The following is a 117222-nucleotide window of genomic DNA, read 5'->3' as shown; positions in this document are numbered from 1 at the left end:
ACGTTTAAAACAAATCACACCAATCAATATCAATAGTCGTATAAATTGGATAAGTTCGATTTGAAGTTTATTCTCACGATTACAATACTCGTCTTTAGTTTTTTTTTTATTTATTGGCCAGTTGTCTTTAGTTTGTCAAGAAAAATGTGTGTTTTTTTCATATAGATAATGATGTCGAATATTCAACGTAAGTTAACAAATTCCACTAGTAAAACAAAATCAAAAGCGCGGATAACTTTTTTGTTAGTCTTGGATTAGAAGGGTTCCCCATATAAATCTTCTTCTGGATATTTGTATTATTACAAAGAAAAGAAATGACAACTTAAGAATTACTGTATTCAATATATTAGGATAAACTTCATTAAGAATATTGTGTTCTGTGCTATTCAAAACTTGGTTCTTTAAAACAATAGGAACCAGTGCAGTAAACTTGGTTCTCATCAATCCCTATATATGGTCCCTCTTCTCACATACACATTTCACACTCTAACGTGTAGTAGTGAAATGACTCTAAGAGTTGTTGGTAAAGACAACATATAAGAAGAATTCGAGAGCCGTTCATTGCCGAGATGAGATCCGATTCGGGATCCTCCAATCCCTTTACCTTCTCTATTCTTTCATTAAAATTTGTGACTCTTTTGGAAGAACCCTACACCACCACATAAGATATTCCGGAAATCACTGAATAATCATTCATTGTTAATACAGTACAGTATTTTTTTTAAAAACTCAAAATGGCTCTCATTTAGAGAGAAACACGAGACAACCCACGAGCTGTGCCTTGGATTACAGAAAAAGATTCATATCGGGACGACAATGCGTTTTAGTCGGTGGCGGCGACAATAGCGCGCGGAGGAACATGACCGTTGACCCAAACCTGGCGTGAGCGATTGGAACTGCAATAATATCTCAGGCTAATATCTTGGCTCCACAAGATTCTTTCATAAACATGTGGCCTAAAAGACGACGTTTCATCGTGTGAACAAAAAAAAGGTTGGATTGTAGTATTTGAAAGGAAAATGATTTTGCCATTTCTTTTTTTGTTAATGTCACTTTTCTGTAAGCGTATTTTTACATCAAAAATACACTTGCAGGGGAATGACGTTAACAAAAAAATGAGTGGCAAAATCAGCAGCCATTTGAAAAACTAGCATTTTTTCTATGTCGTTCGCACAAATTAACAAATTTTAGCGTTTTAATTTATTGTTCACACGAATTAATAATTTGTCACCAAAAACTTCTTTTGCTATAGTAATTCTATTCACAAATTCATTTGTAACTTCACTACCGGAAATAACTTGACATTTTCTCAATAACTTATTTACTACCGGAAACTCCTAACAATTGATTGCTACAAATTTTTGTCTGTGACTTCCTCACTACCGAAAACACTTCGTCATTTTAAGATATTAATATGTAGAATACTTCTTAAAAATGCGTTTGAGCTAGGATGATTTGTAAACTTGGTTTCTGGCCTTTTTTTTTTTTTTGAAAACCATTTCTATCGAAAAATGAAGAAATAATCAACAAATTAATGAGTGGCTTTACGTATGCATTAGATTTTGTAGGGTCTGTTTGTTTGGTGAGACTAACAATGAAAGGGAATATATAATTTCATAGAATATGTAAACGATATTAGTAATCTATATTATAAAACAGGACGGGTATCCTTAGGAATATTCCTTCTCAACGGTTCAAATTTCTCTCTGACATATATAACTTGAACAAGATTTGCCATCTACGTAACAATTGATTTTGGGAAATTGCCGACTTCCATTTCAAAATTTAAAATTAAAGGAAACACTGTCCATATATATTATTGTTTGGACAAAGATAGATATGGTAATCTTCGTTCAAAAGTAACTCTCGGCTAAGTAGGAAAAAAAATAAAACACTTCCCATATATAATTTGAACAAGATTTGCCATCTACGTAACAATTGATTTTGGGAAATTGCCGACTTCCATTTCAAAATTTAAAATTGAAGGAAACATTGTCCATATATATTATTTTTTCCTACGTTTACCTCTTGGAAGACATTCTTTTTTTTTTGGCCGCCTAGCTATTGCGTTCTCTACAATGATGGTTTCTCCTATTTTTCCCCCTGAAAATGTATAGGTAGGTTTGATACACTGATTCTCCTATGCGTTCTCTCAAATATTCCTATTTTTGTTTCTTTTCTTCGACTTTTTTGTATTATGCAGGAGTGGTTCAACTTTCTGATGAGTAATATTGAGACTAAATCTCTGAAAAACTACATATTAATGTGAGTAGTTTGATCCTTGGTTTCATCTCTATGTTGTATTTTAACATTTGTTTTGTAGATAGATTCGATTGGTTGGATTTTCTTTTATACTTTCCTCTGATATTTTCTTTTTGCAAGAGAAATTGTCATATCGATGAAGAGCAACCAGAGGGAAAATGTGAAAAACCATATCATACGTTATTTTCTTTTTGTTCTCTCTACCAATAATCTATAGATTGTGCACATGATATCTCAACTTTTAGTCAATGATTTGATTTGATTATCTATCTAACTGTTGAGTACTTTGATGTCACTTGAAATGCGAGTTTACATTCATTTCGTAAAATCCTATAACATTGTTTCCATAACTCTTTACTTATTTTCAATTTCTGCTATAGTTCTTAATTATTTTTTATAAACTGTTTTTTACTTTCTATTGAGTAGGAAGGAGGTGATGATTGTGATTTTTGAGGAAGCCCTCAGAGTTGAACGAGAAATATTCTCGGTAGTGTTTTGTTATTTCTGAACAGATTCTTTCTAAACAAAAGTCAAATGATTCTATTTAATCCTATTACACCAACGTTTAAATTCAATATGCATGTATCCAAAGATGGAAGGTGGTGGTGGAGGTCATATTATTGGTTATCCTCTTTCAAATGACTCACATTCTATCTTTTTCAATTCTTTTTATACTAATGGCTAACATTCTATCTTTTTTGTTGGTAGTTATTAAGTGCTACATCAACTATGGTGGGTTTGAATTTTGGTGGGTAGACTCTCCCACTTTGTACTGAATTCAATAGTCTTTAGTCATATTTATAACTCTTTTGATTAACTTAGTAAATGTTTGTGATTTGAATAGCAGCTTCGAAACAGTTTGATTCCTTAAGTAATATTTTTGATTAAGAGTATGTAATTTCATTGTTGATAGTGCAAGAAACTTTTATTAGATTACTGCTTTTTAATAAGTGCTTTCAGGTATGGGCTCATTTGTTGTGAACGTATTGCGTTGTGCCTTCAAGCACAGACAACTATGGATTGAAAAATTGTTTGTTCAAATTAAACAAATCAAGGAATATGCTTGAGTTATTGTTTTCCGCATAATTGGATTCATTGGGCAGGGGTTAATATATTGCGCATGAGTCTAGAATTTATTTGTGTGTGTTGATCGTTCGAGTCGTGCCTTCAGGCACGGGCATGCACTAGTACCCCACATTCTATGATATATATTAGATATCTCATAATTTTTCTAAATTTATATACTCAATGGATATTTATATTTGATTCAAGCCATAAAAATCATACACACTATACGGTGATGCATTTCTTAGCCTTTGAGTCAAGCTTAACGATCAGAATCTTTTATCTTGTAGAACTTACTAAAAACACATGAATTATGCCAAAACTCATATTTCTCGAATTTCACTGAGCAACTTATTAGAATAATTTTATCTCTTTATTTTTAAAAAGTTGATTTTTATCTGGTGTGCTAAGTTCATTTTCCCAAAATTTTATTGTAAATCCAATCAGTTATTCATCATTTTTTGGACAATAAATGGAAGAAACGGGGATGTGCCGCTATATAAGTACAATTTCTGGCTTGATTGATGATCTTGACGAATTTTACAAGATAAAGATTCCAAACGCAGAATTTGACCCCATTGGCCAACAGTTTTCTCTGAAACTACGTACCCAGAAAAATTCTGTAGCATGTAATCCACTTAATATTTGGGGAAATGATTTTCAAACTTTCTTTTTTGATAAAGACACTTCATTTTTTTTTTAAATCTTTTTTTTGAAACTTTTGAATGTATTTTTTTACTAAATAAAAAGAAAATAAGTTTGATAAAAAAAAGAAAAAAGAAAAGAAGTGCAATTATCAAATGGGAGAGTGTTTTTTTGGTGTGAAAATCGTTACCCAATTTCTATCCCAGACAGAGTCAAGCAAACCGACACATAATGGGGGTTCAGACCTTGAGGTTTGGGGTCTCCTAAATTGATTACACGTGTCCTAAGCTTCCCTTTCTGACAGTTGTATGATTTGCTAGTAACACATTAACAATTTTCTTTTCTGTTGGCGGGCTCCATCAAGCTTGTTTCCAAGTTTTCATTATGACCAAACTACACAAAAAGTCCACACGAAAAAAAATATTATTCCTTCGTTCGGATTTAATTGTTCCTAATTCTATTCTAACAGGTTAAAAAATAGATTATATCTTTGAATTCGTAAGGAATTTCATATCGAATATTGATCTTATTTGATAGATCTCGATTAGTTCTATGATACAATATTTTCGAAATCATGTAAAACATTATAAATTGAAAGATATAATCGATTGAAAAATGACATAAACTCCAAAAAAGGACTATTTAATTCGGACAAAGGGAGTATAAAACGTCTGTCTTTTTTGTTTAACGTGTTATCGAAGTATGAACTTTTTTTTAACATTGATTCATATTTTTATACTTTTTTGATTTGCCTCGTTTAGGCGAACGATTTAAAAAATTATGATGAAAATTTAAATAAAAAGTAGCGAAAATTAACAAAAAATACCGAAATAAATTTACAAGAACTCAGTTCATTTTCCATGGAGGCCCAAACAATAGCCTCTATAGTAGGCCCAGCAGCATTTTGGGGCACAATAATATTGGAACCAAAATGAAATCCAGCTTAAAGATTAGCTACTATAATTCCATGGAGGCCCAAACGATAGCTTCCCAGCAGCAATTCGGACACAATTTTAGAACCCAAGCAAAGCGTGATCCAAATCGTATCAGGTCTTCACAAGCCCAAAACAAAAAATAAACCAGGACCCGCCTCTAATTTTCTAAAAACTCAACGAAAACAAGATTGGTGTCCATACACGATCACGAAGATACAACCTTCGTATCATGCAGAGCCGGCTGATAGCATAGGTGGGAGAAGCATGGGCTTCGGGCCCCAAAAAAATACTAAAAATGAGGGCCCTAAAATTCTAGGATTCCTATATATATGTATGTATATATGGCCCAAATTTTTTTTTGCACTAAACCTCCTTTACACAAAATAAGCCCAATTAAAATTGAGGAACCACAAAATAAACCTCACGACTCAGAAGGGAAGGGAAGAGAACCGACGACCGTGGATGGAAAATACTTGAATATAGCATACCTTGAGGCCCCTCCTTTGTAATGGTTTATTTTTATTTTTTTTTATGAAAATTTGTGCAGACCAACTTTCATATGGAAGGATATAGGGAAGCCTCATTCAAGATATTCGTTTTTGACCTCCAAAACTCATGAGCCGTCCCTGGTATACCATGCATGGACATTGATTTTAGACAACAATCGCGATCGACCATGGACGTTTTTAATTATGATCAGGATGATCGTCGAAGAGACCCATATTCCATACGTTGTTTAATTTGTAAGTACGTAGATAATCTTTTTTTTCCCCTTCTTTTCAATACGGAGTCTTGTTGGAGTAGTAGATAACAAAAACTGCTTTGGTTTTTTCAAATACACTAGATATTTTACTTTGATGGAAAGTGCTACAATACTTACTCTTATTTTTTGGATATATAAGATAAGGGCCGGTTCTACCCATACATATTTTAACACAATTTGTGACACTCTATCTCAACCATTGATACCAAGGGCTGAGATTAGAACTCTCCCTCCTCCCTTCTCTTCCCCTCACCTAATCTCTCCCTCTCTCCGCCCCCACCACACAACTTGACCTTTCCCAGAACCAACACCGGCTGGCAGCTGACTCCTCATTCTCCGGCACCTCCATCTCCGGCGAGCCTTTTTCAGTTACTAAAACAATAAATTAACCACATAAAACATCACCTCCATCTAAATATAGGTCATGTTTTTATGTATTAGAGTTTCGGAATAGACCGGTAAAACTCAATATGCCATGACTATGTGAGGTACTCAAAATAAGTCATGTTAATATCTCCATTCATTTTTCAAAAATATGTCATGAATATCAACACGATTTCATGAAATCATGAATTGATTATTTAAATATGTCATGTTGGTATGGAATAGTTGTTAGTTTTAATGTTTGGAATTATGCCATGTTCTAAATAGGTCATGTACTTATGTATTAGAGTTTAGGGATATAGATGAACCAGGTCAAAATTCAATTGCCATGACTGTTGTGTTCAAAAACTGTCTAGTGATGTTTTTGGAACCTGTTTGGCTCTCTGAAAATCTGGTGAACTAAACACATACTTTTTTCTATCATGTTCCAATTATGTAAAGGCAATTCGATCAATACTGTGAAGAGGAACCAAGAAAGGAGCTCAAGCATGCCAACTAATTCTAGGGATATTTGAAGAATAACTGGGAGGGGCTGATTCTGTTAAGGAATTTGGGGGAATGAGTCTGTATCTAAGTGCAATCATGGTATCAAGGATAGAGATGCAACAAAGGCCAGTGATGTTCAATTTGGCTTTCTTCAGCTGGATTTGGGGAATGCAAGCTTGCCTTAAATATGCTGCATTTTGAAGGCTTTTTGATCTTATTTGATTATGACGGTTTTGTGCTTTTGAACTTGTTGGCTGTATATCTGTTATTCTACCTAGGGCCTGTCCTAGGGAGCTTTGATTCTACTGTAATTGGGTTAGAATCTCTCCGGTTTTTTTCGCTCTGGGTTTGGAGAGGCATATGATTGTCGAGTGGTTGGGTGTCAACGTTGTTGGAATGCTTCCTCCTCGATGTGATGCCGTCATTCTCCTAATCCATTTACTCTTTGTAACGTTTCCCATGTTCAAAGGTTAATAAATTTTTTTTTTTGCTGTTCAAAAACAATGATGAAGATGGATGAAAGAAACTCAAATGCCAAAGTTCAACTGTTTGTGACAGGACTAAACTCCAAGGGAACAAGACTTCGTCCGTATCGTAGATGGCAACAAAAATTGTTTTCTTGTTTTTAATGTGGTTTGTCGGGGGCAGACACGTGTTGGTCTCCCAAAGGCAGAATAGTAATGTCTGTGGGACTTCTGATTCTTCATAAGGGAGATTATCCAGTAAACTTTTGCTAAGTGTTAACTGTACGTAGGGCTAGACCACCTCTCCTCCAACCATATGACCGACAACTGTCTCTAAAACAACCGAGTACTAGAATGCATGATCAATTGTACTTTGCATACTTGTTCATATACACTGGGACGTATCCGCAGGTGGTATGTATCCGCATCTGAGTAGGTATGTTATGTATGATGTATGATGTATAGGGAGTAATTATTCAATGGACATATATAGAGTACCGCCACGTGGTACTCTGGACCACTTTATAACCACATGCTTCTATGGGGTTTATACATTTAGTAATAAACTCTACAAGAATATGTGGTTGTTAAGAGGTTAAAGGGTTAACCACATGCTTCTATGGGGTTCATACATTTAGTGATAAACTCTACAAGAATATGTGGTTGTTAAGGGGTTAAGGGGTCCGGAGTACCACGTGGCGGTACTCTCCGTCCATTGTATAATTTCATGTGTATAGGGGTGCGAATGAGCCAGCCAAGTAAAACCGAGCTTTGTAGTGCTCGATTGAGCTCGACAGCTTGTTAATTAAATGAGCCTAAAATTCAAGCTTGAGGTCAGCTTATTTACAGACGATGAGCTCGATTCATTCACTAAATGAGCCCATATATTCAAGCCCCAAGCCTATACAAACGAGCTGACCCGAGCTTTACAAGGTTGAGCTCGGCTCGTATACTACATAAGCCTAAAACTCAAACTTGGCTTTGTTACTAAAGGAGCCGAACCGAGTCGAGCCTCGAATTGCTCAGCTGATCATTAATTTCGTTTGAAGAGTGATGTTCAATCACTATATTTGAAGAGAGGAAAAAGGCTCACTAGTTTTGACAACTCTTTTTTGATATGGGGTTGGGGTAGCCTTTTTCAACATTGCTCTTTGAAAAACTTGAAAAATATCTTGCATGCATTGTTCTGAGCTGCTTTCATGCGCTAGGGTTGCTGGTGGAGCTCCTTAACTCTTGTTGTGCCTTGCAAAGCATTGAAATCACACTTGGACTAGCCCTATAGGGTACTTCCCGATTATTAGAGAAAGGAGCGTGCTAGCACAACGCTTTACTAATAGAAAGGTTAAGAGGCTGAGAAGGCTTGCTGTTTATTTTGCCAACCTCACTGCCCCGTTCGGTAACTTCCCTTCTTTCGTCCGTCCACTCCACGAGGCTGTAAAAAGAGAGGAAGGGGCGGCTACTTCCAGATCCATAGAATCAACTTACCCTTAAAAACCATTTATTCAAACCAAAGAGAGAACAAATTATCTCAAACCACATTCCCCTTTCTTTCTTTTTTGACTATATGAATGGGGATTTCTTTCCAAAAGGGAGACGGCGGATAGGTCAATCAATGTACGAGAAGGTCCTTTCCAAACGTTTTCATTAGCCCCTTTTTGATTGATTCTTATTGAAGAGCTTTTGCTCGCATCTTGAATCTTGAATCTATTATCAACCTACGAATAGTATATTTACTAATATTTGAGATGAGAGGTTTTGTCATAGATGCTCCTAGGTTATTTTACGGATAACTCCTGACCCAAGTAACCCTCCAAAAAATTATTGTTTTGAACGTGCAATTATATAATTAGGGAAAGTCAATTATATTCCCCCGATTATCAATATTGACTATGTATATAAAATAATATTAAACCCACTCGTGCATCTCATCTTAGACTTCCAAGATGATTACGGAGGTACGTACATAGCTGTTTTAATGTTCATATCCTATGACTGGGTCAAGTGCTGGTGTATGGACCGATTTATCGGCCCACACCTCTAACAATTCTGGAGAATCAAGTTCACCGCCCACTTACGGGAATTAAAATAGAGGAGAGCTCTGTATGGATTGACTTTGAATAGCATGGTACATTAATATTGCAGAACCCCAAGATCCATAATCGACCTCTTGGATAAGATCATGTAATCCTTTAGTGGTGCTTTTTGCTCCTGCTTTAAATTTTTGTTTCACGCTGCTGCTCTCAATCTCTTACTCACGTGTAGGAGCAAATGCTAGGAATTCCGCATAACGTGTGTTATCATGAGCTAACGAAGTTTTTTTTTTTTTCAATTACAAAAAATTCATCAGTTGAGGAAGAAGCCATTTGGATTTAATTAATATATATTGTATATTTGAACAGTTTATGTTCTTAGTTTTTTAATTGGGCAAATTATAGTTACCCCCTTCGAACTAACCCTCGCGTACACTTACCCCCCTCTAACTTTTTTTTTTGGCACTTAACCCCCTCAAACTAACTGAAATTCAAACGGTCATAACTTCAAACAGTCATAACTTCTTCGTCCAAAATCGAAAATATGCAAATTATATATCGATTTCGAGGTCTTGAAGTCAGCTTTCTAATGACACCAAAATCACATCAAGATTCAAAGCACACAGAAAGTTATGATCAAAACGGTCTTTCTGTCTACCAGCCCTTACTCTTTTAATCATAACTTTCTGTGTGCTTTGAATCGTAATGTGATTTTGGTGTCATTAGAAAGCTGACTTCAAGACCTCGAAATCGATATATAATTTGCATATTTTCGATTTTGGACAAAGAAGTTATGACCGTTTGAAGTTATGACAGTTTCAATTTTAGTTAGTTTGAGGGGGTTAAGTGCCAAAAAAAAAGTTAGAGGGGGGTAAGTGTACGCGAGGGTTAGTTCGAGGGGGGTAACTATAATTTGCCCTTTTTAATTTAAATTTCTTTGGGATAATGGATGAGCGCCGTTGAAGAGATAATTAAAAGTTATTTTCTGTATGGTTCAGTGTTTGACTTTTCTACCACAGGCGTGTGGATAATATTTTTCCAGAGAAATTGTTGCAAACCCTAGGTGGGAAAAATTACAAACACCATTCTCAAAAAATCCTACGAATATATAGGGGTGCTCTGGGAATTTCAGCTCCCTGTGTTGATGGGCATTTCCCCACTTGGCTCTATATGTACAACCATTTAAGGACAATATGGAAAGTCTACGCCCAAAAGTGTTTTGAAAGATTCAGACCATTAGTTATCGAGATGGACGGTGAGATGTTGAAGGGTGAATGTTAAGCGGTGGGCATAGTCTTGCTGATAATGACAATAAGTAGGTTGACTTAATATGAAAATATCATAAATTAGCATATAACACACATATCTATGACTTAATTAAATAGGTCAAGAGAAATAATGCGATATATTGTTCACTTTAATTAAAGGTGTGAAATATGATCACTTGATGTTGTCGATGCCGTGTATGGTAGCGCGTTAAGTAGGATGGAATATTGTTAATGCGAGATCTGAATAGTTGTGATGACCGTAGCATTGCTATATACAAGCTTTCAGGTGCATATATGCATTAATACTTGCTTTTGTTTCAAAAAGGCATCTTTTCTTGTCAGTTTTGTACATTTGATATTGCGTCCAAATTTTATGCAGTATAAATAGAGTCATTTGGACCTAAAACCCAAACAGAAGAAAACAAGGAGAGAAGGAGAAGAACAAGAGGGGCTAATGGGAAGTGAAGAAGAGAGAGAGTTGTACTTTGTTTTCATGAACTACGATCCCGAATACGACCGCCTTCGATCTAAAAGGTCAGTTTCTTTCGTTACTTCGATCTTCATTATCGATCATTCTCGATTTCTTCTTTGTTTTTTTTGACAATGGTGTCTGTAATTAATACTAGAACAAAGAGAGGGGGCCATGGGAATGAGCTTGATTTGTACTTGAGTAGGAAGCACGACGAGTTGCTGGCCACCACCCTCGAGCCCGGTAGCTACAAGAAGACATTGTCTCTGGTTATTGTTGATGGCTTTGCAGTTCAAATCACTGATGATCAGGTTCTCTATCTTATCGTACGTGTTATTCGTATGATCAATGCATGTGTTATACTCCCACTGTCCCAAAATGTTTGTCCGGTCCGCAAAACGGAGTGTTAAAAATAATACAATTTTTCCAAGAAAAAATCAAAAGTTTTTTAACAACTTACTAGATATCAATGAGTATTTTTAATTTGTGAAAAAAGTTTGAATTTTTTCTTGAAAAAATTGCATTATTTTTATCACTCCGTTTTGCGGACCGGACAATCATTTTGGGACGGAGGGAGTAGTAGGTAGGGGAGGAGAAATCAGTTCGGGTTCGGTCGATTTGGAGGCATGGAAGACCGGAACCGATCGGTTCGGTTCAGGGTGGAATAACATGTAGTATAAGATTTGAAATATGAATTCTCAAAGGTAGACAAATGAATTAGGACGGAAGGAGTAAACATTTTATTTTTGTAGTTGGTATTGTAGTTTTCATTGCGAATGAAAAAAAAAATCACACTTTTAATTAACACGCCACAATTAATGCAGCTAGCTAGATTATGGGATGATGTTTCTATCATTGAATCTTTGGGAATGACGAAGCTTGTACCCGGTGTATGGTACAAGTCTTTTATGCACTTCAAATCAATTGATTGACAGAAAGAATTTTAATGATCCATTTTCTCAAGAAAAATATAAAATTTTAAAGATTACTGCTAATGTCCGATCAACTTGACTTTTTGTATAAATAGTGGGTATGTATATTGAGATATACACAATGAATGGTTCGGATCGTCAAAACATGTTATAGAATTCACTCTATTAGCTAGTGTGTAAGTAGAGTTCTACCCTCTTTATATTTTGTTCTGTAATCATGCAGGCCAATGTGCTCAGATCTGCAAAGGGAGTGAGAGTTGTGGAGAAGAATCAAGAGATAGCATAGCTACTAGCTAGCTATTATATTTGTGGGACATAAGAGTGTAAGAGCCTTAGTTGTTGATGTTTCAATGTTTCTGGCTAAAGGCTAGTAATTATTTGGGCTAGCTAGCTGTATATATATATTTTCAGATCGGATTCGGATGGGAACGTGAACCAAATAGCCGTAATGCTGTTGTGGCTTGACTCGCGTGTGGTTCGGTTAAGCTTCATTGGCATTCACTTCTCTATTATAGCTATCAGGGGAAAATGCTGCTAAGGACAAGTAAAATCCCTACTATTAATTTGATGGCATTGTATCTCTCAATTAACGCCATTGCAATATCGCAAAATATCTAGTTTTGAAGCTCAACTCTCTCTCTCTCTCTCTCTCTCTCTCTCTCTAAGTTCATTTTTGGTTCATTCAACGTGCTTGATGATATACGTACATAAAGACTTTATTGGTCAACTCTCTCCAAGTTAAAAATGGCTCAATGCATGGAGAGCAGCCTAGCTAATTTGCATGAGAGAGAAGCCCCTTATTTTTATTTTCTGAGAAATCACTCCCAATAATTCCAGATCGATAAATTGCTTCAATTCGGGTAACTCAAGAGCCAAACTCGCCGACTTGTAAGAGCAACTCTAACGGGAGAGTCAAATCATAAAAGGCAGCCAAAGTCCCACCAACTTTGCCTTCAAAATCAAATGCAATGATAGATTTGGCAATCCCTCTTCGTGTCAATTTTGTCAAATCTATTTGTTCAAAACTTTAACAATTATAGGTTTTTTTTTTTAAAAAAAAAGGTACTATAACATTATGCAATATTTTGACCTCATGGTTGGAGAGGGAGAGTTTGATGTCAAATTTAGGGCATGCCAAATTGTCAATAAGCCTTCAAACTAGTTTGATATCTGATCCAAAATATGAAGTCAAAGGTTTAAGAAGTCAATCTGCAAGATCATATTTCATGATGCAATCATAATGGTTAATAAGCTTTGCCATAGCCTATAGCTAGATGCACGTGATTAGACAACATAAAATTAATGCACACCTAATACTTCAAAATTAAAAGTTTGATTATTTAGCATTCCTAAAGCACCGTTACATGTTGCTTCAGGGACATCAACCACCGCACATTCGCATGACATCCATACATTTTGTCTTGAGTCTCGAGTGAATGTGTAGTGATGAAGACCCTTACAGTATCATGTGGCAGTACTCGAAGATCAATCGATAATTTCCCCCAGGGCACAAGTGGGACCGGGGAGGTCAATTCACCTCTTTGACCTTCCTGGGCCATCTAAAATTTCTAAATCTTCATTCTTTCTATGAGGGGTGCATTTAATTTGTTTATGTAAACCCACTAAGTTTGCAGTATTGCCCAAAGCATCCCATTATGATTCGTAAAATTATGTAAAAAAACTTATTTCCGGACTAGCTGCAAATAGCCTATTTACGGAGCCGTACAATCTCAGCTGTTCGTTTCGACAATTAATGGTCCAGATTTTAAAAAACTATGCGTGAATAGTGTTTTTAAAATCTGGACTGTCCAAAAATATTTTGGACAACCGAGATTGAGCTCGTAAATATTTGCTTACAGCTTCTCTGTAAACAAGATTTTTCTCCAGGATTATATTATTCATATAACTTTCGCCCTCTTGTGCCCGATATTAGAGTCTAGCTACAACAATATTCTCTTTATACTTTCTCTCTAGCTTTTCAACATTATTTGTGTACTAAGGTCTAAGTACTAGAGTTTCTTTGTCTGTGAAGTTAGCTACCTTGTTTTTTTTGGGTAAAAATAATTAGCTACCTTGTTGTTAGCCAAAGTGATGTGCACACAGTGTCAGCTACCTTGCTGCTTAATTGGAAAGAAAAATTATTTGTTGGTCTTGCGGCACTGTCGCGTGGAACCCTAACACCCTCGCCCACTAGATGAGGCTATGGCAATACCGATTTCCACATAAATATGTAGTTCATGGGAGTGTTGGGACATTACGTACGTGGCGGTGTCCAGGATGAGGGTGGATATTGGGGCACCACTTGACGGTACTTAATTCCACAGAAATATACGAAATATAATGGATGAGAGTTGGGACATCAAGTGACGGTGCTGATCAAGAGAACTGAATAATCAATCCCTTATTTGTGCTTCTTGAGAATGGCCAGCTCATTTACAAAGTACTCTTGGCCCAGGCCCCCCCACACCAACTCAAGCAACAAGTGAAGTGAGGACACTTGCTAGTTGCTATAAGATTCCTCTTCTGTAATTTAGTGCTGAATGCAATGGAACAGACAAAATGCCAGAGGTTGATGTGATGCATTTTTCACACACACTCTCACTTTATCTTTGTTAAGGTTACAAAATAAGGAGAATGGTCAGAGAGCCAACTTGCTCTCTACTTCCCATTTTTCAAAAAAGTTTAGGAGAGGAAAAGGCTGTGACTAGTTGGGTGGGGTCTATGTACCCACCACCACCCCTGTCTATCACATGCATGCAGCATCTTTTTTTAGAATTCAATGGTCCTAGTGATGCATACTATAGTAACTGTCCCCTGTTTTCACCACACTTGCCAGCCATTTTCCATGGTAGAAAACCCTCAGCACTCTTTCAATCATTTCATTTCAATGTCTTGCTCTTTTACCACTATCTATGGTCCTAACCTAATCTCCCGGCCACTAGTCATTTCCATGGTCGGTAGGAGAGATTAATCAATGCTCTTGGAGCAATGCTCTCTATATAGATTACGCAAGGCGTGTGAGTGGTCGAGAGAACACCTGGACATTGCTCTAGAAGTACTGAATAGATTTTTGCCGAGGGATTGGTAATGCCTCTAGGATTTATTCGAGAACCGTTAGATTACGGGAGGGGAGTACAGTCTCAATCTATTTTTTTGGTATTCGGTATCGGAAACGGGATTAAAGATAGACATCTATGGGTAGAATAGGCCAAAGAAAAGTTTCTCTCCTTATCCCGATTTCTGTTTACACCAGTTTTTTCATAGAGAACACTTATTTAAGAATAGAGAGAGTTACATTTTTGGTTCCAAATTTATCTAGACTCTTGTTGATGCTCTAAATGAAAGTTGGGCTGGGCTAGACTCGTTAGAGTTTGGCAGACTGGCTCAACATTCTAGTATCCCCGTAAAAAATGATTCCACCCCTATATATATTAAGGGAAATGCTACGGTCACTCATCTCGGCCACTCTCTAGACACTCTCTTTTCATATGTAGTGGGCTCTACACATATGTAGACTCCAATGCATGTAAGTGGAGAGTGTCTAAGGAGTGACTTAGAGGAGTGACCATAGCATTATTGGTATTTTAAATGTACATGTAGTTATAGAATATTCTTTTTGTTATTAATAATGTACAAATCCTATATCCACGACTAAATGCTTTTGGACTCACAGACATTGAACGGTTAAGGACATTTGTGTTCCGAGTTGTGTTCCCATACTTTTTTCATGTTTTCAATTAATAAACGAATTTTGAGTTGAGCTGTAATATTGAAAACCACATGGTCCGATCTTCACTAATCCAAAAACCCCTGTATCATTGTGTCGAGGAATTTTTTGACCGTTAATTTGCACAATTTTTTTATATTTTAAATCCAACATCCAGAAAACTCATCAACACATAAACACAGGGTTTTCGGCACAAAGAATTCTGGCTTGAAAACCAGCCCGTTATTGAAGTATCTCCAAGCGAGTCCAGCTCCATCGGATCCAAACGAGTTAACTCGGCCCATTTCGCGCGCTTGGAGCCCAACACCATGCTCTCCTCTCGCGCGCGATTGTGTTCGGTTCAGTTTCCTCCCCAAACTAGGCGCGAAAAGTTCTTCGCAGCGGTCAAATTAGGGTTTGGCACTGCTCCAACGGGATTTCTCTCTCTTCGGAATCTACGAGTTTCTGACTCAATAATCATGGCCACTTCTTCTTCTCCATCACGTCCTTCGAAGCGCAGACGCGAGAACCAGGACGAAATCGAACTCGAAGAACCGAAAGACAGTACGGCAACAGCGACGACGGTTGAAAGCTCACCGAATGGTACGGAAACGGAGGAGAAGAAGATGTCGCCGGTGGTGGTGTTCGCTCATGGCGCTGGCGCCCCTTCCTCTTCTGATTGGATGATTAGGTCGTCCTCTCTTTTCTCTTAACATACAAGTGTTTGCGTGCAAATGCGTATAGATTGTGTATCTATGGAATTTTGTATACAGATAGATAGATAAAATCTGCTTGGAAATGCGTGAAAATCTGCGGTTTTAGACTCAAGAGTGGGCGATTAGACAGCTATTATGCGATTGGACTAGTTCTTCAGTTTCAACATGTCGTTAAACAGAGGGATTATTTTTGGTTCTTTCTTCTCTGCAACTGGACTCGAGAGAAGCCTCTGCAGTCTCATCTTGTCCGTTTATCTTATCAATCAAAATGGTTCAGATTTTAAAATGAGAGTTTTTCAACATCTAACCATGAAAAACACTTTTGGACGACTAATATTACACCGACTGCTCTCTGCAGTCCAAACACGTATACTGCAGAGAAGCCATTTTTATAAAGTTGTGATTTTTATTTATTCTCCAAGAAAAATAAGTTGAAGTTGTGTGTAGGGCTTTTTGGTTGGTTCCTTTTCCTTTTATTTTCATTTTCCCCCAATGTAGTAAAAGAAAGAGGGAAGATATTTTGTTTTTAAAGTTTTGATTTTTATCCATATTCTCCCGTAAAAATAAGTAGAAATCATCTCTATCTGAGTTGTGATTAGGACTTTTTGGATGTTTCCTTTTGCTTTTATTTGTATTTACCCCCCAACGTAGTAAAAGTTGTAAACTTCGTATTTCTGTATGTATTTATAAGCTGTAAAAGAACAAAATGTAGCCTCAATCAGTAAGCATGTATGGCTCGCATCAGAAAGGATTTTTTGCATTCCCAAAAGTGTCAAGTTACCAATTGTCCCAAAAGCTTAAGCTATTAGAGAATGGGCCCAACATTGTATATAAAGCTATATAACTGAAACGAATCGTCAAACTAGATAAATTGATCATTCCACTAGATGCATTTACGTATGTACCCTGTACCTCTTTGTAATGTGAATGTGGATATTAGTTGTCCTCAATTCTTGAAATGCTTTGGTTATGAAATTGATGACTTCTGGAATAGTTAATCATGTCTATTGATATGTTCTTTATGTTAGATTTAAGTGTCATTGATTTCAAACATGCGGAAAGGAAGAAGAGAAGGAAATAACTAGTGCTTTCCTTTGGAGTCATCTATGTAAAATGATAGCAGCATAAAGAGCATGCTTCAAGATTGACTGTGGCCTATTGTTGATAGTTAACTCTCCTATGTGTGCAGGTGGAAGGAACTGTTGGCCAAAGCATTGCAGGCAGTTGAAGTCGTCACATTTGACTACCCATGTAAGATTTTTAACCAGTCAATCATAGTTTGCTAATCTGTAAGACCCACATGTAATTGTTACATCAGTGATACCTCAAAAGAAAGGGATTTCTATTAGCAGTTGACTCATTTGTGGAATCATCTCTATGACAAGTTTAAATGGTTGTCACGAGGGGCTCTTGAAATGTGACTATGTGTATTAACTCTCGACAGATATATCTGGAGGAAAACGAGGTGCTCCTCCTAAGGCAGAAAAGTTGGTTGACTTTCATGCGGAGGTTGCCAAAAAGACTCTGGCGAAGTACCCGGGACATCCACTTATTTTGGTTGGAAAGTCCATGGGTTCAAGGTAAATGGTTACCGTACACTGTCTGTCTCAATTATACATGTGTTGAGGTGCTTGTACGTTGCTTGAGAGTCTTTATGGTAATGTCATTTCTTGAGACTGCAAGTAATTGGATTTAAGCTAAAGTAGTGTTAGCGGTATCTTGAAAAGTCAATGGTGGTAAACTTGATTCAGAACAAGTTGAGATTTGTAACCTTAGTCTTCTTTTTCTCTAAGCAACCTTTTTTTGGACTGATTTCTTCGGTGAACATTGTGTTGCACGTTGTGGTTATGAAGGAATAAATAAGAAGTGATGCTTATATGTGACGCAATATTGATAATGATTGATAATGTGCATTGACAGATTAACTATAGGAAAGATTTACTCATGAAATGTGGTAGGGGACATACCTTGCTTGATCATCAATGCAAGGTGTACCTGAATCTTTTTTTCTTTTTTGGGTTCTGTTCTGAATATGTAGGGTCAGCTGCATGGTGGTTGGTGAGGAAGGGGTTGATGTTTCAGCTGTAGTTTGCCTGGGGTACCCACTGAAGGTATGCTTCCCTGATTTTGCTGTAATTTTGCCTTGTCTTAGCCTTTGGTAGTTATAAAAGGTGGAAAGTGTTGGGTGCCACATGCAACAAAACCCGAATACGCATGTATCTTTAAGAACACCCTAATCAGCATTTTGTCTCCATATCTGCACATGCTGGTTCAATTGGGTTCTTTGCCTTTTGCCTAGATTTGAGATTTCATGGTTGAACATTGGCTTGTCCAGATGGAAGTGTCTACTTATAACTAAGAGTAGTGCAGCTTTTAATGGGCTCAGGTTGATTACTTTGGAATGACAATTGTCCTATTGTTTTGTAATGCAAGTTTCGGAAAGGAAAGCTGATCCAGAACTAGAGGGATTAGGGAAACCAAGCAAAGCTTCAGACGGTGGTATGAGAAAAGATTTAAGGTTAGAGGTTAATTCTGTATCCACGAACGGTAAAACAAGGTCTGATTGAGTTTCATTTTAAGGCTACGGTAGGTTTGGCGGAAGATGTAATAAGCTTGATCTTTTAGGATCTCAACTCAAGTGTGGAAAGGAAGAATTGAATCTGGCGTTGATGATGAAAAAGGTTGGGATTGAAAAGTAGATGAAGATTTGAAAACGTAAATCTTTCAATCACTGATCCTAGAACCTCTTAGGCATCATGGAGTAGCAATTGGACCCAACATCCTTGAACGAATATAGCATGTAATTGTTGTAGATCCCATATAGGTTTTGCATCATCTAAAACATACTGTATCCCAGTTAAGCATCTTTAGAATGCCTTTGTGCGTAAAACTTCAAGGGCTGCTGCCATGCTCCATCAAATGCCCTCTTGATTTGATTGGCTTTTTAGTTGTTTGCTTTACATTAATACTTAGGTTGTTCAAAAATAGTCTGTTGCGCTTGCAATATTTGGATCCATGTTGCATCGTGATATTGGTAAACTAATTCTTACTACTTGCTGATGAGCTTTTTGGGTAGGCTCGAGTCAGGAGAGGGTGTCCTTGGTAATTCTTCCCTATTGCTAAGTTAGCTATTTTACTCACTGCAAATGCACAATATTTCAGGGCATGAATGGAGCAGTGCGTGATGAGACACTGCTACAGCTTACTGTCCCTACTATGTTTGTACAGGTAACACCATGTGCCTTCAGTGTCTGATGTTATTACCTACAGACCGTAGTTATCCAAATCTATTGGATATTATCAATTTTCACCCTAACCCAAGCAGTTTTGAGTTTGAATATGCAGATTGTAATCTTGTAGTTCTAGGTGCTACTTATGTTTGATTAATCTTACTTTTCTTGATATTTGGAGTGCTTTTTTGTAATTTCTAATTTTGTACTTTGCTTTATACGGTACCCATATCATATACTCATCATTGTTCAAGTTATAATTTCTCGTGATTTTGTTGCTAATTGTCTTGTGATTATGTTCCAATGAAGGGTAGCAAGGATGGGTTTTGCCCGTTGGAAAAGCTGGAACCTGTTAGGAAAAAGATGAAATTTGTTAACGAGTTGCATGTGATTGAAGGCGGCGACCACTCTTTCAAGATTGCAAAGAAGCATCTACTATCAAAGGGGTCCACCCAAGAAGAAGCTGAAGATCAAGCTGTTCGTGCCATAGCAAAGTTTGTTTCCAAGTGTGTATGAGGAAGGTGACACCTCTTTTATTTTGTCTTACCTAGGAGCTTTTGGGTCAGTGCCATGCCGCCTTTTGTCACATCTGTAGATCAAGCTGTTCGTGCCATGCCACCTTTTGTCACATCTGTAGTCTGTAGACTTAACCCGATAACTCTTTTCTATGGCTGTCTTTTATGTTCATAATCCTTGGGATTTTATGAACAAGCTAATTCGAGTAATGTAAACGAAAACCATTGGAAGTGCTGTTGTAAAGTATTAGGTAAGATCACGGTGTTTGTGCCTCCAATTGTAGTTTGGGTACAGCGTTTGTTCTTACTGTCGCTCAATCTATTGAATAGCAGAACCTATATTATCTTTTGGCAAAAACTGTTGTCCGGGTTTTTTGGGGAGGCTTCATCCGTGTATTTCTGAGGATTCTTGGGATTTCTCAATATCACAGGCGAGGGCGATGAATCTTGTTTATCGTTTCAGGCAAGTATAGGGATTTCTCGATATCACAGGCGAGGGCAATGAATCTTGTTTATCGTTTCAGGCAAGTATAGGAACCTCATTGATGAAAAGGAAATAATTCAAAGACTTTCTGATTACAACTCGGAGAAATAACGAAGAGAGAAGCCACGGAATCATGGAATTATGGGGGATAGTGAGATTCCTTTTGTTAAATCATCCTTTTAACCTACCTTCTTTTCGTCTTTTCTTTTGACATTGTGCCGAAATATACTGTAGTACTTATTCTGTTCTTTGTAAAGGGAATATTGTTTCTCCTTTTGACAAACCCGAAAGGCAAACTTATTCCCTATCCTGTATTCAGTTCATTGCCGACTCCTCGAGAAAAAGGTAAAAACAACGATACTGCACGACACGGAGTATTACAACCGGATAATCAGATGCCCACAATTTGAATTCAAATACGAAAATGCTACTTACTAGATTGTAGCGGCTAATGGATGGTGATACCGTTTGCCAATTATGGCTTATAGTACCACATGACAGTGAACAAGAGTTTGGCTCCTCTCCAATCCATGAGGGATTGGAGGATCCTCCAATTTTAATCTAACGGCTAAGAATATAACATTGAACACAACTTATCTAAAGGATATGAGGATGAGCACACATAATTATTTACCCCCCACCCACACACACACTTTCTCTCTCCCCCCTCCGTCCCTCCCCCATTCACCGCCATCGACAATTTTGTTTTATGCATCAGCTATTTCAACTATTGCTTCATCACTACTCCATCCGTTCTAAAATGTTTGTCCGGTCCGCAAAATTACAACTTAAAAATTATACATTTTTTTTCAAAAAAAATTTCTAACTTTTTAAACCAATCAAAAGATTTCATTGTACATAGTAAATTGTTTAAAAAAACTGAAATTTTTCATGAAAAAAGTATATTATTTTTAAGATCTCCTTTTACGGATCAGAAAAACATTTTGGAACGAGAGGAGTAGTTCACAATTTTGCCTCAGGAAAACATGGCCGCTAACTGGTTTTTGTTGATCGGCCGTGATGATTAAAGATTTGAGAGTTAGGGCTGGGGTACCGCGGGGAAGGGGTAGTGGGCATTAGCGATGGATTCGTCGGAGAAGAGAAAAGGGGACGGAAGAGGCAAAAAACAGTGGTTATGGCTAGTGGAGGGTTGGAAGGAAATGGAGGAAAGGGGCGGTGATGGTGTCTGGAATAATGAAGGGGAAGTGATGAAATTATTCGGTGTTTCGCTAGATGACAAGGATTATATATAAGACCATTAATAATCTTGGCCGTTAGATTTTATAATTGCCATGTGTCGCCTTATTAATAGGACTTGAGGATCTTCCAATTTCCCTACAATTGGAGAGGAGCTAGCCAAACTCGAATTCATCAAATAAGCAAGTCAAAGGAGAATTATCATTTACTATTTCCCAGTGTACAACGCATCGTAGCACACTTATACGCAGGAGATATAACACGTCAACACGTTCGCCATAGGCTTTTTATTCAACACGAATAGCACAAAAACAAGTTTAAATACGCGCAGACATACACAAGTGCATACACAACTTTGAATAGATATCTAGCTTTTCTTATTATTTAGTGTAATCCTATGATATTTGGCGACGGTCGACTTTTCCTCTTCTCACACACTTAGTCGTCGCTATCGCTGCTGCTATGGCCCCTTCTGCCATCCTTGTTATTTTTCTTAGTCTTCATGCCATGCTTCTCTTTCTTCTTCTTGTTGTTATGATCACCGCCTGCACCCATCCTAGGGAAGCAGTTCCCGTCCTTTTTCTCGCCGTTGTTTCCCTGGTTTTTGTGTTCTGTGAACACCTTCGTCACAGAACTGGCCATTTCCTTCACTTTGGTGCTGAATCTGTTTTCGCCGGTATTATTTCCGCTGTGGCAGGTTCCACTGTGGCAGGTTCCGGTGTTTGGTTTGTTATGATGGGCCGGGGCTGTGTGCTGAGGATTAGCTGGTTTGTGGCTCTGCATTGAAGCCATTGCACTTAGGAAATGGTTTGAGTTGAGACTATAAGGTAATGCTTCTTATGCTATTGGAGTTTGCTTGAGACTATAAGTAACTTAATGAGCACTTATATACTATATATAGAGCAAAATGAGTTAATGGGTTTCCTTCAATTTCCATTATCTCATATGCTTGGAATCTACTTTTTTAAATGGGCCATGCGGAACTTATTCTTTGTGATTATGGAAATCCTCATCACAATTTTAACCAGCCATGGGAGAATTAAATATCTACTTTCAGAACACAAGTTTTTCCAAGGTTACGACATCTCCACGTGGCGGCGGCATCTTTATTTTCGTCCCGGTAAACGACACACGACACATGGCAGCATCTTTATTTCCATTTAAAGAAACTTATAGTACATCCACAAGGAGAAACAAGATACGTACGTAGGTGCTCTCCCTATAGCAGGAAATACATTGCTAGTTTGCAAAAAAATGTTTTTTTTTTCCATAAGATGATCATTTGCACCTCTAGTATCAAGCGAGACGACAATCACGCGGTAGGCTGAACTACAATCACGCGGTAGGCTGAACTTAGCAGATAACTTATCGCCGTAAGTGTAAATTCATTCATTGGTGTCAAAATGACATTGTCGTGGCAGGGTTGTTCCACTAGTGTAATGACATTCTAGCATAACCACCTTTCTTGTACCCTTGCAATCACATTTTCCGCTCTCCACAAGTGATGTGGCAAGTTTGACAAGTACTGTCAAATTTGATTCTAAATTGGGCGCCGAGAATGGCATTGCCACAATTTAACACTGAATTTGGCACAAGGGTGGAGAAGGATTTTTCGTTATTGATATCGAATTTCCACTTTGGCGTAATATTTGACACAGGTATGGACTTGCTCTACTTACAAACTAAAATAGCTGTGCTTGGGTGTAGTTATAAGAACCCTTGCCTAAATCCCTTGCTCTTTAGTTGGGAGAGAGCTTTTAGTCTGCTTTGACAAGCCACACAGTCATCCAATATCTTCTTCATATCATATTTATACTCAAATCCCATTTCCACCAGCTTTGTACTTTCACATTTGCTTCCTCTGTCCAGACCTCCCATGAGCCTGAAAACGAATTCAAATTGTTAGTTTCCCAATACTAAGAACTGTGATTTGAAGCCATGTCCACTTATGAGAGAGAGAGAGAGAGAGAGAGAGAGAGAGAGAGAGAGAGAGAGAGAGAGAGCCTTACTCTTCTGATATCTCGAGTCGGGGATAATTTTCTTGGTAGTAATTTGCTATCTCTTTTACAGTAGGATCGGCTGTGCACAAGAATCTGCCTCGCAGCGACTCTTTCTCTATGCAAAAAATGTGGGCTTCGCGGACATCATCAATGTGGGCCATGGGAAAGGAACCCAAGAGCTCCTGGAGACATCTTAAGCTGTTGTAGGCAGAAACATCTCCAGTAATCTGCGATACCATAACAACTACAGAAGCAGTCAAGTAGGGAAGAAGGGTATTGTCTCCTCCCACTAGGCCACAAGCCAGGCTCACCACTTCTAAGTTGCTCACCACTTCTAAGTTTCCATTCCCATTTTCATTGTAGCTCAACACCTCCATCTCTGCTAATGTCTTCGACTTCGTAAGTGCCTGTAAAGAAAAAATCTTGAATTAAAATGAAACAAAATTCACCCAGAAGGCAATGCATGTAGATATGCTGATTGTATTTCACTTTGTTTGCATAGAGTGGTTGTCTCGGGTTACGAATCCACGCCACATGGGTTAGAAAGTAAACTCAACAAGATTTTCAATGGTTCAAACCACGTGCGAATTAGAATTCTGGAGTATTCGTGCCCACAGAGTTTGGCTTCTTAAGCCAAGTTGCATTATAGAGCACTTGGATATGCCCGGGGCGCATTTCTAGGCGCCTAAGGCGCAAGGAGGTGCGCCTGAGTCGCATTACAGAGCATTTGGACGCGCCTGGGCGCAAGGAGATGCGCCTGAGTCACATTACACAGCACTATGATGCGCCCGGGGCGCATTTCTTGGCGCCTGAGGCGCATTACAAAGCATTTGCATGTGCTTGGGTGCAAGGAGATGCGCCTGAGTCACATAACAGAGCACTTGGATGCGCCCGGAGCGCGTTTCTAGGCGCCTTAGGCGCAAGTAGGTGCGCCCGAGTCTCATTACAGAGCATTTGGATGCGCTTGGGCGCAAGGAGATGTGCCTGAGTCGCAAGGAGGTGCGCCTGAATAGCATTACAGAGCATTTGTATGCGCCTGGGTGCAAGGTGTTGCGTCTGAATCGCATTACAGAGCACTTGAATGCGCCCGGGGGCATTTCTAGGCGTCTGAGGGACATAACACAACACTTTGATGCGCTATTTCATCTTTCCTCCATCGCAACCATGCCTCGTTTCCTTTTCCTGCCTCCTCGTCTTTTAGCACCACCACCACCGAGCTTCACAACCCAGACCAAGGTAAAATCCCGCAATTGTACTTTTCTTTTTTAGTTGTTTCACTGCCACTACCAATACATAACTACCCCATCTTTTCAACACCACCTTTCTGCCACAATTCACCACCACCACCACCACTTTACCAACCCTTTGCGATCACCAATTCTGCAACCAAACCATATCTGCCTCACAACCAGCATCCAACAATCGCTACTATCGGAGAACCAAGTCAACCAACTATTCTTCGTTGCCACTATCGCCACCACAACCATCTACACACATTGTCACCATTTCACCACCACCTCTGTTATTTCACCGTTGCTACCACCACTTACACACCATCACTTAACCACGACAACTCCACCTTATCATTATGTTAAAGCATCCAACTCCAAACCAATTGGCAAGGAGTGGAGAGACTGCCCATGCTCATATACTAATTTTGGAGGAGATAATTAACTAATGTGGAACAAACTCCAACACATTATGCATGCTTTATTTCGCAATAGATTTCATCCGTACACACCTCTACCTCCACTATCCCTCCACCACTGCCACTTCACAACCACTCTCTTACTTTCGCTACCACCATCACACAACCTTCTCCGCCACACAGCCTCCATCCCCTCACCAACACAACAACCGTAACTTCACCCCTCCACCACCCTCACTTCACCACTTACACGACCACCTCACACATTCACCACCATCACTTCACCACAACTACCACCACCACCACCACCACCGTCATTTAACCACAACCGGCACTTTAACCACCACAACTACTACTACAACTATTACACCTTCACAACACCCCCATCATTTTACGACAATATAATCCCCACCCCACCACCAGTGTCACTATATACCACCATAGCTACTATTACGTTACCACACTACCCATATTATTTCACCATCACCACCAACACAACAAAACTTTGAGAATATTATGATGTTTCAATCTACGCCCCCCATCACAACTACGACTTCTAGCTATTTTCGTTTGACAAAAAAAAAAAAAAACACTATGACATCTAGTGCCACTACAACGCATCGAGAACATTAATAACTTTAAAAGATAACAGTGAAGCATGTGATTAATTTGTTTCCACAGTTCTCCCAGCACCATATGTTTTTATGAGAAAAGAAGTAACTTTGTAATATTGTTATATAACCTTAACAGAAAACAGTGAGGCAGTTAAACTCATACCAGGCTTATCAAAAAAAAAAAAAAACACTCATACCAGAAGAGAATCATTGCTGAAAGTGAAGGAGAGATTGAGAGCAGTCCAATAGGATTCGTCAAGGGATGATTTATAGCCAGTTCCGTCTTCTTTCAGCGGCGACGCTGCCATAACACTAGCCGTGTTGGACCTTCATGGTTCTACTTTGTCAATCAGTGACAGTTTTCTTCTCCAACGAGCGGCTTTAGATTTTGAGGGCGACCAGAGCTGGGATAGCGTTTAACTACAACTAACAATACTAGACTTTCGTCAAGCCAAAAAGAAGAAGCGAGAACTGCATGAAGGTATTTAAGCAGTTTCGTAGATGTGCCTAGGCGCAACGAGATGTGCCTGAGTCGCATTACAAGGCACTTGGATGCACCCGGGGCGCATTTATAGGCGCCTGAGGCGCAATGAGATGTGCCTGAGTTGCATTAAAGAGAACTTGGATGCGCCTAGGCGCCTGAGGCACATAACACAAAACTTTGATACGCTATTTCATCTTTCCTCCATCGCAACCACGCCTTGTTTTCCTTTCCTGCCGTCTCCTCTTTTAGCACCACTACTTCACGACCTAGACCAAGCTAAGACATAGTTCTTATTTTTCCAAGAAAAAGTTGATAAAAAATAGACAGAAAGTAAGAACTATGTCTTCAACCACGACTAATACCCGAAAGATTAATCCCTTCTCCAATAGAAGGGGAAGTTTCGAACTTGAGACGTAGGAGGGAGCAAACTCCTAAATCAAGCGCATGGATCGTCTGGCCAACCTTTGGGATTTCAATATTTACCATTTCTTATCGAAGAAAAACAACGAGAAACTAGACTGAATAGGTCGATTTCTGTCGTTAATTAAATTGATATGCAGCCACACCAGCCAAAGAATATTTTGCAATAAACAGTACCCATTGCCATACACATGCATATGAGTATAATACCACAAATACATAGTTCGAATGGATATATTAATACCCATTTATTTCTCTCATAAACCTTCAAACTCACAGCAAACTATGAATCGCTATCGATGATGAGGCTATTATGCAGCAATTCAAGAAGCTCATGTAGTTTAAATTATTTTGAAAACTGAAAAGAAGAATTTATTAAAAAATTTCCTTTTGTAGTTATTAGTAAAAAATTTTAGTTCAGTTTTTTTCGTATGTGGTTTGTTGTAAACAGATTATTAATTCTTCATCAAAATAAATGTTATCGAGCAAACCCATGCTCACATGTTTCTGGAGTCGAATGTTTTTACTTGGGCATTAAGGCCTTTCAGGTGCTGTGTTTTGTCCCTTGAGATGTCTTCTTGATTGGCATCTTGTCAATCAAGAATTTGGGTCTTAAATGGACAATTGTTGCCTTTTTCCTTACTCCTGTCAGTCTTTGTAATCACTCTCAAAGATTTAACAAAAAAAAAAAAAAATTCTGGATTTGAAACCACCGGCAACCCAATACTCAAAACCCACAATCAAAATAGACCAAGGCTGCACAGCACAACAGCTAAAACCAGCACCCCCTACTCAAACAGCAGACCCAGACATCAAAGCCTGACACACCAGAAAGAACCCAAACCAGTACGAAGCCCAACCCAAAAAAAGTGAAAAGATCCCACAGGCCACAGCCCAAACCCACACCCCAACTCAAACCAGACTCCACCCCATGCATCCATGCTTGCAAAGACTCCAAAATACTCGACCAAGACTAAAAATGAAATCATTCAATGAGTAATAGCTACAATTGATTGAAATATGCTGCTGTAAAGATAGCGGGGTTGATCGATTGGTAACCAGTTTTGAATCTTTTGTTCAGTTGGATGAGAAAGCCTGCAGTCTTCTTCCAAAATCCACACAACCATTCAATATATCCTTCACACCATATTTATAGTCGAAACCCATGTCCATCAGCTTTGTATTATCACAGCTGCTTCTCTTTTCTGGCCCTTCCTTAAACCTAAAGCAAATTCATGTTGTTGTAATCAGCTTTCTAAAAAACCACCAAGACGAAGGGTGCCAAATTGGGAAAACGTTTAGGTAATTGATTTTTATAAGCGGGGGGGGGGGGGGGGGGGGTGGTTGTGTGGTGCTGCTGTCCCCAGCATGCTGCTGCGTCCCATTTCTGGGCCCACTCCGGTCTCGCTCTGATAATCGAAATTGTTCACTTTGTAGAGCCCGTCGAGTAGAACATCTATGCAAAAAATCAGCTTAATTGGATATCATTAAGTGCATGATTGGAGCCCATATAACTCTCGATCCATGGGTTACAGTGGATTTGATCCAGTGTTTCGGTTCCATTCTTTTCAAGATAAAAAGGTTCTGATCAGGCACTTAATGATATCCAATTAAGCTGATTTTTTGCATAATGGTTTTACTCGACGAGCTATACAAAGTGAACGATTCCAATCATCGGAGCGAGACCGGAATGAGCCCAGAAATCGGGCGCAGCAACACGCTACTGTCCCAAGGGGACAACAGCCCTCGCTTCCTTGATTTTTACACTCCATTTCTATCTAAATGCGGTTATTTTTTTTATTGACATAAAAGAATGTATGAACTATGAAGTATGCTTTGGTAATTTGTATGAATAAGGACAAAAAATGCAATTGGATAAAATTTTGACATCCCAAAAAGGGTTTTGCTGCCTGTGAGGCGTTTTTGGCAATAAAAAGGAAAAGAACAGGTGTTGCTAATGCCAAAACTATTTTGTTTATGCCAAAATTGTAGTGAATTAAAAGCCTTGTGCCATGTGCAATGTATCAGACTTTTATGCACTACAGTTATGTCATTATCCCTTAAAATGCCTAAGTCTTTACATTATTTTCAAAAAAAAAAATTAATGTAAGTTGGGCTGGCTCCCACATCGGGAGTTTGGTTTGTGTGTGTGTATTTATAAGGTTCACTCTATCTCTTCCTAATCAGCAATTGCCTAGGTGAGTTGATAGGTAAAGTTACTTTCTGGACCTCCATCAAAAAAAAAATTTCAAGTACAATATTGAGAGAGAGAGAGAGAGAGAGAGAGAGAGAGAGAGAGAGAGAGAGTTACTCTTGTGATATTTCGAATTGGGGATAATTTTCTTGGTAGTAGCTTGCAATCTCTTGTACCGTAGCTTCAGCGGCAGCACACATGAATCTACCTCCAAGTGACTCTTTCTCTAAGCAAAAAATATGGGCTTCACAAACATCATCAATGTGGACCAGGGGAATTGAACCCAACAGTTCCTGAAGGAATCTCAAGGTGTTGAAGAAAGGGAGATTTCCAGTAATCTGAGACAAGAATACGGCTACACTACCAGGCAACTGAGAATTAAGATGAGTATTGTCTCCTCCCACTAGGCCACAAGCCAGGCTCACCACTTCCAATTTCCCATCCTCAATCTCATTGTAGCTCAACACTTCTTTCTCTGCTAATGTCTTGGAATTGGTATATGCCTATTCAGTAAAATAAAATTGGAGAATCGTACTCAGAATCAAAACAAAAGGCAGCCCAATGTAATGAGACACCGTTTTTGGGCTACATTAAGAGCTCTGTCTGAACGTTTGATAATTTTACGTCAAACTGTTCTAGATTATGTATGCATGCATCTTCCCTAATAAGTTCCCTCAACTTGCCCAGCGGAGTAAACGGGTGCAGTCCGGCAATTTTCTGGTCCACTTTGATGAACCGACTCGTTTCTACCTTATTTTGTAAAAATCACTAATTCAAACAACGCCATAAAAAGTTAAGTTTATCACATACCCACTTTCTTCTGGTCCTGGTGATTCTGGAATTGAAAAAAAACAAAAAACCTTGGGATGTATGGTGTACCATCATTTGTCCGGTCCTAGATGTAGCCTGCTGGGCAAGATGCCAAAGCCTTATATTCAGATGGTCAGAGCACATTTGTCTTTAACATAATAAGTTCTTCAAGCTAAGACCCAGTTCGTCCAATTCAAAATTTTCAAAATAAATATGGTCCGATGACATGCTAATTGGTATTTGGTGAACATAAATTTCTATATTGTTCTGCTCGACGAGTTCTCTACAACACAAACAAGTCCTATCATCAAAGTTGACCCGAAAATGGTTGGACTACATCAATCCGTGCAGTCAACTGGGCAACTTGAAATTTGTATTATTCACCAAAGAAAAAAGAGAGACAGAGAGAGAGTCAACAATTTTTACCAGGGTAAAATCGTCGCCGAAAGTAAAAGAGAAGTTGAGAGGAGTCCAACAAGATTCATCGAAAGAGGGCTTATAGCCATTTCCATCTTCTCTCAACGGTGACGATGACATCACACTGGCCGTGTAGATGAGCCGTTTAACGGTCTGTGATCTAACGCAACAATCAGCTATGCTCTTCACTCCGGCAATCGCAGCTTCGGCGGTATCCTTGTACTATTCAATTTTAGGTATCTCCATTAAGACTATAACTAGTTTGTCAAAAAAAATTAAAAAATGAAGTTCAGAAAGAATTGAACCGTCCAGTTAAAGCTTTTACAATTCCCCTCCCCCTCCCCCCCCCCCTTTTCCGGACTCATTAATTCCAATAATAGGAAAAGTTCATTTTTAAAGCTCGCTGAGAATATTAATCACAGGGTTTGCCCCCGTGCCCTTCAACATGAAATTTAATTAGTGGCAATTGTGCAATTAATTATATTGTTTGAGAGAGAGAGAGAGAGAGAGGAAGTGCCGTAGGATTTATGAAGCAAATTAATGATTATGATTTATAGAGAGATAAGATTGAAAAACTGTTCACCCTTAATACGTAGATGTCAAAAAAAAAATTGCTGATTACATATCAATATGCACAATTATGACTCACATTTATCTTGCAACAGTCTGCATACTGGCATAGAATTCCATTAATTAATTATCTCAAAGATATATAACTGTACGATCATGTGTAGAGTTTACTATCAGATAGATGTAAATTGTTGACATGATGTAAAAATGAACAGTTGTAATCCTCAAAGTTCCCAAAAAGGCGTAGAAACGCCTTTAATTGGATGGTCCAATTCTTAAAGTGACAGGAGATAATCTTCTTTAAAAAAAGAAAAGAAAAAGATAGAGGAGTTTATGAATTAAAAGTAGTACTTATTTGCAATTTCAAGCATAAAATAATAGGTTTATTAAAATCAAAATAATATGCAATATGAATTTTATTTGATAGATTTTGATGAGGTTTATCAAACCCTGCAAAAAAAATTAAAAAATATATTTTTGTAAGTCCATTATTTTTAAATTTAAAAATAAGTCTTTATTTTTAAATATTTATTTGAGAAAACGGAACGGGGCATTATGATTCACATATATATTGCAAAAAAAAGATAATATTGGCATACCGGCTCCAAACTCATTTATCGCAAGATAACTGTGCTAAGATTTTAGCTTTTAATATCTGATGGATGTGATTGTTGACATGGTTGAGGCTCCTAAAGAGTGTTAAAAAATGAACCATTACGATCATCAAAGTTCACAAAAAAGCTTAGGAACACCTTTAATTGGATGGTGCGATTCTTAAAGAAATCCGAGATGACCTGCTCCCAAAAAAAAAAAGAAAAAAAAGAAAAAAGAAAGAAAGAAGAAAGGTGGAGGAGTTTGTGCATATATTAAAAAAGTGCTATACCCACCTTGGAACTCTGGGTGTTGTGCTGCAATGGAGTGGCCACATGGAAAACATAGTGGCAACCTTCAATTGCAGGTCCAAATTCAGTGGGATTGTATATATCAGCTTGGAATAACACTAATCTTGTGTCTGCGTAAGGCAGGGACTCAAGAAGGCCTACTTTGATTTTGTCATCTGCGATGTAAAATAAAGACCAAATTGTAAAAGCCCATAACAGAGAGAGAGAGAGAGAGAGAGAGAGAGACCTAAGTTCCTGAGTGTTGCGTGGACGGTGTAGCCTTTCTCCAGTAGCTTCTTGACAAGCCAAGAAGCTATATACCCTGACCCTCCTGTAACACAAACCTTGATGCTATTTGTGGTCTCCTCCATTCGTCAACAACTTCCTTTCTGCTGTTTTTCTTTTGAATTGGAAGTGATAATTCTTCTCTGGGAAAGAGAGGTTAGAGGAATATATATATATATATATATATATATATATATATATATATATATATATATATATATATATATAAAATAAACTACTATGGTGTTTGGGAATATTCTTAAGGAATATTCCATCTCAACGGTTCAGGTTTTTTCCCAACACAAATTTTGTCTACCCATACAAATAAATCCAAGGGTCCATATTTCTTCTCCTTTCACATACAAACCAATGGCAGTTTAGTAAATAAATGGGAGACTTGAGGGCTGGGATTGAAACAAATCCAAGGTCAGCATTGATTTGGGTTCAAAATTTGAAATAGAGAATTAATTTTAAGCTCCCATCCCCACGTCCACATATTGTAAAAAAAAACTATCACATTAATAAATTAGATGGGTTTGAAATGAAGGAGTTGGATTATGAGGATTTTAATTTAATTAAAATTATTCTGGGTGGCGGGGGAGGGATCATTGCACCACCGTTTTTCTTTGATGTTTTACACCAAAGAATGCATTGAAGACTGAAGAGGCAGTTTTCCTACGTGGATTACCCTCTTTAATTTGGTAGTATATTTTCTTTTTTTTCTTTCTGTTTTCTTTTCTATTTTTACTGTTTTCAGAATTTAATAGCAATACAGATAAATTAAAAAAATATGAGAACTGGCTGGTGACTGGTGTGCTTATATCTACTCTTATGTTGTTAAATGTAAAGCATTGGTTGGTGTGCTTATATCTGCTCTTATGTTGTTAAATGCAGAACACTGACTGATGTGCTTAGATTTTTTCTAATTTTGTTGATGCAGAGCACTAACTAATGTGCTACTTGGTTTTAACTTTTTACTTGGTATTCATAAACAAATTGATAGTTCTTTGTAGCTAGCTTAAATGTATAGTTGGGGAAGTGCCGTAAATACGAGTAATTCTCTTTCGTGCCATTGAGAAGAGGATCACATACTACACACTAATGGATCGATTTAGTATTTGAGCCACTATCTAGCAAGTGTCGTAGCCCAATTCCAATGGGGGTGCATAGTACCATAAGCACGAACAAACACTAGTATGGAAAAAAATGACAACTCCAGCACCCTTATCCTTACTACTGATGATAGTCAAGTCTCTGGATTGAAGTTGAATCATATAGCACGTGGTTGGCAGGAGTCTGGCTCCTCTTCATTTATTGGAGAGAGAAAACACTCTCTTCCATCTCGGCCCGTTAAAATTTTTATCACTAAATGAGATCGAATTCTTCCGGTTTATTACTTAAAAAGAATTGTCATCCACAATTGCACATGGTATAAGCCTTTTATGCACTAAAATTTTAACATCAACAAAAATAATTTCGGCATTATCATTTCGGCATAATTGTGGAATCAAGTGGGAGAACGTGACAGTAAGTAATGGATATACGCTATTGGACTTTAGTTTGTTCTTGGGACCTATGAGTTATTTGAAAAAGATAAAAATATATAAAAATAAATTATCTTCATTTGTCTGATAATTTGTTTTGGGACACTTTATTTTTTTCTTGGTCGTAATTTTGTACCTTTTAAACTTCTCTCATCGAGATGAATAGTTAATCCAAGAAATATAACGCAAATTTAACATAAATTCGAAAAAGACAAGCAAAACACATAAAACAAAAAAGATTAAAAAAAAAAAAAAAAGGCCCAAAACTTGAACCCAATATTGGCCTAAAAGGGAAAATGACGGCCAATGACGTGTTTTGATAATTAATGCCTACCAATGACATTTTCAGCATTAACAAATGTTCTTAATTTGTCTTTGACAGATATTAATTATCAAAACACGTTCTGGGCCGTCATTTTCCAGGCCTAAAAACCACAACCCGTGACGAAGAAGTGTGGGCTGCCATACCTTGCGGCATGAAGGCTGTGCCCAGTTTCCAAACAGCTGTGGCAGCAGATCAGAGATGGGCCAATGTACTGCATTCAAGGTGTTCCCATCCGCTACTGGTGCGCAATTGAAGGCTAGCTAGGAGGTTCCTAAATGCCTATAAAAAAGAGGGAAAATAATTTTGTCACTTCTTTTTTTGTTAATGTCACTCTTTTATAAGTGTATTTTTGAATTTTGGTGAGGAAAAATGATTTTACCATTCCTTTTTTGTTAACGCCACTCCAACAAGTGTATTTTTGGTGCAAAATACACTCGCAAAGGAATAACGTTAACAAAAAAAGGAAGTAACAAAATCAGCAGCCAAAAAGAGAAAAAAAAACTAGCCTAAAATCCCCTTGTTTTCTTAGCCTTTTGCTTTGCAAAGCCTTTTTCAAATCAGCCTACGAAAATAAAAAAAACACTACTCCTAACTCTTGCCTAACCCAATATCAGTTTCTTTCCTGTTTTATAAGCCTACCAAAATCCAAAAATACTAGTCCTAAGCCTACTTTCCTAATTACCCAAAACCTTGTTTAACCCAAATTGTCGAAGCATTTTGTCAAGTAAAGTTTCATTGAGCGGTGAAATTGTGCTCAATCGCCAAAGTTCGTACTTTTGATGAGAATATCCGGGCTTGTTAAAAGAGTTCAGTCTTCGCCTATTTTCCGATTTTTGGTAATATTCCTATACTCTATTTCTAATTCGGCCTTGCTATTGTCAGCTTACTGGGCTGACGATAAGCATACTAGAAAACAAGAAAAATACGTATTTCTGTGTACTTTTTATACCATTTAATACACATTCACACACTCATTATTGTCAGCCCACTGGGCTGATTTTAGAATTTTCCTTTCTAATTTTCTAACATCATTGCATTGTTAATTTAGTTATTTATAACCGTGTTCCTTATTCCCGTACTTGCTTAAATCATTTTGAAAACTCTTTTAAAATCCACCAAATAAAAGTAGAGGCTAACCATTTTGGTTAGGCAGGGTGGGTGCCTAACACCTTCCCACCCTGTAACTTAGCTCCCGAACTAAGATAATCTCTGATAATGTCGGACCAGTAGTCTTGATTTTTGTACGTTAAATTTGGTTGCTTGGTTAACCTTAAAATCAAGTGGCGGCTCTAAAAAAAAGATGTTCTAGTATTTCAAGGTTTCTCGCGGAGTATAAAAATATATGCGGGTAACCAAAGGTCCAGAGTAAAAAAAAAATATTTATAAATTTTAAAATAATTATTTATAAAGTTATAGGGCCCTGTAAAAAAATTAGCTCCAACAGAGATCGATATGTATGCTTTCTGAGTTTGTAGAAGTAAAACTACTCAATTTTATAGTTTCATTCCTACAAATTCAGAAAACACACCTACCAATATCCGTTGAAGCTGATTTTTTATAGAGCCACATAAATAATTATTTTAAAATTTATGGGCATTTCCTATATTTTTGTGGGGCCCGAGGTGGGCCCCACGCGGCATGCGGTGGTCCTAGCATTTACGGAGTCCTAAAAGTAATATCTGTTGATCCCTGGTCAACATCATTTATGGTTGAGACTAGGACAGCATTTGATCTTCTCTGAGCCCCCAACTTTTGTTCTTCGTGGCATGGCAATGGAGCAACTGCGTTGTCCTACCCATTTAAAGTTTGAGAATAGGTCAAGGTCATTGCACCATCAATGCCTCTAATTATTGGCTTTACTCAATAGAACTCGCCGCTTATCCGAAAGATATTCTACCACGAGGCTTTCAAGCCAGATCGATGACCGAGCAAACATCATGCCATGCCTTGCTTAGCCCAATGGCAAGCACATGTTGTGCCATGCCTTGACTAGCCCTAGTTAAAATTCTTGAACTAGAGCGTGGCAGCTAAACACAATGTTATGGAGTTCAGAGACGTTAGCAGAGGCCTCGAGCAGAGTTATCTTTGTCACTTTGTTGTGAGCCTCATCGTGCATTTTTTGTTGTAATGTGAACCGTTTTCATCTTGTAGGGCCCATAGGTAGTATGTCCACTCAAAAAATTAGTTTGATTAAATTAAACATCGTAGGTATATTAAAAATTAAATTTTGATTTACAAAATAAACGATCATGAATAGTTTAACTTCAAAATCTATAACCCATTATGTAAACTAAATTCAATTTTTAATATACCTATTGTGTTTGAAGGAGATTACTACAAATATTTGACGCAATATTGCTGAGACAACATCTTTACTATATTCTTTAAATTTTTTAATACTGATTAAAAATTAAGACTTTATTACTTCCTATAATAGTAATTTGATGGATGACCTTTTGTAGTACTGCAAGCTACTAGATCCTTCAAATGCACGTAACTCTTCTAATAGTATTATTTTCGAAAAAATCAGAGTCACCACAAATATTTAACAAAATATTGCTGAGATAACATCTTTAGCATATTCTTCAAATTTCAATATTACTAAAATTGTGAACTTTGTTACTTCCTATAATAATTAGATTTTTTTTTATCACACGCTAATAGGAGTACATCCTTTAAACATAACTCTTAAAATATTATTTTTAAAACAAATAATTTAGGCACAAATTTTTGGAAACAAATCCACACTTGGATGCGGAGCTGTGTGCGGGTCTCACGTGTATTTTGTGGGTTTCATGTGCATCTTTCAAACACGTTTGTGCCTATGGTGTTATTCTTATATTTTTAAATACAAAATGAGAATTGTTACAAATGGCAAAATGTTTATTCAAAAAAAAGACAAGAAAGCCAAACCATAACAAAATAGACTAGTAATCTGACCATTCAAAAATGAGACTTTATAAGTTAAATGGGATGGGTTAGCTAATATTTGAGGTATATGTTGGACATCGATGTTTGATGTCTCCTCTTAAACATGATCATCTATTGGGTTACTACATAACAATATCCAACTACTTGTGACCTTATATACTTGCAATAAGTTCTTCCATTAAAGTTGACATTTCATTAGCGATTACCTTCTATCTTTTCAAAACTCGTTAAGTTATCCATTCTCTAACCGAATTATATGATTTGATAAATCAACAAATATGGAACAGATTGCTTAACACCACAACCTCGCCTTCAAATAAGGTTGAGAAAACCCTAAGCGTAGGGCTAGATCGTTGGAAGCATAATATCCGGAAGTCCGGGATCGTTCCCGCAGAGAATCAAATACAGCTTAATTCGGATTGAAGGTTTTATACGATGGATTTTGGCGTTTAAGACGGCCAACTTGGTTTTGCTTTAAACGACGAAAGTAAAAATGGAAAAGACTAGATACGAGTTTTATAAACTAAAAGAGGTAAGTCTAGGGATCGTCTAACCCTTGACTACAACTTTAATGAACGAGAAAACAATAAATGACAAAGACTTACTAGTGTTCTTGAAGAAATTAACTTGAAAAGCTTAAAACCATTAATGGAGTTCTTAAAGCTAAAAGACTTAAAGTGATATATTGTCCTCTCTACAAGAAAGAGAGAGACATGCCTATTTATATAAAGGGCTTTCTCTCTCTTCAAAATATTTGAAAATATCCAAAAAGGCACCTATTCCACAAATGGAAAGTCCAAAAAATAACAAAATATCTGGCCGAAGGCTCGTGGTATCGATACGGATTAAGCAAAGTATCGATACCACGCTGCTAAGTTGAAAATGGCCGGGCCGAAGGCTCGTGGTATCGATACGGATTAAGCAAAGTATCGATATCACGCTGCTAAGTTGAAAATGGCCATTTTCCCGTAGTGCTCCCGTATCGATACGGATTAAGACCGTATTGATACAATATTCTCTGCCGTCCCTCTAAACAAACGCGTATCGATACAGCTGTATCGGTACAGGGAGCTTAATCCTAGATCTTCAGGCCAACCTCCCAGAACTTGGCACCCGATGTCCCCCGACTCCCCCGATGCCTCCCGCCTTCACTCTTGGGCCATCTTGGCAGAAATTCCACCGGGCGAGGATACTTGAACTCACTTGGGGGATTGGCTTGCTATCAAAATACCCCCTTTAAGGGCGTTTTACCTAAAACACTCAACAAACTACCTTACGAGCAAAATCACCTAAAAACAACAAAAATAACTAAAAACGCCACGAGCTAGGGAACTTTTAGCACCACGCTCTTACAATCTTAGGTGCTAATCACAGATCAGATTACCATAACTTAAGCAGTGAGCTTGTAATGAGAAAGATTGCTAGTGGCTAAAGCTGTGAAGCACTGACACTTCTAGAGGTTGAGGTTTCACCGTGTCTAGATACAGGGACACATATGGACACATGTCCGACACGTCACGTAGCGTGTCCAATAATTTAATTTAATTTTTGGAGGAGGACATGATGGGTGGAACACGGCTGGAGACACAAATGATGACGTTTAACTTAATACACTCGATGAGATGGGCTATTTTCAAAATTTGAAATATATATATATATATATATATATATATATATATATATATATATATATATATATATTATAGCAGTTTGGATCAGTCTGGGATCCCGAATTTGGGCTTAAATCTAGATCTTGCTCTTAGCCGTAGGATTGTGTTTTCAGCAGATCCGGATCATTGAAAACACAGTCCCACGGCTAAGATGATGGTCTGGATTTAAGCTCAAATCTGGGGTCCCTGACTGGATCCGGACTGTGTTTTCAATGATCCGGATCTGCTGATGGTCTCTGCTAATGGTTGACCATCAGCAGATCCGGATCATTGAAAACACAATCCCACCGCTGAGATTATGGCCTGGATTTAAGCTCAAATCTGGGGTCCCTGACTGGATCCGGATTGTATTATATAAATAATTAAATATACACCTGACGTGTTCTACGAGGGGTCCGTATCCCCTTTTTTAGAATTTTCGTGTCTGTATCCATCTCCATCTCCGTATCTGTGTCCGTATCCGTCCATCATAATTCATAAGGCTAAGGATGGTAAAAGTAAAACAATATCCTTTGCCCAGAACTGCAAGGGAAAATGACGGCCAAGAACGTGTTTTGATAATTAATATCCGTTAAGGATATGCTGAGAATATTTGTTAATACTAAAAATGTCCTTAACGGATATTAATTATCAAAACACGTCCTGGGGCCGTCATTTTCCCGAACTGCAAAGACGAACACAACTACTATAATGGGCCTCCAGTATAAAGGCCCCCAATCTACTACAATGGTAATACTAATAAAAATCTTGTCTCTAGGCCGGTTTTGGAAAAGGCCCCAACTCTGAGCACCTGATAGGCTGATACAGTGTAAATGTTAAAAAATCTTGTTTGGAGGCCCATTTTAGTGTCATTCCAAATGTTTGGATTTTCCGAACCCAACCTCAAGTTTGTTGCTCACTTATTATTGTTAAGTTAAAAAATACAAAACATACGAGTAAAAACAAATCAAGGTTAGTTGTGTTTTAGTTTGAATTTCATAAAAAATTAAAATCAAAACGCATTCCTGGATATAGTGCTTTATGATTATCATGATCCAATTCAAAATCTCCTTGTATTTTTTAAGGAAAATTCTTCAATTAAGTTATTGTATTTCAACTTATCCAAGTACTCATTTCAGTTGTCTAGTTCAATCTTGAGTTTTATCAGTGGTGAGAAACACACTCAGAATTTTCTATTGCAGATTCCTTATGAATTGAAGATTCCTCGGCGTTCAAAATTGAAACTAACGCATCAAATCTAACAGTGCCACCTCCTGTTCTAATTGCGCGCCATCTTGAGTTGATCATACTCGTTAGGTAATATCCAGTAAGCGGATGCTGTGAAGGCTCGTGAAATGGGGTTCTTAACGGTCATGCAATGTATGAAAAATCAGATCATCACCATCAACAACACAGCCTACTGCACCTAATCTTTGAGCACATGCATCTCTAAAGTCCCAGTTTAAGATGACTATGCAATTGCCTTTTTTTTATCATGAATGTGTGAGCGAGATAATGAATTGAATGTGGCTAGCTCAGTTAGTCAGGATTCTTGTATCTCATTAGGAGGTTAGGATTTCGAGTCTCTCCACCTACGGGTGAGTGTTCTTCCCTTTGATGCATGGCTTTTTCTTTCTTTCTTTGTTTCTATCATATAATGAGCTTATTTCTTGTATTGGTTGAGTTGTTGGGCTTGGTTATCTCATGGACTTTCACAATTGAAGCAGTATCCCGAGTTTGTACTTTGTACTTCATATCTGATGTATAAATGATATCCTCTATCGTTTGACCAAAAAGGAAAAGCAGAATCAAAGTCCTAGAAATGTGAGGCAGTGTAGATGCAGAAAGAGTTGCGAGAATCAAAGAGAAGAAGTACGTACCTGTTAGTTTTACTCACTGAAAATACGTATACTAGGCCACTAGCTAGTTCACAAAGTTAATTATCGATGCATTGGGCCAAAATTATTTCAATAGATAGTTATAATGCTAGACATTGTTACAAGAATAAGCCAGCTCGCGATAGGATTCGGTATCGAAATGGTCTTCCTAGAACACGGAAAAGTTATTGATATAATTTGTATAATGTTTTGAACGAAAAACAATCGTGTCTTCACCAAGCGGCCCCTCTCGGATTGAGATCCTTGCTACGCCTCTGGTACCGGTAAAAACATTAGTAAACCTTTCTGACCTACCCACCAACGACTTAAGATCCGGAGAAGCGTCTGGTGTGCGAAGCCAACCGGGCCCAAACTTTAAGTTCCGCGAGCCACCATAGTCGTCCCTGCCGCTTTCCACGATGTTCGGCTTCATGTAAAGCGCAGCAGGCCCATAAAAAACCTTATTATAAGATCCGCCTTTTGAACCGCCTTGCACCTTGACCGACGAATTCTTGCTTTGTTTCAGTCTAAAAATAGACCAAACAATCTTCTGAAATGACATGATCCAAACAAGCTTCCGAAATGACTTGGAAAATTTTGGCCGCCTGATTCGTTTTGATCGCCATTTTGATGACCTCTTTGCCACGTGTTGCGTTGGTTGTGGTTGCCGTGGCGGTGATGGTTGGGCTCGAGGATCCATGGGGTGGGGCATGGAGGGTTCTTTATAAGATGTATGAGTGAAGTTGGCGTTCGAGCGATTGGAGTTCGAACGAGTCGTAGAGTGAACTGTTTATGATCAGTTTGATTTCCTTTCTTTCGTTTTGTCTTTACTATTGTTTGGTGAGAGAGAGAGGAGATGGGAACGCGTTGGTTTAATTTATGATACGGCATGATCCGAGAAATTAGTCTAGTGGTCGATGTCTAGAGATTGGTCTAGCGTTCCATGTCTGAAATCAAAGAGTATATTCTCTGCACACAAAAAAATAAAAAACGATGTCTAGAGATTGGTCTAGCGTTCGATGTTTGAAATCAAAGAGTATATTCTCTACACACAAAATAAATAGAAAACGACGTCTGAAGGACGTGGCCTTGGAGTGTCAAACATAGAAAAAACCAGCAAATTGGACTTCACTTGTGCACATAAAATAAAATACATGCAAGCGGAGTTCTAAAAGTAATATTCGCTGATCCCTGGACTTCACATCGTTTATGCTAGGTTGAGACTAAAACAATATTTAATCGTCTTTGAGCCCCCAACTTTCTGTCCTACCTATTTAAAACCTTTTGTCCTACCTATTTAAAGTTTGAGAATAGGTCAAGGGTGTTGCACCCTCGATGCCTCTAATCATTAACTTTACCTGATAGAACTTGCCATTTATCCGAAAGATATTCTACATACGTGGCTTTCAAGCCAGATCGACGACCGAGCAAAAGTCATGTCATGCCTTGCCTAGCCCGGTGGCAAGCGCATGTTGTGCCATGCTTTGCCTAGCCCTGGTTAAAATTCTTGAACTGGGCGTGGCGGCTGATGGCAACGTTAGGGAGTCCAAAGATGTTAGGAGAGGTCTCGAGAAGAGTTATCTTTGTCACCTTGTTGTGAGCCTCATCGCAAAAAATCAGCTTCATCAGACATCAATAGGTATATCAAAAATTAATTTTTGATTTATAAAATTGACGATCATGAACAGTTTAATTTCAAAATCTATAACCTATTATGTAAACTAAAACTCAATTTTTAATACACCGATTGAGTTTGAAGGAGATTCACTACAAATATTTGACGCAATATTGCTGAGACAACATCTTTAGCATATTCTTTAAATTTTTTTATACAGATTAAAAATTAAGACTTTATTACTTCTTATAATAATTAATAACCTATAAAAGTTTGGTGCAAAACAAAAAAATGCGAAAAAAATTCAAATAAAGATAATTTTCAGATTTAAGTTAAGTTTAAGTTAAATTCATAAGAATGCAGCCTAAAATAGAAACGTAAAAGAAGAGTAAAATACCTTAATCCAGCAACGATGAGTTAAATTATAGATGATCGAGAAATATGAGCTTCACTTTTGAAGGAAAAGAAAGAGAAACAATTTATGCTTGAAGTGAAAAAGATATAGAGCAAATGAAGAAGAGAAGAATAAAATAGTAGTTGAAATACATGTGTATATAAATTTTGGAATTAGTTAACTTATGTAGTGTGGGATTCACAAATTTTGATTATTGAAAAAGGTTGCTAGTTTTGGTTATCCAAAGCCCAAAATTTGATTATTTCTAAGGATGTTGCTAAGTTTGATTATACCATTGTGAGCCATTTTTTACACAAATATTGTTAACTTTAACAACAATTGTCTTTTGGTTATACCACTGTGGATGGCCTAAACCTTCTATCTTTTCAAAACTCGTTAAGTTACCCATTCTATAAGCGAATTCTATGATTTGATAAGTCAACAAATATGGAAAAGATCAGATTACCATAACTCAAATCCATAAGCAAATGAGCTAGAAATGACAAAGGTTACCAACGGCAAAAGCCTAAAGGATGTTAAAACAATATCCTTCGCTCAGATTAACGATTCTTATTTTTTAAGTATTTATTATTTTTTTTACGAGACAAATTATTCTTTCACAATACATCATATTTAATTTAAAAAATATTAAATAAATATTTATTTCTCTTAACGGAACAGGGCCTTAATCCCCATTCCGATTAACTGCAAAAATTTGATGAACACAACTACCACACAGTTATGGCCGGCTGGCTCGCGGGCCTCTAGTCTAAAGGCCCCCAATCTATTAGAATGGTCATAATTATAAAAATCTTGTCTCTAGGCCCGTTTTTGAAAAGGCCCCAACACTGAGCACCTGATATAGTGTAATTGTAAAAAAATCTTGTTTTGAGGCCCCTTTTTAGTGTTGGTCCAGATATTTGGGTTTTTCAAACCCGACCTCAAGCTTGTTGCCTATGTATTATTTAGTTAAAAAAAAAAAACAAAGCATACAAGTAAAAACAAATCAAGGTAATACTACTGCGAAAATGATATGAGTACCGACAGCCGGTGTAGGGAATCGTACCGACGGCCGCGCCGGGCCGTCTCCGGCCACCGGACGGCCGATCCGAGCCATCACATATATATTTATATACACGAAAATCAAGTACCCTAGACACATCGGATGCCGTTAATTCCCACGTTGGCCCCCTCGTTTTTTATTTATTTATATTTTTGGACAGCTCGGATCGGCCATCCGGTGGCCGTCGGTACGATTTTCCTACACCGGCTGTCGGTACCTCTAGCAATACTCTATACTACTATGTTTTAGTTTGAATTTCATTAAAAATTAAAATTAAAATGTAATCTCAGGTGCAGTGCTTTATGATAGCACGCTCAACTGTCACTTTGCATTTTTTTAAAGCAAATTCTTCAATTAAGTTATTGTATTTCAGCTCATCCAAGTACTCATTTCAATTGTCCAGTTCCAGCAATGAGAGAAGAATGAGTTTTATGAGCAGTGATGAGAAGTACACTAAACTTTCGATTCCAGATTTTCTTGTGAATTGAAGATTCCTCGGCATTCAAAGTTAAAACTAACTCATCAAAAATCTAAGAGCGCCCCATATTGTTCTAATTGACATCTTAAGTTGATCATACTCACGAAGGCTCATGAAATGGGGTTAACGGTCATGCAATGTATGAAAAATCAGATCATCATCATCATCAACACAGCCTACAGCACCTAATCTTTGAGCACATCTCCAAAGTTCCAGTTTTAGATGACCATGCAATTGCCTTTTTCGATCACGAATGTGCGAGCGAGATAATGAAATTGAATATTCTGGCTTCAAGAGAAACACCACACTTGCGAAGCAGAATCAAAAGTCCTAGAATGTGAGGCAGTGTCGATGCAGAAAGAGTTGCATACAAGCATGATATTATTCATGTGAATTTCCACAGAGTGAATTCTGGATTCGCGATCATCTAAAATATTTTCAACTGGACACGCAATCGATCCATGCATCAACACATCCAGTGAAACCATTTGCTAGAGCAGAAGGTAATGTTACACTGATTGAGTTTTCGCAGACACCATTGATAAGAATTTGAGTAGATCTTATTACACGATCTTCCTTTTTCCTTCGCAAAAATAGCTTCGGCTTTCAGGATCTTGGAATGTAACTGACTCATGCAACTAACTGAGTAGCCACTGGAGCACTATCCCCATTCTTGGCTCCCTTAATACTATCACTTAGGTAAATTTAAATTCATTGGGTACAACGGTGATACGATGCGATTGGGTCACTGTCCAATGAAACATCTCACGGAGATATGACGCGACTGGATCACACTACTACAAAATGGTATAAAAATCACAGTCCAAAAACTAAAAAGATCTCACTTTTTGTAAAAACGTAATAAAATGTTATGGACTATAGTTTTAATCTCAATTATACGAAAAAACTGAGATGAAAAGATTTTTTAATCTCAGTAATCTATAAAGTGAGATTGTAACTTGAAGAATAGATCTCATTCTCAAAAACTAAGATTATATATGAAAGAATATATCTCGTTTCGAAAAAAACTGAGATGAAAAGATTTCTTAATCTCAATAATCTAAAAGTGAGATTGTAACTTCAAAAATAGATCTCGTTTTTCAAAAACTGAGATTATATATGAAAGAATATATCTCATTTCGGAAAAACTGAGATAAAAAGAATCTTTAATCTCTGTCATCTAGAAACTGAGATCGTAAGTTAGAGAACATTTTTTTTTAGACTTGAGATGAAAGCTCTTATATAGGAAAAGTTGAAAGTTGCTTACCCCTTAATCGACTCCTCGCGCAATACCCCTAAATAAATGTCACTCTCAACCATTCTACAAAAAATATTTCATCACAAAATGGGGCACTTTTGGTGATGAAAATATATTTTGCCGCCAAATGGGTACCTTTGGTGACAAAATTTATGAAGGTTGCGTTTCATCGCCAAATGTATTTCGAGTATAACTCTATGTTCAGAAATCCATTAATTGAGATAATTCAAATTGGGTTTGAACAATAACACAAAGGGCTACAATTTTCATGTTTATCAAAATTGCTAATTTTAATATTTAAAGGTTCAAAATGATGTTCGAAATATATTTTAATGTTAAACGCATATGTTATATATATTAAATATTTCAATTATATATTGAAAAGTGTGTGTGGTGCAGTTGGTTGAAATTTGTATGTAAAACTCAAGAGACTTGGGTTCAAAACCCAATAGGAGAAATAATGTGGGATTTTTATTAATTTCTCTCTAAACAACCACGGTTTTATAATAAAACTGAAATGTTAAGCTATTAAAGGTCACAGTTTTATCATTTTTAATCATAGTTTTTATGTTTTTAGTCACGATTTTAATGAGTTCTAATCATGGTTTTTATCTTGTGGTTAAAAGATAGATACTTTTAGTTACACATTGATAGACCACGATTTTAAATGCGAGATTAAAAGTGAAAGATCACACCAAATGACCGAGATCTTTATCTATTTTTGTAGTAGTGTCACTGTCAAACGGTGATCAAATTCTTACTGAGTTTGGGAAGGTGCTTCTTGGTCGAATACGTCATTAGGAATCAAATTCACATCCCCGTCAATTCCAAACATAAGCATCATGAAACGATAAAAATATGATCACATTCAAATTTCTCCTCAAGATTACTGTCATTCAAGCCAAGCATACACAACTATCTAACGGATACTGGGATGGCCTTAGTAATTTTCATAAACATCACAAAACAACTAACCTAAAAACTCATATAGTATTTGCGTAATTAACAAACTCATATACTATAAAGAACATATACAGTATGGGTTGTTTCCATCAAGCACATGAAACACCGACAGAGGCGGTACTAGTAAACCGATCCGAGACCGACCGCCCCACCAACGCCGAGTTATAATCTGGCGAGCCATCGTGGTAGTCCCTGCCGCCTTCCGCAACCTCCGGTATCGTGTAAAGCGCGCCGGGCCCGTAGAAAAAATGATTGTCGAATCCGCCTTTCGCCCCGTCTCTCTTCTTGAGCAGCGGATTGCTGCTGCTTTGTTTCGGTCCGAAAACGAACCGAACAAGCTTCTGAAACGACACGGAAAATTTCGATGAGTACTTTTTTGCCACGTGTTGCGTCGGTAGTGGTTTCCGCGGCGGTGGTGGCGGCGGGCGGGCCGCCTGACGGTCCGATAGGTGGGGCATGGAGAGAGTTCTCGATGATATGGCTGAGTGAAGCTGGCGCTCGAGCGATTTGCGTTCGAACGAGTCGTAGAGTGAACTACCGCAGTCCCAGACGAGAGACACGGGTTTCTCTTGTGCCTTTTCCATTGTTTTGAGAGAGAGAGAGAGAGAGAGAGAGAGAGAAGACGGGAAGTGTGTTTGGGTTATGTAGTGGCAGGTTAGGTGGGAACGCGTTGGATTAAGATAATGACGACCAAATCTTGAAAGGATTTGTCTGGTCGTTAACGTCATGATTAAGCGGTCTCCTTTATAATGTTTCAGATTTGAAACCATCGTCGATTTTTATTGGGTCGGTCTATACAAAATATTATCCCGATTTTCATTTGGTTCCCCGAAAGGTGAACTTGATTCGTCACGTATTATTTAAGGTGCGCAGAAGATAATCCGAAAAGCTTGCTTAGCTTTAATAAAGTTTATGATGAGAAGGCAGATATTAAACTAGTCACGGCCTCCTTGCATGGACCATTGAATTCTGTATCCGTGTTAGGGAACTTTCCGTTTGACAACCAAGGCATTAAATAAGGAGATATGGTCGGCCATGAGGCTCTTGTTACTTTTTATTTTAATGTTTTTTTTTTGTTAAGATAAGCTTCTCTAGTTTTCTAGATTTTTATTTTTATTTTTTGTCAGGAGATATAAATCAGCAGAGATTAGTGGGGGTGTTAGGACTTAGGATTAGCAGGTGGTCCAGAGGTTATCTATAACCCTGACCTTTAAAGGACCTGCCCCTGTGGGGCTCGAACCCAATACCTTCCACAAAGGGAAAGTAGTGACTTACCAATTGCATAAAGCAGTTGTCTAGTTTTCTAGATTAATGTTGAGATAATTTGAAACTTGGGGAGTTAATTATGAGACTTAATAACATGCCGAAATTCGGATAATTGATCCAAGTATTCCAATGGGATCAACTAAATTAAAACAAGTTCACGAATCGGTGGTGTTTCTAGTTTCGGATAATAGAAGGTGTACGACTGCTCTTACGCCTACGATCTGTCTGTTTGACCGGATAGAGTCTCATATTGGAGTACATCTTTATAGGATCATATATCCTAGGTTTGGGTTTGGCCATCCATACCTAATCAACCTTACTATTATTTCTAAAAACGGAATTTCGGCAAGTATTGATTAGTATCCGATTAATGTAATTTTGACAAGATTATTATTCTCGGCAGGCTCTAAAATATGCAAAATGTCTCCACAGATGACCGATATATGCTAATAATAAGATAAGATGTCACGCAAAACACGGGGGTCTAAAAAATGGGTCTGCCGAATAATGGAGGACGACTCAATGATTAACATTTAACAATATCACTGTACAGTAGTTTATGCTTTAATCTTGGATTCTTGATTAGTGGGCCAGCTAAATAAGTGCTAAATAGTATTGAAATGATCATTATTATTCATATATTTCACGAGAGATGCTACATACACTATATTTTATGTGGGGTTCATTTCGAGTCCCATAAAAATTCAGAAAAAATATTCATAAATTCTAAAATATTGTTTTATGGGGTCCTGTAAAAAATTAGTTCCAACGGATATCGGTAAGTATTACTTCTTGATTCGTAGGGATGAAATTGCTTAACTGTGCAATTTCGCCACTACAAATCTAGAAATAATACTTACTGATATCCGTTGGAGCTGATTTTTTACAGGACCCCATAAAATAATATTTTAAAATTTATCGGTATTTTTTGAATTTTTCTGAGATCCGAAATGGGCCCCATATAAAATATAGTATAACTATATAGTGTAAAAAGATGGCGTACCTATCTTTAGTGTTCATGTATATCCAGAGAGATGCACACATTTCTCTGGGTTGAGCTGGTGGTCAAGACGAAACGTAGGAATTTGTTCCCTCTTAATTTTGGTCTCACGTTTCAAACATCTCATGTGTTATTAACTCATTTTGGGACCCTTCCATACACATCTATGCCTTGGCTTTAAACGGGGCGCCACTAGTGGACGGTAGAATTTGTGATTCTAAATTAGTCAAGTTGTGTACATAAACTGGCCGGAACATCTGATCATTAAAAAAAATGCACGTTTCAACAATGACCGTGAAACTAGGGGAGTAATAATGACCTTCAAATAACATTTGAGTAGCCACACTCTCTCTCTCAAGCTGGAAGAGGATGTCAGGATGAAGAATATCTCCCTCTTGTCGGTTGAAAACGTGTGGAGTCGAAAGGATTTATTCACTAATAAGTGACTAATCACTCGTGTGGAGAACTCTATGAAAAACCATGCATGTGACATGGCCTATGTGGTACTCTCGATCAATGAATTATCAAAACACAAGCTATGCATGTGGTTGTCTCTGAATTATCTAATATAAGTGTATGCTGTAATCATGAAGTTTGTCGCCACGTAATTTGTTGAGAATATCACTTGAAAACGTCACATGGAACACCGGAAAGCGTTGAATAAATACTCCTTTTATTATAGATGAAAATTACTTTTTGATGGATCCCACTCATCCTCCACTAATGATGGTAAGGAAATTATTTGACGGACCAGGGGACCTATCCGCCGAGATGAAATCTTAAACATTGATTGCCGAACGAAAAGCTCGGACCGTGCACTACACCCTATAGTGCACTCCTGCACTATAGGGTTCGAGTTGCAATGGAATGTTTGAACATGTAGCCGTGAACATGTTTGAAGATTTAGCCGAATTTGCCAGAAAGGAAAGAATAAGAAAAGGAAGAAACGAAACTGAGAAAACACATTTGTAGGTAGTACCAATATACAACAATGTTTGCACTGCACACTTTGTTGTATTTCCAGTACAAGAAACTGTGAACCCGCCGCAGTGTTTCATCATTTCTCTTAACGAAACCAAAATGCAGCCGTCGGGATTTCGCACTTTCATTGATTCCCCATGTACCGATGCTTTCCAGAACGGCATAGTTTCACAGCATCGAGGGATTACGAATGAGATCGCAAACTCTGCTATTCGAAGAAGGTCAATCAACCACATTACTGCTGAAGAGCTTGAACTGACTGGCATCAAGAACCAACTGCCTTATAGAAGAGAATGCCCCCAAGAGTCCTACGCCGGTGAAGACAACCATAATGGAGATATTGACCCAATAGATGAGGGACGATCTCGGTGGCTTAAAGCTAATGTTGTAGAGAAGCATGGGGAGTATGAAATCCAAGGGGATGAATCCAATTGCTCCTACTACAGCGTTAACGTCACCAAAGAACGGAAGCATCGCTGCGAAAAATCCGCAGAATATCATGTAGATTGTCCGAAGAACTAGTCTTGGGATTAAGTTTCGTTTGGAGAACATCCCTTGCTTCACATCTGCTGATTTCTTTTCCATGATCTCAAATGCTACTTGAGAATAAACCTGTGTTTTTGATGAAGAGGATCAAAACATGTTGGAAAAAGTTTCTTCGAATATATGTAATCGTACTCACAAACTTCTTCTTTAAACCATCTTGCAACTTCTCGATTTTTGGTTGCAGTTTTGTTGAGTATTCTTTTTCTCATCCTCATTAGTTTTTAGCACAATTAAATTCAACTATATGAAAACATCTATATGTCCTCTCAAGAATGGTTTCTTTCCTAAAAATTTATCCGAAAATAAGTTCTGAAAATCATCGACTGCAAAAATATTCACAGATTCGGATAACTGTAAGCAAACAGGGCGGTAGCAACTTACAAGGCCGATGGCAAAGAGTTGGAGGAGAACAAAGACAATGGCAAGGCCTAGAAGCCAAGTTGGAGCCAAAGAAGGCCCTTCGTCAGGCATTAAGCTCTTGAGAATGTTCGAGTTAGATTGGTTCCCAAACGCCCAGTATCCAGACACTGCAGCGGAATAGAAAGTAACGAAAATTACAGCGTAACACATCATAAGTCCTTTCAACATCTTCCCGGCGACTGGTGGAGCCAGAGTTGCCTGTATTGTTGACATGGCAGGATTTCAGATCAGATGTGAATCACGATATTTATCCATTCTATGTTTTCAATTATGCCAATGGCTTTTCTCTCCATCTGATGCTTTGCATATGTAATACGAATATTCTTGGTCTTCAAGGTATGAAAAAAGTCGAGTGAAAGGAAGCAACTTACTTGAATTTCAGGTAGTATCCCATTCCCGTAAAGGGAAGCAATAATGGAGATGGAAGTGAATGCACTGAACACCATCGCCGATTCTGAAGTTTCTAAAGAATAGTCCTTCGGCGGAGCATTTTTTGCAGTACCTGCACAACATAAGGCCTGCGAAATCAGTCTTTATCAAAGCAGATTGTGCCGACAAGAAACATGATACTATCTCTTTCCACTATGTGTATAAGACATGAATCTATATTCTTCATGGACCTTGAAGAAGTCACCAAAAATATTAGTCCTTCAAGTAGAAAAAGCAAATTACAGTCCAACATGCTATGTTAGAAAATCTTCTCGTGCCAAGTCGAGAAAGAGATGGTTGAATCAAAACAAAAGGCAAAGTCTTTGAAGATGCTCTGTGTGTGTTCCCTAATTGCACGCGCTACCATCAATCACAAGCTTAAATTCCCGTCGATCAACTTAACAATTGATTTCAGTACATTTTTCAGACCAAAATCATATGTTATTAATCGAGGGTCCTGGCGCCTACAATGGGCCTCAAATGAGCAGTTCACAAGTGCCTCACGGGCGTTCTGGTGTGGCTTAGATAGTTCACCCTTCACATATTTACATCCTCTGTTTTTGCTTCCCACTTTCATCCTCCTGGCTTAGGATATAACCTGTTAGTCTTAGCACATACTTTGTAGTTTTGAGCCAAGGAGCAATACAAATCCAAGAGAAGTGCCAAATGTGCACTCGATTAAAAAGTCGACATTTTGGAAATTTGTCGTAAGTTGTAGAAGCCTCGCAAAAATGTACATAAGCTTGTTTCAGTGGTGATTACAAGCACAAAATCCACATCTTGTACCCAGGATACAATTCACTCACTAGAATACTTGATGCAGTGCCCTCAGATAAACATATATATTTTGCGGTACACAGCAGCTGATGAATTTTTTACTGTCTTCTGTATCGGATACATAGTGGAAAACTAGGGTGAACCATGGACGTGCCCAAAGTAGGAGAACCGTGAAAGTAAATGTTTTGTTCTTTCGTTGTGCATTTTGGTTGATTATTGTTCTGTGTGTGTGTGTGGTTCTGGATCAAATCCAGAGCTGTTATCAACAAGAAATAGGCACTGGTAACATGTACGACGTCAGAGCGAAACAGATATTAATTTTACCTGCATGAACACAAGCACCAACCACCAGAAAAGTGTAGCCTAAGCTGAGGAAGAGCGAAACCAAGTTGATGTGTCTGAGAGAGTGGAAGGTTGGGAGCTGAGAAAGAACTATCATAACCACGGTCGCAATCGCTATGAACTCGTACAATTTCATCGTCCCGTTGGGCGAAAGGTTTGAGTACATGATCTTGTGCAGCCATGGAGTAGAAATTTTATCAGAATCACGGGGGGGTAAAACTGGCAGCTAGATGTTGTAATCCCCTCAAACTAGCTACTTATCCAGTTTCCCACCGCTATAGTACCAGAAGCAATGAGTTAAGCAATACCTGGAGGCATTCACCAGCAAGCAGAATAGCTCCAATGCCAATGCCGGTGTTGATGGCTGTCTGGATGAATATTACAAAATAAAACATCCATCCGGACCCTATCACAGAAAACAAAAACGCGTTTTAATAAAATAAAAATGGAAATACACGACTAATGCTAGCTGCTCCTGAATGAGATGAGGCTCTCTGGTCCCATTTGCTTCTTTTTTTGGTTAGGGGGGCTCTATCTCTTTGTTATAATTGTACTAAGCAAACAAACAAAACCAAGAGGGAATTGTGAGTATATAATGGTGAAAACTAAACAGTGCCCCGGGGCATTGCTCCCGGATACTGAAAGGAAGACTGATAATGCTCTTATTGTTGCTCTCGTTCCTGTTCTTGTCAAAGCTTGGAATTGACATGTTAATAATAAGTGAGACTGCTTCCGATGGATGTTCGATGTTTTCCTATAAACTCGATCCCAGAAGATCCTCGTACGAAAGCTAAAATCAAATTGCGGTACAGGATGCTTATTTCTCATTCTCTCATGGCAAAAGATTAACAAAAATCGAATCGGGAAATTTTGAAAAGTATATCAACTTAGTAACAAAATTAAAGTTGAATTAAGCTCCTTACCAACAACGGAATGGTTCAGATTTGTGTTTCGTTGTAACAAAGTTATTTTTACTTTTTGTCATGTGTTACAAGAATCTACCGTAACCCCAATCAACCCTTCCGATCATAGGACCTCAATTTTCTCTGTATAGGAAGAGGATCCTCTTCAGTCTATGAAAAGGGACTGGACCGTCAAGTTGGCCCATTTGTGGCCTTCCCGGGCCCATTTCGATGATCCAACCCGTCCACATTCTTGAGGTGGTCAATAAAATCAACCACGTCAAAATTAGGTTGATCGGATACCAATTGATATAATGTTTGATCGGATACCGGTTGATATAATTTTGGAATACAATTCTCTTGAGAAAAATGGGTTAAATGAGTTCCAAATAGATGTTGTAATCTTGTTATGTTCTACGACAAATGTGTTCCGAATTCATATCAAACAATATCCTATCAACCAAATTTTCGATATGACTGATATTGTCAACAAGCTCCAGAATACTAAACGGTTTGGATCATCAAATTGGACCCGAGAAGGACCCACAAACAGATCAATTGCACGGTTCAGTCCATTTCCATGAAAGGCTTCCCTCCGTATATTAGTTGAACCTACAACTTCACAGCATCCAAGTACAAAAGTTGGGCAAAGTGATCAACGAAATCCAATTGCAGGTGGAAGGCAGGGAAAAGTTAATGCCAGGGCAACTCTACTAGACCGATAGATACTGGACCACTTCTATTCAAAGTCAACTATAGAAAACAGACAAAGCCAAGCCTGATCCCACTTTTGAGTTCTCTACGCACATCAAAGCTAAGCCGAAGGGTTAGTCTGGTGGGTTGGTGAATTTTCTCCCCACTCAATTGATTACAATTCTATTTTTGAGAGTAAGTCGTAAGAAAGAAATTTATGTGAACCTCTTAGTCCCGGCATAGATGGCTTGCATTTGATCAGACCGTGAAAGTAAATGAATAAATCAAGAAGCACGTAAGTTGGCCTAGACATCTCTAACCGCCAAAAATAAATCCTAACTAAGCACAACCCTTTAAGGTCCACTTGTCCACTTGTGTATATTTTCCATTATAGAGACCAAGAATGTGGGTAGGTTTAGGCGAACTTATCACGACTTGGCACCAAAGAAAAATTGTATGGCACCTACTTCTTTTTTTTTTTTTTTTTAAGGTAGAGTGTACCGGATCAGCTTGCGCGAACCTTGGAATATTCCCTACAGCCTCTCCCACAACCATTTCACACGCTTACGCATGGGGTACTTGCTTACATTTAGGTTGAGTTTGGTCCAAATTAATTAATTTTAATTTAACTTTTAGTTACTTTTTTAGATTTTTGTCATAATTTTTACAACACCCCTGTCGTCCCGACGAGGGTATCAAAAAGTAAAAAATATAGACCAAAGTTGAAAATAATTCATGTAATACAACACTAAGGATACTAACTTTTTTCGTCTTTAGTGAACTTTCTTCTATCGTTGTCAATATTTTTACACTTTTGCGGTTCCTCTCATACATCTCATCGAAACGAGTGATTAATATAAAAAACTTGACCCGAATCTAATATAAATAAAGAAAATGCGAAAAAATACTCGCTTAAAAAGATACAGTAAAAAAAATTCAAGCCAAGGCAATTATATACTTCTACGTCCCAAAATCTTTGTCCGTCCCACAAAATGATAACAAACGATAACTTAAAAATAACAAAAAATTTCCACAACAATTCAAAAAAAAAAAATCTACAATTTAGTATATATCAACGAGTTCTTTTTATATATATAAAGAGTATGATTCTTTGAAATACTTCACAAAAAAAATATTGGCGTAAGTAACAGAATTAGTCGAGATGCGAACCAACAAATTCACATGCCAGAATTGCTTTTTTATGAGAAAAGTCTACTCAATAACGTAATACTAACATGATTTTAAATCAGATAAACTGCAACCATGTGGGGGCAGTCAACGAGTTGATTCTGAGATATCAAGATCGGGCACGTTCACGTCAGCGACAAGGAAGCCTTAAAGACAGGGGACACCTAAACAATAAAAAATAGTACTTCTATGTAATTAACGCGTCGTAACCACTACTTCACACGAGCGGTGGACTAGACCGTATCTTTTGTCATTTTGGGACTGGGTCAATTTTAAGGATCCAAATCGTCCATGTACTTACGTCTCGTTGCCAGTGTTTTAAAAATCGGAATTAATCGACGATTGATCGGTGAAAGATGAATGAATCCGACTATCAAAATAGTAGGAAATACAAAAACTGCATAGCGACGTCCACTGAGAGCATTCACAGTGGTATAATCAAAATTAAAAAATTGTTAAAGTTAACAACATTTGCTCAAAAAATAGCTCACATTGGAATAACCAAACTTAGCAACCTCTTAGCAACTCATCAAATTTTAGCCCTTGAATAATCAAAATTAGCAACATTTTGTCAATAACCAAACTAAATCTACATTTTTATAAAAACAGTTTCAAAAACCTACTCTCTCCTTCATTTTCAACATGTTTCTACGAAAAATACTTTTAAAAACTATTTTTATTTTTTTGCAAAAACTGTTTTTATATCCCAAAACAGTTTTTTATAAAAACAGTTTTTCCCAATACAGTTTTTTTGTCAAAATAGTTTTTTTATTAAAACCTTTTTTTCAAAAACTGTTCTTTTTAATTTTTTTTCAAAAACATTTTTTTTTACTTTTTTCGAAAACTGTTTTTTTTTAAATCAAAGTTTTCAAAAAATTATTTTCTCTTTTTTCAATAACCTGTTTTTCTTAGTTTGAAAACTATTTTTTATGTCACAATTTTTAGATTTTATAAGTTGAATATGTGATGTGACAAATTTTGGTTATTCAATTTTGATTGTACCACTGTGGACCTCTCCATTGCTAACCTTAGCAACCCTTTAAATGAATAACCAAAAAATAATGTGACAACTTTTGATTATTGATTATTTCAATCTGGATGCTATCTGGATGCTCCGAGAAGCCAAATTCATATTGTTTATCTAATATATACCTTTTTGAAAGATTGACTTTTTCTAATTAGGTAACCGATCGACATTATTCTTGACATTCCGTCCCAAAAAAATTGTCGGATCATCAAAATGAGAAATTAAAAATAAGTGCAAAGTCTACTTATTCATTCAATGAAGAAAAATTCAAAATTTTTTTTTATATAAATTAAAAGAAGTCATAGTTAGTAATTAGCGAAAAAAATGCCTTAACTTTAAGTTTACATCTTGAAAATGCAATCTTCAAAAGTGGGTCGGTCAGTCCCAAAATCCACGGCGAGATTCACTGAGAGAAGCCAGGCTTACCTAAGACGTCGGCGGCGAGCTCGCGGAAGCGGATGTGGCGGCGCCCTTCTTTCTCGCAGCGCTCGAGCACGAGGGACATGAGCTGGTAGGAGTAGAAGGTGACCACCCCCATCACCGTCAAGCACAAGAACCCCGGCACCCACCCCAGTCCGCGGAACGCGTACGGCAGCGTCAGTATCGTCGGACCCACGATCGCCGTCGTCAGGTGGAACCCCGCGTGCCACCATTGCCCTGCACGTACATGTATATACCGCGATTAACACGAATTGTGATATATGTATACGGGTGAAATTGCTGTAAATTTTCGTTTTGGCTTTAATTGGACCCCGCTTGGAGAGAGGGTAGAGCAGTCTTTTTTTGTTTTTCACCTTTTGATTCCAAGACGAAAGCTGCACCGGCGTCGTCTTCTCGACTGGAATCTGGCAAAGGGTCGGGTGTTGGAGGGTCTTCCATTATCTTTTGGTAATCCAGCTTGGAGAGAGAGAGAGAGAGAGAGACAGGGAGATAGGGAGAGGGAGAGGGAGAGGGAGAGGGAAGAGGGTAGAGAGGGAGGGAAGAGAGAGAACTGAAAAGGTAGTTGTAGAAACGTCTAAGACTATACGAGGCAGATTTGAAAGCAATTGGTAGTTATGCTCAAAGGCTATAATTCTCTTTGAAGTTTATCTAATCTATAAATATAAAACCCATTTGGATTATGTAAAGGAACGCTGGTACAGGTTACAGCAGGTTGTGTACAGCCGCGCACATACCACTTTTGCTTCCGTCTAAAGTTCTGCAAAGATGATTGGAGCCGTTTATTTTGTTCAAAATACTTCGTTTAGGGTAGCCTAAATTTTGAAGCAAAGTTGAATGATTCATAAACACCCTTCTCGATATCGGATTGAGGTGGTTTTTTACAGGGACTCTAAACGAAATATTTTGAATAACATGAGCGACTCCGATCATCTTTGTGGAACCCAAGACGGCCCAAAAGCGGTCTGTGCACGTCTGCTGTACACAACCTGCAGTACCTTTAGCTTTACTGTATGTAAAGCGAGGAAGGACACTGTTTTGTCGTCTTATATGTAAATTTACAGTGTTAACCTTTCATGAGTTAATTTATTACACCTGGAACGCAATATTGTAAATGCACATCACAATATGACAAAAAAATTAGTACAATTAGGAAAAAAATTAGTAAAATGGGAAGTATGAAAATCAATTACCTTGTACTCTTTCCGTCCCAATTTATTTGTCACAGTTCTATTCTAACTGGATAAAAAAACTAGTTATATTTTTAAATTAGTAATGAATTTTATATCCAATATGGATCTTATTTGATAGATCTCGATTTGTTCTATAATACAATGTTTTCAAAATCACCTAAAACATTATAAATTACAATATATAATCAATTAAAAAGTAACACAAATTCTCAAAAGTAATCATTCAATTGGGACGGATGGAGTATAAATGAACATTGCATTCACATCCTTCTCAGAGAATTCCGTAAAGGTCAAAATCATATTACGATTACATCATGGGTTGGTCAGGAGGCCAGGCATGGGAAAGGAAAGGATTGCTTTTTTGGTATCTTGTGTAAGTTTAGTTACGGTTTTAGCCTTGAGCATAACTACCTTCAACAGGCTCAAAAGCGAAGAGGGAAGGTTGGATTGAACTAGCATAGTGACCCCATTCAATTGAAAAACCCACCCGACCTGAAATGAGAGTCAAGAAAAATTTGAGCTTAGATAGAGAAAGAGAAGTGTAGAAACCACTTTGAAGCGTGGAGGAAATGTTCTTTGAAGCGTGGAAGCTAATCTATACGGCATTCACGTCCTTTCTTAGAGAATTTGGTGATGGTCAAAATCAGATCATTACGACTACAGAATGGGTAAGAAAAATTGTGGAGTGGAGGGCAACGGAAAAGGATTGATTTTTTGGCATCTTTTGGAATCGTAGTTACGATTTTAGCCTTGAGCATAACTACCACAAGCTCAAACACTCGGCGTTGGGCACTTGGGCTAGTTGTGTTGATAAATGAACCAAACGAGCTAATCACAGTTGATTGTTAGGGTTTGGTTTGAAAACTTAACGAGTTATAAAAATATGTTCGAGATAGGGCTTGTTTATGAGACGCACTGATCTCCGGCGAGCTTTAATCGAGCCACCGATCTTGAGTAATTTGAATTTTTTAAACATCGCAAGTCGAACAACAGTAATTTTTCGAGCTTGGTTCGAAAGCTTAACTGGTTTCATAAATATTTTCAAGCTTGATTTGTTTATGTACCAAGTTGATCTTAAATGAGATTTTAACGAGCAAACACGAGCTTGAATTCGAGCAGTTGGATCAGGTTCACTTATGAGCCCTAACTAGTAGTCACCTCAAATGGACGGGTTTGTTTTCTACCAACTGCTTTTTTTAGGGGGGTGTTTGGATATAAAATTAACCCGTTTTTCATGTTCCGATTGAGTGTTTGGATGGCAAAGACAGAATTCATTCGGCTAGAAAATGAATTATTGCAAATGACAACGAGTTCAAAAATAAAGGTAGAGCCAATGCACAATATGAAGGTGCCAGAGATGGCGTCGGTTTCTGGCAGATGAATAAATAGAGGGCGGAGCGAGCATGTGCAGAAGAGGGCCGGGATTTAATTCGACAACGTAAAACACTCATCATTTATATGTACGTAAAACACTCATCGTTTTATATGTAAAACACTCCTCAAGCAATGAAGTACTCCAAAATTAGTCGATCAACATTACAATGGAATGGATCCATCAATTAGGTCATCTCTTTATAGTGTAGTTGAGATCTACATTAGAATACTAGTGAGATCTTACATAAACCAATCCCCTAAGATCTTTTTTTGTAGTATGCTCTAAAGCAACCTTCATTAGAGGACGAGGCACTAGAAAGTAAGAGAAGTTTTTGGGTGTTGGGCAGGTACCACACACATGGTACCTCGCAGCTAGGCGATCTCAGCCGTACTTTCTATATGTGTTGATTATGCACCCCTCATGAACCAACCACCAGCCAATCATGCTATCCTTACCTTCCCCTTCGATTCCGCTTATGCTGCAGTATAAATCTCGGACCCTTGATGCCAGCAGCTCCATCCGTTTTGCAGTATGGACAACACACGAATCCGCTAGGATTTGGTGCTTATTACTCCCTCCATCCCAATTTGTTTGTCCAATTGTCAAAATTCGTGTCTTTCAAAAATATACTTATATCTTACATTTTATAATGTTTTTTATGATATTGAAAATTTTGTATAATTAATAAAATTAATTGAGATCTATTAAACAAGATCCATATTGCATATTAAAAACATTACGAATTGAAAATTATAGACAATTCTTTAAGAGGTCAAACGCTCTCAAAAGTCAGAAATGGGACAAACAAACAGGGACGGAGGAAGTATTATTATTTTTCTAGTGACGTCGTCTCCGGGCATCGCTTGAGACCCTTTCAAAAAGAGGAGATAGAGTAGTCGGGTGAGAGGAAGGAGAGGGAGGGAGGGAATAAATCTGACCCGCCCAAAACACGTTTGGATTGCTGGGATCGCCGACGGGTACCACCACGTGGTACCCGCTTGGCACCTAAAAATTCTCAGAAAGTCAAAGCCAAACAAAAAGTGATAATTAGGCCTCATTCTTGTAAACTTTTTTATTTTTTTTTTATTTTGTGTATTTTGTTCGTCTTTTCTGAATTTTTGTTAGATTCAAGTGATATTGTTTGGATTAATCCATTATAAACGAAAAAAATTCACTAAAGATGAGAAAAGTTTTAAACAACTGTCTTATTTGTCTAAAGTGCTGTTTTATTTGAATTTTTTTAACATCGGTTCACATTTTTATACTTTTTTGATTCGTCTAGTCAAGACTAACGATTCAATTAACTCCAAAAATTATGACAATGAAAAGCTAAACAAAAAATTTTGAAAATAAAAAATACTAAAATAAATTTTAGACTTATAAATTTATAAGAAAGCAGACTTCTCATGCGTGCCTAAGAACTTAACAAAAAGGCTGTGCTTGGTTGGAATAACATTTTTAAAATTAACAAGGAAATGGTTTCGTCCTAACTTTTTAATATACTCCGTTCCACACGCCGGAGAAAAGGCCGAACCTAAGGTTTCATCCAAATACCCAATCCGTAGTTGAGTTTCCAATGAGCTGTAGGACTTGCTGGCACTGATAGATGCATAAATGGCCGGTTACATTTTTTCTTAATTAGAGATTATTGTTAGTTTTTTAATCATTTACATTGAACTATTATTTTGCAGGAAAAAGATTATAACAATTGATATTTCGGCCGTTGAATAATTCCTAGAGCGCAAAGTCAGATTTTATTTGATGTCAAGTCGAGGACTGGGTTAGCACATTTGTTCAAGCATTGTCGGCTCGTAGCACAGGTGGAATGTCAAGTCGGATTAGCACATTTGTTCAAGCAGGAAAAAGAATATAACAATTGATATTTCGGCCATTGAATAATTCCTAGAGCGCAAAGTCGGATTTTATTTGATGTCAAGTCGAGGACTGGGTTAGCACATTTGTTCAAGCATTGTCGGCTCGTAGCACAGGTGGAATGTCAAGTCGGATTAGCACATTTGTTCAAGCAGGAAAAAGATTATAACAATTGATATTTCGGCCGTTGAATAATTCCTAGAGCGCAAAGTCGGATTTTATTTGATGTCAAGTCGAGGCTCGTGATCGAATTTTCTTTTGAAATAAAAATAGAACATAAGCACGTGGGGGTGTTCAAATCCCTTTTGGAATTGATTGGGTAGTATTAGAACTCCAAGACAATATTAGTTTCCATATTATTCGGTCAAGACTAAAGAAGGGAAAAGAGGAAAAGGAAACATCATTATACGTCGGGAAAATGACGGCCCAGGACATGTTTTGATAATTAATGTCCGCTAAGGACAAGCTAAGAACATTTATTAATACTGAAAATGTCCTTAACGGGTATTAATTATTAAAACACGTCCTTGACTGTCATTTTCCCTTATACGTCAGCACTGGTCCACCATTTCACCGAGCAAAATGCATGAAATAGTTGGCCCAATGCTGATATGTAAGAATATTGTAAGTATATATATATTGTAGGATTTTGTTGTAAGTCTGACATTTTTGTTAGGAAAAGAAGTCTTTACAAAGAAGGAATTGGTTTCTCGTAAGGCAAATTCTGGGCAGCACATATAAAAGGGGGAGAAGGGGCCGCACGAGAGGGTAGTTCGGCTGGGAACAGAATAGGGGAAGCTCGTAAACACCATTAGCCCATGGCCGGCTAAACTCTTTTTTAGGGGAAAATGAAGCTCGCGCCAAGTAACTTCTTATATGTATAAGTTTGGTTTTAATATTCGGATCGATTGTTAACTAGAACTCATTATATTTAAGTTTTATGGGATGATTTTGACAAAGATGAAAGCAGCTAAATGTAACACCGAAGATGGCCTTTGCCATTTTTTGGCATCAACTTTGCCATATACTTTAATTCTCTGAACTTTGACCTTTTCAACTTGAATGACTTAGGTGGACTGGGTTAGCACATTTGTTCAAGCATTGTCGGCTCATAGCACTGGTGGAATGTTCACTTCTCTTTTCAGTGGTGATCAAAGTTCGAGTCCCTCAAGGAGCAGGTTTTGGGTTTAAGACTACGGATAGTCTTTGAAACCCACCTTTCCATTGACTAACGTATTAACACCCCGCTAATGTATATCGTCTGACAAAAAAAGAGAGGCTTGTAGGTAGTCAATACTGGGGCCAAAGCCATAAAATACTCCTATTGATCACACATGTAGTTTGCCCTACTCTATTCAACATTTATGCCCAATATAACAAACGCTCTAGGCTCTAGCTAGTGCAGTAGAGTATGCACCTACCCTTTTAACCAAAAAGAAAAAAGAGAGTGCATACCTACGGACCTACCCTCTAACAATTCAATGGTTTTTCTCAAACAACTAGTATCATTTGTTGGTCATTTGAAATTGGTTGTAGGTTTGGTGATGTGACACAAAATGACAAATTCTTGGTGCCATTTTTTGGAGAACACGACAAGATAAATGGCCAAAGCCAAAAAAAGAAGAAGAAAAGAAAAAGAAGCAAAAATAGCACACCATTGGAGTACCAATTTTTGCAAAATTTCGCCATTTTTGGCAATTGCTCAAACTATTTTTAGATAACGGGACTAGCTCTAGCCTGGACTTAGCACACAAGATTGAACTCTGCTTGTAGTTATGTATTAATACGCCTTACACTTTAAGAGCCCATTTAACACAGTATGATGTGATGAAAGAGGATCAAGCAAAATTTATGTCCAAGCCCACCTTAAGAGTTAGTGTGTCCTCTCATATTTATGTTCTTTATGTAAAAATAGAATTCACCACTATTTAAACACAATATATTGAAAATTCAGGTTGATCCAACATCAGTAAAATTTTGGTCGAATCATATTTTTCATGGGAATAAATGACAATCACCATTTACCCGCCCATTGCTTGCTAGAGTGTGGCTCGTTTGAATAAACAAAGATGTCTCATTAATCTGATTTTTACATGGATAACGTGCATATTGAGTTTCCATAATTGATGATAGTGGGTTGCTTATATTGTCAAAATATGATGATAGAGGGTTGAAACTTAACTGTAATTGATCAATCCGATGAATGAATTTGAAAAAACATTCTGCATTTCCACTTTGTGACAAGTCTTTTTGTTTTCAATTGAAAAGAGCAAAAAAAAAAAAAAATTGTGAAAATTATACTCCCTATTTAAATAAAATTTCCATTGGATTGCAAAATATAAATTTTCGATGCAACTTAACTCTGCTTGTTTCGACGTAACATACTTTTTTATTTCTCCTTTGCTCGATTAGATATTTGAAAAAGTAATTTCCGACGTACCAAAAGAAAAGATATTTGAAAAAACAGGTAAATCATTTCTAGAGTTCCCCGACTTGTGTCATGAGGCCGAAATAAAACTTACATTCTGAATGCCTGTTTGTCATTTACCCGCCCGTTGCTCGCTAGAGTGTGGCTCGTTTGAATAGACAAAGATGTCTCATTAATCTGATTTTTACATGGATAACGTGCATATTGAGTTTCCATAATTGATGATAGTGGGTTGCTTATATTGTCAAAATATGATGATAGAGGGTTGAAACTTAACTGTAATTGATCAATCCGATGAATGAATTTGAAAAAACATTCTGCATTTCCACTTTGTGACAAGTCTTTTTGTTTTCAATTGAAAAGAGCAAAAAAAAAAAAATTTGTGAAAACTATACTCCCTATTTAAATAAAATTTCCATTGGATTGCAAAATATAAATTTTCGATGCAACTTAGCTCTGCTTGTTTCGACGTAGCATACTTTTTTATTTCTCCTTTGCTCGATTAGATATTTGAAAAAGTAATTTCCAACGTACCAAAAAAAAAGATATTTGAAAAAACAGGTAAATCATTTTTAGAGTTCTCTGACTTGTGTCATGAGGCCGAAATAAAACTTATGTTCTGAATGCCTGTTTGTCATTTTGAGACTTCAAAGTTCAAATACTAAAGTTGGGCCTCTCCATCCATCTTGACACGCAATGGGTTTGAACCGGGTAGACACCTAGATAGTGACGAAATAGGACTTGTCAATTAGAACTCCATCATTTGGAGAAATTTTGGGTACCGGCCGGGTGGGTACCACGTAGCCGTGCACACGTGGTGTCCAAGCATCCTAGTCGGACCGTCTAAAAGTGTGTTAGACGGCCTGGATTGAAACTCTCTCTCTCCTCTCACCCCACCACTCTCTCTCCTCTTCCTCTCTTCAAATCCGAACAGTCCAAAACCAAAATAAACGGTTCAAATGCGCCAAATAAACATTACGCAGTATCCACCCGACACTGAAAAATAGACATGGAGGAAGCCCCACGAGAACGAGAGCGAAAGTGAAAGGGCCTCCGTATGCATCTTGTCATTAATTTTGTTTTTTTTTTTCAGTTTTGACTTGGCGATGACTTTTACATGATTAACGTTCGCAGAGACCAAGTCATAAAAAGGGTGCAGCTTTCTCTAATTGTCTCCTAAACAAACACTATATTATTATTATTATTATATTATAAAAGTGTTGTTAGGGACCCACATGATCAAATGATTCCCATCGGACTCACCCCGTGAATTTATTTTTTGCGTGTTCAACGCTTCAAAAACATCTGTTGAATATGTCTTTGGTTCGTTTGAATATTAACGGCAGATTCACACCGGAGAATTCATACTTGTTAAACGGCTTAAATACATCTTTCGAATATACCTTGGGTAGTCTAATCTATTTACGTTGGATTCACATTTGGAAATCTGTCGAATATGTCTCGAGTTGTTTGATTCACGTCGGATCCACACTAGGAAATTCACACGTGTTAATTAAACAGCTTCAAACGCATCTGCATCTTCATGTGTTTTTTTTTTTTTTTTTGGATCCGTATCCATGTGTTTGAAACATGTTCTGTTTAACTATATAACGGGAATGCAAATTCTAATAGAAATTGGTTCAAAAAGTCTCACTCCTTAATTGGGTTGAAACTGAACTGTAATACTAATTGGGGAATCATGTGTGAAGTTACATTTGAAATTGTTGATTACATTTCAACATTTCTACTTTTTGTTTAAAATTCTAAAAGAGCAAAATTTATTGTGAAAACTATACACTCTAATAAAAATTATATTGAACGTAAACAGACCTCGTCTTGTGAGATTTTGCTTTAGGCCACAAATGGAGTAAGGGCATATTAGCTAGTGCGTGAGAATCCAAAAAAAATAAAAAAATTTAAACCATTATCACCACCAAATCAAAATACTCTTCCAATGCCATTTAATTCTGTTTGTTTCAACGTAAAATATATATTTTATTTTATTTTGCTCGATTAGATATTTTAAGAACCAGGCAAAGCATTTTTAGAGTGCACTGGTTTTTGTCATGATGCCGAATTAAATTAACTTTTGCTCCAAATGCATGTTTGTCATTTTGGAACTTCAAATACCTGGTTGGGCCACTATATGGATCATTTTGATGTCTCGTACCCAAAAATGGAGGGAGGGGGGCTGCAGTCCCCTTGGGAACAGCAGCATGCTGCTGCACCTCATTTTGGGGCTCATCTCGGTCTCGCTCCTTTGATCTGAATCGTTCACTTTGTAGAGTTCGTCGAGTAGAATAACTATGCAAAAAATCAGCTTAATTGGATATAATTAAGTATCTGATCGGAACCTTTTTATCTTAAAAAGAATGCATCCGAAACACTGGATCAAATCCACTCTAACCCATGGACTGAGAGTTATATGGGCTCCGATCAGGTAATTAATGATATCCAATTAAGCTGAATTTTAGCATAGTTGTTCTATTCGACGAGCTCTACAAAATGAACGATTCAGATTATCGGAACAAGACCGGGATGAGCCCCAAAATTGGGACCCTTGGGGACAGCAGCCCCCCGCGTCTCCCAAAAATAGACCCGGAGGAAGCCCTTGAGAATGAGAATGCGAAAGTGAAAGTGAAAGTGATCCTAATTCAAGTGAGTACTCTGTACTGTACTCTTTTTGTGACCAAATAAGTCTTATCCATTCACACACAAATTTAAACTCGAATGTATCTGGAGTCATTTGATTCACATCGATTTCACATTGGAAAAATCATACGTGTTAAACGACATCAAACACATCTCTATCTTCGTGTCTGAAACGCGCTGTGTATTATAAATGAATGAAGATGCAAATTCTAATTGGTTAATAAAGTCTCGCCCGTTAATTTGTTGCCAAGTTGGCCAACGTCCTTATCAAACTTGTATATTGAAGAATTCATTTGATAATGAATGTTAGTACCAAATTGCAAAGCCTTTTTTTTAAAAAAAATCTCAGGAGCAATTTTATTTATATAAATGAGATGGTGGCCAAATTGCTAGGCCTTGTTAGGTCACTACGCCTCAACCTCAATGATCGGAACTACTCGTTGTGTTTACTTCGTTGGGAACATCAAGCATACCAAAAGTCAAGTTGATTGGATATGATTTTGTAAAACACATTCATCCTTTAAGAAAATAATACTTCTTCCGTCCGATAATGTTTGGCACTTTTACTATTCCAGCCTTATGAAAAAATTAACAATATCTTTTAATCTATAATATTTTTTTATAAGCAATATGGATCTTGTTTGATAGAGTTTAATTTGTTCTATTATACAAAGTTCAAAAAATTGCCTAAAATATTATGAATTGAAAGATATATGCAATTTAAAAATGGCACGCATTCTTGAAAATGACAAACATTATGGAACGGAGGAAGTACTATCATAACACTCGATCAAACCCATTTCAACCACTTTTTGTATTTGTTTTGAAATCATATCAAACGGATCACGACATCCGATCAAAGTAATTTTTAGCGTGTTTGATGCTTTAGTCAAGAAAAATAAATACTAGTCGCGATCATTTGGACGATAAATCATAATTCTCTCTCTTGCTCCAACTCCATCCTCTCTCTCTCTCTCTCTCTCTCTTCACTTTCTCTCTCTCCAGAAGCACAAACCGAAAAAACGAACACAACTTGGTTCAAATAACCCCTGATTCAACCCCAGCTGCCCAAGCTCAGGGAAAAACTTCAATTTACATCCAACTCTCTCTCTCTCTCTCTCGGATCAAATAACCCCTGATTCAACCCCAGCTGCCCAAGCTCAGGGAAAAACTTCAATTTACATCCAACTCTCTCTCTCTCTCTCTCTCTCTCTCTCTCTCTCTCTCTCCAGAAGCACAAACCGAAAAAACGATCACAACTTCGTTCAAATAACCCCTGATTCAACCCCAGTTGCCCAAGCTCAGGGAAAAACTTCAAATTACATCGACTACCACAGAACAGATTTTCCCTTTTCTTCTCTCTTGTTTATCTTGTTCCCTCTTCGGCAACCGAACAAACTTTTTCATTTCCTTAATTGTACAGTAGTTGACTAGTTGGAACTTGGATATGAATGGCGCGAAGACCAAAAGTCCGGTTAGTTCGTTGCCCTAACTGCGAATATCGCGCAGTTATCGAATCTCAAAGGTTTGCTATTTTACCCTCTTTTAGTGTGCTCAATTGTACGATCGTATTTTTGTATCCAGTGACTGGTTCAATTTTATGGGTACTGTTTGTTCATTTTGTTTTGTGGGTTGGAATTTTGATATCGTAAAAACCGAGCTTTAGGCTTTTTAGCCTATCAATTGAGCTCGGCTATATGAATTCGTTTTATTTATCGACTCTTTTGTACTCATATTTATGATCGGATTAAAGTCGTAGAGAATGTAACGTAGTCCTTTTTGTCTGTTGGCTGTTTGCTATCTAGAATACAATCGTTCTTTGTGGTTCGAACTACTATCTTACTGACCTTTACCAAACAAACCGAGCCTTTTAAAGTCCCAACCAATTGGGCTCGGATACATGAACCCATTTTTTCAATTAAGCTCTATCGAACTCATATTTGTGATCGGATAAATGTCATAAAGAATGTAACGGGGTGTTACGTGACTGTTTACTATCTAATGTACAACCCTCCTCTTTTAGCTGTTCTAAAAAAAAAGCTCTTTTATCCGGACATTGGCCTAAATTTTAGTTTGGGTATTTTTATTCGTAATTTCTGAATTTTTGTTAAATTTATGGCAAATTTTTTTGAATTAATCATTTGTTTCGATAAGAGAAGTCTAAAAAGTAGAACATTATGATCAAAAGCGAAGAAAAGTTCATTGAAGATGAAAAAAGTTTGAAACAGTTGTCTTTATTTTTTTTAGCGTTGTCTTACTTGAACTTTTTTTCAACTTCAGTCCATATTTTTATAAATTTTTTGATTCCTCTCGTCAGAATAAATGATTGATCCTAAAATTTTGATGAAAAACGGAATAAAGGATCACTAAAAGTAAATAATAGCAATTGTCCTCGTCAGAAATCAATTTAGACCGAAACAGTCAGATATATGGAAGACATTTTTTCTGGTTTTGATACAGTGTCATGAATGTCATTCTTTAGCAATGTTCCAATGCTAAAAAAGAGATTGAGAAATAGTTATGTTGTACCTAACTTTTCTTGGATATTTTTAGTGAACATTTCCAATGTCTTCTCAAAGCCAGAGTCAATGTTTTATTTTGCTACAATTAAAAGATGCCATTGTTTGACAATGTTGCTCCAGTTCTAATAGATAGATTGAGAGAGAAATAATGTTCTTGAGCCATTTTTGTAACAGTAGGACCATCAGGAGAGAAATAGACCAAAGAAAATGTTGGGCTTGAGCCAAATCTTGCGTGGAAACGGCCTTTGGCTTATGTGTTTAGGTACATAAAATCCCTATGTATATAATCTTTTTGTTTTTGGGTGAACGGTCTTTTCTAGTTCTTGTAAGAGCTTTGCATTTGTTGGTTTGTTTATTTGCTTATTTAATACTGCAGCGAAGAAGGAGAAGTGTTAGACTGATGGATTGGTAGAGATATCGGAAGGCCTGTACACTGTATAAATCATCCATCATTCGTGAACACTTATTGTCAAAATTCTAGTACAGAAGCCATGAATTCAAGGGGTAATCTGTGTAAAGAAGGAGAAGTTGGATATTACAATGATAGGAATACCCTATTAGTAAACCATCCACACTTGATCAGTAACTGGGTTCAAAGAAATAACCATGAGCAGTCTTGGAACAGGAAAAGGTCTGAATTTGGCGGTTCACGCATGGGGATTGAAGTCGTGGATTTCGAAATGCCAATGGGAGATTTCAACGGTTCCTTAAAACCAAGGTCAATGTTGGACCAGTGGGATAGAGAGACAGATGAGCCAGTGGCATTCCGACGGAAAAGTTTTCCAATTCCTTACGCAGATGAGGGACCTTCCCATCATCAACGTGGTTTTTTGCATAGATATGCTGAGCAGAAAAGGATTCACCATGATTATGGTGGGCCTAGTAGAGTTGATATTTTGGAGAATGAGCGAGTTGAGCTCATAAGGAAGCTGGATGAATTGAAGGACCAAATTATCAGATGTGGTGATTTGAGTCATTTTACAGAGAAACCAAGGGAAAGGCTTTCCCCTCCACCTCCGGTCCTTCGCAATAATTACTTCGGAGATGATGCTTATGCGCAAGTATCTCCAACCAGGTTCAACATTGTTAGTATTCAACCTTTTGCACCAGATAAGTACGTTCCGGAACCCCTTTACTTCAGCCCTAATAATCAACCTGTTCGTCGCACCAATAGAAGCAGTTTGGATGAGCAGGACTTCTCTTCTCGTCTAATGGAAATCTCAAATGAAATTGTGGTATATGATAGTTCAAATCTTCCACAAAGGCCAAGGAAACCTCCACATCAACCCTCACCTGAGTACTTGAGGCAGCCTTATCATGACCATTTTTCTGGACAACATATGGCTTGTAATCGAAGTACCATTGCATCACGACAACATGAAACCTTTTCACCCCAGAATGCTTGCTCTTGTCTGCAGTGCTATGACATGAATAGGAAATTCCCTCCACAAGTCCCTCCAAAGTTGTATAATTCTAGAGACTCCAATTGGTCCCTTGAAAGTTCTGTAATTCGGAACCCCAAGACAAGAAGTTCAATTGAGATTGATTTAGGGATGGGTGGTGTTGCTCACCGGAATCCAACAAGGGTAGTGGCTGCTCATGGAAGTGAAAGGGTTTGCCATCCTGTACTAGGTGGTGCCCCATTTTTAACATGCTGCAGTTGCTTTGGGTTGCTGAAACTGCCAAGAAAACTTGTGCTGAAAGAGAAGAATCAACAGAAAGTCCAATGTGGGGCCTGTTCTGGTACACTCTTGGTTGACTTTGAGAAAAAGAGGGTTATTGTTACAGTTTCCAAATTACCGGAGCAAGTTTCTGCCGAGGGTGATGATGGCTCTGGTGAGAAGTTGAGTGAAAATCTTCAAAGCTCCCAAAATCATTCCAATGCTGGTGCGATGGACTCATGGTCTGATGAGTTTGATAATTCTGGTTATAAGTTTCCACTGACAGATACTGAAGTAACAGAAGCCAATGTCTCATCAAGTGACCAAAGGCAAAATTTTGTTGAATCCATTGAGAGGAAGGAGCCCCTTTCTTCAACTTCCAGATTTTCAGAGGATGAGCATAGCCCAGAAACTATGATTTTTCCGAGGAACATTTCTTTCTCCTCTGATGTTCCCACGAAAGATGATGAGCCTTCACTATTATCAGATTCTCTGGATCAGAATGAACCCCATAATGATTCTTCTAGTGATGCAGTAAGCAGATATGAAGATCAACAAAAGGTGGTCCTTAACAGAAGTACCCTGCAACAGAATTCTGTTGAAGATGTTTCAGTGGCAACTGAGATTGAAGTTCCCTCTCAGGAACTTCTAGATGGCAGCATGTCTCAAGACTCTGCAGTGGTGAGGAAAGAAGAAGACCGCCCTAGGATCAACAAGTTGGTGAGCAATGCGAGTACTGTTTACTTTTCATTCTCTAGCCGAAGTGTGGAGATAGAAAGTCCAGATGACACCGATAATTCTGATTATGAATCTCAGCTGACAGATTCTAAAGTAACTGAAGCCAATGTCTTGTCAAGTGATCAAAGCCAAAATTTTGCTGAATCCATTGAGAGGAAGGAGCCCCTTTCTTCAACTTCCAGCTTTTCAAAGGATGAGCATAGCCCAGATAATGTGATTTTTCAGTGGGACATTTCTTTCTCCTCACTTGTAACCCAGAAAGATGATGGGCCTTTACCATTATCAGATTCCCTGGATCACAATGAACCCAATAATTACTTTTCTAGTAATGTGGTAAGCAGATACGAAGATCAACAAAAGGGAATCCTTAACAGAAGTACCCCGCAACAGAATTCTGTTGAAGATGTTTTAGTGGAAACTGAGATTGGAGTTCCCTCTCAAAAACTTCTAGATAGCAGTGTGCCTCAAGACTCTGCAGCGGTGAGGAAAGAAGAAGACTGCCCTAGGATCAACAAGTTGGTGGGCAACGCAAGTGCTGTTCACTTTTCATGCTCTAGCCAAAGTGTGGAAACAGAAAGACCGAATGTCTTTGTTAATGGCCAACCTATATCAGATCGCGCGGTTAAAAAGGCTGAAAATCTGGCTGGGCCAATTGAGCCTGGAAACTACTGGTAAGTACATGCACTGACGTCAAATCAGTTCGTAGTACATCTTGCGAATCCTAGATGCTGAATAGTTTAATATACATTGTTTAAGTTACTAATTGTCCTAAAAGCTTGTATATCAAGCTATTCAACATTGTCCCTCACATGCAACCCTGTTTTGCACAAGGAGATATGGATTTTCATAGAAAAACAGAATACAAAGGGGACAAGCAAATGCAAACGGGGAATAAATGCAAACAGAGAGACTTGAATACTTAAATGGCGGGCATATTGCTTTTTAGGTTTTTGTATATTGTAATGTTTATGAGTAGCTTGAAACATTTTATGATATGAACAAAAAGGAAGAGTGTTTTTTTGTTATTTCTACGTTTTTCCCCATCGCTGATGCAAACTTGACAATCATTTAGTATGATAGATGGAGACTGATATTTATTTTAATTATTCTTTCTGCTTGATCAGGTATGATTACCAAGGTGGATTTTGGGGTGTGATGGGCCATCCTTGCCTTGGCATTATTACGGTGAGATCAATAATTCGTTCTGCGCATACTTCTCGGAGCCCTTTTTCAAGAAATGTATTGACCACACCACATTACTATCTTGCAGCCATTCATTGAAGAATTCAGGTACCCAATGCCAGAGAATTGTGCTGCTGGAAACACTGGTGTTTTTGTAAATGGGCGAGAACTGAATCAGAAAGATCTAGATTTACTTGCTGGAAGGGGATTGCCAACCACAAGAGATAGATATTACGTTATCGAGATCTGTGGTACAGTTTTGGATGAGAACACCGGTGAAAAACTACGTAGCCTTGGAAAACTTGCCCCAACGTGAGTTCCACTGCTCCCTCAATTCTATCTAATTTCTTAACTTCTCTAATATCCCCATGTTTGCAACAAGTGATTCGAGTGTTCCAATCATTTTTCTCTTTTTGTTTACGATCATCTCTTGTTTTTGTACATCTTGTCCCCAAATGGAAGATAACAGGTATTATCAACGTATGACTATTTAAAACTAAGTATCAGATAACATTGCCAAATGTCAACTGCTATAGCTTCTGTTAGCTGTGAAGTTAGCTACCTTACTATGTTGGATTAACGTGTTGCTGAGTTGAATTGAGAAACTTTCAATCTGTCGCCTGAACCCAAATTCCTAAAACCAGAGCCTGCCACTGTAGTTTGGTTGAACCGAAAAAACCATGAAATTTATGTTATTTCTTAACATGGGTCTCTGCTGTACCTCCCACACAGTAATTTCTAGATGAAAAGCCCAGTCTTTTGTAGTTTGTTATAGATTGTTAACCACCTACATGCAAAAATCTAAAAGTTTGAACTGTTAGAGAGATGGGTAACGTTGTTATTTACATCCTCAACACCTCTCCTCCTTTGTAGCTAGGCTCTCCTCTGTAAGCGGGCTAAACACTTGCAGGTACTTTAATCACTAATTAGCTAGTGCGGTTCAAACAAATGATCGCTGTTAACCATCAACTCATTTAAAAGGCGAGTTGGTGTAAACACGTACGTAATTCAACCACTATGTAGGTGGTGGGGTTTGAACAATTAAGTATTATTGCTTGTTTGGATACCATAGATTGTTAACTATAACAACAACAACAACATAACATAACCCATCTAGTCCCCAATCATTGGGAGTATGGGCGAAGGATGATTAGAGACAGACCTAACCTTTGGCAACATATGCACAAAGTGGCTGCTCTCAGAATACCACTGAAACAGTGGCCCCCCTAAACCTCCAAGAACCGAGGAGCTACAGAGACGTTTTGTTGTAGAACCATGCCCCCAAATCAAAGCCAAATGGCATCAGAGAGGGCAGGCCTAGAGACCCAAATCAATTTATGTGCACATTACCATACTTCCTTCATTGATAATCCAGAGCATCGGTATGCACAAAACCATAGATTGTTAGCTACCATCTAAAAGACGAGCTGGGGTAAACACGTGCAAGTATTTTGATCACTAGGTAAGCGGTGGGGTTCGAACCAAGATCTTTCGTCTATTTTGATACCATACTAGATTGTGAACAGCTAACTCATCTAAAAGCTTAAGCGGGAAAAAACAGGAATAACTTTACTCTTTATTTTCCTCAATGGTCTTGTTTTGGTGTATTTTATATTAGTCTTTTTGGATGATTGAGATGCATATCTACCTTCCCTTGAGATGGTTTATGTGGTCCAAGGTTTTAAAGTCATATGGTTGCATATTCTTAAGACTATTTCACATCTGGACAGGGTTAGGAAAACAAAGCAAGGCTTTGGTATGAAAACTCCAAGAGCGCGTGCACAATGATCATGGTTGGATCGATTCATTCTTGGGAAGAAATTGTCACTATTTGGGGTATTGATGTACATACATGTAGGCCCATTAGTTTACACATTTCTCGGCTTATTTTGAATCTTTATCTAGACACAACTGTGTCCAACCGTGGATTTTTGAAGGATAGCTGATTATTCCTCGTTACTTTAGTAATTTATAATTGTTCAATGTACTATTTGTTAAATATATAGAATATTGCTCTCATTTTAAAGATATTGTCGATAAATTTTAACTGAACATATTTCGTATATATGAATTTAAATAAATTGTTATGTCTCTCCATTGAGGAGTCTCAATAGGGAACAACCAATGTGGGTCTCGAAATGGAAAGATGGGATCCTGTTGTGCCTTTTATACAAGCCTTAACCCGAACTCTAAAATGTGATCCAGATCGTTCACTTTGTCTACTTCAATGCGTCTAGCAAAACAAATCGACTTATGGAGTCATACACCCTGTGAAAAATCAAGTCAATCAAAAATCGTTAGCCCAGTAAACGAATCACATTTTCCTTCAGTAAAATAACAACAAATTGAGTTACTGATTCCCGACCGACTTAAAATTTTTCGAAATTGTTATTCACATGAAGGTCGAAACCATGAACTGTTCAGATTATATTTTGGAGTTCAGAACGAGACCCAAATCAAAGGCACAATTATCTCCAAATGAAGACACATATTAGATGAGAATTTAACTGACCTTCTTCTCTAAAAGAAAGAATTGACCTTGAAAATAAAATTATGGAGTTGGCCTTGATGATGCTAGAAGCTACCAGACCCGTCACATTTGCTTCTGTTGTGTAAATTAAAAACCAGCAAAACTACGCCTATCATTCAATATCCACCGTTCAACATTTCATCATTTGTCTCGAAAATCAATGGTCGGAATTTTTTAAAAAAAAAACCTCTTAAATATTTTCGGGAAGAGCTTTTTAAAATTCAAACCGTCTGAAACACTTATGAATAATAAAATTGAGAAGAAGTAATAAATGTTGAGCAATAGGGATAGACTTTCTGTTAAAAACCATGGCTGTTTGTCCATGCGGCCCCATCTTGAAGCCGAAAAGCCTGGAATCACGGCACACCATTCTTCATCACTACTCCATCCATGGAATATTATTTCTTTACGTACTTACTAGTACTTTGGTCATATAATTATTACAAATCATTCTTGATTAACTCCACACGGTCGGTGGCCTAGAAGTAGATATGTGACTTAAGAATTTTTTAATTATTTTTTTTTGGAAACATGATAGAAATGATGACTTAAGAAATTTGTTTCTTGTTGATTACAGAATAATGTAGAAAATACTGCAAAAATTTATCTAAAGATAACGTAGTATTTGGTCATGTGTGACAAATTATTCTTGGCTAACTTCACATGCTCCGTAGCCTATGACTTATAAATTTATTTTTTAGTAGATTAAAAATTCGATTCTTTTCGTCGCAATTTTTGAGACTCGAGTCATACTCATTCAAGACGAGTGTAAAAATAACAGTAAAAATACATTTTAAGATGTGCGTAAGCTATCCTATACTAGTTATACATTACAAGAAAAAAAAAAAACCTACACAGTACAGGAGTAGTATATATGCATTGTCGGTTAGTTAACGAAACATACAATTACTATGATCAGTACAGAAGTAATCCTATAACTAGATACTAGTGGAGTCTAGATTTTCCATATATAGGGTTTCAGATCGAAATACTCATCATGATATAAAATCAACTGGAATTAATTGTAGAGAGAGAGAGGGAGAGGGAGAGAGATGAAGTTGAATTGCAAATGGTTTACAGAAAAGCACCACCACTTGGTAGTGAAGTTGGCCATTTCGGTCCTCTTTCTGGGTCTAGCTTTTCGGTTTCTCTTCTCCCAATCCACTGGATTTTCGAACGTTTCAGAGGCTCCGTTCATCGAGCAAAAACCCAACCCACAACCAGTTTCTGTCGATTTTCAAGAAAATGGAAACCAGATACTTGAAAATGGAACCCAATATCAAGAAAATGGAACCGAAGTTCCAGTGAATCGAAACCCAAATACTTCTGCTGATTTGCAAGAGAATAGGGATCATAGTGATAATGCTACTCAAGTTTCATTGGAACCCAAATCATCTGGTTCTGATGATGTTCAAGAAACCAGAGATCAGATTCTCGGAAAAGGTACTCAAATTTCACCCTCTTTTGGGTTTTCCTTATTATTGTTATTTTTTGGCTAAAACCCAGAAGAGATTGATGGGTTTTCTTCTGATTTGCTTTTGCAAATTTAAATGCTGAAAAAGGTTATGTAATTGTGGTTGATTGACGGTTGATTTTAATAGTTGGTCCCACCCCTCATGTAGATATATTTATATGCTTTCATAAATGTAGTGGTGGATCCAGAAAATTGAGACAGGATGGACATTTGTTGATCATAAGTTTGATAATGTTTGTTCGCAACGAAGCACAAAGTTATTTTGTTCGATAGGTTCTAGAACTGATTAGTCTGATTTTCTTACTAAAGGAGTAAAGGTATAAATACTAGTGATATTTACATGCTAATTAACACATTAATTCGAAGAAATTAGAATGATGTTGTTAGGCATTATCTCATCGCTTATCTAAGCCACCCAAGCTTGATTAATAGTATATTCTACAGGTTACTCCACCCTTTGCCAATTGGTTTTAGGTTGCCAATTGATTATAAGTTGGAACCCTCCAAGAAATCTAAGAGCATCCCCATTGTAATAAGCAAATGGGCGTGGAGTGTGGACAAGCAAACTTAACTACAATGCTCAAAACACACCTCACATTGTAATAAGCAAAGTTACAAGTCTTTTACCAAACAACTTTTTATCAATAACCAACACTCAATAACCAAACTCAAAACTCAATAACTCAAAAATACCCCGAATCGTCTCATCGAGACGAATAATTTGGTGTGGTCGGGTGCGTGATTGGAACTCGTTTGCGATTGGACATATGTGCATTGTGTATTGTGGGGGGTTTTTTGGGTTAGGGATGCAAAAATAACCAATGTGGAGGTAGAGATTGTTAAGTTTGATTATGAATTAAATGGATAATCAAATGCTAATGTGGCACATTTTGGTTATTGGTTTTGATTATTCCCATTGCGGATGCTCTAACATGATATCAAAGTTAGGTCTTGGGTGGCCTCACCTCACGTGGTCGAGTCTCCGTTGCCCGATTCAAATCTCCTCAATTTGTATCTCCACGTGCATCTAGGTTGCACGTGAGAGGGAGTGTTAGACTTTATCCCGCATCGCTAATCTTAGCCACCCAAGCTTGGTTAATAAATTCTAGAGGTTACTCCACCTCTTGCCAATTGGTTTTAGGTTGAAACCCTCTAAGTAAACTATCAGATGTAACGAAAAGCCAGACAATTAAACTGAGAATCAGAAGCCATAAATTCAAGAACACAATATGATTACTAGATTCTGCACAAAATTGAACAATCAAAAGACTGATTATAGATCAATCAAGACACAAAAACTTATTTTTCAGCGAGAAACTGGTGGTATAATTGTCGAATATGAGGGGCACTAATACGATTCTTGAAGGGCTAAATAAAATATATTGCACACTTCTAGGGATATAAGTGAAAAAATTAGAAATCCAGGGCACTGTGTTAACGTGAATCCGCCCTTGTTTCTATGTTGTTCTAGTATTGCCTAGGTCATATAAAAGATTTGGTACTTTAGGTCATCTCTAGCCCTTTATTACAAGTTTTTTTTTTTTTTTTTGAGTAAAGGCTTCATTTAGTACGACCAATGGAAGCACTCAGATGAGTGGAAGATTCATGGTGGAGTTATAAATTTGAATGTCATAATGTGAGATGAACTTTTTTATGTTAAATAGATTTGAGTCTCCCTTGATTTGAGTGTGTAAAGGAGTTGAGAGAGAATGTAGGGTTTTTTTTCCTACTCCATTTTAAGTTTGAGTGGCTGGAGATGTCTTTACCTATGTTCTGAGAATTGTTCTTGGTGGCACCAAACTTTCTGCAGAGAAATGTGATCTTTTTACTGGTGATTGGATCCCATACGCATCAGGTCCGGCTTACAATAATGAGAGTTGCAGCTGGATGGAAAGTCGTCAGAATTGTATGAAGAATGGGCGGCCAGATACTGGGTATCTCTTTTGGAGGTGGAATCCACGCAATTGTGAGCTGCCACCATTTGATGCAGGACTATTTCTTGAGTTGATGAGGAACAAAACTTGGGGATTTATCGGCGATTCAATTACTCGGAATCATGTCCAGTCGTTGCTCTGCATTCTCTCAAAGGTAATTATCACTTTGATTTGGCAAAATTGGTTTGTTTTCTTGGGGATATTTGGAAAGGGGACAAGGATATGGATTTTGAGCAAGGTCCTTTCTTTTCGAAATAGGAATTGATAACTCTGCAGCCTCCAGCAGATCCACCTTGGGGGGGTGTGGGCTGCAGATATCTGGATATAGCATAGATGATACTCACTCAGAAATCTTCTGAGTTGTAAAAAACGTGTTGGTACTCTACCTCGCTCTAGAATGATAATGTGACTTCCTACAGGCTAATAGTAAATTTGTCTACTATCAAAAGTGGAACTCTATGCAATGGCTGTAATAAGGCGGGGACTTACCTCACTACTTAGGCTCGCATAAGAAATTAGGTTGTAACAGTTAATAGGGTTCCGGCCAGCTTCTAAGTTCTAACAGTTTTAAAGGTGTCGGTGTCTCTGTAACCATCACAACGTTGAGAATGATGTTATTGGCCACAGTTTTCTTGTTCTAACACAGCTTGTATATTCACCCAAGTGTGCTTTTCTTTTTTTCATCGAACTTTTGTTTCTATTTGTTGAGAGAGGAGGCTTAATCCGATCAACTAACTCTTCAGAAGATTGACTTGTACCACCACTTCTAATCCTGGATGTTGAATGAACCAACTAAAAGTTTGGTTGAGTTATTGTTACCTTGAATGAAAGAAGCAAGAGAATGAGCATAGAAATTGAATTGGGGTTTTACGCCTGCCCTCTCTGATTCCTTCCGGATTTGACTTTGGGGCATGCTTGCACAGCATAACATCCTTTGAGTTCTTCAATTTTCGGAGGTAGAGGGGGGCTGCTATTTCAGTTGCAGCCACTTTATGCATGTATTGCCAAAGTTTTCCAATCCTCACCTAGCCATACCCCCAATTAGTGTATTAACTTGAAGATTGTGATGCTACTGGGGGTTAACTTGAAGATTAGCAATTCCACTGGTTTGTTTAGTTATCTTTATGATGCTACGCACCTCACATGGTGACAGTGGATACCTCTATATTGTGTTTGATTCTGTTAAGCTGCTTTATATTATCTACCTATAGAATAGCTAAATCCTTTTGCCAAGCAGGTGTGGAAATATTCAAATTGAACAATGTGTGCTTCAGGTGGAACAAGTTGTTGAAGTTTACCATGACGAGGAATACAAATCCAAAAGATGGCTTTTCCCCTCATACAACTTCACCATATCATTAGTTTGGTCCCCTTTCCTTGCCAAAGCTGCCATTTTTGAAGATGACAATGGCATTTCCTCAGCTCCTGTTGAGCTTTACCTGGACAAACTTGATCCAGCATGGACCAATCAGTATCAAGACTTGGACTACATGATCTTTTCCAGTGGTGAATGGTTCCTCAAAACTGCAAACTACTATATCAACGACACAATATATGGATGTCACAACTGTCCTAACAAAAACCAAACAGAGCTAGGGTTCAATTTCGCACACCGAAAAGTCCTTCAGCATTTATTCAGTTTCATTGTTTCGTCGAATCACAAGGGCACGATTTTCTATAGGGCAACTGCACCGGATCATTTTGAGAATGGGGACTGGTTTAATGGTGGTAGTTGCCAAAGAACAGAACCTGCCAAGGAAGGCGAGTTTAATATACCTGATTTGAACAAATACCTTCGCGAAGTTGAATTGGAGGAATTTGAGAAGGCGGCAGTTAAGGCTTCTGAAAAGGGTATGAAACTTAAACTTCTTGATGTAATGCAGCTTTCGTTACTGAGGCCTGATGGGCACCCAGGTTTGTATCGATACTTTCACCCGCTCCAAACGGACAGTAGTACCAAGATTATATACGACTGCTTGCATTGGTGTTTGCCTGGGCCAATTGACTCATGGAATGATTTGCTTATGGAGATGGTCAAAAATGGTTGAGAAATTTCATACCCGCATTGTTTCATTGGGAAGGGAGCAGAATTGGTGGGTTACTGATCTAGACTGTGAGTATGATCAAGCAAATTAGTTTACTGTCAAACCACTTGTTCATTTTGGGATCAAGTTGTTTGCATACACAATGGTGAGAAGTTGGAGGAATTGCATTCGACTGCAACTCGGTTTTCATACTCGGTAAATTTGAGTAAAATGATGAGATTCCACTGTAACCTTCAATTGGATTAGAAACTTGAGAGCTTGATGATAATGTGGAGATGGCGAGGAACAATTTATGATCTTGCGATAATATCCATGGATGAGGTTTTGATGATGTAACTGTGTTTACTGTTTAGGACTTCGAAAAGCTTCGTTATTTTTTCTTCGAACATTTTGTTTGCTTAACTCGGGGTGTTTAAGCAGCTTACGCACACCTCAAATAATTTTGGGACCAATCCCACGGTCTTGTTGTGCAGGGTCCAATTAAAGTCGAGACAAAGTCATGTATGGACTACCCCTTGAGTTGATAGCACTTTAGAGATTTCAAACATATGACCTAGGAGGAGCAACCGTTGATAGCACTTTAGAATTTGAAGTTGAGGCCCCTCTGAGAATCAAAGCTTTAAAGATGTACACACAAACCATCAAATTAGTAAGGTAGTTATTATCAGGGTACAATATGCACCACTAAGTCTCACGTTCAAGACTTGGGACCAGATGGTTGTAGAGGAGGCCTCATGTTTAACTTGCATTTCAATGGGGTTCTGGTGACGGGTTCCTCAACGTGGTAATGGACAAGTATTTTCTCTTGCAATTAGATGGGGTTCTGGTGACGGGTCCCTCGATGTGGTAATGAACAAATATTTCCTCCCCAGCTGGTCACCTATGGCTCAAATCCGAACATTCCAGGGCGGGTGCGTACCCTTATGGTCATCCGACTCACACCCGGGGGGTCAACTACACCGTCACCCCAGCCCACCCATTTGATTATATGGAAAAAAAAAAAAAAAAAACTGAAAACAAATCTTTATAAATAAAATAAAAAAAAATCAGATAAATAAGAGAAATTGTGCTAACCAGGACTTGATCAATATATTAAAAAACACCAGATTTACATATAGAGGAACCAAGGCCATACCAAACAAACCAGCTTTGTAGTTTCCAATACAGTCTGGATCAGTTCAGTAGCAACTTCTAGGTATCCTTAGCATTACTAACTATGAAATTTGAAAGAATGAGCAAATTCTTAATGACTCCGGGCCCGTTTGGTCTGCTCTGCACCTTTCTTGACTTGTTTGCTTATTTTGGGTCTGAATTAAATTTAGACACAATAGCATCCGATTTAGACCTCAAATACAAGAAGATAATAAGATGGGATAACCAAACAGGCCCATGATGTAGAAAAACTATCATAGGAGTGGAAAGTACCAAGAGCGTTCTAAGATGTCCTATGGCTCCTCACGGCACTCATCTCAGTGAGAACCTTCTTCAGATAATCGCTGCGGCTGCGGTGATAATCAATCCACACACACAACTGCCTTATGGCCTCCCTCTTCTCCTCCCCCATTCCCAGCATCCCTTCCTCCTTCTCCTTCACCATCTTCTCGAGCTCTCTCGCCTTATTCTCCAACTTCCATACCTTCTCTCTCAGTCCCAACACCTCCGCTTCCTTCGTATCCAGCTGCACTAGCAAGCAGTCCACATCCTCCTGAACGTGCTTTATTGCATTGTTTTTCCTCTTCACCCAGTCCTTTGCGAAAAGTACTTCGCAAGACGCCTTCGAAATCCTGTTCATGAAGTTTCCACTGCACTCCTCAAATTTCAATGCCACTGTGTCTAAACCAAACAATGCATCATTTGCTGTTAGTGTGATTTCCTTCATCTTTTTAACTGCAAATTCAGTTGTTTCGACAATCTCATTGAGTTCCTTGTTTTCTTTCTCATACTTCTCTTTCGTTTTTACATATACGTCTTTGTTCTCCAAATGTAACTGTTCTGCCACCCTGATCCTCCTGCTCATAATACGTAGACTGTCTTCGAATTTCTTGCAGAATTCTTCCGCTGTTTCTTCAATCTTTTTTTCTGCGATTAGGTACTGAGTTTTGCTATGGTTATGCTCTTCATGTAACTTGTTGATAGCATCCTCTTGGCCTTTTAGGCTTTTCTGTTGTTCTGAAATCTTGCTTGTTAGCTCAATGTTCTGTTTCCCCATCAGAGCTAGGTTCTCCGACAACTCCTGTTTCTCTCTTACAGTTTCCAACTCCAGTTGGGTTTTCTCAGCATGTAATGAATCCAATTCCTGCTGCATATTTTTTAACTCTACTCCTAAGGCCTTAATCTGAGTAGACGAATCGTTCTCTAACACACTGAATGATTCCTCCAACTCAGTGACTCTAACATGTAACTCTTCTTTTTCTACTCTCATCTTCTCTTCCACTTCACTTTTCTGTTTGCGAATGGAACTCACTTTCAGTTCAAGGTCTTTTACCTTCCTTTGTAAACCCTCTTTTTCTTGAAGCATTATCTGTAAATCCATGGTCTTCCTTTCTAACTTTTCTCTCAAATTTTCTATCTGAAGAAGGAAATCGGATATTTCTTGTGTTACTTTCTCTATAGTCGATTCTGATTCACTTTTCTGGCTGCTTAGGGAATGAAGCTCCTGTTGCAAAACATTGACCTTGTCCATGAAACCCTTAACTTGATTAGATGCTTCATTACTCTTGACGACCACTTGTTCTTCCAGTATTCCTTTCTGACTCCTCAAAGTGTCCACCTCCAATTGCAAACTGTTGGCACGAGCCATCAAGTCCTCTATTTCAGACTTCGAACTACTCTCATTTTCCTCGATTTTCCTCACAAGAGCAGAAATTGTTTCCTCTTTCTCTTTTGATGCAAGTTCAAGTTCTGCGATACGGGTCTGCAGTCCTGACTTTTCCTCTTCTAGCTGTTTACTCCTCAGCACAAGTTCATCGATTTTTCCTTTGTAACCCTTGGCACGTGCCATGAAGTCCTTTATCTCAGACTTAGAACTACTCTCATTTTCCTCAACTTTCCTCCGAAGAGCAGAAACTGTTTCCTCTTTCTCTTTTGACATAAGTTCAAGTTCTGCGATACAGGTCTGCAGGTCTGAATTTTCCTCTTCAAGCTGTTTACTCGTGAGTACCAGTTCATCTATTTCTCCTTTCTGAGTCACCAAGGAGTCCACCTCCAGTTGCAAATCCTTAACCCGTTTGATCAGGTCCTGAACTTTAGAATCAGAAATTTTGCCACTTTCCTCGAGTTTACTCATGAGAACAGAAAGTTCATCTTCTTTCTCCTTGGATGTTATTTCAAGTTCAAGGATACGTGCCTGCAGTCCTGAATTTTCCTCTCCTAGTTGTTTAGTTTCCATCCCTTGAGCTTTGGCCTTCTCTTCGAGATCTCTTTTTTGGCTGCGCAAGTTTTTCCGCTCTAGTTTCAAGCTAGAAATCTGCCGTTCTAATCCTTTTATCCGGTTCGGGACTTTAGGCTCATGAACCTGATCTGCTTTGGTGAGAGAAAGCAACTCATTCTCTCTTTCAACCAGCTTCTCCTTTAACTGCATGCATTCATCGACTAGTTTCTGTTTGGTGCTCTCTGTTAGCTCAACTTTGTTCCTAAGCTCCTTAATGATATTCTCAGATTCTTCTATTTTGCTTAGAGATGTCATGTATTCCGAATGTATAGCTTCCTTCTCTTCGGTCATGGAGTTCAATTTATTCCTCAGGTCAACAAATTCGGAAGTTGAAGTTTCGAGTTTGTGCTTGAACTCATCTCTCACCTTCTGAAGGTGGTCATGTTTTGGACTGCTTCTAGTGCTTGCTTCATCCACTGAGTAGAATGAATCTGATTCTGCGTCCGAGCTGGAGGTAGAAAAAGAGCTCTCCTTGTTTTCTAGGCTGAGAACCTTTTCTTTTACCTCTCCTCTGAGATTATCATAAAGCAAATAGAGTGATTGGTACTGTTTGTGAAAATCACCAATGAGTTCAACAAGTTCTGAGTCTTTTGTCGAGTTCCCATCTTTCTTGCGCTTGTTCTTGTTCTTTAAAAGCTTAAAAATCTTTGCTACTTTATCGTCAACTTCTGCAACAATCGGTGAACTTCTGAATTAGTACAGAGAAGTCAAAAAATGAAATGATGCAAGGATAAATAGATTCACAATCAGGAAATATATTGGTGAACTGAATTTGTTAAAAGTCTATATCCAAAGCTTAGCAGAATGCACTTGTGAGGAAGCCCTCCAGAATGGTAAAAAGCCATAACTTAGTGCAAGAAAGATGCATATTGGGAGGGAATGCATTAATCTACATAAATGAAAATGATACAGCATCTTTAAACTATAATAGATATCTTGGTTGAGATTTTTGTGGAAAATAGAAAGATTTACGTGGATCAGTGGATGGCTTCTGGTTTTGTTTCATCCTACTAGTTTTTTGGGAGTAGAATTTCTTTCTGAATTGGCTGGGATTTTCTCTGCCGTCCTCCAGCAGCACGAAAGCAAAGGTCTCTTTCTTCCAGAAAAGTAGATGCATATTTCTAACAAAGCTGTAAAGACTACATTTGTGATGGAGATGAGCAAACTTGTCATTTTTCAGCAAAGGCTTCTTGTCTGAACTGCTACCAAATGAAAACTACATTTCTGTCTTTGATGCAATTTGGCTTTAGGTTCTTTTATTGCAGGTTTTGTTACCATCTTCTTCAGTTTCTTTGTGTCAGTTGTGTTATCTTAATGTTTTATTCTCAATCTTGTCGTGCTTTCCTCTATTTGAGTAACTTTCAAACCTAGATCAAACTAAGTCTTGTGTTGTGTCCCAATAAATTGGAATAGGGTAAATTTCTCTTTTTTGTCATTTAGCTATCTCAAAAGCTATACGTTGAGTTAATTTTTTGTGAACTTGTATTGAATTAGATCTTCCCCTCTCTAGCATTTCTATCAATGATAATCGATCTTTCTTGTTTATTGTTTGCATGTAGTAGTCTTGATTGCCTATGACTAAACCACCTTACTCTATTTCTGTAAAACTTATCTTCTATATGTGCTATCCCTAGTTCGTATTAAGTTATGAATTTCAATGTCTAGTTCTCCTAAACATATTCTAGTTTCACAAGCTAAGCAATTAGTAAGAAAAGGGTTATAAGTTATATAAGGCTACCCCATCGTACCAAGTTTATGAAAGAGCGACGCCGAACTGCTGGGGAGTTCTGGTCGTGTGTACCACAAAGGTCTGCTTTCTGAGAAATATTGGGCGGGTAGTAGAGCTCTAATTTGCATTCTTTTGGCCTCTATGGCGCTATTCCACAGCCTCCAATAATATTGTAGGGGTGGTTTTTTTGGAGAGAAATATATACCTAGTTTAGTCTTCATCAGCTGTTCATCTTTCTCTGGATCAGTATGACTACTCCCCAAGCACCTTATCGACTCCCTCCACCGGCTCTTTGTCATCTCTAAAGCCTTCTCTCTATGACAGTTTTTGCTCAAAAAGAGGGATCAATACAAGCGTACCTCCTCCTGAAACACAAAGAATTCAAATGATTGGTAAAGTTTTCCAGTAGGATCCAAATGCTGTGAAGTTCATCCCCTGGCGAGAGACTGGTGTTTGTATATGTGTACGACGTCTATGCACATATATTTCGTTTGACATTGGACACCTAAACAAATGGAACCTGGATAAGTATTTCATGGGAAATTGAAAATTAATGAATCCAGAAATATATTGAGAGAAGGAGGGTTGCCACATGCCTCAGATTTATGATCAGTCTTGCATGTGTTAGCAGAAGAGGCATTGCAATGGTGAGTTTTAATTAATTTGCAATCACTCGGGGGGAAATCTACAATCATTCGTTGTTAAAAATTCAATAATGACATCACCAGCGCCAGCACCAAATAAATGAATCAAGCATTCTAAAATCAATCGTGTCCGACCTGATTGCGTCATAAAATATCATGGTTTCTAATTTCTATGCGTTTGAAAATCGAAATGCTATAAGATCAATATTAATTTCAATAAAATTCATTGAAGGAATCCGAACGAATCCACCAGAGACTACCGCAGTCTATTTGGCTGCCGAGAAAACATAGGAAAATGACACATACGTATCTTCTCATTTTCTTTAATCAAGGAACTAAGAAATTTGATAGAAATTCAACCATTTGGCATATTCCAACACGCTCTAACAGAAAAAGAAACGAAAACAAAATGGATAAAATTACATGAGATTCCTAAAATGAAGTTTACGTTCATCTCATTTGATTTGCCATTTTGTTACCAATGCCGAAAGCTCAAAAGTACCTGGAAATAGGAAGCTGTAAAGAAAGCTCCAAATTTGTGGCCGATCTGAACAGGAAGACAACGAAGAGAGAGAGAGAGAGAGAGAGAGAGAGAACAACTCAACGTGATCCAGGGGATGAATGCAAATGTGCATGCATACGTGATAGTGTGATACGCGTGAATACATGCACAATAACTAACTGATCACGTGACATGGGTGTGCATGTAGAGTCTCAATGGCGACTTCTTGTAATTCGATCAAACACCCTTGGATTTGCTGATTATTACCCCCAATAGAACCAAACGTAAAGCTAAAAAAAAAAATTTAAAAATTTCCCGGAGTCATTATCGGTTACAATGTTGCACCATGTGCGATGGATCCGGGGATCCTGCAGGGCACTCTGTAGGGCACAATCACAGTCGTCCAAAAGTGCTGGAAGAGTTTATTTTTAAACCCGAACCATTGAAGACACTCGTGGACGGCTTGGATTTTTTATTCCATTTGCGACATGTTCCCCCGTTAGTCCTTCCTCCTTGTAGGGAGGTATTTATCTGAAAATTGCTTTTTAAATCATGTCTCAACGAGACGAATCAAAAAATTATAAAGATATAGACCGCTGTTAAAAAATATTCATACAAGACGGACACTTTAAACCAAAAAAAGATAGTTGTTTGATACTTTTTTCGTCTTTAGTTAACTTTTTTTTACTTTTGGTCATAATTTTTTTCTTTTCAAATTCTCTCGTTGAAACAGATGATTAATTCAAAAAATACAACACAAATCTAATAAAAATTCAAAAAAGACAAACAAAACACACAAAAACGAAGAAAAAACTTTTAACTTTACAAGAACCCAGGATTCTTTTATTCTGTTACTGTGTTTTAAAATATTCAACATGTTTTGCTTGGGTAGTTTATGCTCTGGTCGGTCCTGAATTAGGCCAAGACCGTGTTATTGAGAAAAGAACAGGGGTTGTCAACAAGAAATTGCCATTCCATGGCGAAACACATAAAAAGCATGTTACAAACGAGCTATTCTGGCGAAAGATCAAATTGCCACTCAAAACGAAAAGTCGGTTACTTGAACCACCATTTAAGCGCAAAAAGCTCTCAATATTTACAACACCAATAATAAGTAGTAAGGTACAAAAATAGAAAGACAGAAGCCTGCTAATCCTCGCCCTCGTCATCAGAAGCAACAACTTTTTGTTTCTTCCACTTGTATGCAGCTTCCAAGATCTTGAGATTTGTGGTCTGGGTTTCTTCTGGAAATAGGTAGTCGATATATTCTTGATACCTGTCAAAGGTTGTCAAAGGTACAATTTATTAGCATGAGCAATCGGAAAAGGAAAACCAAAACAGCAGCCGCGAAAGAATATCATCCATTGGATGACACAAGCATGGAAAATGGACTCTTAAATATGTCGACGACACAAAGGAAATGATCGACTTGATAGCACTAGTATTGAAAGAAAGTGACAAGTCAAAATTGGCATTGTCCCTAGCTCCATTCCATTGAAAGAAGTATTGGATGGAATAAGTATTGGGGCTGAAGATGCGACAGATAGTGAAACAAAAACATTTTCCCCCTTTTTTTTTTGATTTGGTTAGTAGCCGAGACATCATTATTAGTATGCAAGATAGAACAAGTGATTGAGTTAATGTGCATACCCTGGTGGACCATCCTCGTTCTCTATTTGCCGCCGCCTCTTGAGTTTCTTTGGCAACTTAGCGCGGACTGAATTGGGATCACCTAGCTTGCCAAACTTGGTCTCTGTTTCCAACCAATCCTCCAAAAGCATAGCTCTGTCTTCTTTCAACTCAGGAGCTGATGTTCTGAAATAGTTAACTCCTCTCTCAAACACCCCTGTCATGAAAGAAGGAAACTATAACCTTCCCACATGAAACAGAAAACCGAACAAAAGTAGTGGTAACATTTAGATTGCTTACTTCTAGCACGCTGAAGGCATAGCTTCTTCTGCTCAAGAAGATCTTCCTGGACATTTTCTTCTGGCAAGTCCAAATCCTTGACATCCATAGCAGAAGCCTCAAACTGAGCAAAACTCATCCATACTTTCACGTGCTTTGTCCGGTCTAGAAGCCTCTCATAAAGCTCTCTAGTTCTTTCAAATTCAAATTCTGATATCTCAAAATCTATATATGCCTGTCATATACAGTAATGTTAGCTTCAGTTAGATACAACCCCCGTCTTTACACATAAGTCAACCATATCTCTACTACATCCTAGAGGTCAGAAATGAAAATTTCTATGACTGCAACCCATAAGAAACATGTTGACAAGTGCCCACATGATAAGGTATCAATTCACTAGCGAGAAGAGGGAAAGGGTGCTGGCGTGGACTAAAACCTTCCCAACACAAAACTGTCGATGGATTGGAAGGTATCACACGTCACACCGGCAGTATTAATTAACCATGGTGCCAACATTTAGAAGACAAAGATGGAGCAACAAGCATGCAAGCGCATACAAAGAAACGATGCCATAAATAGTTTCCCATCCTAGCTTTTGAATCAGCGAGCATGCAAGACAATGCACCCAAAAACAATAAGAAAAAAATGTCACTTACGAGACAGGCCAACGAATTTTGACAGATGTTGCATGATACCAGAACACAGACTATTGCATACATATTTGTTACCTTCCATAACAACTCAGGCATATCAAGTGCAGGTTGTGCAATGGCGAGCTCGTAAATAGCTCTTGTCCTTTCAGTTTCACTAAGCGATTGCTCCAACTCAGCGTACTTGATCCATGCATAGCAGTTCTCTGGGGCCCACTCCAAATATTTCTCGTACAGCTTTCGGCAACGATCCATGTTACCAAGTTGCACCTCTATCTCAATGTACTTCTTGAATAACTGCTTGATCACAGGAGGTGAGACCAATTTGATGTTACAAAACTCATCAAAACTAGCATAATGCTCAGAAATTTAACAGTACGGTAGGCCTAACCCTACCACCCCTTCTCTCCTCAAACAAAAAACAATGTAAGTAACAATTTACCTTATCTTTGGGAGCCTTCCCAATGGCATTGCCGAGGATTTGACGTGCAGACTTCAGATTCAACTGTCGTATTTCAAACTGGGCAGCCAACAACCATATTTTTGCAAACGAAAACTTCTCATGAGGAATCAACTTAAGACATTCCCTGGCCAATTTCAGAGTACATTAGAGTCTTTATATTTCCCTGGCCAATAATCAGGGGCTGCTCAAGGAATATTAATGAGGTGGTTAAATAAATAACTTTAAAACCACAATGCTATCATTAAAAACTCGCATGGATAAAATCGCGCGACAAAACCTTCCTCCATTCTACTGGTTAAGTGAGTTAAATGTTAAATTGATTAAGAGGATAACTAAAATACAAAAACCGAAGAAAAAAACTTCCAGGAAAAAAATTCTCAGAACATACAAGCAATTTCATCTATGATAAAATTGCAACTACTTGTATGCAGATCTAAGCAAGTTTTGGCTCAGTGAATACTGAATACTATTCTCTCACATGCTCTTGAAAGCTATGTGCCATTTATCTAGAAGCCCATAAAATTAGCTTGATTCACCCAAATGAGGCTTACAGGTTGTAGAAGCACATGAATACAGCTGACTAAACTACCATTGCAGAGTATATTATCTTGGCCTCATTTCACAAAGTAACAAACAGAGCATACTAAAAGCAAAAAAAAAAAACATAAATCCACTTAAACAGTCGATGTTTTGAAAGGGAAGTGCGATGTGGTTAATGATGACATTAGCTGGCAGTTAGGAGCAAGCTAACAATAACACATATACGGTACATATCTTCTTTGTAATTTTTTTTATTTATTCATACAGTACATATTTTGAAAGCAAGGAAATTACACCATTTTAACTTATAATCTCAGATGAAGCCTAGGAAACTGAAAAAAGAAAAGGAGAGATCTCCTTGTTAGATCACTGAAGTACCAAAAGCTCAAGGTGTTAGGAAATGGATCCAAAAGTTTAATCAAGCTAAAAGTCCCCCCTTAAGCGCAATTCCATATCACATTTCCAAAAGGCGCACGAACACACACACACAATGGGCCATAGAATGACAGCGATAACAGGAGTGACAAGCCTTGAACCCAGGACCTCGCAGAATCAAAACTCTAATGCCATATCACCAATTGTCACAAAACCTTAAGTTGTTACTTGTTAGGAAATGGACCCAACAATGCATAAATTTTCACCCTACCCTCAGCCCTCTTAAGTCTTAACTTCATACAAGGAGAGGATGAAAATTTATGAGCCCAGTATGCCAAATGAAACAGATCAATCAGAAAATTGGAGAACTATGGAAAGGACATTTAGTTAAATCCCAGCTATCATAAACACGTATTCTACAAGTGGAGGCAACTAACGAGAAGGTAAAACAATAGTATTCCCAAAGGAGAAAACAGCAAGAACTTCACATAAAGGTCGAATGTACTAAACAGACTGTTACTTGGAGCAGATACCGCATATACTTTATGACAGAAAAGGCAACTTTGTTTCAATTTCTTTTTTCATGTGCATAAAGGCTAAGTAATAGCTGGAAACAATTGAATTACCAAATAATTAAGTCAAATGATCAAGTTCGTCAATAGAGAGGATGCACTAAAATGAAAACAAGAAACCAGAATGATAAAACTAGCAACCCGAATGTGATGGCACAAGAAAAATACCATAGCTGTATTGCTACACACACTTAGAGATTAGTTGAAAAACACAAACTCAATGAAATGCATCACAACAACCAAGCTAATAAACAGGGTTTCATGAACTTTTTCAAACAGGATAATATATGGCATACCTATACACTTCTCTCGTACGCTCCATATCTTGCGCATCCAGCTCTTCATACAATGCATAATTAATCCTGGTATAGACAAAGAAACAATGCAGTAAGGACTAAACTAACAGCAAAAGCTTCACATTACACGATTCAGTTAATAAACATAGACCAAAAACTGCATAATCAATTCAATGTGAGGCCCATTTCAAGTCCAAACAACATGCTTAAACTAATTCCAAACTTACCACAAATAAATGTACCGCTGCCAATACCGCTTCTCTGCAGCCGGAGGAACATTGGCAATCGCACGCTCATAAACCTCTCTAACCCTCTCTTTCCTACCCACACTCTCTTCCAACCGAATATAATCGAACCACGAGTCATAATTAAGAGGGTTCTTCTTAACCTCATCCTCATACTGAAACCTCCTCTTCCCAACAATAGCATCCTCAATCCCTTCCTTATCCCCAAACTGCTTCTCAAATGCCACAAACTTCCTATACAAATCCTCCGCCCTCCCTTTTGGTATATGATCCAGCGCAAACTTGTATATACACCTCGCCCTCTCCGTCTCCTTACACCTCTCCTCAAACTCCGCGAACGCAACAAACAACGTCTCCGCCTCCTCATCGTCACCCAACTTCGCCACCGCCCTCTCGTAACAATTCCTAGCCCTACCAATCTCCCCATTCTTCATCTCGAACTTCGCGAACCTAATCCACGCGCTCACCTTCGGGTGACAAAACATAAACCTCTCAAAAATCGACCTGGCCCTATCAATCTCATTGTACCTAAGCTCGAACTTAATGTAACTCAGCCAACCCTGTTGGTCTGGCTGCCATGTCATCCATCGCTCAAAAACCTGCCTTGCACCAGCTACATTACCTAGCATCAAAATAAATAAACTCATAAACAACAGTACCTAAACAACCCCAATTATTGATCAACCTGATAGAATTCCTATTCAATAATTACAATTTGGGTCCGGATCCTCTCCCGTCCAAATGGACGAGACAGACTACCGTCCATTGGTATAATCAATGGTTCGACTTTACTCATCAATTCATACCGGTAAAAATTAACTCTTACCGGTAAGAGTTTAAAAATACATCCAAACCATTGCCTGCAACAAACGAACGGTACCGATGAGGATTGTCTCCTCCAGTCCAATTTGCACCGGAGGTGATCCATTTCCTTACAATTTGCACTTACCAAAAGAAAAAACGTTACCTAGCATTTCTTCCATGCGTATGTACTTATACTATAACTGATCAACCCTAGGTAATAAGGTTACGGCTACCTAAGGTTACGGCGCGGTCCCAAATGTTCCTAGCTTGGTTTATAAACTTGTTCTTCATTTCGAGCAGAGCTCAAAAATGATAGATTTCCTATTCAATACTTACAATTTGCACTTACCAAAAAACAAAAAACAAAAAATTTACCTAGCATCTCCTCCATGTGTATGTATTTGTACCATAACTGATCAACCCTAGGTAATAAGGTCACGGCGCGGTCCCAAATGTTTCTAGCGTGGTTTATGAACTTGTTCTTCATTTCGAGCTCAGCATACTTGAGCCATAGAGTGGTGTTGGTGTAGTCGACTTCTAGGGCCCGCTCCCAGACGGAGCGGGCGCGGGGGAAGTCGTTCTGGGACTCCTCCCACCGGGCGTACTTGATCCACACACTGACGTTCCATCGGACGCGGCGGATGAGGTCCTCGAACTCCTTGCGCTTGCGGAGGCGGTAGTCGTTGAGCTCGGTGACGTCGGTGATCTTCTGCTTGGGGGGGCGGATCTCGGCCTCCTGGCGCTCACGGGCCTCGCGGAGAATTTGCTCGGCGGTGATCTGGACTGGGGCGGGGGTTTTGTTTTTGACGCGGGTAGGCCGGGGAAGCTTCACCTCGGTGTCCTTGCGGGTTAGGTAGCCCAGGGAGGGGTCTGAGTCTTTCACTGCCCCCATGGTTGAGGAGGAAGATGTGGGATTCGTGAAGGGAGAATTAGGGTTTTGCTCTGTGATTGAGGAAGAAGAAGGGGGAATTAGGGTTCCGCCGTGGGGTTGGGGAAGAAGAAGGACGAAAAGTGCTGAGAGGGGGTGGGGATAGAGGAATTATGACAGGAAGTTTATTTTTTTATGGGTCAAAACGGAAATTCGATAGGAAGTTTATGCCCGTGTTCGGTTTGAATTTTGATAAAGTTTTAAAATTTTGACAGAGGTTTATAAATAGAAAGAATTTATTAGCGGATCATGCACAGGCATTGAGACTTAAAATCAACAATAAATATTTTTCACCACTTATTGACGGTCTCGCCGTGCATTTTTTTTTAATAATTTGACCAACAGAGTAGTACATTTACAAAAAAAAAAATCAAGTTAATCAGACCTCAATAGGTTATAGGTACATTAAAAAATTTAATTTTGATTTTATATGTAAAGTAATCAAAATTGTTAATTTTGTAGAGCCCGTGAAGTAGTATCTCTCCTCAAATCGTGATGGCGGATACCCCAAGTCTCCACTTTAAGATGGAAAGAATTTAAATTCTAGCTGATCAAAAAAAATTAAATTCTATGATAGGAGAAATTTTTTAGTGGCGAGTGGGTATATCCTATGTGATACCCATTCAGCACATTCAAACCGTTTAATACATTTTTGGACGGTTCAGAATTAAACCCTCTCTCTCTCACCCCAACATTTTCTTTCTCTATTTTCTCTCTACAAATTTGAGCCATCCAAAAATATGAAAGACAACTCAGATACGTCAAGTGAGCACCACGTGATAATCGGGCACTGAAATTTTTTTCCTATTTATAGACCCTAGTTGTAATCGGAGGATGTCTGCTGCCTGTGGGGTAACGGGTTTGGTTCGAAATCGAACGGGTTAGGCCTGTTTTAGTTTAATATTCCACTACTCCTTTAGCAGTATAAAGAGTGGGCCTAAACTGCTAGGAGTGGGCCTTAGAGTATATGGTAGAACCTTAATTTAGACCCGACATAGGTGGTGGTGTTGGAAAAATATGCTACTTATGCTTTACTACTTTAGTGATGATGAACCCAATAAAATCATAACTCAAAACTTAGAAATCGATGGAATCCAAATGGTGATCAAGGCGAGTGTTTCACTATGTATTAAAGACAGATTTCATCCCTACTACGGTACTTACGGCTTGCATTAAACTTTGAAGCACTACTTGATCAGAATTCTTCCAAAGCCACACTATAAGTAGAGGTCTTTGGCTACGGAATGATTTAGATTAGTTTTTTGAGTCCGAAAAAGTGCCATAAATTGCCACAACATGAGGGTGTAGATCCCATTGGAGGATTGCAGGCAAGCTTCTTCTACAATTTATTTGATCGTTAACTTTAAAGTTTTGAAATTAATAAATGTACACATAAATTGATCCCTACATACAGTGGCGGAGACAATATAGCCCCCACTGCAATTTCTAATAATATCAATTTTACCTCCAAATTATTAAGGTCATGACAATTTGTATTCAAAAAATATTATATATTTTCTCTCTTATAACACTAACATCCCCTATTATATTTGTCAAGTAAGAGTTTTCTGTCATGCACTTGTATTTCATGAACACCCATTATCCATATATTTTAGCAAATTTTATGTTTGAAGTTCATTCATTTTATGTTACGGTTGTTTACTATGAAAGATAAAAAATATCATGTTAATTAATGTGTTCCCACCGAACTAAATTCATGGTTACGCCATTGTCTACACATTTACCAAATAATAATAAAAAATGATCCCTACACAAAACTATCGATAAAAGGATAGAAGAACTCCACGAAGTCACAACTCACAAGCACTAAAAAGCAGCTTGACTTCAGTTCCCAATTTCTTTTCAGAATATATATGAGTGGCAGGGAAGGGATCGAGTGAACCATAATTGAGCAAGACAAAGGCACGCACCATGCCAATGGTTGCCCACGTGATGTGACGATGAGACGTGAAGATTTGATCGCCACACGTTTACACCTCACCTGCCAACCAAGTTTTTTTGTTTCTCTGTAACTAGACGTTCAGGGCAGCTTTCGTGTACGTACCTTGACTAGCTTCGAAGACTTAAAAATTAACGGCCGAGCAATCTTGGTGACCGCAAGGTTTAGAATGTTTTTGTTTTCGTGAGATTTTAAACTTGTAAACTCTTGAGAGAAAGGCTTTCTATTATAGTTGTTTTCTCATTCTCACCTTAGCCAAACTCATTTCGGATTTCACGGAGGTCAAACATTCCAAATTATGTAGCCGCTGAGAATTATGTCCGATCATTACCTTCAGGGCTCTGAAATTAGTCGATGTGTGCGCAAACTGGCCGGCCATCCAGTTTTAAAGAAAAAAATTATTGGGGTTAGCTGCCGAGTGCCAACACAATTAATTCCTCAACAACGACCATCGTGTTGGTCATAATCGTTTTGGGACTTGAGATTCCTACTATAATATTTTGCCCCTTATGATTCATAATACTACGTTATTTTTTCACTCCCTGGTCAAAACATCGACGTTACAAGAGTATACAAGTAGAGACCGAGTGGGTGGTTCGATGGGTAAATAATTCTTCATTCAATATTTGGATTTGATTCTTCATAGTCGTTTGATGTGGTTAAATATACTATTTTCGTGTATGTAGCGAGCGGATTTTAGTTAGTTTCGACTGAAGTGCGGTGAGCACTATAGAATTTGTCGTAGATGAATATTGACTATGTAGTGCTAAGGCCTGTGAGCAATACTTTGCATATTCATTTTTTAGGTAAAAAATAAATTAAAATAAAGGGAAGAAGAAGATCAATATGTAGGCTTTGATTGTGTTAGACTTCGCTCGCCTAAATCACCCAAACTTAATTAATATAATTTAGAGGCTGTATCACTTATTGCCAATCGATTTCAGGTTAAAACTCAAACAAATATAACGTGGTATCAGAGCTTCTAACAGAATGGTTGGTTATTGCAAAGTATCACTTCTTAATTAGTTGGGTTTGTTATGATTTGGTAATTAATAGGGGTGCGCATGGTCTGGTTCTCTAAAAAAATCAATAATCGGATCATTTCAAATGGTTCTAGAAAATTGAGAACCAAAATTTAACCAATATATACATAGAACCTAACCAGAACCAAACTGTAACGACCCTATTTTTTACCCTATTTTTTTTAATAAAAATATATATTAATTGTTATCCCAAAATTAGTTAATTGACTATTATTATGTCGTAATAACATTAATTAGGATGACTTTGTAACATTCCGAAGCTTCTGATAATTGGGTTTTTTTTTATAACGATTTATTTTATTAACGTGAAAATAAAAATAAGACCCTAATATTATTAGAAGTAATATTAATTAATATTAGTAAATATATCATTTAATTAAATTATACATACAAATACATATACACATGCATGCACAGACATAACTCTCTCTCTCTCTCTGACATAACTCTCTCTCGATTTCCCTCTCTCCTCCTCCTCCATTTCTTAGCTTTCCAAGAAACTACCACCACCTCGCCCTACCACTACCAGACCGCCACCCAGCTGCTTCCATCCTTCCCAGCAGCTATCTTCAACCCTAAGGAAGTCTCTCTCCTCTCCCCTCTCTCTCCTCCAAAAACTTATCCAATCAAATTCTTACTTACCCTCCAAGAATTCGGCCACCACCCCCACCGTGCCACCTCCTTAACCCCTACCATGGCCCCTACTGCCCTACCCCGTCCCTTGCAAGCCCAAGAGCATCACCTCCATTAATGCCACCTTATCCCTCCATCTACGAATTCCCTATAAACACCCAACCCCACTGCCATACGAACCTGCAAACCTCTTCTCTACCTCCTACCACTGCCAAAACTCGAAGGAATCAGAAAAAGAGAGCTCCAATCCCATGGAGTTTTAGAGAGAGAAAGTGAGAGGAAGAATAGTGGGTTTACTAGCTACACCCAACCCCCACCCGAAACCCAAATTGATCACACCAATCATCTAATCACCAAAAAAGCACCAATTAAATCCCAAGGTCCCTCCATCACCATAACAGAAGTCATCTCCTCCAATTCTCCACGATTCGATTTCAATCCAATTCGACAAATTCAAGGTTTTATAATCCTATCCCTGCCTTATACAAGTATATTTATGTGTTTTTAGGTCTATCCTTAGCTCCTCACGAGATCCCATGCATCAAAACCGAGAAGAACAACAAAATCCGAACCCAGCAAAAAACATTGCGGCCGCAATATTAGGGCCGCTAGGACCAGAGAAACTGTTGCGGTGAAAGTTATTCCGTGAGGTTTAACCTTGCGGCCTCGTGGTTAAACCTTGCGGTTTGACTCAAATCGGTCCGGAACCGAATTTTGACGTCCCGAACGACATTTTTGGACCCCGAACACGTTTAATTAGGCCTCGAGAATACTAAAATAATTACTTTAGCGTAAATTATTTAATGATCGTAGTTAATTCTTTTACAAATGAATTTTAAAAATTAAAGTTTAGACTTACAATTGGTACCATTACCAATAAATTTAATTGGCCTATCACCGTTAACCATTTTTCTTAAATTACTCACTTAATTAGAAAGTCCCCATGCATAATTAGACTTTAGCAATAAAAGTTTACTTATAATTGCTCATGCCATTATCATTGAACACTTCTGAGTAAATTGCTTTTTTAATTAAAATTCTTATGTACATTCCTTAATCAAACGTTAACATTAAGGTTTAATTTACAATATTAGTACTACTAAGTTTAATTAACTTGTTTCCATAGGTTCCCCAGATGCCATGTTTTTTTTTTTATAAAAAGAACATACTACTAAGTGCTCTTCTATATAAAATGGACCTTCCAGATTCGCTAAAATCTTAAACATTAAGGGCAACGGCCCAACTTCATAAAATACTTGGCAAATGGCTGTGATTTGCATTACCAAGTTATTCATTCTATTGAAGCATGATTGTTACTAGATAAATTCGTTGTTCGTAATTATGTTATTTTTCGTTTGAATGCTGGGCAGCTGGGGGTTGGCTTTCCGAATAGAAAACCTAGTTGACGGCAGGCACAGAATAAAAGAATGAGAAAGTATGGGCTGGTAAAGGTCCAGGAACGATTGTAAGTTTGGGCAAGCGAAGATTGCCCAGGTACAGTATCTTGGGAGACAGTGAAGGATCTCAGGATGCGGTATAGTACCGGTATCCGGTTTAGTGGTATGGTAAAGTACCCATAAAGATCCTATGAACGGATGTAAATTTGGGCAAGCAGAGATTGCCCGGGTACAATATCTTGGGAGCGGGAAGATTCCCAGGATGCGGTACAGTACCCAGTGTGAGGTTTAAGGGTATGGTAAAGTACCCAGAGGTAGAGTTGAGAGACGGTAAAGGATCCCAGTGACAAGAACGATCCCTAATGCTGAGTTGTTATGGTGAGTTGTTCCCTTATTATGGTTGTAAGCAGTACCATAGTTTTAAATCGCGGTATCGGTCGCGGTATATCGGTATCGGGACATATCGGTGATACGTCGCGGGAATCGGGTGTCGCGGTCGTGAATTTTTAAAAATCATCAGCAACATGTATAAAACTTGAAAAATATACTTTTGCCCCAAACATTGGCTTAAATTATCACATTTTAATTAATTTAAAACATGTAATAGCCCATTCTCTTCATGTGAAATATCCGATAATTTATCAAAACTCGCAAAAGATTTTACAAATATGAGAAAAATGCAACATTATAAGTTTCGATATAATTGACATAAATAGCAAAAATAAGATGAAGACATTAAAATAAACACACCATAGAGGTTTTACATTACATAATCGCTAGGCACAACTAGTTTCAAGCTCATAGCTTTTAAGTCAAACATAATTTTGCTAATACAACTTCAATGCCAGAATGAATGACGTGGGGGTACCAATACGTACATGAATGACGTGGAAGCAAATATATACATATGTGTGGAAGGAGCTCTGTTTTTTGATTTTTTCTGTTTTTTTTTTTTTTAGCTCTGTTTTTTGGTTTTTTCTGTTTTTTTTTTTTTCCAGAACCGATACGTACCGGCCGTATCGGCCGTACCGGTCCAAAAATCGGTTACAGACCGATACGTATCGGGAACCGGCCGATACGCCTGTGAATTTCAATCTCACCGATATATCGGCCTATATCCGAACCGGGAGTCGAAAATTCCGGTACGAACCGGCCGATACGTACCGTATCGGCCGATATTTAAAACTATGAGCAGTACAGACTGAATACGTAATTTAGTTGTGTTTTGTTTGCAATCCCGATGCAAGACATATAAAGGGATAGTTATTCCATGAGACGGTCAAAGTTAGAAGATATAAGAGGAAATGATCTTGTGGATAAGATCTTAGAAGACACTTAAGACTAATGGATAGTAAGAAAATGGCGGATGTGATATTTTCCTCAAGTATTATCAACTGATCTTGCTCTATTTACTTTTTGCTTATCGCATCATTTTCTTATCTGCTTTGTTAATATTATATATGTATGGGGGGAAGGGGAAGTGGAAGTGGAAGTGGAAGGGTATGATTATTCTGTCGGGTGAATCTCGTCACTCACGGTACAGAGTAACTTGGCCCCGTGCCGGCCAGATATCTTTTGCAGATAAATTAGTGGGTCCGTAGCAGACCAATATCTTCGAGAAGAGACCCTAGGGATGGAGACTGAGTAGGTGTTGCTTGGGATTCGTAACAAGATTAGAGTTAGCTCTAAAGTTGTGATAAATTCATCGGACTTGATGTCTTTTGATTTAGTAAAAATTTTCAGAGGTTGTGATGATTAAACATCTATTTTTGGTAAATTATACTTAATTTGCTAAATTATGACTAATGGATCAAAAAAATTCATAAGAATTTATTTTATAATACTTCTGAAATTCCTTAGAAAATCAGGGCGTTAAACAAACTGTAAGATCGGTCCGATTGGATCTTCCGGCCTTGTAGTCCTTGGGCTACCTGCGCTTTTGCCTAACGATGAGCCAAATCCGGTGGTTTTGGGGCTTGGCCGGCATGGCCTCCCACCGGTATCTACTATTGGGTGGTCCGGTCCTCGCCTAAAGACAATGGTTGAGTGCTAGCGGCTATTTCTGGGTTTCCCATCGTCGGTCCTTCCAGTTGGTGGTGGCATATGGTGCTTGGTGGGTTTTCTGGTTTGGGTGATTCCGCGATGTGGTGGTTGTCAATTAGATGTTGGCGGCGGCGGGCGGACGGCATGGGTTGAAGATGTACAGTTGTTTAGGATTAGGGTTTTGGGTTTTCTTTGGGCTGGATCTTTATTGTAATATCTGGGTGTTTTGGCCTCTTGGTTTTTTAGGGCTTTGTCCCTTAAGAGTGTTACGGGCTTCATCGTATATTTTGGGCTTTTAGGCCTTCAGGTGTTATGGGCTTTGTTCCCATTTGGATGTATTCCAACATTTGGTTGGATTCCCCTTCCATTTTTCCCTTAATAAAATGTTTTCACTTGCCTATCAAAAAATTAAAAAAAAGACCGGTCCGGTTTTGGTTCGGTTCCGATTCTATCCAATTAGCATCCAAAGGAAATTTTCTAACCAATGAATCCTTAATTTGAGTTCCTAACATTAAAAACTTTCTTAACAAATGAAATTTTCATCTCTAAATAAATTAACTTTAGCAAGGAAAAGATTAACCTGCCAAATTTAAATACATATTTAATTACACAAACACATATCTATATTTTTATATATGTTAGGTTAAAACGGTCCGGTTCGGTTCTAACTAATAACTGAACCAAAATTAACGGTTCTTATTTTTTTTGGAATCATAACCTGAACAATGAACCGCAGAACCGAACCAAATAGGACGGTTCAGACCGATTTTGAAGTTCGGACGATTTTCTTGAGCACCTCTAGTAATTAAGCTGGACAATTTTGAAGTAAACCTGTATTTCTTTGGCAAACAAGTCTACAAACTTAAATGGAAAGGAAATTATCTAACTGTTTTGCTTCCAATCCACATGCAAGGACTGGTATTAACAATGTAATTTTTCTACGAACTATTAGATTCAAGACCCTTATTATGTAAATATTTAGGGAAATGGTTTTCACTCCTCTCTTTTTTTTGTAATAAATACATCCATTTTGTTTTTGTCTTTTAGTGAAAAATTTACACATAAAAGATTCACTAAAAGACATAAAAATGGAGTGCATGCATATATATCAAAAAAGAGTGTAAAAATCGTTGTCTCCGAAATTTATAACAATTGTAAAACAACTTCATGTTGCAGAAGAGAGAAAATTGAAAATAGAAGATCTGAAATAGTATTAAAAGAGATCAAAAGTTTAAAAATAAAGAGAGAGTACGGGTATTATGGACTTTTAAAAATGTGACAAAAGAAATACTGTATCAGAGTAAGCTACTGTTGTATTATTTAAATTCCCCTTTTTCCGATGAGCTAAGAGAAGTTTACAAGACCAACTCTATAGTCACCTTCGGGGTTGTAGTTCAAGTGGTTGGACCAATTAGCATAAGAATATCTCCAATAGCCTCAAACTTATTCTAGGCAAAATGCTTAGAAAAAAGTGCAAAAATCTATTTTGTCTAGCCACCAAGTAATTTCACCACTCAACAGCCTAGGCAAATCCCTATTCAAATCCCAAATCTTTGTTTTTAAAATAAATAAATAAAAACCTTAGCTCTCTGGGGCGGTTGACCGCCTGGCTGGCCGACATGAAGCCCATAAACATAAAACCACAGCGAAAACCAGATCGGTTGGCCGGCATAAAGCCCAAAAACATATATCAAATTGGTTTGTGTTTTTTTTAAACAAAACCCAAATTAGTTCCGATTTTTTCCAAATCAAACCCAAAGTAGTTCTGTTTTTTGCCAACCAAAACCCAAATTAGTGGAGGGTAACTGTGCTTACCTTCGCCAAAGCCAACGACTACGAGGGAGACGACGACAGCATAGTGGTTTGCGGGCTCAGATTTGTGTCTTTGAAGGCGGAGAGAGAGAGAGTGGGGGGAGGCTACAGTAGCACACCAGAGCTAGCGTGGTACTGTAGCAGTCGCGGAGGAGACGAGGTTGTTGGGCGAGGGTTTTGATGGGTTTCACTTGGGGAAGAGCTAAAAAGGGAGAAGAGCCGAGTCTATTGGAGATGCTCTAAGGTTGCTTCTGTCCAGCCCATCAGTCTTGAGTTTGATTTTTTAAGTGTCTCCAATTGAACTTGCACTTGGGTGGAGGCTTGGCATCAAAGCCCGCAACGTAGTGACACATTAGTATTTCTTCCTAGATGGGTCATCTATGGGTTAAGTCTGGACTATTTAGGTCATGTGGGTTCCCCAATTGATCGGGGTCCCCACGGTTTCAATTCAGCCCACCCTTTTTCCTTGGGGAAAAAAAATACCAGAGTACTCTATAGTCTAAGAGAGACAATGAGATCCCGTAGGGTGGGCTGCCTACATAGCTGTAGGTGTAGGACAGTCAATTCAGTCATCCATTTTAGCAATGGATAGCTCGGATTGAATCCGAGCCTTCAATGTCAAAAAAGATGACCGAATCGGGCACCTTACAGCCCTGTAGTGCGGGATGCACTATAGGATTTCCAAATTCGTCCAAGAGCATGGACATTTCGGTAAAATCACCACTCAGCCATCTACAAATAGTAAAAAAATACTCCTATCTACTCCTACTATCTCCTGCAAAATTTTCTGGTTGCTGTTTCTCCACATCCCCCAAGTTCCCAAACCCAATAAAATATTAAATAAATAAATAAAAATTTAATCCATAATTAAACACTAATCACATTATTAATGGTCAGTCCTTGCATGTGAACTGGAAGCAAAACAGTTCTCGATAATTTCCTTTCCATTTAGGGTAAGTACCATAAATACAGTATATCCCTCCACAGGGGTTAAGGCTAGGGTTTTTTTTCACCCCAAGTTCTCAATTTTCTCTCTTATCCTCTCTCTCTCCTCTCCATTTCCGGTTAATTGTCGCCAATTCGATACGCGCGTCATCGAAATTCTCTTACGGACCCAAATTTCAGGTGCGCTGTGCGATTTAATTCGATTATTATAGACTTCAAGTTCTTCATTTGGTGGTTTTGACTTTTGAGTGCATTATGGATTTCGTTGTGTTGATTGTTGAACAATTGTGATGGTTCGTTTGGTTTCTGAAAAAAAAAAATATATGGAATTTTCTTGTTCTGTTGCTTGAGAGTTGAGAAAATTGAAAGATTTGTTACTGGTCCGTGAGTAGTGTGTTACTGGCTTGAGATTCTTTTCGGGTTTTTTTTCCGGTGAGATGATGAGTGGAAAAGTTTGTTTTCTTACTGCTGCTATTTTTTTTTTCCCGAATTTTTCTTCGCATTTAAACAGATGGAGAGAGTTTGGTTTCTTCAATGAAGTTTATCTAATGGATACCATTAGCCACGTTAAGAATACCCATAGGCCATGTTCTATAAACACCCAGGCATTGGACCGCTGCCTAGTGCCTAGGCGGCCGACTAATAGAACACTGCCCATAGGCAACTTCTCGCCATCCTTCAATAATGCATCACGATTGGCCAAAGCACGTTCAGCTATGCCATTGGAACACCATCCGCCAGGCACGGTGACAAGCACATGTCGCCCCTTGCCTTGCCGGTTGACAAGCGTCGTGTGTCTTGTCTTGTCTTGCCTAGCCTGGTGACAAGCATTTGATGTGGCATGCCTTGCCTAGTCCACTGACAAGCACGTGTTGTGACTTGCCTCGCCGAGCAAATACATGCATGGATGTAATGCATAAGGCGATTGGGTACAGTAACTGCAATTCATTGATTAGCTTCTTCCAGTTTAATGTTTGAATGCCCCCTTCTCCCTCTCCCCGTGACCTATGTACATGTTAAGGACAGCTAGGTCACATATAGATGACATACACTGCACCATGTAGAAACTTTATATCTATCTCAAAACCAATTGGCAATTAGTGGAGGGGTTCTAAAAGTTATTAAGTGATCACCCATTTCACTCCTAAGCAATGTGGGACTCTATTTCCTTAATATCCTCCCTCTCGTGCAGCCGTGTTTGAGGTCTGTCACATGTGGCTACCATACATACCACTTGTGAGGGAATGGGTCCAACAGTGTGATATTTTTTATGCGGGCATCTTTTTTCACTACAGATGCTATATACGTGTAGATGTTTGCTACAAGTTTTTTAGTCGATTCCTTGTGATCAATGCTTCAAGAAAGTATTTAGTGTAAAATTGTATGTTTGCATTGCTGGTAATTCTGTTTTGAAACTTTGTGCTGGTTTGAGTGCTTTAATGCTCTTCAAAACATTTGTTCCTTCCCAAAATTCTGCAGCAATTTCCACCAATTGAATAGAACAATTTTGCATGGCTTTATCCTCCTCCTGAATTACGTGATTCCTAAAAACTCACCTTGATTATTCTTGCTGTGCCAGCAGTTTATATTGCAGTGTAAGCATATGATTGCCCCGACAGTATGGATGAAGGATTGGGCGACGAAGCAGCTGGAGTTGACTCTGTTGATGGAAAATGTCTTCTAGGCAAAGATGTTATGACGGGATCTCATGGAATGGCGACACTCAATGAGGGTCAATATCACCATGGCTCATCCCCGGGATTTGCAGCTGTTTTAGAGGGTAAGAACCGAGATATAGGCGGTGACTCACAACATCCATATGATAGTCCTCATTGTACAGAGGATGCTGGGGTCATGGTTGAAGAGTTAACACTGAGAAATTATAATGGTGAAAACTTAGCTATAGTGGGTACTTCCAAAAGTAGTGAGATATTGCAGACTTGGAAGAATCAGTGGCAACATTTGTATCAAATAGGAAGTGGTGTCTCCAGGGGTGATACTCTTTTGAAGGACAATGGTCAATCTTCGTCAAATGCCTGGGAGGATGTTGGATACACAGTTTTTTCAGAATTGATTCGTCAAAAACCACCAGATGACGCTCAAAACGTGGAACATTCACCGAATGATGAAAATAAAGCTGTTGCAAGCAGTATGTCACCACCTCCTGGAGGTATCAGGACTAAAATTCTTTCCAATTCCGGGTTTTCTGAGTATTTTGTCAAAAATACTCTGAAAGGTAAGGGGGTTGTACTTAAGGGTCCAACTCGTGAAGGATTTGGTGCGGAGATTAAGGGCCCGACTAATCCAAAAGCTGTCAGTACTGCTAAGGTAGCTTTTGATGCACCATTGAGTTCGAGTGCTAAAACGGTCGTGTCTCTTGCTTCTGGTGCTGGGCGTGGGGTGGGTCCTTCCCTCAATGCTGTGAATGGCGGAGTCAATTTGAGAGAATGGATGAAAGCCAGGCACTATGAGGCAAATAAAGTTGCGAGGTTGTATATATTTAGGCAGATTGTAGATTTTGTGGATTTCTCTCACTCTCAAGGAGTTGCATTGCAAGACTTGCGGCCATCATTCTTTAAGTTGTTGCCATCAAATCAGGTTATATACCTTGGATCAACTGTCCATCAAGATACTGCATTGAATCTTACAGATCAGGATAACCTTTTCTCAGAGAATGATCGGGATAAGAAAAGGCTGCCAGAACAGGCCCTGCATCCCGCTGTTAGTCAAATGGTAAAGAAGCAGAAGTTTGGGGAGAACCTGAACTTAAACAAACGGTGGTCTCAGTTTTCATCAAGATCTGGCTTTAAAGCTGCAACTGCTACTGATACTGGTCTCAGTGTTGTTTTGCCTCAGGATTCCTGGGATGATTTAAACGTTCAGCATAACCTGAAAAGAGAACACAAAAGTGAGGGAAACTCCAGCAGCCCTCACGGGTCTAATGAACTCCAACTGCGGTCTACTTGTACGAGTGATCCATTGGAAGAGAAGTGGTATGCTAGTCCTGAGGAGCTTAATGGGAGGGGATGTACATTTTCATCGAATATCTATGTTCTGGGTGTTCTTCTCTTTGAGGTACTACAATTGCTTTATGCTGGTGTTATGGGTTTTTTTCATGACTTCATCATGATGAACTTCATCATGCCGTTGTATTGTTCTTATGTCATATGGTGCGTAAGTGTTACCCAAGGATAGTGAAGCGTTCTATTTACACAATAGTTCTACCCTGATTTTACCTGTAACTATTTTCCGAAAGCATTGTGAACTAGAGATGTGTGTGGTGCTTTTGCAAAGTAAATGTGTACAGTTTATAACTGTTTCCTCTTCGCTTAGGTTGAACTTGGACACTATCTTTGTTCCCTGAAGGGTGGAGGTACTATATTTGAGCCAAATGTCCTCTTGTAAAGTGGTTTTGACATGGTTGCTTGGTTACGAAAAAGCCAGTGGTGTTGGGTTATATGTCCTAAGCACGCAGCACGATGTTCTTGGATTTTTTATAAATTTCTCAGAAAACATCTTCATGACTTTAAGATTAAAGGCTGGTTGATCTTGTGTCAGTTGTTCGTTTGGCTTGTAGGGACTATTAGTGTAAATCTTGCATCAATAAAAGGAAGTGAAATCCTGTCTGAAGGTAGACTGTAGGTTCTTTGTTCATCTAATTTAAAGTGGTTTTCCAGGCATTATTTTAGCTATTTGGTATTCATTCATTTGGCAATTTCATTATTTTCATGGTTTCATATACTTTTGGTATTATCTAAGTTGAGGCTGTTCGATGTACTTTTTACTCTTATGGCTTTTTGATTTTGTCACCTATGTATTTCAATAAAATATTGTTTGCCAATGGAATTGTTGACTTCAGATTAGGCAAGTGTTCAAGGATGTGTGAAAAATTGGATTTTTGAAATGCCTGAGCCCATGTGAGTTGGATCATTTAAGTTTTTGGACTGATATGGTTTGCTTCTTACAGTTGCTTGGCTTATTTGACTCTGAAAGGGCACGTACTGCTGCCATGTCAGATCTGCATCATAGGATTCTTCCTCCGAACTTCTTGTCAGAGAATCCCAGAGAAGCTGGATTTTGCCTTTGGCTTCTTCACCCTGAACCTTCATCACGTCCATCAGCAAGGTAATACCATTTCAGGCTAGTCTCTTATCAAACCGAGTAATGTTTGGTCATGACTAATCGGCATTTGGTTATGTTTCACATTGGTGTTGGTTATGACCCCCAGTGGTTGTCTTTCGTTATGGTTATGTTTCACAGTGGTGTTGATTATGACCCACAGTGGTTGTCTTCCGTTATGATCATTGTGGTCTTCAGTTATGGCACCAAGTGGTGTTAGTTGTGACCAAATCAATGTTCAGATTAAATTTTTTAATCCAACGGCTGAAATTAGGAGGTGCATTCTGGTAGTCAATCTCCATTTTAACTCACGAGGGCTTCCTTTAACAGGTCTAGGTTCTTAGGTCAAATTGATAGAACATCACCTTTTCATTCACAGCCAGGTAATAGAACACCAACTTTTGATATAGAGCCAGTTTGATTCACTTGTATTCTTATCATCAAAACTGTTGAACCACCCCCAGTATCATCAAAATCAAGTAGGTAGTCTGATAGTCAATTAAGCAATTGTTCAATTATTACCTAGCATGTCTCCAGATGGTTTTGTTGCTTTCTACATATTTTCCATGTTGGTTAGTTACCATTTACCCCAAAAGCTTAAGTTGTTAGAAAATGGGCCCAACACTGTGTTTATTTGTCCCTTGCATATAAACTCTGGATTCCTGGAACCAAATGGTACAATAATGACATCAGGAATGTATGACCATTGTCTATAACAGGGAAGTCCTGCAGTCTGGTGTTATAAGTGGAATTGTAGAATCGTATGGAGATGAGTTGTCATCATCTTTGAGTGAAGATGATACGGAATCAGACTTATTATTACATTTTCTTCTCGCATTGAAAGAGGAAAAGCAGAAGGATGCCTTGAAGCTTGTAGAAGAAATTAAGTGTCTCGAAACAGATATTGAAGAGGTAGAAATACGGCAGCCAAAACAACCATTAGTCCTTTCAGGCTCACCTAGCAAGCCCCTTCATTCAAGGGGAAACAGGTTTCAATACGGCGAACATTCAAGTTTCGAGTTGCATTCTAAGTTAACCTCCGGAGCTAATTCTGAAATGAGGTTGATGAAGAACATCAGTCAACTGGAAAGTGCGTACTTCTCCACAAGATCCAGTATTCAGCTTTCTGAAAGTGCTGCGGCCACACGCACTAATAAGGAACTATTGGAAGATAGAGATGGAGATTATCCGGCACCAAAGGATGAAAAGAGGAAGAAGCCCATGGATCGTTTAGGAGCATTCTTTGGCGGTTTGTGCAAGTATGCTCGTTATAGCAAGTTTGAAGTGCATGGGGTATTAAGGAATGGAGATCTTCAGAATTCTGCAAATGTAATCTGCTCTTTAAGTTTTGATCGAGACCAAGAGTATTTTGCTGCTGCTGGAGTATCTAAGAGGATAAAAATTTACGATTTTCAAGCACTCTTTAATAAAGCTGTTGATATCCATTATCCAGCTATTGAGATGTCGAACAAATCAAGGCTCAGCTGCATTTGCTGGAATAGCTATATCAGGAACTACCTGGCTTCGACTGATTACGATGGAATAGTCAAGGTATGTGTCTTTGGGGATTATGGATCAGTTTTCTTAAGTGAACCCTACTATTAATCATCAGCGGACGGGTTGTAAATCTATCCTGTATATGCATTAGTTTTCTGATGTTTCACAATAGAGGTATTTGTTTTGGTCAAATACTACCTCTCCACTGAAGAGCCCCTATCAGCCTATCTGCATGGTGTTCTAAGTCATATAGGACTCAGTTGTCATTCATATACATTAAATTCCTCCATCCCACAACGCTAGTCCCTTTTGGGTTTGTACTTTTTAAGGGGACATGCATATAATGCACTCTGATTCGGATCAAAGTCTATTGATTTCCAACATTGCCTCCTTATCCGCAGTTGTATAGTTTTTGATTACCTTTAGTGAGACTTTTGAAGAGCTAAAAGGTTTGCATCACGTATGCAATTGCATTTTAATCTGATTCTTTTGAAGTTTACTCATGTAGGTCACTACATCCAATCTTTTTTGGGTGGAATACCTCATTTCACAATCTTGTGTAGTTGTTTGTATCTCTTTAGGTTATATGCAACTGATTGAAGGTTTTTTTGCCCTGCAACTTGTTCAAAGTGTGCTCATGTAGATCACTAGGCCACACCTCTCTCTCTCTCTCTCTCTCTCTCTCTCAACCCAAGGTAATTGTGAGGTGTTGGGATCTTGGCAGTTGTTACCGAAATACTAGCTAATTACATTAAGGATTTGGTATGTTCACATTCATCATGTAAGCTCATGTACAATACACATAACTGCTTACATTCACACACTCATATACTGAAGGATAACAAGTATTGCTATTTTTACTTCTCTCCCCAACTCCCAAAAATGTTCTCATCTACCTGATTCTGAAAGTATTGGTATTAAGTTTTACTAATTTTGTCTGGCTTTCTTCATTATTCTTGGATGGTTCCAGCTATGGGATGCAGGAACTGGTCAAGGGTTTTCTCAATACATTGAGCACAGTAAAAGGGCTTGGTCTGTGGACTTTTCCCAAGTGGATCCAAAAAAATTAGCCAGTGGAAGTGATGACTGTTCTGTGAAACTTTGGAACATTAATGAGGCATGCTCTCTTCTCCATCTTTTATTTTGGTGGCTCAAGAAAGTTGATACCATGATTTATGATTGAGAAATCCCTGTTCCACAATCTCAAACCCATAAGACTTTATTTGTATTTGTTGCTCTTAACAGGTTTATGGGCTATAATGCATATGTACATGAATTCATGTATTTGATAAGTATGAGGAGAAGGGATTTGCACTATTTCCTACAAGGCTGACAGAATTAATATATCTTTGAATCTACTATCAACTTCGTGAATTTCTTGAAAGGTTTTGTTTTAATAGAAGACATAAGATAATTTTCCTGGCTAAAAAGTTACCAAGTGAAAACAAATTTCGAACGACTCAAGTAAATGATTGAAACAAAATTATCTAACGAGCAAAAATTTTGAAATACGGAGTACTCAAGTACGATAGCGAGTATGTACCTTGCTTGCAGGGGCGAACCAAGGGGGGTGCAAGCGGGGGCCCGGGTCCTTGCACACCTCCCAATTATCCCATTATTTCTTCTACATTTTAGGTTTTGGTGTAAAATTTAGGAAGAATGGTCCCCTCAAAATTGTGTTATTATTATATAAGGATAATATTTTGTTGTTAATATACGAATGCATGTGATTTGGTCCCCCTGCAATAAGAATCTTGTGTCCGCCACTGCTTGCTTGGTCCTTTGCGTACAGTTCGTATTGTAAAGCCTGCATAATATGTCTTGTGTGAGATCGAAAGAATGAATTATCTCACCCTATCCCTCTTGTTTGGTGCTCTTTTATTCTTGGTCTCATTTTTATTCGTCTGTTGGTGCAGAGAAATAGTTTATGCACAATCAGGAACATTGCAAATATCTGCTGTGTTCAGTTCTCTCCTTATTCCAGTCATTTATTAGCTTTTGGCTCTGCTGATTACAAAACCTACTGCTATGATCTTCGGAATGTTTCGACCCCCTGGTGTATACTGGATGAGCATGACAAAGCTGTTAGCTTCGTGAAGTTTTTAGACTCTGAAACTCTTGTTTCTGCATCCACTGACAACACGCTGAAGCTATGGGATCTCAATAAAACTAGTTCCACAGATTTATCAGCCACTAGCATCTTAACCCTTAAAGGTCACACTAATGAGAAGGTTGGTTCTCTGTTCAAAAATTTGGTTACATCTCCTTTTCTATCTGGGAATGGATGAAATTTCTTTTTCTTTTTGTAACTTTTTATCCTGATTCCTGACGGTATGGTGGTGGTTATAACTTTGTGCCCTTTCCACTTGCTTCCTCAGAATTTTGTGGGGTTATCTGTTGCTGATGGATACATTGCTTGTGGTTCAGAGACAAATGAGGTAGGGCATTAATTTCTAATGTTGCAATGAATTTCTTCTGATGAGTGCAGGACCCTAATACTAAAATACCATGCTCCTAGTGTACTGATGTTTTCTTAGCTGATAAGGAAAAAGTAGTAATTTGGGTAAGACCATGCCGAAGCCGTTCGGCACTATCTTTGACAAGAGTGATGGCAGAGACGGGTTGGGTATCCCATCCTCCAGTTATTCGTAGAGATGAATCCTTAAATGTGAGGGGATGTGAATTTTCTTCAGGAAATTCAGACCTATATGTACATGTATACGCAAGAACATATACGTGCATAACAGTTTCTATGGGAGAGACTATTTGAAAGAATAAAACGGTGAATAAAAAAAGACTGCCAAGATGTATAAGAACCTCCTACCCTAAAAAATAAGGGCAACAAATGGAAAGAAAGAAAGGAAGGAAGAAGATAAAGCAAAAAGTTTGATTACATGATTTGTATATCCTTGCTAGGCAATTCATATTGAATTTCTCGATGTACTTGGAATCAATCACTCATTTTAAAATTGTATTTTGAAGATTACCAATCTCCATTTTTCTGCACTTGTTTTGTTTGATTGCAGGTGTATGCTTATTATAGATCTCTGCCTATGCCAATCACCTCTTACAAGTTTGGTTCCATTGATTCTATTTCTGGGAAGGAGACTGATGATAACAACGGACTGTTTGTTTCAAGTGTGTGCTGGAAAAAGAACTCAGACATGCTTGTTGCTGCCAACTCCACCGGGTGCATTAAAGTGCTTCAGATGGTTTGAAGTTGTAAAATCATTCTCGAAACTGACAGAATTCCTCTCCTTGATGGCCTTTCTTTGCGGCTGCGAGTCTTCACCTATCAGATCTGACAATACAAATGAGTGCAGCTACTAACCATTCATGGGTGATGGAACAACTGGAAGTCTCCTAGATGCTGCATAGTGTAAAGACAAAGGGCACAAACGGGAACTGAATCTACATCTAGTGAAGTGGGAAGCCAGCAGTTTCTGTGAAAAATATTCCAGCTTTGACTACTTCGGATCTTATGACACCACCACAGAAACAGTCTCAGAAACTGGATCATTGTGCTGTGGTTGTTAGAAGATGCATCAATAACTGCTCTTCTGAACTCATGCCATCGAAGGTCAGTAATAACATCCTGAAAGTTGTGTCTCACTTGGTAAGTGAACTTTGCAGAGCAGTTGGCTGGCTGAAACTGAAGATTGTAGTATCGGTGTTGGGGCTTTGACATATTTGTGTGGTCCTTAATTTTAAATGGACCGGCATTTGTTGCCGAGCTGTTTGTTTATACCAAAACATTTGCTTCCAAGCTGTTTGTCTTGAGGAAAGACTAACGAGCATTATTCTTTCTTGCCTTATCCAGATGTATCTAAACAAGTATAAAAAGAGTTCTGTAAGTTATTGTAAAGTGGGCAGATATATAGCAATATTCCACAGGTGTCGGATTCCTTTTCTTTCCAAACTAGGTTGAAGAACAGGCACATAGAAGGTTTGACAATTACTTTTGAAGGGTTTTGTTATTCATATCTTAACACCACATAGAAGGTTTAGCAATTACTTTTGAAGGGTTTGGTTATTTACATTCCTTACGCAACGCCTGGGCCTGAACAGATTCTAGGTGCAACGGTGATCTCATTTAGTACACTTGTTTCGACTAGCCAATGGAAAACTCCAAACGGGTTGAGTGGGAATCACTTAATACCAATCTCAGAAACTCTCTAAGGCCAGTCTTAGCTCACCCCATTTGGAGATTCACCATTGTCGGTACTCTAAGCAGAATGTTTTTCTTATTTCACTGGAACAGGACTTTGTGGAGGAGTTGGGTCCGACAACCAACTGGTGTGATATGTGCTATACTGATACTTGTCTCCTCTCAATCAAGCCATGTGATCTTCACCATTGTAACGCGAAATTTTTCGTTGTGGTGGGGGATTAGTCACTAGGATTGTTAAGGTTCGAGAATTGTTTCTCAGAAGGGTGCCTTGATCGTTCGAAATTCTAGTGCATTGGAAATCTTAGACCTTCAGATTCTAACGAAGCGCATGTATAGTCATTGCTTCAAATTCAGGAATAGCAAATTTAATTGAATGGCTTATGAACTAACTAAACTAGTAAAAAAAAAAAAACTTCCTCTCTAATCATAGCATCGATTTTTTTTTTCTTTTCGAGTTTACCTATAATATGTTGATATGTATAGACATAAGAAAAAAGAAAAGAAAGAATACGGATACAATTAAGACACGTTTGTAAAGAAGTTGCCCTAGAATTTACAAAATTATGTTACATATAAGTTCACCATGCTGATGAACTAATTTAGGAATTAGAGAAAACAAGTTCAATGGCCATTAATTAGTATATAGGAGGACATGGGCATGGACATGTGACACAATGAGAATTCTTCTATTCGAAAACTATGAAAAACTTGTATCTTACCTCAATCTTATTATTTTTTCCTTCTATAAAATAACTTAGATATTAAAAATACTAAGTATTTTATTTGTGCGGAAACTACACTTTTTTTTAGTACTTGTACCTTGGCACTCTTGTAGGAAGTACATCAATGGAAGTTGCTAAAAAATGAACCCTATGAGAGAAGGAATGAACGATAAATCACGCTGAAATGATAGAAAGTTAGAAACCGCATTAAACTGAATTTGGAGCAGGGACAGTCACCTGACAACCAGATGCTTGGGAAACGGGTAACGCTCGTGTGCTATCAATTTGTGTTATGCTATTCCATAGACTCCATATTGGGCTTTGCCCGAGCTGTAATTGGGTTCGTGTTAGTGGACGATGTGATTCATCTCCCGGATTAGTCCAATCCATTAGGTCGAATACTGAGTTACAAAAAAACCCAACTGGCCACTGTTTGCAATTTAGGTTCTACATTCATTGAAATAACCTTCAACCAAATCAAATTTGTAACTAAATGATCCAGACTAATCACAATCGTCAATCCTTCCACCTGTGTCATTAACCATTTGTCTAGAACAATTCTGGAGTTCAGGCAATGAACTCTGTCAGAGTCTGTTTTACCATGGATTAAGGTTGAACTACAGAATAATCTCAGTCGTAGCTGCCTATCCACTCTAAAACAAATGAAGGAACCTTGTGTCTCAGTATGATATATCTGCAACCCATACGTAGTCTAATCATTCTTCTTGCTCTTTGAATCCACTTTCGCTTCATTCTGTTCTTTCAAAGTGAATTTCTTCACTTTCTGTAGATACAAGAGAAAAGGAGACAAAACGAAGGTATGGGTTACAAAGACATACAAACAGAGAGAATAGAAGTAATAGATGCACGTCTTATGAAACACAAAACACGCAAATGAAAAGTTCATGAGGAAAACTTGCAATAATCATGAATCATATTTTTCACCGGTGTGATCACTATTGCATTTTTTTCATATGCACAAAACTGCTCTTTTTTTAAAAGCATATTCTATCGGCACATGAAATGGTAATGGGTATTTTCCTACATGTGATCATTGGCAAGGTCATAAGTGATGTGCCGCAGAAAAGCAAGCAAACATGCCCAAGTAGCAATGATCCTAAGAATCTTCATTATCTAAAACAAATTCTTCCTCTATCATGGCGATTACAACCCATCAACATGCACAAGGAGCTTTAGCATACCATGGAGGGTTCTTTTAGGGGATCCTTGGGAAAAGGATCATGCTATTGTGCCAAACTAGGCAAGTAAAAAGAAGCATTAGCTAGTGACAAGCTATCTGGCAATTGACAAACTGCGGTTGAAGAGAAGAAATATAAGTAGAACTTAGCAGGACTAAATCATTAAACTCATTTGGTAATGACTATTGAATTGTGAGATATTTACCAAGGTTATAACGAAGCGAAAAATGTCTCCATTGGACAACATCTTACCTCAATGCATCCAACCGGTTATACTTACCTCATAAGAAAACTCTCCCTAGTTTTGCATCTCAAAGAGAGAGTACTAGAAACATCGAACTTTCCGAAACAAATGTACGGGTATTATGCGCTCCAACTAGATATATGGCACAAGAAAATTTAGATAATGTCGCCAAGATATTTGATTTCACATTCCCATTGATTTATCACAGGCTCCGAGCACAAGAAGAAAATTTTACGTAGACAAAGTTGCAATTATCGACTTATCGTGCTTTATCTAAATAATAAAGGAGCTACTTTAAAAACACTAATGCTTTTCAGTTTCACAGCAAGGGAACAGAATCCCCTTAGTTTACCATCTCCAAAGTGCATGTACCATAGTAATCCATTGTCCAACAAAGGAAGGCCAACAGTCCCTATTGATGATGACAGAGTGAGAAAATAAAAATAATTAATGTATGCTTTCATTTGTTTGGATAATTATTAAAAGAGATGAGAAATTATGAGAAATTAGAAGAAACGGTGAGAAAGGATGAGAAATAAAAATGAATCTCTATCGGTAGTTCAGTACACTTTGTTCGTCACCAAATCCCACTGGAAGTAGGATTTTTTTGAGAAACTACAATCCTTTCTTTTCTCTCTCTTTATACCAATCCAGACACCAAGTATCTAATCAAGAAGGGATGGCCACAGTAGGATTTTAAGGTTGAGTAAGCAAACATTAAACAATCGTAACTAATGAAAGACTATTGATTTTACCAATATAAGTTGTAAAACTATACCACAACAATTCCTATTCCTATACATTATATCGAATTCTTTCTGCAAATAACATTTTCAAAGTATATAACTTCTTACGTTTTCTCAATAAAAGCTACTATAATTCAAACAGAAATTAGAAACAACGGTAGGGCAGTCGCGCGGACCCATCCGCCCCTCACTCCATCCTCGTAATCAAGCTCAAGGCTGCCAAGAACACATGAATCATGAATAACAACGGCGGAAAAATACCAAAAATCAACAAAAAGATGAGAGCAGTTGATCACCACAACCTCCAGAAGCACAAATTTGAGGTCAACGCCTGAGAATTAGAGGTTTGCTCCCTCCTTAGGGTCTCAGATCCGAAACCTCTCATGTACCCATCCATGGCTTTAAGTGGGAACTCACAAGTGGGCGATGAGATTGGTCCCAGAATTAGTCGGGGTGCACGTAAGCTGACCCGGACACCTCGGTTATCCAAAAAAGAAGAAGCTCAAATTCAATCTTGAGCAACAGAAAACGAAATCAAGGTACAGATGTGCATACACACAGACACAAGAAATTATATACCTACACATTCATGGATGTTTTAATTTTTATATACCTTGACTTGGACGCAGTCACGCAAGGAGTGCAAGAGACAGAGGCATTTGTCTTGATCGAAAGGGGAGGCAGTGACGCAATTGAGGAGATCGACCATCTCCCGTGCACACATGCGCTGAGGGGATGGGGATGACTCGTCCATGTCTTTCAGCTCAATTTTTTTTGTGGGTTTTTTCCTTGAGAGTTTTTAGGGTTTAGGATTAACCCAAAAGGGGGTTATAGTGTTCGGTTCAAGTGGGAAATTTTGGCGTCCGATTCTTCCCCTGTGATTTTCCCACAAACAAAGGGGTGAACTAGAACGACCTAGAGAATACTACAACTAGAAAATACATTTTTATCCCGTATCACCTGATAACATTGTTTTATAACTCGGGTGTCCAAGTGATCGCAGCATCAAAAAGAAAGTCTGAAATTTCCACGGAAGCCGGCTCGAAATATTTGATCGGATCAACAAGGTGAGGTGTCGCTTCCAGCCTGAAAGCGAAACCCGCTCCCAGGAAGGCCATTTCTTTCTTTACTATTGACTCATTCCCTACCCGAGCAAACCCACAAGAGCCATTCTTAGAAGCTTCAAATATCCGTTTACCCTGTCTTCAGTCATGGTTGACTTTATGGCATATGTCTGAATGGTCTCGCTAAGAAGCACAAATTTTAGGTTAACGCCCAGGAATTAGAGGTTTGCTCCCTCCTAAGGCCTTAGGTTCGAAACCTCTCATGTACCCATCCCTGGCTTTAATTGGGTACCCACAAGTGGGCGGTGGAATTGATCCTAGAACTAGCCGGGTTGCGCATAAGCTAATCCAGACACCTCGGTTATCAAAAAAAAGAAAGAAGCACAAATTCGATCCAGAGCGACAGAAAATGAAATCAAGGCACACATGTACATCCACACAGATACAAGAAATTATACACATACATACACATTCATGGATGTATTTCTATACCTTGGCTTGGACGCAGTCACGTAAGGAGTGCAAGAGACGGAGGCATTTGTCTTGATCGAAAGGGGAGGCGGTGACGCAGTTGAGGAGATCGAGCGCCTCCTGTGCACACACGGGCTGAGGGGATGGAGATGATTCGCCCATGTATTTTGGCTCAATTTTTTTGTGGGTTTTTTTTCTTGGGAGTTTTTAGGGTTTTAGGATTAACCCAGAAGGGGTTTGGCGTTCGGTTCAAGTGGGAAATTTTGGGGTCCGATTCTTCCCCCTCTCGCGGGTAAAAGTCCTCATCCCCTGTGATTTCCCCGCAAACACAAGGGGTGAACTAGAACCACCTAGAAAATCAATTAAAAAAAAAAAACTACCATAGAAAATATTAGGGCAAAGTCCACTTTCATCTCCTGTGGTTATCGTCATGTGTGGATACATCCCTCGTAGTGCAAAAATGACTGCATAACCTACCTGT

The 117222-nt window shown here is 38.2% G+C and overlaps 10 protein-coding genes, 1 long non-coding RNA gene and 2 other non-coding genes across 23 annotated transcripts; 6 read left to right on the top strand and 7 right to left on the bottom strand.

Moving 5' to 3' along the window:
* Positions 1–10516: 10516 nt before the first annotated feature.
* On the top strand, positions 10517–12334 carry LOC131315996 (subtilisin-like protease SBT2.5). 3 transcript variants are annotated; one of them, XM_058345262.1, is made up of 4 exons: positions 10517–10588; positions 10682–10836; positions 10929–11082; positions 11927–12334. In XM_058345262.1, exons 2-4 carry the CDS (start codon positions 10757–10759, stop codon positions 11987–11989), a joined length of 297 nt encoding a protein of 98 aa, XP_058201245.1. In that variant the 5' UTR covers positions 10517–10588; positions 10682–10756; the 3' UTR covers positions 11990–12334. The 3 variants fall into 3 exon arrangements, with proteins under 3 accessions (XP_058201245.1, XP_058201244.1, XP_058201243.1); XM_058345261.1 differs by lacking the exon at positions 10517–10588 and having other exon boundaries at positions 10687–10836; positions 10929–11097; XM_058345260.1 differs by lacking the exons at positions 10517–10588; positions 11927–12334 and adding an exon at positions 11345–11464 and having other exon boundaries at positions 10687–10836; positions 10929–11127.
* A 3290-nt stretch (positions 12335–15624) lies between these two features.
* Positions 15625–20228, top strand: LOC131316634 (uncharacterized). The gene is made up of 6 exons (XM_058346065.1): positions 15625–16100; positions 17315–17376; positions 17570–17705; positions 18164–18236; positions 19288–19353; positions 19665–20228. The coding sequence occupies exons 1-6, from the start codon at positions 15739–15741 to the stop codon at positions 19869–19871; spliced, it is 906 nt and encodes a 301-aa protein (XP_058202048.1). The 5' UTR covers positions 15625–15738; the 3' UTR covers positions 19872–20228.
* A 2921-nt stretch (positions 20229–23149) lies between these two features.
* Positions 23150–32042, bottom strand: LOC131317601 (uncharacterized). The gene is made up of 12 exons (XM_058347134.1): positions 31837–32042; positions 31596–31765; positions 30148–30360; positions 29029–29414; positions 27798–27939; positions 27636–27690; positions 27431–27505; positions 26660–26785; positions 26482–26563; positions 26011–26140; positions 23561–23958; positions 23150–23433 (listed from the first exon to the last, which is right to left on the bottom strand). Exons 1-12 carry the CDS (start codon positions 31958–31960, stop codon positions 23259–23261), a joined length of 2076 nt encoding a protein of 691 aa, XP_058203117.1. The 5' UTR covers positions 31961–32042; the 3' UTR covers positions 23150–23258.
* Positions 32043–46060: 14018 nt separating this feature from the next.
* LOC131317600 (uncharacterized) lies at positions 46061–46555 on the bottom strand. Its single transcript, XM_058347133.1, has one exon. The coding sequence runs from the start codon at positions 46553–46555 to the stop codon at positions 46061–46063; it is 495 nt and encodes a 164-aa protein (XP_058203116.1).
* A 2627-nt stretch (positions 46556–49182) lies between these two features.
* Positions 49183–56607, bottom strand: LOC131316366 (probable GABA transporter 2). Its single transcript, XM_058345701.1, has 7 exons — positions 56337–56607; positions 55969–56199; positions 52041–52138; positions 51715–51901; positions 50556–50686; positions 50146–50382; positions 49183–49830 (listed from the first exon to the last, which is right to left on the bottom strand). The coding sequence occupies exons 1-7, from the start codon at positions 56419–56421 to the stop codon at positions 49441–49443; spliced, it is 1359 nt and encodes a 452-aa protein (XP_058201684.1). The 5' UTR covers positions 56422–56607; the 3' UTR covers positions 49183–49440.
* Positions 56608–66457: 9850 nt separating this feature from the next.
* Positions 66458–73633, top strand: LOC131315948 (uncharacterized). 5 transcript variants are annotated; one of them, XM_058345200.1, is made up of 6 exons: positions 66704–67025; positions 68399–68653; positions 68801–71092; positions 71546–71606; positions 71692–71915; positions 73334–73633. In XM_058345200.1, exons 2-6 carry the CDS (start codon positions 68514–68516, stop codon positions 73389–73391), a joined length of 2775 nt encoding a protein of 924 aa, XP_058201183.1. In that variant the 5' UTR covers positions 66704–67025; positions 68399–68513; the 3' UTR covers positions 73392–73633. The 5 variants fall into 5 exon arrangements, with proteins under 5 accessions (XP_058201179.1, XP_058201183.1, XP_058201182.1 ...); XM_058345199.1 differs by having other exon boundaries at positions 68399–70645; positions 70760–71092; XM_058345197.1 differs by adding an exon at positions 68197–68284 and having other exon boundaries at positions 68399–71092.
* On the bottom strand, positions 72862–72969 carry LOC131318336 (small nucleolar RNA snoR100). Its single transcript, XR_009197659.1, has one exon. It is a non-coding gene; the product is annotated as a small nucleolar RNA snoR100 (small nucleolar RNA).
* Positions 73634–75038: 1405 nt separating the features above from the next.
* On the top strand, positions 75039–79974 carry LOC131316193 (protein trichome birefringence-like 23). Its single transcript, XM_058345492.1, has 3 exons — positions 75039–75576; positions 77418–77695; positions 78816–79974. Exons 1-3 carry the CDS (start codon positions 75186–75188, stop codon positions 79587–79589), a joined length of 1443 nt encoding a protein of 480 aa, XP_058201475.1. The 5' UTR covers positions 75039–75185; the 3' UTR covers positions 79590–79974.
* On the top strand, positions 78364–78471 carry LOC131318293 (small nucleolar RNA snoR100). Its single transcript, XR_009197617.1, has one exon. It is a non-coding gene; the product is annotated as a small nucleolar RNA snoR100 (small nucleolar RNA).
* On the bottom strand, positions 79653–86047 carry LOC131316192 (COP1-interactive protein 1). Of its 3 annotated transcripts, none has more exons than XM_058345489.1 (3): positions 85892–86047; positions 84765–85110; positions 79653–83684 (listed from the first exon to the last, which is right to left on the bottom strand). In XM_058345489.1, exons 2-3 carry the CDS (start codon positions 85042–85044, stop codon positions 81022–81024), a joined length of 2943 nt encoding a protein of 980 aa, XP_058201472.1. In that variant the 5' UTR covers positions 85045–85110; positions 85892–86047; the 3' UTR covers positions 79653–81021. The 3 variants fall into 3 exon arrangements, with proteins under 3 accessions (XP_058201472.1, XP_058201474.1, XP_058201473.1); XM_058345491.1 differs by having other exon boundaries at positions 84951–85110; XM_058345490.1 differs by having other exon boundaries at positions 84765–85107; positions 85892–86041.
* Positions 86048–86843: 796 nt separating this feature from the next.
* On the bottom strand, positions 86844–92817 carry LOC131315849 (uncharacterized). Its single transcript, XM_058345061.1, has 8 exons — positions 92123–92817; positions 90926–91565; positions 90699–90764; positions 88895–89039; positions 88531–88749; positions 87821–88034; positions 87542–87737; positions 86844–87167 (listed from the first exon to the last, which is right to left on the bottom strand). The coding sequence occupies exons 1-8, from the start codon at positions 92637–92639 to the stop codon at positions 87041–87043; spliced, it is 2124 nt and encodes a 707-aa protein (XP_058201044.1). The 5' UTR covers positions 92640–92817; the 3' UTR covers positions 86844–87040.
* Positions 92818–102489: 9672 nt separating this feature from the next.
* Positions 102490–112017, top strand: LOC131313455 (protein SPA1-RELATED 2). 2 transcript variants are annotated; one of them, XM_058341778.1, is made up of 8 exons: positions 102490–102688; positions 104091–105583; positions 106476–106633; positions 107347–108178; positions 109095–109241; positions 110041–110355; positions 110503–110562; positions 111151–112017. In XM_058341778.1, exons 2-8 carry the CDS (start codon positions 104129–104131, stop codon positions 111340–111342), a joined length of 3159 nt encoding a protein of 1052 aa, XP_058197761.1. In that variant the 5' UTR covers positions 102490–102688; positions 104091–104128; the 3' UTR covers positions 111343–112017. The 2 variants fall into 2 exon arrangements, with proteins under 2 accessions (XP_058197761.1, XP_058197754.1); XM_058341771.1 differs by having other exon boundaries at positions 104088–105583.
* A 1402-nt stretch (positions 112018–113419) lies between these two features.
* Positions 113420–116751, bottom strand: LOC131316568 (uncharacterized). 2 transcript variants are annotated; one of them, XR_009197184.1, is made up of 3 exons: positions 115820–116751; positions 115315–115422; positions 113420–113801 (listed from the first exon to the last, which is right to left on the bottom strand). It is a non-coding gene; the product is annotated as an uncharacterized LOC131316568 (long non-coding RNA). The 2 variants fall into 2 exon arrangements; XR_009197185.1 differs by lacking the exon at positions 115820–116751 and adding an exon at positions 115509–115811.
* Positions 116752–117222: the final 471 nt, after the last annotated feature.

This window comes from Rhododendron vialii, chromosome 2a (genome assembly GCF_030253575.1).
Source record: "Rhododendron vialii isolate Sample 1 chromosome 2a, ASM3025357v1".
Taxonomy (NCBI): Eukaryota; Viridiplantae; Streptophyta; class Magnoliopsida; order Ericales; family Ericaceae; genus Rhododendron; species Rhododendron vialii.
This window is presented reverse-complemented; position numbering and strand designations above follow the sequence as displayed.

What these genes read in the sequence shown, in the direction of transcription:
- LOC131315996 (XM_058345260.1), top strand. Translation starts at nt 10,757, where the DNA reads ATGGGAAGTGAAGAAGAGAGAGAGTTGTACTTTGTTTTCATGAACTAC. An exon ending in GACCGCCTTCGATCTAAAAG is followed by an intron (nt 10,837 to 10,928) that starts GTCAGTTTCTTT and finishes AATTAATACTAG; the next exon opens with AACAAAGAGAGGGGGCCATG. An exon ending in TTCGTATGATCAATGCATGT is followed by an intron (nt 11,128 to 11,344) that starts GTTATACTCCCA and finishes TTTGGGACGGAG; the next exon opens with GGAGTAGTAGGTAGGGGAGG.
- LOC131316634 (XM_058346065.1), top strand. Translation starts at nt 15,739, where the DNA reads ATGCTCTCCTCTCGCGCGCGATTGTGTTCGGTTCAGTTTCCTCCCCAA. An exon ending in TCTTCTGATTGGATGATTAG is followed by an intron (nt 16,101 to 17,314) that starts GTCGTCCTCTCT and finishes CTATGTGTGCAG; the next exon opens with GTGGAAGGAACTGTTGGCCA. An exon ending in GGAAAGTCCATGGGTTCAAG is followed by an intron (nt 17,706 to 18,163) that starts GTAAATGGTTAC and finishes CTGAATATGTAG; the next exon opens with GGTCAGCTGCATGGTGGTTG.
- LOC131317601 (XM_058347134.1), bottom strand. Translation starts at nt 31,960, where the DNA reads ATGGAGGAGACCACAAATAGCATCAAGGTTTGTGTTACAGGAGGGTCA. An exon ending in GATGCATGGGGTGGAGTCTG is followed by an intron (nt 27,506 to 27,635) that starts GTTTGAGTTGGG and finishes CTGTTTGAGTAG; the next exon opens with GGGGTGCTGGTTTTAGCTGT. An exon ending in TTTTGAGTATTGGGTTGCCG is followed by an intron (nt 26,786 to 27,430) that starts GTGGTTTCAAAT and finishes TTCTTCGATAAG; the next exon opens with AAATGGTAAATATTGAAATC.
- LOC131317600 (XM_058347133.1), bottom strand. Translation starts at nt 46,555, where the DNA reads ATGGAAAAGGCACAAGAGAAACCCGTGTCTCTCGTCTGGGACTGCGGT.
- LOC131316366 (XM_058345701.1), bottom strand. Translation starts at nt 56,421, where the DNA reads ATGGAAGACCCTCCAACACCCGACCCTTTGCCAGATTCCAGTCGAGAA. An exon ending in TTGCTGGTGAATGCCTCCAG is followed by an intron (nt 51,902 to 52,040) that starts GTATTGCTTAAC and finishes TGGCTGCACAAG; the next exon opens with ATCATGTACTCAAACCTTTC. An exon ending in GGATACTACCTGAAATTCAA is followed by an intron (nt 50,383 to 50,555) that starts GTAAGTTGCTTC and finishes TCAACAATACAG; the next exon opens with GCAACTCTGGCTCCACCAGT.
- LOC131315948 (XM_058345196.1), top strand. Translation starts at nt 68,514, where the DNA reads ATGAATTCAAGGGGTAATCTGTGTAAAGAAGGAGAAGTTGGATATTAC. An exon ending in ATTGAGCCTGGAAACTACTG is followed by an intron (nt 71,093 to 71,545) that starts GTAAGTACATGC and finishes CTGCTTGATCAG; the next exon opens with GTATGATTACCAAGGTGGAT. An exon ending in CTTGGAAAACTTGCCCCAAC is followed by an intron (nt 71,916 to 73,333) that starts GTGAGTTCCACT and finishes ACATCTGGACAG; the next exon opens with GGTTAGGAAAACAAAGCAAG.
- LOC131316193 (XM_058345492.1), top strand. Translation starts at nt 75,186, where the DNA reads ATGAAGTTGAATTGCAAATGGTTTACAGAAAAGCACCACCACTTGGTA. An exon ending in AGATCAGATTCTCGGAAAAG is followed by an intron (nt 75,577 to 77,417) that starts GTACTCAAATTT and finishes AACTTTCTGCAG; the next exon opens with AGAAATGTGATCTTTTTACT. An exon ending in TGCTCTGCATTCTCTCAAAG is followed by an intron (nt 77,696 to 78,815) that starts GTAATTATCACT and finishes TGTGTGCTTCAG; the next exon opens with GTGGAACAAGTTGTTGAAGT.
- LOC131316192 (XM_058345489.1), bottom strand. Translation starts at nt 85,044, where the DNA reads ATGACAAAGAGCCGGTGGAGGGAGTCGATAAGGTGCTTGGGGAGTAGT. An exon ending in GTCGCTCTTTCATAAACTTG is followed by an intron (nt 83,685 to 84,764) that starts GTACGATGGGGT and finishes CGATTGTTGCAG; the next exon opens with AAGTTGACGATAAAGTAGCA.
- LOC131315849 (XM_058345061.1), bottom strand. Translation starts at nt 92,639, where the DNA reads ATGGGGGCAGTGAAAGACTCAGACCCCTCCCTGGGCTACCTAACCCGC. An exon ending in GGAAGGCTCCCAAAGATAAG is followed by an intron (nt 88,750 to 88,894) that starts GTAAATTGTTAC and finishes GTGATCAAGCAG; the next exon opens with TTATTCAAGAAGTACATTGA. An exon ending in TGCCTGAGTTGTTATGGAAG is followed by an intron (nt 88,035 to 88,530) that starts GTAACAAATATG and finishes TGTATATGACAG; the next exon opens with GCATATATAGATTTTGAGAT.
- LOC131313455 (XM_058341778.1), top strand. Translation starts at nt 104,129, where the DNA reads ATGGATGAAGGATTGGGCGACGAAGCAGCTGGAGTTGACTCTGTTGAT. An exon ending in TGGGTGTTCTTCTCTTTGAG is followed by an intron (nt 105,584 to 106,475) that starts GTACTACAATTG and finishes TGCTTCTTACAG; the next exon opens with TTGCTTGGCTTATTTGACTC. An exon ending in ATTACGATGGAATAGTCAAG is followed by an intron (nt 108,179 to 109,094) that starts GTATGTGTCTTT and finishes GGATGGTTCCAG; the next exon opens with CTATGGGATGCAGGAACTGG.